Genomic DNA, 144,179 nt, shown 5'->3' on the forward strand with positions numbered 1-144,179 from the left:
AGATTTTTAAATAAAAAACTCTTCCTGTATTTTTATATGATGATTTTAAGCAAGCTATTGAAACAATTTGGTTGATGAAAATCAATTATTTTTCAAATTTGCAAAGCACTTTATGTTATCACAATTGATCCTCACAATATAATGAAGTACATGCCACAAATATCTCCATTTTGTTTTTTTAATAGTATTTTATTTTTCTAAATAGATAGTTTTCAACATACATTTTTGTAAAACTTCATGATCTAAACTTTTTCCCCTTCCTCCCTTACCTTGCTTGTCTGTAAGACAGTAAGCAATCTGATATAGATTAAATATGTGCAATCTTCTTAAACATATTTTTTCCATATTTATTATGTTGTGCAAAAAAAAAAAAAAAAAAAAAAAAAAAAACAGGCCAAAAGAAAAAGAAAAAACCAGGAAAAAGAAAAACAAAAACAAAAAGGTAAAGATTCTATGGTGTTATCCATATTTAGTCTCCATTGTTCTCTCTCTGGAAGCGATTGGCATTTTCTATCCCAAGAAATTGCCTTGAATCATTACATTCTTGAGAAAAGTCAAGTCTATCACAATTGATTATTACATAATCTTCTTACTGTGTACAATGTTCTCCTGGTTTTATTCACTTCAGTCAGTATTGATTCATGTAGGTCTTTCCAAGCTTTTCTGAAATCAGCTTGCTCATTATTTCTCATAGAACAATAATAATAAATTACCTTCACGTACCATAACTTATTCAGCCTTTCCCAACTGATGAGCATCTACTCAATTTCCAGTTCCTTGCCACTACAAAAAGAGCTGCTACAAATAGAAAATCAAAATTTTTTGAAGGAATGCAAAAATATTTATTAAAATTAGAAACATCCTTTTCTTTTTCTTCCTTCCTTTCTCTCTTCCTTCCCTTCCTCCCTCTCTCTTTCTCTCTCTCTCTTTCTCTCTTTCTTTCTTTCTTTCTTTCTCTCTCTTTCTTTCTTTCTTTTTTTCTTTCTCTCTCTCTTTCTTTCTTTCTCTCTCTCTCTCTCTCTTCCTTCCTTCCTTCCTTCCTTCCTTCCTTCCTTCCTTCCTTCCTTCCTTCCTTCCTTCCTTCCTTCCTTCCTTCCTTCCTTCCTTCCTTCCTTCCTTCCTTCCTTCCTTCCTTTCTTTCTTTCTTTCTTTCTTTCTTTCTTTCTTTCTTTCTTTCTTTCTTTCTTTCTTTCTTTCTTTCTTTCTTTCTTTCTTTCTTTCTTTCTTTCTTTCTTTCTTTCTTGTTTGAATTCTCTTGAAAAATAACTTCCAATTTGTACTTCCACCATGAACAAAGACAAAAGTATGGTACATGAATTATAAATTTCCAGCTCAAATCTACTCTGAGTTCAAATCCCCTCTCATGACCCAAAAGGAAAATATAATTTCAAAAGGTCAGGTTGCCATTAGTTCTAAATAATGGCCAATCTACTTCCCATTAAACACATCTCATCAGGGAGTTCTGTCACAACAGATTCCAATTACTTTAGTCCTCCCACCTTTGACAGTATCTACAGAGTCATTATGATGCATGCAGAAATGCCTTCTTGGAATCCATGAAAATGAGGAATAAATAAAGTGGAGGTTGTTACACAGTGAGAAGGGAAAACAGCTGAAGAGGGGATAGTAAAAACCTCATTCTTCAGGTCTACACTAGTTACCTTAATGAAGTTAGTCACATTGGTCTCTGAAATGTTCTCAGTGCACTAAGCTGTGCTAACAACCAAAAAAAAGGTGGTGGTGTGCCATGTCTTATCTTGGGGGTTACTGGTATCTGATTTAGTTGATTGGCTTCCTTGTGATATCCCCAAAGATAGATACAAATCTGGGGTGATAGGAAGTATGAGGAGACTTTGGGACTTAACCTTATAATGTTATTAGTTAAAATCTTTCTTAATGATTGCATCTCCTTTTCAGGTAGTTTTTGTACAGTTATCTCAGGCAATTTATATCCCTTCTCTGTCTCATTTTTTTTTTCCTCTGTAAAATAAGGGTCTTGGATTTAACAATGTCTAAGGTAGATTGATCTGGCTTTTTTTCTTCCTTGGCTATGTTTGAGGAGTGACAAGACTAATCCTTTGAGAAGATTTTTGGAGACTAAATGGATCAAAGTACAGTATTTTCATCTTTTGTTTGTTTGGAAATTCTTGTGTTTTTTTTCCCCTTTTCGTCTAATTTTTCTTGCACAACATGCAAATATAGAACTAGTTTAAAAGGATTACACATATTTAGCTTATATCAGACTGCTTGCTGTCTTGGGAATGAGGGAGGGAAGGGAAGGAGGAAGAATAATCTGGAACACAAAGCCTTACAAAAATGAATTTTGAAAACTATCTTTGCATGTATTGGGAGAATAAAATATTATTGAAAAAATAAAATATATATTTTAAAAGACTACTGTAGTTCTCTGTTTGGAGAGAAGTCTCAGACAGACCTCTATTCTAGGCTTTTTTCTTTCTCCCTTTAGGTAAAGGAGCACGAGCGATTGTTATAAACTATGTCTGGACTGGGGAAGGACAAGAGCTGGAGGAGATTCAGAGCCAGGATTCAGGAAGAAGAAGAGGCTGGCTGGAGGCTCCAGAGACCTCCCAAGAAACCTGCTCATAGAGGAAAAGATAATACAAAAAAGAAACCTCCTCCCAAAGAAGGATCACAACTGAGAGACGATCAGAACATTACATTTATTTACATACATTTACATTTACATACATAGCTTTGAAAGGTCGGGATGGTAAACCATCAGAGATCTAAGAAACAAAATCTATGCGAGATTTTGTGGCCAGTCCCAACAGTAAGGACTGAAACCTGAGAGACTTACTTGATTCAGTCCCTCAATAACAGAAATTAAGACTATTTGTCCAGTGGTATTTGAAAGTGAACTTAGTGGGGCAAATGCTTTGTAGAGATTTAAGTCTGAGTCTGCTCTTTCCAGGAGTCTTGTGGAAAATATTCCCTCAGGTATTGGGGAGGGAGAGCAGGCAGAATGTAACTTTTAAAAAAACTTAAAATGTTTCTCCAAAGTATCTTCAAGTATTATCATCTGATTTTATGATTCATAAACAATACATTTTTCACACATGTGCTTATGAACATGTATTATTTCATATTTGGAGTCCTCCCCTTTACATAGGGTAGAAGTGGCACTGTCTTAAAGAAAAAAACTATTTATTTTCCTTTCTGTGATTTTTCTCTGATCATCTCCATTTTCAAAATACAATTCAATTCTGCATACATGAAAATGAAATGAAAACTATGTTGGACAGATCACATAGCAACAGTCCAGAACTATAGAACATAGAATATTAGCACTGGTTGAGCTCTTAGAGAATATCTTAGGAACATGGAACTAAAAGAGTACTAATCCAACCTGCTCATTTTATAGGGAAGTAAAATGACAAGCTCAGAGTCAGAGGAGTAGTAAATCTCAGTTAAATATACTGCTCATTCTTTTTTTTTTTTTCTTTTTTTAAAATTTTTATTTGCTGAGACAATTGGGATTAAATGACTTGCCCAGGGTCCCACAGCTAGGAAGTGCCAAGTGTGTGTGTGAAATCAGGTTTGAGCTCAGATCCTCCTGACTTCAGGGCTGGTGCTCTCTATCCACTGCGCCACCTAGCTGCCCTGGTGCTCATGCTTCTATATCACAATTTCTATTACTTTATGGTAGAGGAAACTGAGGCCCATAAAGGAGAAATGAATTATTCAGTGACAGAAATTATTATTTCTTTCTTGAATTAATAATTAATTATTAAATTAAGACCAAGCTTTTCTACCCTTTTCTATTTCCTCATCCAGAAATCAACCATTATGGAAAATCTTAGAAAAGATTCACCCAAATTAAGAATTAATTAAAGACAATTAAAGAAATTCTAAGTTTAGGTGAATGGGTAGATTCCCACCTATTAAATTCACTCAGACAGGTCTAAGAAAATTCTCCCTTTTGTCATATAGGTAATATGAAAATTCCTTATCTCCCCAAACTAATCTATTTATTTAGTGCTATACCAATCAGACTCCCAAGAAACTATTTTAATGACCTAGAAAAAATAACAACAAAATTCATATGGAAGAATAAAAGGTCGAGAATTGCAAGGGAACTAATGAAAAAAAAGTCAGAGGAAGGTGGTCTAAGTGTACCTGATCTAAAGCTATATTATATAGCAGCAGTCACCAAAACCATTTGGTATTGGCTACGAAATAGACCGGTAGATCAGTGGAACAGATTAGATACAAAGGACAAAAAAGGGTACATCTATAGCAATCTAATCTTTGACAAACCCAAAGATACCAACATTAGGGATAAAAATTCATTATTCGGAAGAAACTGTTGGGAAAACTGGAAATTAGTATGGCAGAAATTAGATATGGATCCACACTTAACACCATATACCAAGATAAGATCAAAATGGGTCCATGATTTAGGCATAAAGAATGAAATCATAAACTGATTAGAGGAACAGAGGATAGTCTACCTCTCAGACTTGTGGAGGAGGAAGGAATTTATGACCAGAGGAGAACTAGAGATCATTATTGATCACAAAATAGAACATTTTGATTACATCAAACTAAAAAGTTTCTGTACAAACAATACTAATGCAAACAAGATTAGAAGGGAAGTAACAAATTGGGAAAATATTTTTAAAAGAAAAGGTTCTGACAAAGGTCTCATTTCCAAAATATATAGAGAAATGACCCTGATTTATAGGAAACCAAACCATTCTCCAATTGATAAATGATCAAGGGATATGAACAGACAATTCTCAGATGATGAAATTGAAACTATTTCCACTCACATGAAAGAGTGTTCCAAATCACTACTGATCAGAGAAATGCAAATTAAGACAACTCTGAGATACCACTACACACCTGTCAGATTGGCTAAAATGACAGGAACAAATAATGATGAATGTTGGAGGGGATGTGGGAAAACTGGGACACTGATACATTGTTGGTGGAGCTGTGAAAGAATCCAGCCATTCTGGAGAGCAATTTAGAACTATGCCCAAAAAGTTATCAAACTGTGCATACCCTTTGATCCAGCATTGCTGTTATTGGGATTATATCCCAAAGAAATACTAAAGAGCGGAAAGGGACCTGTATGTGCCAAAATGTTTGTGGCAGCTCCTTTTGTTGTAGCTAGAAACTGGAAGTTGAATGGATGTCCATCAATTGGAGAATGGTTGGGTAAATTGTGGTATATGAAGGTTATGGAATATTATTGCTCTGTAAGAAATGACCAGCAGGAGGAATACAGAGAGGCTTGGAGAGACTTAAATCAACTGATGCTGAGTGAAATGAGCAGAACCAGAAGATCACTGTACACTTCAACAACAATACTGTATGAGGATGTATTCTGATGGAAGTGGAAATCTTCAACATAAAGAAGATCCAACTCACTTCCAGTTGATCAATGATGGACAGAAATAACTATACCCAGAGAAGGAACACTGGGAAGCGAATGTAAATTGTTAGCACTACTGTCTATCTACCCAGGTTACTTATATCTTTGGAAGCTAATAATTAATGTGCAATAAGAAAATGGTATTTACACACATATATTGTATCTAGGTTATATTGTAACACATGTAAAATGTATGGGATTACCTGCCATGGGGGGGGGGGAAGAAGTGGAGGGAGGGAGGGGATAATTTGGAAAAATGAATAAATAAATAAATAATTCTTTATCTCTCTTTTTTGCAATTCCAAACTCTTTTATATTGTACTCTTCTCTTGAATCCCTTGCTCTTTTCTTCTCTCAAAAATCTACTTCTAAATCTTAGTCTTAGATTATTTCCATCAATGATTGCCTTCACATCTATTCATGATCTATGAACAAAGCTAAAAAAAAAATCATAAAACCATGGTTAAGTGAATCCACTTCAAATTTAGATTGCATAAAATCAATTAGGTACTCAATTGTGGCAAGGCAATCCTTTTACAACTTTCAAATTAATCCACTATCCCATTTGCTAATACAGCTTTTCCAAATCTTTTTATCCCTCCCAAAATTTCTTATAACTCTCTCCTTCCATACTTTCTCAGATAAAAACCTTGCCTCTTCTTTTTCTGAAAAAATTCACTAAATTCTCTCTTCTCTCTTTCTTCTCATCTTTTATTATTGATGCCTTCTGCCATTTTCTCCTTCTTCATCCCTGTCTCTCATGAAAGGCCTTCTCCTTGCCAAACCCTTCTAGGTGCACAAGTGACCCCAATCTATTCCATTTTTTCCAGTAGATCATTTCCTCTTCAATTCCCATTTAACTTTAATCTTTGACTCTAGTGACTGGTTCTCTATTGTCTAAAAAACATGCCTATGTCATCCTTATTCTTTAAAAAAACCCAATGCTATATTTGATCTTTCTCTCCCTGATAGCTATCTCTTCTATCCCTTTATAGCTAAACTTCCTGAGAAAGTTATTTATTTTTGATCCCACCAGTCCTTCATCTAACTTCCATCTTGGTCCTTACAGTATGACTTTCACCCTCATAATTCAACCCAAACTACTCTTTCCAAAGTTGCCAATGGTCTCATTAGCCAAATCGAGTGGCCTCTCTTAAATCTTCCTTTTTTTTTTTTTTTTTTTTTTTTTTTTTGAGTCTTCCCCAGCCTTTGAGATTTTTGATTCTCCTCTTCTATTTGGCACTTTCTTTTCACAAGGTTTTTGTGACCCTACCCTCTCCTGGTCTTCCTCCTATCTGTCTGACCTCCTCAGTGTCTTTTGCTGGATCTTCACCAAGGCCATACCACTAACTATGGATGTCTCCCAGGGCTCTTTCCTGATCTTGCTTCTCTTCTCTACTATCTCAATTGGTTATCTCTATCACCTCCCACAGATTGATTTTATCATCTCTGCCAAAAATTCTCAGATCTTTTTAGAACTATTTGTCCGCTCTTACTTTCTCTCCTGATCTCTAATTTCCAATCTCCAATTTTCTATTTGGGCACCTAGAGCTGGCTATCCCATAGACATCTTAAACTCAACTTGTTAAAACAACTCAGCGTCTTTTTCCCCATCCCTATCGATTCCCTCTTCAAACAATTCATCCTAAGCAAATTTAGTAACATATGGCTCAAACCATATATCACTAACCAGATGAAGAATCTTCAGTGGCTTTCAGTTTCAGTATCACACAATCTGGCTTCATTCAATTTCCTTTCAAGCCTCACTCCATGCTTCTTTCACTTCACATTTCCTATTTTCTAGCCAGATTTAATTGCTTACATTTGTTGAATAAACCCCAGCTTCATAAATTATGGTTTTCAATCCCATAGGAAGTCTTGCAAATGAATGTGGGAGTTGCGAAATTATGATTATCACTAAATGTCTGATTTGTATTATCTATTTTATATACCTATGTAAACTGGGGTCAAGTAACAATTTCTAGAGTGAAAAGGAGTCATGAGCGGAAAAGGTTTAAGAAACTCTGAAATAAACCACACATGTCCCTACTTCCATAACTTTGCTCATGATATTCATCATCTTCATTTCTTTTTTTCCTGTTGAAATCCTCCCATCCTTATTACTTCCTTCATTTGAAATTTCTTTCCTTGATCTTCCCAGCAGGAAGTGCTGTCTCTCTTCTTTGACCTATCACACTGTATCTTGTTTTATTTCTCTTAGATATTCATTATGTGTCACTTTGTTAGTTAATGACATAGTAACTCTATAGCATTTTAAAGCTTACAGAGCACTTTAAAGCATTCATGTAATGAATGTAAGCTTCTTGGAGGCAGAGACTGTTTTTGCTTTTTTTTCTATTTAGTTTTTCATTGCTTAGCACCATGATTAGTCCATAACAGACATTTCACAAATGCTTATATCAATAAAATAAAATCATTATATTAATAAAATCATTTTCCCACGATGATCCAGTGAGATAGGTAAAAGCATTAATATATATATGTATATTTTTTTTGATTTAAAGGGTTTTTTTAATAGTTTTTATTTATAAGATATATGCATGGGTAATTTTTCAGCATTGACAATTGCAAAACCTTTTGTTCCAATTTTTCCCCTCCTTCCCCCTCCTCCAGATGGCAGGTTGACCAATACATGTTAAATATGTTAATATAATATAATATAATAATAATACAATATATATATACATGTCCATACAGTTATTTAAAGCATTAATATCTTGAGTTTACTGATGATATTGAAACCCATCATCACACAGCTAATATGTAAATTCAGCTCTTCTAACTCTGTGCCCAATACTCTTTCCATTTTACCATGCTGACTCCTAGAATATGCACTTTGTGCATACAGAAACTGATTTATTCTTCATGTATGCATCTTGCATGGAGGAAGTCCTCAACAAATGTTAGTTGAATGAATGAATGTGCACCCATACAGTTGCTTCACACAATCCTACAGAACCCTTCTCAGTTGTTTTTTTTTTTTTTTTTTTTTTTGCATTTATCTTCCACTTCCCTCTAACTGGCCTTAATTAGAGAAGCCAAGACAAACTGGCAATCTCTGTGTCTGCCAGTACGGAAGCTGCTGCTGCTAGTATCTCTATCAGGGTTTCGGCATGCTTGGGTAACTTGTAATTAGGGACAAAGACTGCACATAATTTTATATGTAGGGGAGCTGGTTATAAACATGTCAGTGCTCAATTATTTTCAACAAGTTGCCAAACCGGCTTCCCTAAACTGGGGCAGATTTTTCATCTTGGAGATGACAGTCTATCAGTGAGGAGCTGAGCTGGACACTCACAATGGAAAGACTCTCTATCCATTTCAAGTTTAGGTCTCTAGGAAAGCCAAAAGCCAACTGTTATTATTTCTGTTCTAGAATGCAACATCTGCTTCCTTAAAATGTCAGAATTGGTCATCAAACGAATACATTTATCTCTTTTCTTCTTAAAATCTCTATTTGCTGATGTAGAAGTGTAGATTTCTGGTGGAATAATCCCATTTTTAAAGTCAAACTGAGACAGAGAGGGAAAGTGACTTGTACAAGATCACACAGCAAGTTAGGGACAGAGTCAGAACTAAAACGGGTCTCTCAATCTCTGGCCTCTCCACAATACCACATTATATTTGTGAAACATGGGATATTCATATGAATAGCTTCTATTTAGGGTATGTTCATAGTAGAGACACACATTCACATGTCAATGAGTAATCATTTATAGCTTTAATTCGAGATAGCAAATGTCAAGAACAAAATTACAATGACTACACTGAGTTTAATTCCACAAATATTTCATAAGTAACTACTATGTTCAGTAGAGAGACAGAGTCCTTGTCATCAAGGAGCTCACAATCTAGTAATTAAAAAAAAAAAAAAAAAAAAAAAAGAACTAGAACTAGGGCAAAGCAATGAGAACTTTGCTTCAGGGTGCCATAATTTATAAGGCCCTGACAGCTCTTGCTTAGACACAACTGATTTTAGCGCCTAATTAGCAAAAAAAAAGTTAAAACAAGAGACTACCAGAGAGATAAGTCCTGCCTATATCCAGGTGATCTTTTCATCTCCTCCACCCCCAATATTTCTTGTAGGAGCTTCACCAGCAATATTTGACAGGATTTTCTATGTTGCTTGCCCCAACATGTTTTATACTACTTGCTCTAAGTCTAAAAATTACTGGTTATGATTCTGGGAACAAATAACTACAGCAGAGTGGTCTATGATAAGCCCATAAAAAAAGTACAAATATAGGATACTATGGGAGTTCACAGGGGGAAGGAATAGCTTTCACCTGGAGTTATCAAGGATGACTTCATGAAGAAGGTATCATCTGAATTAGACATTAGATTCATAGACTCATCAGGCTTTAATAGACCTGTAAGGATCACATTGTCCAGCTTCCTACCTTTAGGTAGAAGAATGAATCATCTTCTAATCTAATCATCTACGACTAATCCTTGTCTTTGCTTTTATCAAAGATTTCCGGGGAAAAAAAATCCATATCTGAAATAGCCCATGTTCCCTTGGATCATCCATTACAGTGGTTTCACACACTGACTGTGAGGAAATCATCATCCCCATCAGCAAACAATTGTATACCATCTGCTCAATGCAGGAAACTGGGCTTGGCTCACGGCCTGAGGGGCTGCTGTGAGTTCTTACTTAGGTCAGTCCTCAAAAGACCTGTGATTTCATCAGTGTGGGAACATAGAGATTGCTACTTAACTCTTACCATACAGTCTTAGAAGTTGCCCGAGGCCCAACTAGCTTCAGAGACTTGCCCAGAGTCACATAGCTAGCAAATAAGTTTCAGAGACAGGATTTAAAATGTAACCCCTCTTGATTCCAAGTCCATGCCTCTATTAACTATCACATTACTTCTTCCACTTTTGCTTTCCAACATCCCTAAATAAACTGGTCCTTCATATATTTGAAGACAGCTGCTAGGCTTCTATTCTCTAGATTAAACACACTTGGCTTCTTTATTCTGTCTTCCTAGAGAGGCAAAATAGTATAATAAAAAGACCATTAGACTTACAGTCGGAGTAGTCATTTAAGGTTGAAAAATTATTTCACCTCTCAGGGGGCCTCATTTATAGAATGAGAATATGATTTAATCTAACTACCTTACAGAACTGTGACAAAAGTGCGTCATGATTTTTATTTTTATTATTTATTTATTTATTTTTAAATTTTTCTGAGGCTGGGGTTAAGTGACTTACCCAGGGTCACACAGCTAGGAAGTGTTAAGTGTCTGAGATCAGATTTGAACTGGGGTCCTCCTGAATTCAGGGCTGGTGCTCTATCCACTGCGCCACCTAGCTGCCCCAGTCATGATTTTTAATACATCATATGGTGATTATTATTGTTATATACATAGTCTATTTCTTAGCTTTATTTTTATACCCAGGTGTTAAACAGAGCTTGCACAAAGCAACTTTTGATGTTCTTCTCAGCCTAGAATATCCTGTTGCCATGCTAGCCACCCTTTCCATTTAGCTAACCTTTCCCAATGATGAGATCTAGATAAGGGGTACCTACATGAAATTAGGGTTAATTGAGGCCTAGTGGCAGGTTTGGGGTACAGGAAGTCAAATGGAGCTCCCCTGAAACTCCTTTGGATTCAGCGCAAGGATACAAAGTTAAATGAGGTCTAGTGGCAGCGTAGAGTCCCCTGTAAAGGAATTTACAGGCCTGAAAACCTAGATTGATAAAAGAGATTTATTGTAGGGTTTGGAAGTAAGGTTAAAGTCTGGTTAGTAAAAGGTGTTAGATAAAGAGAGAAGTACACCAGAAGTGGTGGACAAAGAGTCTGTGATGAAAAGCATGGTGCCAGTATGCTTTGACCCTCTGCAAAGAGATGATTCCACCTTAGCCCTTTTATAAACAGAGATTTGGCTAAAGGGCCTATGGGTGGAGTCCCATGTTGGTTCCTTGCTGAGTTTCATCGAGGGCTAGAATTTACTAGATTGGGGTTGGGAAACCAGAGCAGATCATTAGAATGGAGGCTGGGACAACCCAAGTTAGCTCAGATCCTATGGGGGTTGGGAGAGCCTGGATATCTCCCACTGGAATTCAAAAGGGTGTTTTTGACCAGTTCTTGTGAATCAAAGGTCAGCCATGGGGGTTGGGAATCAGAAAGGAATCTTAGAGGGGCCCAACCCACATCACCAATGTCTCCATTTGGGAAATGGGCCCAGAACAGACATGTTCACAGCTGTTCTGATTCTCTGGATGTTGCCATTATATAGCATAAGGATACTTTCTATTCCCTCCCTTTCAGTTTCCAGTTATGTGCTCTCTTCTTCCCTTAGATTATAAAATCACTGAGGAACTGTTTCTTTTATGTCTCTATCACTTAGCACATTGCCTGGTACACAGCACACAAGTTGCTCAAATTGACTCATCACTTTAAAATGAACTAATTTAGCACTGTTATACAGATAAGAATGGGAAACCAGCAGGGTTATAATCTGCTAGGTTTTTATTAGCAGATTTAAGAACAATGAGAATTTGAGAACAAGCTAGAGCCCTATAATTCATATTTCAGAGAGATAAATGTTCCCTTCCAGGATTAGTAGAATGATTTGGAATTGTCTTGATCTCTGAGCTATAAGATGATTGTATCATACCTGGGAGTTTGTAAAGAGATCCATACAATCTTAAAAAGAGAGACTAAAAGGGATTGCAAAAGCTGAGTAGAAACAGTACCACTGAGAAGACATCATCTTCAGTCCCAATGGGGCTGAACAAGAAAAAAATGGTGACAATGTGATACCAAATAAATAGATTTGAAGTTTTTTTGTATAGAGTTGAACACTAATTTATTCTGTCATATTTAGTAAATTGTTCAATCTCTCTAAGCTTCATTGAAATTAGAGAATTAAACTCCCTGAATTACAAGGTCCCTTTCAAGATTTTATAATCTAAAATATAATGAATAATTAATTTGTATAATCTTGAGATGACTTACACTTTCCTTCTTTTTAAACTTGAGTAAAGTGGAGGGTAGATATCAGATATTCAGGGATTTAGAACATGCTTGGTACCACTTCAATATATTTTTAGTGAGATACAAGATGGGGTGTCTTAATTCTGTTCTGACACTTCATTAATTTCTCATTTGCTAAAAAGGTTATCTCATTTGGGCCACAAATTTTGAAGACTTTAGGCATGGGACCTATTTAATTTTAAATTTATCAGGTACATTTTGAGATACAGAAAAGATAATGGTTTTTTCTTCTGTTCAGAAAGGTCTAGAAATGAGATGATATATGGGAAATTAGATTTTCAATTAACTGTTACCTAATTAATAAAAAATTCTCAATAAACTTTAATATGGGCTTGATATAACTAAGGAAAAGAAGCAAAGAATAAAAAAAACAATTAGTAAATATTTTATTTAACCAAAAATAAAAATAAAATCCTCACTCAAAACTGTCAGCAACAAAACAATGTTTGTCTGTTATGGGCCACTTCTTCCTCTTTTTTACTACATTTCCATCTTTATCTCAACCTATTTTCCCTTCTCCATCTCTACCTCCATTTGCATCTTCAATACTACTTCTCTTTCTCCCTCTCCCTTTCATACTTTACTTCTCTTTCTTTTTAGTTTTCCCTCTCCATTTCTCTTCCTTATCTTTCTTCTTATAATAAGTCCTTTGTGATTTTTACTTGCTAATCAATATTCAGAATTAAAGCCCTACTCATTTCTAAGCTCCTTGAGCTTTTATTCATTTTTATATCTCATCAGTCCCTAAAATATGACATTATACAGAATAGGCCTTTCCTAAATATTTGTATATTTTTGCTGACAATAGATGGCTTAATGATTCTGAGATGCCCAATCATCTTTAACATTGCCTTTAAACCATATCTTGTCCATTTTTATAACTTTTATTATGTCTAGTACAATGTCCTACATTAAGTAGGTGCTTAACAAATATTTGTTGATGAATATATGAATGAAAGAATGGATCAAAAACATACCAATTAATCAGAGTACAATCTAAGGTGGGGAGAACAGGGCTGTGCCCCAAGATATCAGGAAGTTCTATATATTTCCCATTTAAATCCAACAATTATGATTGATAAGTTTTCCTTATTTACTAAAAGTTTGTCATTTTTACTCATAACCCAGTAACTATGGAACATCTGCTCAGCCTAAGAGCAATTCTTTGAGGACAGTAAGCCCTATGAGCCAAAGACACAAGCTCAGTAATAACCTTAACAATAATGTCTGGGATAGATAGAGAATAGGGAAGATTTGCCCTACTTTTATGAAATGGAAAAACCAGTCACCAACAGGTCCTATGACTCAATTGAGATCTTATCTTCACTTTTGCTGATGCTTGAAAACCTTCTCTTACAGCAGACTTTGGTCTCATACAATTTCATGCTTCATTTATTCAACAAACTTTATTCAAACCACAACCATGTGGAACACTGTACCAGATATGAAGAGAGCTACATAGTTCAAAAAAGACACACTTCCTGCCTTCATGGAAGCCAGAATTGATTTAATTTTATATTTAGAGTTGTAAGGGAATTCAGAAACTATCTGATCAAACCCCTTCATTTTACATATGAAGAAATTGAGGTGCAGAATGTCAGAAGTGACATTTGAAGTCAGATCCTCTAACTTGTCAGTGATTCACCCTTTGCCCCTTGTAAAGGGCTGAAACTCTTAAGTTAATGCACTGGGGTCGGACAATGGAGCACTTGAGGATAATTATCAATTGGACAATACTCTATAAGAATATGCTTGGAAAATGGCCCTTTCCACTATCCTGTGCTGGCCCAATCATTTGGTGAATACAGAGAATTGTGGGAGGGACTTGGAGTTGCAGTGAGACTAGAAAGGGTCACTTCTGGGCAGGAGAGGAATAGGTGAGGTCCAGGAGATCCTACGTGTACATTCCCCTTGACTTCTAGTGCTAAAGACCAAGAATAAAGACTTTTGCTTATTCTGACTCCGGCTGATTCTAAGGCATACAGGGTGCTAACTAGGTCATCACAGCCCCTTCCCCTTTTACTTGTCTCTTTTATATTAAATCAAAGAAATAACGCAAAACAATGTCATCAGAGAAGTAAGCTCATTACCAAGGTAGGGAAGAAAATGAGAGAAGACATTATGGAAAAGGGAGTATATTTTTCCATTGAACAAATTTATTAAATGTCTACTGTATGTGGAACAGTACTAGGCACTGAGGGAGATAACATAAGATCTTTGCCCACAGTCTAGTAAGTGGAATAATATACCAACATAAATAGTTATAATACGCAGTATTATATAAGGAGTGTATTCAAAATGAGCAAAATGCTATTTCCTTTAGGGTAGAATTGGGTTTTTAAAATTTGTTTTGTTTGTCTACATTCTCAGTACTTTGTTTACTATAAACACTTAATAAATACCCATTGATTAAGTTCTTTTTGTATAGTCAATAAGGAAACTTAATACAGAGAACAGAGTCCTAGTTAAGTTTAAAATAAATGATGTTAGGTTCCTTTTTGGCCTTCCCTTTCTTGCATTACCACTAACTCAGAAATACAACAAAAATCTATCTCTTTTTTTGAAGATTAAAAACCCTTATTAAGGGATAGACATCAAATAAACAAGGTTTAAATACAGCAAGAAAACTCCAAAGAATAGTAATTCCAGTTGGTCAGGCAGCAATGAGAAAGGAGGTAGTGGATGTCCCAGTGTAAAGAAAAGGTTTATAAAGGTAAACAGCCATTTTGTGCAGGTAGAACATTCAAGTGGGTCAGTAAGCCAGACAAGCTTCTAACTGTTTTTGATTATGTAACACCCACACACACTTTGGTTGGTTAATGCACTGGACAGCCCTGTGACAGAGTTCTGTGCTACATATGTGTAAGGATAGTCTCCTGATTGGTTGAGAGATCTCTGAGTCCATGATACTCTGTAGTTGAGGTTTTAAATTTACTCCCAAATTAAAGACCTCATTTATTCCCTGATATTATATTGCCTGTGCTAATATATGTGTGCTTAAATATAAATATATTTCCAGTTTTTATTTAGTGTTTGCTTTGATATGGAAGTTTACTAGCTATTCATGATCTTTTGTGTAAGCAGTGTTATATAGAGAGGATGGGGCTAAGCTGCTAAGATTAAGTTAAGGGTATTCTCTTCTTGAAAGTGACCAGGGAAAGTGGCCTTTAGGCTCAGCCCCAACACATTATGTACCTACCCATACACTACTCCTTAAATCTGATATTATATAAGTAGTTAATAGATATGATTCTAGCCAAACATTTCTCTTGAAGATAGGAGTATAATGAAGAGCCTTGGGGATCCTGGATCCTTCCTTTGTTGCTGCTAGTAGCAGCAGGGACCCTCTTCCTACTCTTTGAAAATATGGACAATGCAGTCTACCTTGGAGACAATGTGAGCCTGATCCCAGATTGTATTAAGGCCTCTCAAGGATCAGTTATATCTTTTTAGTCTCCCTTGGAGACAAAGTGGACTATATCCCAAGTCATATCTATGCATATCACTTATGGATGGACAGCAACCACATCTCCATATCTATATTTTACAATTATGTTTATTTTGGGATAGCAGTAACTTTCCTTGACCATACTCTACTCTCTGAAAAAAGCAAATGTTCCTTAGGTCCTACAAATCTTTTGCTTTTCATGTTTCTTCAGCTTCTCTTTCCAGATGGAAAAACTATACTTTCCATCAGCCCCCATTGCCAATAAGGAAGACTACATTCAATGAAAGACTATTATTTATTAAGGTAATCAGGGAAAGTTTCATGGGAGACGTAGAATTTGAGTTGAGATTTAAAGGATGATAGACAGTTAAATAGGCAAAGAGTAGGAGAGAGGGCGTTCCAGGCATAGGTAGCAGTATGAGCAAAGTCACAAAGGTAGAAGAGATTATAGCATTTTTGGGAAGCAAAGAGTCACCCTGTTTTTTGGAATACAGATTACATGGAGAGGAAGTAAAATGTGATAAAGTTGGAAAAATAAAGTAATTTAAAATTGTAGACAATACTGCATTCCAGGCAGAGAACTTTACTCGATGAGCAATAGAGACACACAAGATTTTTGAGCAGAGCATATATATGCCTTGGTGATTGATATAAACTGGCAAAATGAATAGTGTTCTACTTGAAATCAGGAAGAACTGAGTCAAAATCCTGTCTCAGACAATCATTTTCTAAGAGACCAGCCACTTAAAAAAGATCCTGTGCCTCAGTTTCCAATCTGTAAAATAAGATTAGCTAATTAAAAGCCACAAAGCCATCATACTTTGTACTTCCTATTGAATTGTTTTTCTTTTTTCTCTTAATGCTTTTATTTTTAATTTGTTCTAAGTAGAGTTCTCTGGTTATAAGAAGAAACTCATCTCATGGGAATCTTTCTCCCTTTAATTGCTTATAAAATTAATACAAATGATTGATAGATTTTAGCTAAAGTGCCACCATCTGGAACTTCCTCCTATATGGTTCCTTTTGAAGTTGTTAGTGAGGAAAACTTGGAGCAGTAAGCAGTTGAAGAGGAAGGATAGGAAAAAAAATATTAACTTCTACTATAGCTCTGGTTATTTCCAGAATAACAAATACTTAATTTTGTCAGATGGCTACCTGGGACTTTCTTCTATTATTGAAGTGGCAGTATAGGGCATACAATGGCAAGCACTCTGGCTCTAGGGTCATAAGAAACTTGGTTTGAATCTTGGCTAGATTTCACGTTTCTGGATTTTAGTTTTCTCATATTTATTATGTTATTGACTATATGGCTTTTGAAGTTTCTTTCACCTATAAATATATTATCCTAAATCAGTGAAGGGGAGGGAAAGGAAGACGATAAAAGCAATAATGTCCAATAATACTGTTTCCTCTGTCATTAGCTGAGCTAATCAGTCAATTGGTTGAGCTGTTAATCAATTGGTTAGTTATTGCCAGGACTAAAACACAGGTTTCCTAACTCCCAGTCTAGTATTTTTTCCATGGTAAGACAACTATTTGAAACTTGCACTTATCTATCCATGGTTTCACAGTAAATGTGAATCTATACTTGAACTTATCTGTTTAATCCACTGCTTCCCAGAGTTTTTGGAAGATTTTTTTTTAACTAATAAAGATTATTATAAGAAGAAACTGTTTTGTAAAACTTAAGGTTAAGCCTAAATTGTTTTTGTTTCATCATTATTTATTATTATTATTTAATAGTAAGCTAATACTTCCCATTCCCACCTTGAATATATTCATTAAAAATGCAGATATTATTTATAAGGATAAAACAAGCTTCTATAAGTTTTTACACCTTACTATGAATAAATTAATGGATTGTTTTGAAAATGAAGTGAATAGGAACAGTATTAAATGTATGAGAATAGAAATGGAGAAGACTAAAGGGAAGAAGCTATCTGTGGCAAAAAGGGAAATGAAATTAAAAATTAAAAAAAAAAAAAGACAAATTTCCAACTTCACAATTTTCTGTAGAAGGAATAGTCCTGGATAAAGAACATCTTTTAATTCATGTATTTATTTTAAAACAAAACAAAACACATCATTTGTCCACAGTAGTATTAGGCTGCCACTATGTTTTCCTGAGCTTCACTTTTCTTCTTTACTAAGCCATGGCCTATTCCTGTAGTGCTTGCCCTTATTGCTCTGACTATTGAAATTTAATCATCCTTCAAAGTCTAGCTCAACTTTCACATCCTTCATGAGTTTCTCCTTATTACTACTTTTAGGAAAAATCTCTTCTTCCTATGAAGTTTCATACCACATTGAGTCCTTTTTGTCCCTTTTTAAAAATCACTTTTATAAAAGTTAAGAAATAACTTATAAAATAACTAAAAAAAATTTGGAGCAAGTTTTTCTGATTCAACCATTCTTTAGAGCAATTTGGAATTATTACCAAAGAGCTATAAAACCGCATATACCCTTTGACCTAGCAATCACAGAAGATTTAAATCATAGAAGACCTAAATCACAGAAGAGATTTTTAAAAAACAAAACAAAAAAGTAAAAGATCCTATATGTATAAAAATATTTATAGCAGCCCTTTTCTGGGGGCAAAGCATTTGGCAATTGAGGGGATGCCTATCAATTGGGAATGGCTGAATAAATTGTGGTATGTGATTATGATGTAATACTATTGTGCCATCAGAAATGATAAGTGGGAGGCTCACAGAAAAACTTGGAAAGATTTCCACGAGCTGATGCAAAGTGAAATGTACTGTGCACAAAATTATAGCAATATTGTAAAATGATCAGCTGTGAATGGCTTAGCTGTTCTCAGTAATACAATGAGCCAAGACAACTCTGAAGTACTTATGATGAAAAATACTATCCATCCCCAGAAAAAGAACTGATGGTATCTGAATGCAGATTGAAATATACTTTTTAAAAAAAAAAACTTTTTTTCCTGAGGGGTTTTTTAATCTATTTTTTAAATAACACTACTATAACGGAAATATTTTGTATGACCACATATGTATAATCTATATCAAATTATTTGCCTTCTCAATGGAGGTTGAGGGGTAGGAAGGAAAGAAAAGAGAGAATTTGGAGCTCAAAGTTTAAAAATGAATGTTAAAAATTGTTTTTACATATAATTGGGAAAAATAAAATACTAAATAAAAATACATCACATAAATAATTTTATATAGCTGCTTGTGTTCATGATTTATTTCCTCTGTTACCCAATAAGTTCAATCAATTAAATGTTGATTCTGCAGCTTTGTTGGGTAGCAATATGATCCAGTAGAAAGAATCCCAGGCTTGAAGTCAGGAGTCCTGGTTTCAATCTCTAGCCATAAATAATTGCTAGTTGTGTCATCTTAAGCTAACTGCTCTAATTCTTATTTTTATCATTTGTAAAATGGGGATGATAAGATTTACTATAATTCTTATTAGGTTGTTGTAAGGGAAGATCTATAAAATATATTATATAATTAATATTATATATCTTTGTATCCCTCACTATGGCTAGCTATAGATAGAAGTGCCTTGTAAATATTAAATGTTTAATAATGATTATTGAAAAATAATTAAAGTAGAAAACAGGACTTGGATATAAACCAAGAGTTCCAGTATTCTATATAACCTTAATCAAAGAAAAATAAAAATCTTTCCCTTCCACTCTGAGAGTTGCCAATTTCCTTTTAGTAAAAGTTGCAACACTGGCAAATCAGGAATAAAACAGGAAAAATTCCATCCTGAGAGGGTAGAAGAAAAGTAAGAGACCCACATCCTGCTCTTCTTTCCAAATTGGCATTCTCCAGTGAAAATTCCTGAGGGCAGAAAAAGGGAGAATTAGAGAAAAAATGACTTCAGTATAAAAAATGTTGACTGCTCCCTAGAATATATTTGCTAGGATTTAATTGATCTCCAGAAAACTTTCAGGTTAATAAAAGGTTTTTACCTTGTATTTCACTTAATGATATCATAATACACAATGCCCCTTAATTAAATGATAATTGGGCTCTTATTGAATAAGAAAATGTCTTTCTTTTATAATAAAAAAAATAAATCTAAGCAGATAAAATAACCACACCGGCATATGATGGCTTTGCTTTTCCTTAGAAATACAACTTACAATTTGTGCAGAAATGATGGAATGTAGCAAGAAGAATTAGGAAGTGTTTAGTCTCAGACTTTTAAAAATATCAATGTTAATATACTTTGTTGTCTGAAATTATGTTACCTCTTGTATACCTCATTTGTTACTGTTGGCCACAATGCTTTCCTCCCTTTTCCTGAGACCATACAGAACCCTAGAATCTAAGATCTAGTCCTAGTGCTAACTCTAAGAATTCTAACCCTCATCCTCCTCCCTAATCCCCACATGATAGCTTTTCAAATATTAGAAAGAAATTAATACATCTCCAGTCTTCTCTCCATATTAAACTCTCTTTGATCCTCCTGTGACACAGTCTTTAAACTTTAAAACCAAATTAGTCTGGTTTTGTGAACCATCTCATATTGATTACCTTCCAGTTTAAAATATGCTTCCCCAGAATTTAAGTGATATTCTAGATATGGTCTAAATAAGAGAGAGAATGAGGGATTATCATCTTCATAATCCTGGACTCTAAATTTTTTTATTGTAGGGCTATCATGTTGTTGTACTACTTATTCATTTTCAATTTGAAGCCTAATAAAAATACTTGGATTTTTTTTCCCCAAATGAATTCAAGAGAGACATTCCTTTCATTCTTTATTTGTAAAACATCAGGATAAGACTTTATATTTGTTATTCTCCTTCAGAAATGAATTTATATAAGAACAAGAGATACAAAGAGAAATTCCATTTAAAATAACTGTCGATAATATAAAATATTTAGGAATCTATCTGTCAAGGGAAAGTCAGGAACTATATGAGCAAAACTACAAAACACTTTCCACACAAATAAAGTCAGATCTAAACAATTAGAAAAAGATTAAGTGCTCTTGGATAAGTCAAGTGAATATAACAAAGATGACAATTCTACCTAAACTGATCTATTTATTTAGTGCTATACAATCAGACTCGAAAGAAACTATTTTAATGACCTAAAAAAATAACAACAAAATTCATCTGGAAGAACAAAAGGCCAAGAATTTCAAGGGAGCTAATGAAAAAAAAAAAAAATCAAATGAAGGTGGCCTAGCTGTACCTGATCTAAAATTATATTATAAAGCAGCAGTCACCAAAACCATTTGGTATTGGCTCAGAAAGACTAGTTGATCAGTGGAATAGGTTAGATTCACAGGACAAAATAGTCAATAACTATAGCAATCTAGTGTTTGACAAACCCAAAGACCCAAACTTTTAGGATAAGAATTCATTATTTGACAAAAACTGCTGGGAAAATTAGAAACTAGTATGGCAGAAACTAGACATTGACTCACACTTAACACCGTATATCAAGAAAAAATCAAAATGGGTTCATGATCTAGGCATAAAGAATGAAATTATAAATAAATTAGAAGAACACAGGATAGTTTACCTCTCAGACATGTAAAGGAGGAAGGAATTTGTGACCAAAGAAGAACTAGAGACCATTATTGATCACAAAATAGAAAATTTTGATTATATCAAGTTAAAAATCTTTTGTACAAACAAAACTAATGCAGACAAGATTAGAAGGGAAGCAATAAATTTGGAAAACATTTTTACATTTAAAGATACTGATAAAGGCCTTACTCATTTCTAAAATATATAAAGAATTGACTCTAATTTATAAGAAATCAAGCCATTCTCCAATTGATAAATGGTCAAAGGATATAAACAGACATTTTTTAGATGAAGAAGTTGAAACTACTAATAGTCACATGAAAAAGTGCTCCAAATCACTATTGATCAGAGAATCACAAATTAAGGCAACTCTGAGATACCACTACATACCTCTCAGATTGGTTGAGATGACAGGAAAAGGTAATGACAAATGTTGGAGGGGATATGGGAAAACTGGGACTCTGATACATTGCTGGTGGAGTTGTGAATGGATCCAACCATTCTGGAGAGCACTCTGGAACTATGCTCAAAAAATTATCAAACTGGCATACCTTTTGACCCAGCAGTGTTATTACTGGGTTTAAATCCCAAAGAGATATTGAAGAAGGGAAAGGGACCTGTATGTGCAAACATATTTGTGGCAGCCCTTTTTGTATTGGCTAGAAATTGGAAATTGAATGGATGCCCATCAATTGGAGAATGGCTGAGTAAATTGTGATACATGAATGTTATGGAATATTATTGTTCTGTAAGAAATGACCAGAAGGACGAATCCAGAGAGGTTTGGAGAGACTTACATGAACTGATGCTAAGTGAAATGAGCAGAACCAGGAGATCATTATACACTTCAACAACAATATTATATGATGATCATTTCTGATGGAAGTGGTTATCTTTAACAATGAGAGGCCAAAAATCAGTTCCAATTGATCTGTAATGAACAGAACTAACTACTCCCAGTGAAAGAACGCTGGGAAATGAGTGTGGACCACAACATAGAATTTATACTCTTTCTCTTATTATTTGCTTGCATTTTTGTTTTTCTTCTCAGGTTATTTTTACCTCCTTTTAAAATCTGATCTTTCTTGTGCAACAAGATAACTGTATAAATATGTATACATATATTTTATTTAACATATACTTTAATATATTTAATATGTATGGGACTATCTGCCATAGGGGAGGGGAATGAAGGGAAGGAGGGGAAAAGTTGGAACAGAAGTTTTTGCAAGTGTCAGTGTTGAAAAATTACCCATGCATATGTTATGTCAATAAAAAGTTATAAAAAAGAAATGAATTTATATTTACTTGTTATGTATTTTTGGCAATGGGCATTTTCTTTCACAGTTTATCATGCCTGAATACTTTCCTTCCTCGTTTCTATCTATTGGCTTCCTTGGCTTTCTGTGAGTCCCAATTAATCTACAGGAAGTCTTTCCTAATCAGTCATAATTCTGGTGTGTTCCCCTCTCTTAATTATTTTCTATTTTTTCCTGTATTTATTTGTTTCTACATATTTGTTTACTTGTATCTCCTTCATTAGATTTTATTACATATGTATCTTTTGCTTCTTTTGTATTCCTAGAGAGAGTGATTGTATGCAATAGTTTGACAGAAAATTAGACATAAACATCTTACAGGGCATCATGGTGGTGGTGGATAGAGCAAAGTACCTAGGATCAGAAAGGCCTGAGTTCAAATCCAAATTCAGACCCTCACATAAGCCAAAGGCTATCTTCAATTCCTTAATCTGTCTCTCATCCTGCCTCCCCTCCTTCCTGCATCCAATGTTACCAAATCTTGTCTGCAATCATAACATGTCTTGTATTAGCTCTATTCTTTTCTCTGGCATTGGAGTCATTGATGGAGTCCTTCCTGCTGCAAATTTTACCTCACTTACAGTCTAACTTCTACTAAAAGCTACCAAGTGATCTTCCTAATGCATAGGTTAAATACAATCACCTTTCTCCTTCCCCCTCCATTCAAAAGACTCCCTACTACCTCTGTCTCTTTCTACTTGTCTAGTCTTCTTTAACCTTGCTTCCTTACATATCCTCTGGAATTCAATGACCTTGTCTCCTTGATGCCCCAGGCTGTGTGACCTGCACTCCATCTCTCAAGGTCTAAAATTTTCCTCCTTCTCACCAGTTTGGTTGTTGTCCTTTGTTCTCCAAGAGGATCAAAATGACATCATTACCTTAGAGTTGAGTTACAGTGTATCCCACTGTACCTGATCTCCTGATCTCAAAATGCTCTGGTGCACACCTTCATCTCCTTGGCTTTCCTGATTCTAGTTAAACGTCAGCTAATCTCACTTACTGCATTAAACCTTTCCAGATTTCCCCTAGTGCCTTCCTTTAGGTTGCTTGCCAATTTATCCAGTATATATTTTCCCACTATTGTCTTCCCATGAGACTATGAGCTCCTTGAAAGCAAGAACTGATTTTATGCCTTTCTTTGAATCTCCAGGGCTTAGTGGGATCTTTGGCACAGTAGATATTTGATAAATGTGGGTTGTTTTGACTTGACTTGTACAGCTAGATAAATGTCTGAGGCACAATTACAATTCTGGTCTTACATCCAATCCAGCAATAAATGGATACATGCTTCTCTCAGTAGAATATAAGCTCCTTGAGGACAAAGGAGGTTAATTTTGATTTCTGTTATCTCCAGCACCTGTTACAGTGATTACCACATAGTTGGTTCTCAATTAGTACTTGTAGAATTGAGTTGAATGCTAATTAAATTTATCAGATTAGATTTAATTAGTCAAATATCATTTATTTATTTTTTATTTTATTTATTTACAAAGCATGGGTAATTTTTCCAACACTGACTCTTGCAAAACCTTTTGTTCCAAATTTTACCCTACTTCCCCCCCACCCCATCCCCTTGCCTACCTTGGCAGGTAGTACAATACATATTAAATATGTTGAAATACATGTTAAGTCTAATATATATATATATACATATATACACAATTATCTTCCTGCACAAGAAAAATCAGATCGAGAAGGAAAGAAAAGAAAACTAAGAAAGAAAACAAAATGCAAGCAAACAACAACAGAGAGAGTAAGAATTCTGTTGTGTTCTACACTCTGTTGCCACAGCTCTCTCCCTGGTAGTAGCTGGCTCTCTTCATCCCTGAACAAGTAGAACTGGTTTGAATCATCTCACTGTTGAAGAGGGCCACATCCATCAGAATTGATCATCATACAGTATTGTTGTTGCTGTGTATAATGATCTCCTGGTCCTGCTCATTTCACTCAGCATCAGTTCATGAAAGTCTCTCCAAGCCTCTCTGTATTCCTCCTGCTGGTCATTTCTTACAGAGCAATAGTATTCCACAACCTTCATATACCATAATTTATTCAGTCATTCTCCAATGAGGGGCATCTACTCAGTTTCCAGGTTTTTTTTTTTTTTTTGGCACTACAAAAAGGGCTGCCACAAACATTTTGGCACATACAGGTCCCTTTCCCCTTCTTAGTATTTCTTTGGGATATAAACCCAGTAGTAGTACTGCTGGATCAAAGGGTATGCACAGTTTGATAACTTTTTGGGCATAATTCCAGATTACTCTCCAGAATGGTTGGATTCTTTCACAACTCTACCAACAATGCATCAGTGTCCCAGTTTCCCCACATCCCCTCCAACATTCATCATTATTTGTTCCTGTCATCTTAGCCAATATGACAGGTGTCTAGTGGTATCTCAGAGTTGTCTTAATTTGCATTTCTCTGATCAATAGTGATTTGGAGCATCTTTTCATATGACTAGAAATAGTTTCAATTTCATCATCTGAAAATTATCTGTTCATATCCTTTGATATCAATTGGAGAATGGCTTTAACTACTATAAATTTGAGTCAGTTCTCTATATATTTTAGAAATGAGGCCTTTATAAGATCCTTTGGATGTAATAGTTTCCCCAGTTTATTACTTCCCTTCTGATCTTGTTTGCTTTCGTTTTGTTTGTACAAAAGCCTTTTAATTTGGTATAATCAAAATGTTCTATTTTGTGATCAATAATGGTCTCTACTTCTCCTTTGGTCACAAACTCCTTCCTCCTCCACAAGTCTGAGAGGTAAACTATCCTACATTCCTCTAATTTATTTTTAATCTCATTCTTTATGTCAAGACCATGAACCCATTTTGACCTTGTCTTGGTGTATGGTGTTAGGTGTAGGTCTATGCCTTTTTTCTGCCTTACTAGATTCCAATTTTCCCAGAAGTTTTTGTCAACTAGTGTATTCTTATCCCAAAAGTTGAGGTCTTTGGGTTTGTCAAACACTAGATTGCTATGGTCATTGACTATTTTGTTCTGTGAACCTAACCTATTCCACTGATCAACTTCTCCATCAAATAGCATTTATTAAGGGTCTTGCTCTATGCGTTAGATACAAAGCAAAGCAAAAGACAGACTGTGCAAAAATTTTAAATTTCATGGGGGAGACAACAGGCAAAGAATTAGATACAAAACAAGATACAGACAATACAAATTTCGGGTAGACACCAACACCCTAACTCGTCAAGACTACCGTCAGGTTGCTGACTTGGGAACTTAAAGCGTTGTAGAAATGCGAGCGTCTGTAATAGAGCTGCAGCAGCCCACTGCCAAGCCCTCCTCTCCCCGGCGTGACTGCTGGCACCTATAGGAACGCAATGATCCCGGAACTAAATATTTCTGGCGTGAGTTTCCGGTCCGGTGCTATTCTCACGCATCCCTCTCAGGACTTCCGGAATATGAGCTGCGGGAACTTGTATTCTCCGAGTAACGGAAGGTAGCGGTTCCGCTATGGATACTGAGGAGGCGGTGAGTCCTAGGGATGGGGCTGGGATGGGGATGGAGAGAGAGCCTCCTGGGAGATGTAGGTATTAATCCTTGGAGGGCCTCGGGGCGGGGCTGAAGGTGCAGAATCGGGCTTTTCTGTGAGGAACCCGGGTGGTGCCGGGAGTGTCCCGCTTGCGGTCACGACTCTAGCTAGTTGTGAGAGTAGCTGTATGCATTTGCAGAGTGTGTGTGTGTGTGTGTGTGCACTGACCGTTATGTGGAGTCCTGTTGTGTATGCGCGGACTATGTGTTTGTGTTGTGTGTGTATTGTGTGTCCAACGACACACCGGGAGTTGTTGCGGAGTTTTAGCTGTGAATGTGTACACGAGTTCAGTAAACTTTTTTGAAGCGCCTGAGGAGTTCAGAAACCCTGTGCTAGGCCCCGGAGGAGGCAGGAACAGGGGATGAGACGCCACCTCTGCCTTTAATAGCTTACATTCTGCCGGAGGAAAAGAACTGATCGTAGACTAGTGAGAATAGATTTGGGGTGTGTGTGTGTGAGTGTGGTTGAATAAGGACATGGTGAGCGCTTAATAAATGTTTGTTGATTGGTTAATTTCCTCATTGTAACAAGCTTTGTTTAATTGGAATTACCTTTTTTCTTTTTCCATCACTTCCACTTCTGTGGAGAATTCCTTCCTGAGCCCTTCCTGCGAAAAGTGCCTGTCAAGTTTTTTTATGGTGTAACCTTTCCTCCCAGATTATGTATCCATTTGGAGCTTATTGTGGTATAAAATGTTTATCTGTATCCAATTTCCTGTCTGATTTTCCCCGGCATTCTGGTTCTAGTAGTTTTTTTCACTTAGTCCATGGTGAGGGTCATGCTAATCATCTAAATCAACATTTCACATCATCCGACCTAAACTTGTTAATCTCACAGAATTTGAGAATTAAAGGGACCCTCATAACCATCCATTCTAACCCATGCGTGAAAGGAAGCAAGTGGTCCGACCACTGCCTGAAGAACACACTCCTTATCAAGGTGCACCTTTTTTTGTAGCTCTAAATTTTAGGAAGTTTTTCCTGATATCTCTAGAACAGACCTCCTTAACCTGAATTTTTACTTCCCAATTTAGATTTACATTAGAAGACCAGGAAGATAAATCTTCCCATATCTACTCTCTCAGTCTTTTTTTCTTTTCTTTTCTTTTTTTTGGTCAGGGCCTCTAGTTCATGTCTTCTACTTGAATAATTAACCAAAATAAATAGTAATGAGGAATGCACTGTGTAGGTTTGAGTTAATTATATTGAATGCATCTTCTCTTTCCTCTTTTCTTACAGAGAGACTTTAATGAACGCTGTACTCAGTGTGCTGCTGTTTCCTGGGGAATTACTGATGAAGGAACATATTATTGCACATCTTGTCTCAATGTTACAGAGGTGAGTAATAGAAATTTTATGAAATAAGTTTGCTTACATTTATATTTCAGCATTTTACATTCTGACAAAAATTTTTAAATGTAAGCAAACTTATTTCATATTTATATTTTATTTATATTAGCTTGGCAAATTATATTTCAGCATTTTACATTCTGACAAAAATTTTTAATTTGCCAAGCTTTATAAGTGAACATCCAAATGTATGTTTTTATATCTTCTTCAGTAATGTCATATGAAAATATATTTTCACAAAAATTTTGGTCTTAAGAGAATTGTAAAATAAATTTAGGATGTTGTCTTAAATTCTATTGAGACAGATTCTGCTAGATGTTAAAATGGTTTTACTTAACAACTAAACATTAAACTCCTTCAGGGAAAAGATTATTTTAACTTCCTTCAAGGAAGATATTTTACATCTTCAAAGTCATCAGTGATTTGATGATGGTCTGGCACCTGTGATTTTATGAATGTGGAAAAAGACTTGTGGAAGTTCTCTATCCCAAAGCAGATCAGTAGATCATTTGCTATATATGTATTTATAGGAAGTTGCCTGAGGCAGTAAGAAATTACATGACCATGGAACATATAGTTTGTCAAAGTATAGACTTGAACCTAGGCCTTGTTGACTTGAAAGCTTGGCCTTCTATCCACTGTGCCACATGTTTTTCTACATCGTAGGTACTTAATAAATGTCTATTTTAGTATTCTTGGAAATAAACTCTGGGACTCAGGGAAAAAACATTTCTACTTTTCAAATTATTTGACTCCAGTTATTAATACTGTTAAAGATTTTACGTGTTATTCTAGATTGCTTTCATACATAGCTGAAATTTGCTATAGTAGCCAAAGAAATTTCCAAAATACTGCAAATAAAATATAAGCAGATCCATTAGGAGACTGATATCCTAATCAAGTGACCAAATATGAACTTCCCTTCTATTCTTTCTGCCTCCTTCAGCACCCATTTAATAAGTGCTTAATATGTACTAGCTTCTGGGAGTCTCTTCAAATAGCTTATATTCTATTGGGGAGAAACAACATGTACACATATAAGTGAATGCATAAATATACAATATAAGAGCTTCAAGTTGACGGAAGCTAGGACTTCTAAAAGCTGGGAAGGTGGGGAAGTTTTACATTCTAAGTATATGCAAGGGAGGTGGGGGGGAGAAGAGGTACTAATTGGGATGTATAAAGAATAACAAAGAAATACAGAAAAATATATGAAGTAATGAAAGGCATGATCAGCAAAATAAAAAAACAACCAATATATTGACTAAAATATTTTTTTAAAAGTATCACTTAACTTTTTACAAATAGGTGAATAAAAGGACAAAAATAAATTGATTTTTGTTATTAAAATTTATATTGCATTATTTTCAATCATAATGTTTGGATTTGATGATTTTATTATAAATATATTCCATATTTTGTTTGCATTTGAAAGTATAGCTATTTTAAAAGTAAAAAGAAATCTAGAGAGATTTTTGGAGTAGCAGCACGGAACAAGGGATCATTTGCTGGATTTGGAATCAAAATCTGAGTCATGGCTTTGCCACATTTTTACTTATGAATTTGGGCAAATCAACTTCGCTTCTGTGAAGAAGATCTGCAAATTTCCTTCCAGCTTTTAATGATCATTTGACAGAGAGCAATCAGCTAATCACATTTATTAAGTATCTCAAAATGCCATGTGTTGTGTTAAGTGCTAAGGAAACAAGATATACATGAAATGTTTCTGCCTTTAAGGATTTAATATATATTAGCTGATGACAACACATACATGTATAGCACATACAACAAATGCAAAACAATTTCAGGGACAGTAAGAATTCTGTAGCAGGTTGAAGGGCTTCAGTAAAGTCATTGAATAGGAAATGGCATTTGGAATGGACAGAAAGACACAAAAAAGAATGCCCCAGTCATGGGTAGTAACCTGTACAAAGCACAAAGGAATGGATGTGAGGAGGACAAAAAAGCCACTTTGGCTGGCTCATAAAATGTATGAAGGGGAGCAATAGGTAATAAGTCTGGGAAGGTAAGTTGGAGCCAGGTTGTGAAGGACTTTTAAGTTTCCAACAAAGGACGTCGATCCTTTCAATAATAAGAAACTCCTGAAGTTTGAGTCAAGACCATGGTGAGATCAGTTCTTTAGAACTCTTGGCTCTTTGGCAATTTTGTGGAGGATTGATTGGAGAGACTTGAGCCAGGTATACTAATTAGGAGGCTTTTGCAGTAGTCAAAATAAGAAGTAAAATAAATGCTCAAATTACTGTGGTAGCCTTTTTAGGTAAAAAGACAGATATGAGTGATATCATATTGCTAGAATTGATGAGACTGAGCAGCTGATTGGATATGTAGTGTTGAAACCCAAAGTAAAAATTTGTAACATTGAAATGTTAGAGGCGATTCCATTAAAAACAACCTAAAGATTCCTGATGTCACTACTTCCATTTAAAAAAAGCATTGGAAAAAATAAAACATGCCATTTACATAGAGTTATAATGTTAAAGCCCATTATTTTTCATTTGATTTTGCTGAAAACTCTGTATAGTAGATATTGGGGTATTTTCCTCCCTATTTTTTAGATGATGCCTTATGAAATTCTTTATTCCCTTTTGTGTCTTTCCCTTTTGACATTTCTAACCCAGATCCTCTCTTGGACTTTGCCACCATTATTCAGTTTGACATGTCATCCCAGATTTAGAGTAACATTTTTCATAAAAGAACCATGATTATAATAAGCCTCTAAGGGTATTTTTCCCTTGTCCCCCTAGTGTTTGTGCCTTTGATGGCAGTATCCCTAATTCCATCTTATCTTCTTATTGCCCTCCTTCAGATCACCTGCCTTAAATTCTCACACACCTTGTCCCTTGAAGAACCTTGTTACCTAAAGTTCTAACCCTACTGAACTTTCCAGCCCATAGAACTGTCAGCAATGAGTTGGTAATACACTGCTTAGTTGGTTCAGGAAAAAGAAGAGAAAGTTCTCATTCCCACTCCTAGTATTGCATTAATGAGAGATTTATTCCAGCATTCCAAGAAATAACAATCAATTTATTTTCACATAGAAACATTTGTATACATGATATATGATTCTAGAGTATTGAATATTTTGTCTTTTATGAATTAAGCAAACTTGTGTTTTAGCCAAAAATAAAGCCAAAGCTCAGAGCAGCACAAGAAGCTTGGGACTGTGTTCTTTTACCCTAGGACCAGAGCTTGACTTTAAAAGTCACAAAATAGAAAGAAAGAAAATGAGTAATAAACAGAAAACCATAGAAAGCTACTAGGATTACAGGACAGACCAAGATACAAAAGCTAACTGAAGAAAATCATATGGGGCAAATGGAAGCTAATGACTCTGAGACAGCAAGAATCAGTCAAACAAACTAAAAAGAATGAAAAAATGGAAAAAAAATGTAAAATACCTCATTGGAAAAACAGCCGACCTGGAAAATAGATTCAGGAAAAACAATTTAAAATTATTGGTCTATCTGAAGGTCACTACCAAAAGAGCCTGGATAGCATTTTTCAAGAGATCATCAAGGAAAATGTATATGGTGGGAGGTATCAGCAAAATTTCTTTATGGTTCTGACTCCAAATGCAGGGTCTTTAATTGTACAATTTAGTTTTCTTTAGGCTTCTGACTACTTTTGATCTTTGGCCCAAGAATGAATATAAATAAAAATGTTGACTGCTCTGTGACCTAAGGCTCTCTTATATATTAGCAATGCAGCTCACAGTTTCATCTTTCTCCACTGGGAAGAGTTGAACGTTCCTTCCTACACATACCTCCCTTTCTATAATACTCTTTGAGTAAATTAATGGTTTTTGAGATCCAATTACATATATATCCTCCACATAATAGGCAGAGTAGTTTGTGGTTTTTTTTGTTTGTTTGTATTTTTGGCCTAATCAGTGATTGGACAAAATAACAAGAGTTTATTGGGTTAGTGTAGAAAGCAAAAATATTGGGGATGAGACTGGAGATCTCATTTTCTGGCAGTCACATTTTATTCATGGAGAGTATTAATACCTTGAATGTATCATTTTCATTTAATAATAGAAGAATTCTGTGATTTACCCATCTTGTTAGAGGAACTATCTCACATAGCTCATGCATATAACTTTGCATGAGCAAACTTTGGACAACTTTGGACAAACTTTGGTAACTTTGGACAAACAGTATTAGTATGATGCAAGTCATCTGTTCATTAGTAAGGAAGACTCAGTAACAAATATTTTTTTAAAATAGGGGAGTGGCCTTGTTGGGAATTTTTGATCATTTATTCTTACCACATCTTTGTGTCTGCCAAAGACTTCATTCAGTCTGGTCCTCATGGATAGAGACCTCCAAAAACATAGGTTCTATAAGATAATAAGGACTTAGAAAGAGAAGCTTCAGGATAGCCTCTTTTAGGTTTTTTAAGAATTTGCCTTTTTTTGGGCCCCACTAGATAGACATTTAAGAGTAATTCAATACATGGGAGTTTTCTATGTAGGTAGAGAATACAAATTCTGTAGAACCCAGAATCTTATGAAGCTCTGGGCTCCCTTTTTTAGATTGTGAGGAATTAAATGTAAGTTATTATGGATGAATTATGGATGATATATGGAATTATATGGATTTTCCCTATCCACTGTATTTCCAAACCTTAATTAATCAGATTAGACCCTAAATTTTCTTAGACTTGCTTTTTCTCATTCTTTTATCTCTTGTGTGACCTGTCATCTGATCCAAGACCTCAGCTACTGGGGCCATCACCAATTCAGTGAATACTGGTCCCTCTCTCATTCTCTTCTTCCTTTCTTCCTTCCTCTCTTCTCTCCCTTCAGTAACCTATAAGTCCTAATCTTAGCTACCACATTTTTGTGGTTATTATTTTCTTGGGACTTTTTCTTTTAGGGTTCCTTTCAGGACATTGAAATGAATTATTTCTGTCTTTACTTTGCCTTATGAATCTAATGAATCTAGGTAATTTTTACTTATAATTTCTTAAACTATTGGTACCTAGGCAATTTTAATCATGTGGTACCACTGATTTTTATTTTCTTTCTCTTTGGCCTATTACAAAGGTCATTTGTTTGTGATATCAGATACCTTAATCTTTATTTTCTGTCTTTTTGTTTGGTCCTAGTGTTTTTTGCTATCTCTTGGAGTCATTGGTTTCTGTTTATTCTATTTTGGTTTTCAGAATCTTTCTTGGGTGAGATTTACTACTTGCTGTTTTACTCAGATTTCTTCTTCTAGGGCTTTTGTTTTGTTTTTTATCTCTTGCTTATTATTTTTTTTTCTAGGTATTCATGTAGTCATTGTAAAGTATACATTCCCTCCTCCCTCAAAACTTCTTGCCCTTTGAAGTGCATTAGATTTGCAGTGCTTTTTGTTACAATCAGCCCTTTGTGCTTTTTGTTACAATCAGACCTTTGTGCAAAAATCAGGGCTGTGTCCCCTGCTATATTTTTGGGTAGAGTTGTAGGCTTTGTTTGATTTTGTTTTGGACCCCCTGGGCTCTTATATATTACATATATAAGTTTAACCCTTCCAGTGGATCTTCATGTTTCGAGCTCTGGATTTTTAGAGCCATCTCTGGTATCTTAGGACAGAGTTTTGGGGACCTTAGAGCCTCTTAGGACCTGGATTGTCCTGAGTCACTATGCTGAACAACACTTTGCTGGTCACTCCAGGCTCCTACTCCCAAGGCTTCCAAAGTTCCTAACATGGGGCCTTCTGTCAATTCAGGTATTTTAGGGGACATTGTTCTGATCTTGCTGCATCTGGACACAAAGCCTTATAAGTTACACATATTCCATCTTGGGTCATACTGAACCTCATATTGCTTGAGAGCTTCCTTTCCTATTGTACTTTAGGTTCTGGTTGATTTTTTATGCAGTTCTATCATGGAGGCTGTCAGTTACTGTGTTTTCCCACTGGATTTCTTTTATCTTTAAAAGTTTTGCTGGAGTAGGGGTGGGGCAACTAGCCAAGTAACTATCTCGGCAGGAACTGCTCCTATGGTGTATATGGAAGATCTAGATGTTCTAATGTGCCACCATCTCTCCACATTTTTTCAGCTGAATTTGCAAGAACAAATCCTCTCCCAGCCTATGGAACTCTGCAAATGACAAGAACTCCCACTTAGACACACCCTCATTAACCGTTGTTTTAATTATTTATTAGCTTAGCTCTTTAAATTTCTTCTGCAAACACCCAATTTACTTGGTGATGAAAGCTAGTAGATATTTTGACTCCCTAAAAGAGGAAGTAATTTCCTAAGAGGTATTATCTTAGGAACATTTTTATCATCCCTTTCAAATTCTCCAAGCATTCATCACATTGAACTTACAGGAAAGTTTGAAAGATTTCTTCTTATCTCACTGAACTATCTATATACTCTCCAAAAAAGTTAGCTATAGGAAACCATGGCCTAATTACCCATGGCTACTGTTTTTCCAAACAATTTTGACACTTAAAAAGAATTTAATTACAAAGTCATTGTAAAACAACTACTTCTGATTCCATCAAGTATCAAACTAGTCCTAACCTAGGCACATCTAGAAATTAAGATTTTCTATCCAAGTTGCCATTTGTTTGGATAATGGGAAACCAGGGTGAAATGCAAAAGTACTAATGAGTAGTCCTACAAAACTCATATCTTTTGATGAAGTTCAAGTATCATTTTCCATCTTTTTAATGATCTGTATCTGTTTTCTCAGAGGCATAAGGAGGTTGAAAGTATTGCAGACTTTACACCTAACACAAAGATCCAAGCCATCAACAGAGGACTTAAAAAAAAAAGGAAACTTGGTATGTATACTTGTGATATATTAATCAATATTGTTTGTAATCATATACACACATATACATATAAAATCATTTTTTAAGTTTTCATTTAAAGGTAACTAGTGTGAGGGGTTTTGGAGCCCTTTTCAGGGCTGCTTATCCACTTTCATTGTTCACCTGATTCACTCAAATCTTACCTGTGGCTACAAGAAGCTGTAGCATGAGCAGCAGTAAATCATCTTGGTAGATAGGTTAAACATGTTGAGGCTAATAGATAGGCCTCAGACCCATCACTGAGTTAGGGGAGAATGTCTGCCTCAAGCATATGAAAAATTTCCCCTGGCAGAATGGACATATGAGAAAAATATGTTCCAGGTGCCAGGAAAGCAGACACTGTGGAACACTCAGAGCTCAATCAGATATCTAAGAAGCCAAGATTCATCCACTGCATGCTGGATTCTCTTGTAATGTCGTCAATCAAAAAAAAAATTTGAACAAAAATAGTCAATACACATAATGTGTTGTCATTCTTTCCTTATAATCAGTTGATTTCTCTGTTTAGAAAAGAGATAAATTTCATTGTATTGTCTGAGGCAGTTTTGGTTTATTTAGTTAACTCAGTTCAGCTAACTTCAAGTGATCTTTTCTTTTACATCATTGTAGTTAATGTTGTATAGTGTGCTTCTGTATCTTATTGTGTCACTTCATTCAAGTCTTTCCACTTTTCTTTGAATTTCTTATTTCTGTCATGTCTTATTGCTATACAATAATTTTTAAATACACTTGTGTATCCCGGTTTGTTTGCCTGTATTTAGAATCCAATTTGTTTCTACTTCTTGGTTACAAAAAGAGCTGTTTAAAATATTTATATATTTTGATGTATATTACATAAGAAAGGATTTTTTTAAACTGCTGTTTGAAAAAGAAATTAGATCCTTTTCAAGTTTAGTGAGTTAACTATTACTGATAGATGACTGTTTGTCAGGGATATTCTAGAGAGAACATACATTGGGTAGAGAAAAGATTAAACACTAAACACTATGCTCCATGTATGAATTTGAATATAGCAGAATATATGTATATTTCCTTTTGTGTAAATAGTTTTGGAGAGATATTTATAATATTTAGTAGAACAAAGTCTTAAAGTAGTATAGCATGAGTGCTGGACATAGAGATCAAGAAGATGTAGGCTCATATTTTGTGTCTTGACATTTTCATAATCTTGCTCATTTGTAAAAATGGAAATAATAATGCCTAAAGAATCTATCTCACAGGATTTTTAGGAGGTTTAAATTAAATAACACTTTTTAAGTACATTGTTAACTTTAAAATGTTCTATGAATATCAGTTATTATCCAAGAAACACTCATACCAACTTATTCATATCTGCTCATTAGAGCAAGTGACTGATGAACCTCTACCAGATGAAAATTTTATTAGTCAAACTAAGAATCCATTGTCACATTTAAATTTAATAAATAACATTGTCTTTCTAAAAAGTTCATTAATTCAGTTCAACAAATATTTATTAAAAATACCTATTGTGTGTGTAATTCTTTTCCCTGTTAGTGAATTTGTAATAGTATATTTTCGAGTTTCATTATTTTTACCAGGAAATCAATGAATTCATGTTTTTCCACCTGCTCTCATAACTTCTGTCATAGATATAACCCTTGGTGCTCAAAGGCTGTGCCCCTGGATCATAAGCTGTGATAGGTTTATCAATCTAAAGGGTTTCAAGCAATGGTCCCAAATCTTTTGTCTGAGGATTAGCCTTGTTAAATTCTGAGTCTGATCACCAGGTTTGCCACAAATGGATCACTTTCTCAGTTTCAAAAATTCATTTAGACCAATTACTAAGTTAGGGAAAGGATTGCAATCTACATTGGAGAGATGATGTGATAGATCCTTGAAGTATTGAAATACTAATGCTACTAAAAAGAGTATGCCACTGGTCATTGAATATCTTTCTTTTTGGCTTTTTCCCAGTATCTGATCATTTTTTATGTAAGACTCAACTGTCATAGCTGACCTTCTGTGTAGTTAACTCTTGGCTCCTTCTTTATTCCTTGACATTCATCTGCTCCTGGCATCATTCATACTGACTTCTCCTAGGTCAGCAGATAAGTGTGGAAACAGGAGTTGGATGCTTTATATAGTTTTTATATGGCATTCATCCATTAAAGTACAAATTTTTCATTACCTTTAGTTTTATCCAAAAAAAAATATATTCTTTATCTCTGATGTATTTCAGGTTAGATTATGAAAAAAAATTACAGGCCACTTTTAAGGGAAAAGATTTTCTTGTTGACATAGTATTAAAGTGATCATTATAAAACTGACTTTTAAAAAGCAAATCGCTATTTTGTGTGCCTATTTGATAGAAAGAAAACAAATGTTAGCTTGGAAAAATAGAATGTGGAAATAGTAAAACCTATATTCTGAAAGTATAAAGAAAATAGATTTGAAAAGATTAAACCACAATTTTTAATTGTACAGTAATATTGGTAAAAAAATTTTTTTGGTGCTTACTTTGACAGCACATATACTAAAATTGGAACGATATAGAGTAGATTAGCATGGCCCTTGCGCAAGGATAACACTCAAGTTCGTGAAGCGATCCATATTTTTTTAAAAAATGCTTTTTTGTCAGATGTCAGATTGTGAATGCAAATAATTGAAATGTGTTCTTTGTCATATAGAGAAAGGCTTGGAATGGTACATCTGTGAAGGTTTTCAGTATATACTTTATCAACAAGCTGAGGCTCTGCTATCCCTAGGAGTATGTCCCAAATTAAAGGTAAGGTGCAGTAGAATGTGTTAATTAAGTTAACATACTTAACATTTTGTTATTTTTAGGACAATAGTATTTAGAGTGGAACTAAAGATCTAAGACCACTATAGAACTATTTTTCTCATTGTCTCTTGAATACCCTTCCTGGTTAACCATACTTTTTCCCTGGAGTTCGTTTAACAAGTATTTGTCCTTAACAGTAAACCTATATGCCTTGTACTGTTAAAAGAAGTCTACAGAATTAGTGAGAGAATAGTGCACATGAAATGAATCACTAAGATTATATAGTCAGGTTTTTAAAAACTAACTGCAAAAGGAATTAAGAAAGATCCCTATAGGCTGAAATGGTCAAAGAAAGCTTTGTAGAGAGGAACTTATTAAAAACAAATTTATCTTTGATAAGATAAACAAGAAGAAATCTCAGCAAAGAATGTCTTGAATTTTTATTGAGTAAGTAGATATTAGTTTGTTCTTTTAATATATTTTATGGGAATAAAATTTTTAAAAAACATTTATTTAAATCTTTGAACTACTTGAGACTTCCCTGCATGTAATAATATGTAATAATTAAGTCACTGGATCAAAACAGAAATAAAACATTTAGACAGAAGAACTAATTAAATTACTTTTAGTTATTACAAACATAGTTTTTTTTTTTCCTGCTGCAATAACCCTATTGTAAAAGACTATTATTTTACACAATTATTATATATTGTCATTCTGACTTGCAGTAATGCAATATATCATTTCAGCCTGGCTAATACATTTTATTCTGACTAGGATTTTATTTATAACTGACATGGAAACATAAACTTTTCGTAAAATCAATTAGCAGTATGGTGTGTACATAGAGTGTTGAACTTTGGAGTCCAGTTAGATCTGGGTTCAGATCCTGCCTCAAACACAAGCTCCTACAAATTTGAGCAAGTTACTTAGCTTTCTGAACCTCAGATTCCTCATCTTTAGGGAATTGGACCCAATGACTTTTATAGTTTCCTTACAGCTTTAAATCTGTGATCTTAAGATTATTGAGTAATTAATATGTGCCTAGAACTTTTAATAACTTTTTTCGAAAAACAAAGCACAATATCATATAAGAATATGATATTGTTATATGATGGACATACTGTTATAAATTGAACTATTTTTTTCTTTCCTTAGGATGAAGTATTACATAATTTTTGGAAGCGTTATCTTCAAAAGAGCAAGCAGGCATATTGCCGGAGGCCAATTTATTCCAATGATAATAAATCTGTAGTAAGTCTCCAAGTTCAAAAAAATGAACATGAGAATTAGCTAGTTAATTAACTAAGCAAAAAATTAAAAGGTTGAAGAAAGTAGGTAAGCAGGATAACTTCAAAAGTAATATACTGAATTTATCTTTTCATTTAATTTAATTTTTATTTCTACCCCTGAGATTAAAAAAAAAAAGTAAAACTTTTCTAACAATTGCATTCAGATAAAAAAATTGCTATATTGGCAATTTACACACACACACACACACACACACACACACACCCCTCTGCATTAATACTTCATCTCCCTATTACAGTATGGATAGCATTCTTCATTATTGGCCCTCTGTAATCATAGTTGATCATTACATGGGTCCTCATGTGTCTCCCTGCATATAAGTCCTAATAGGATGAATAATGAATTTCTTGTAGTCCCAGGTATTCAAATTCATTACTATTTGAAGTTAAAATTATAATTGTTTCTCTCCCAATGAAAATATGCTTTACAAATTTGAATAATGTGACTTCTTCAGGAAATTCATTTTCCATACTAATTGGGATCTCGTTATATGTTCCTGTGATATTCAACTTCACTTTACTTCTTACTTAGCTCATCTCATGACTCTCTTGACTTCATTTTGGCAACAATTCTACCTCTCTAGCTGCTTCCTTCAATTCTCCAGAATCTCCATTTGACATAGTATGTTCACTACCTATGCTCACTTCAGATCTTGTTTGGCCCGTAAATCCCTGGGCTAATTTTCTAGTTTACTTCTTCCGATCCATGTTAGATGCTGTCTTTCTCCTATTCGAATATGTTTCTTTATAATTAGGGCTGTCTTTTTGCTTGTCTTTACAGCACTTAGCGCAATGCCTCCTTCTAGTCTGTTTTTCTTTCTATCTATCCATATCCATCCAGAAATCATCTCTGTCTTCTTATCTACAAAATGTAGATATGAATATACATATATGATATGTATATATTATATTTTATTCAACCAGTTGATGGTTGAACCTTGTTATTTTTTTCCAGTTAAAATAGAGCTGCTATTAAATATTTTTGCACACTTTTTCTTTGATCTCTCTGGTATATAGGCCTAGTACTGGAATCACTTAGTTAAATCAGTAACTTGATTCAAAAGCAAATTCCAACTTGCTTTCCAGAGTGCTTGAGCCAGTTCTGATCTCCAACAATAGTACGTAAATGTGCCTGTTTTCCTGAAATCCCTCCAACATTTGCTTTGCCAGTCTGATGAGTGTGAGATGGAATTTCAGATGTAAATTTCTTTAAAGTGATTTTGGCATTTTTTCCCCATACCTATAGATTGATTGGATTTTTTTTTCCTTAAGAATTGTCTTATCATATCTTTTGATTGTTTATCATTTAGGGGAGGACTCTTAATTTTAATGCCTTGAATCAGTTTAATGTGTGTTATATTGGAAATGAGACATTTGTCAGCGAATCTTGCTGCAAAGATTTTTTCCCAGTTAACTGTTTTCCTTCTTTAATCATAGCTTAATTGGATTTGTTTGTGCAAAATTAATTTTATGTAATCAGATTATTAATCTATTGTCTTTGATCTGTTCTGTCATTTTTTTGGTGAACTTTTTTCCTATCCATAGATTTGAAAGGTAATTTTTTTTACTTGACTAATTTGTTTATATTTGACTTTTTATGTATCTCTCTATTTAAAAACCTATTTTGTTATACAGTGCCATGTGCTTGATTTCTGCCAGACTACTTTCTAGTTTTCTCAGTAGTTCTTGCTGATGTTTCCTTATCCCAGTAGCTGAGTTCTTTCAATTTGTCAAATGCTAAGTCACTTTATTTCTGTCTTATTGTGTACTTGGTCTGTTTTGTTCAAAATATAATGAGAAACACATCCAAGATAAGAAAGGAAATGATTGATTGGGGACCAATCTTTGTCTCAAATATTTGTGATAAGAGTTTGACATCCAAGATAAACAGACAGCTAATAGAAACAAAAGCCATTCCTTTGGACAAGGGGTCAAAAGATAGCATAAACAGCTGCCCCCAAAATTGCATACTATTGACCAACACAAGAAAGAATACACTAAATCCTAATGAGAAGAATGCTAATCAAAACAACCTTTTGGTTTTACCTCATACTCAGCAAATTCGCAAAGATAGTAAAACACCGAGAAAAACTGATACTGGTTTTACCTTCTCTCAACTTTCAGTCTTTTGCCAAGGGAAGCCCATCTCAGGGGCTTTATCTATTTTTCTTCTGAATCTTTCACTCCTTCCCTCCTTCCCTCTTCTTCCTCTTCCACTATTGGAATTAAAAAAACAAACAACTCAATCACTGTCTTCAAATAGCTTACACATGTAATAATAATAATAATAATAACAACACATATATAAATGGTTACAGTGTGCTGGGCACCATGCTTAGATCTTTACAATTATTATTTCATCTGATCTTCACAACTCTGGGAGATGGTGGTGGTGGTGGTGTTAATAATCATTTTACAGTTAAGGAAACTGAGATAAAGAGGTTAAGTGACTTGCCCAGAATCTTATGGCTAGTTAGTACTTGAGACCTAATTTGAATTCAAGACTTCCTGGATCTAGATTCAGCTCTTTATTCACTGGGTCCTTTCAGCAAAGGAGTTGTATAATTGTAGCAAATAGCAATGGGTTCTTTAGCCTTTGAATTTCTTTCTCAGACTTTTTTTTACCTGTAACTTTACTATTTGTCCACTCTGTAGTCTTTTGCTTTGTATAGAGGCAAATTACTTCTTCAGGTCTAGGAAGAAGGTAACACAGTTGTTGCTAGTAAACAATCTAAAAAAATAATGGTTTGTGAATGAATTCTAAAGGAATTTGTTCAGAAAGTGTTTAGTAGTAAATATCAGATTTTCTCACTTATGCTTTTAACTTTGCCTTTAAGAATAAGTATAAGCAAGTAATTTGGTTAGAACCAGAGAAACACACATATCTAAAGATATTTGGGGTGTAATCTTGCTCTGATGGTGTCTTTAGAGAATATCTTCTTTCTACTTTGCCAATTTTATAATTGATGCTTGGAGATCTGGCACTGAGAGGGAATTGAGAGGTGTTGGAGGCTATCTTGTGAAAATAATCAGGTCTGATGAAATTAATATTTTGAATTAAGATTTCAGTATCTCTGTCCAGAATATTATCATCTATAAAATAGCCTACTTGGAAACCATACTTTTAGCCAAAGGTAGATTCCTAGTTCCTAAGAATGTTCATGTTATGAGTTAAATGATTATAGAATCAGTGATTACTATTGCAGATGGGATTGGTCTCCTTTTATCTGTCTGATATAGTAAAGCAATGAATGATATAATTTGTCCTACTTACGCTAGGACAGTTGTTTGCTGAAAGAAGATTTTTAAAGACAAAAATGGAAAAGCACTTTTCAGATATCTTGTGCTTATCCTATAAGATGAAATCACTGATAAGATCATTGCACATTCTTTCTGTTACTGTGTACAGTGTATCTTGGTTCTGCTTATTTCGCTCAGCATCAGTTTATGTAAATCTTGCCAGACCTTTTTAAAATCAACTTATTCATCATCTTTTATAGAACAATAATATTTCATTACCTTCATATATCATAGCTTATTTAGCCATTTCCCAATTGATGGGCATCTACTCATTTTCCAATTCTTTGTTACCACAAAAAAAGACTGTTTTAAACATTTTTGCACATGTGGGTTCTTTTCCTTATCAGATCATATGTATATCCAGGTAAAACCTTTAAAAAAAAGGATTCTCATTTGTGGTACATTAGTCATATGATGAAGGGTGCTGATTTTATTGATTTGGGGAAAGGATAGTTGCTATAGGTCCAAGGATTCAGATCAGCATAGGTTTAAATACTTTTGTGTAGGACTATAAATTTATGTTTATTTATTTAAAGCAAATAAGAAATATATCTACCATTTGTACTTAAATATATGTACATGTATTATGAATATATACACACACCTACACTCTATTTTGTGCACCTGAATATTTTTGGCAGTCATTATCCATGTTTTCATAAATATTAACTCTGACCATATTTCATATCTACTGAATAAATTCTAGTGATTCCCAGTTGCCTGTGGGATCAAATATAAATTCTTTTTGACATTTAAAATCCTTAACTGTAAAACAGGAATTATAGTAGCATCAATCTCCTAGTGTTTTTGTAAAGATTGTGTGAACTAACATTTCTAAAGTGCCATACATTAATTCCCGGCACATAATAGGGACTTTAAAAATCCTTGTTCCCCTTTCTCCACCCTGGCTTTCTTTAAGATCAAGTTTTACTTTCTGTAAGAAGTTTTTTCTGGTGTCAAATTGTGAGGACCTTTTCTTCTGAAGTTACCTTCCATCTATTTTTTATATATGTATATACTTTGTAATTATATAGATACATACATACATTGTTTTCCTCATTGGGAAAGGATCCTTAAAAGTCAAGATTGTTTTTTAATTTTTCTTTGTATTCCCAGTTTAATACAGTGCCTGGCATACAGGCACTTAATGTCAATTCATTCATTGAATTGAAAATCATTTGAACATCCCCAAGCTCGCTAAATGGCATTAGTACTATATGGACTTAAAATGAATGTTCACACAGTAGCAGAATTTGTATTTGCTATCTAAATGACTATTAATGAATAGTCATGTCCTTTGTCCTTAAGCAGTTAATGTTCTTCATTATCTTTAGTCTTAAAAAATTATATAGTAGTTGGGTTGCCAAATGATTATCTAAATCATTAAACTTTAAAATTTTTTAACTTTGTAGAAGTTATCACTTTTCCAGGCAGTAATTTTTTTCTTTTAATTTTGAAAATAGGGGTCTGACAGCTATTTGAGTCTTTCAGGCTTGGATAGTGAACCTGAGCTGCTTAGTATCCATCGCTACCCTTTCTCAGAAAGTGAAGCAGAATCTCACTCTGAAGTCAGTGATAGACTGATTCTTCCCAACATCAAATTTACACAATCTGGTAAGTGGAAATTCAAATTATATAGAATTGTAGAATTTTGAAATTGAAGGGGATCAATGATTTCATCGTTTCTAATTCTTCAATTTTATATGTCAGATATCTGAAGTCTTAAGTAGGTTTCTTGCCCGAAGTCTCATTGGCAAAACTTAGATTCCTAATTTTCAATCCAGTGTTCACCTTATTTATTGTACCACAATTTTGTAAATACTACATTATTTGTTTTAAAATTGTACACATTGGTAGAGGATATGCTATATATGACTTGGGAATGAGGAAGAACTAAATTTTAATTCTAACTAGTCTTAATTCTCTTTGTGATTATATCATATCAAAATAGGCACAGGATCTTAGGAGCTATGCTAAAGAGGCAAGACAGTTTTCATGTAATCAGAACTATAGTAACTGGGTTGCCCAATGGAGAGAGCATAGAACCAGGAATCAAATCCACTCTTCTGTTCAAGTACTTAATATTAATTATAAAATGGGACTAATAATAGCACCTACTTTCCAGGATATTTGTGAAGATTAAATAAGTTAATATTTGTAAAGTGTTAGCATATTTTAGACACTTAATAAAAGGTTTTTTTGCTCTTTTCTCCATAGGAGATCAGCTAAGGCCAAGAAATAGATCTTTTTAAACTAAATTACTTTGCTGATTAATTCGCTTCAACAAATATTTCTCAAGCACCTACCTTGTGATAGGCACTGAGATATGAAGCTATTCTTGTGCTCAGGTTTAGAAGGGATATAGCAGTAAATACAATTGAACTTTAAGAGAGAATATACTAACATTAGTGTAAGGCTTTAAATAGGAGTTGGAAAATAAGTGGAAAAAACTAGGGATATTTTAAAAGAAGTGCAGTATTTCAGTTCTCTGTATCATTGCCCCAGAGGGCAAAGCATTCTAAGAAAGGAGTCAGCCCCATTGTGGATTCTTATTGAGATTAAATATGTGGAATGCCAAGTTTGAGAAAGGTGATTGTAGAATGTGGCATGATTGTTGCAATAGCCTAATGAAAAATTCTTTCTGCCTCAGGTCCCTCCACTCTGTAGTCTTTATTCTATATAGGGGCCAAAGTGATTTTCCTGAAGCCCAGGGATGACCCTTGTAGGTCTCCTCATTAGCCAACTCCAGTTGTTACAAGGAATAAATTCCCTGTAACCTCTAGAAACAAATACAAACTCCTCATTTGGCATTTAAAGCTCTTCAACGTTAAATTTGGCCTACCTTTTCATATTTAAAATATAGTATTCACTTCGATGCACTAAATATTCCGACTATACTAACTTCTCTGATTTTGTGAGAACTGGGTCCATGCCTGGACTCCTTCCTGATCTTCATGTTTGAAAATATCTAGTTTCTTTTTTTTCCCCCTGAGGCAATTGGGGGGTCACACAGCTAGGATGTGTTAAGTGTCTGAGGCCAGATTTGAACTCAGGTTCTCCTGATTTCAGGACTGGTACTCTACCCACTGAGCCACCTGGCTGCCCCCTAGTTTCCTTTTCTAATGCTTTACTAATCCTTCCAGGTATATGTGCCTCTCCCTTAGATTTTGTTATTTAGCTGTTCAGTTGTATCTGTTTACATGACCTCGCGGACTTTGTCCATAGGGTTTTCTTGGCAAAGATATAGGAGTGTTTTGCCATTTCCTGCTCCATTGTGTCCCCATTTTAGAGATATGGAACTGAGGCAAATAGGGGTTAAGTGACTGCCTAGGATCACATAGCTAATAAGTATCTGAGGCTAAATTTGAACTTAAATTTTTCTGAGTGCTCTATCCATGGCACCACCTCATATTAATTTTGAGTATATGCTTTTATTTGTATCTTTGACTCCAGTGATAAAATGTAGGTTGGCACTTTATTTAGATTCTGGCCACTGATTTCACTGATAATGAGGACTCTTGGTGAGGAAATTCCTTATACTAATGTTGATTGGCAGTTGTACTGTAACTTACATTAAGAGCTGCCTTTGGTACCAAGAAGTTAAATGACTTACCCAAGGTCACACAGCCTCTGTGTCAGAGGTAGCTCTGGAATCTAGGCCTTCATATCAAGACTAGTTCAATCTACTATGAAATGGCTATCTCTACCTGACATATAATAGATGCTAAGATGCTTATTGATTGATTTTCCTGGAACAGAGTGTGAAAAGGATTGATATAAAATAAGCCTCAAAAAATTAGTTGGAAGCCAGATTGTAGAACAATTGAGCACTAGATTGAGTGGTTTATCTTTATTTATTTTTTCATTTTATTTTATTAAAGTTTTTTGATTCATAAAACATATGCATGGGTAATTTTTTCAATTGACTCTTCCAAAATTTTGTTCCAAATTTTTCCATCTTTCCCCCACCCCCCTCTCCTAGCTGGCAAGTAGTCCAATACATGTTAAATATGTTAAAATATTTGTTAAATCCATTATATGTATACATATTTATAGTTATCTTAGTTTTTATTAGTTCATTATTCATATAGTATTCATTAATGATAGATTTTCCCAAGACTCTTTTCTGGGTCTTTTTCTCTTCTCTCTCTAATATTCTTAGCAATCTCATAATCTCCCATGAAGTCAATTATCATATCTATACAGTTGACTGAATGCTAGAGAATTCCTCCCAAATATCCCATTAGCATCTTATATCTAAAATGTCAAAAATTGAATTCATTTTTTTTCCCCACTGAAACCTTCCTACAACTTCCCTATTTTTTACAGGAGTGACAGTATTCTTCCAGAACTCCAGGCCTATAAGCTCAGTCATCCTTAAAGATTTTCACTATCTTATTCCCCACATATTCAGTTTGCCAAATCTATTCTACCTCCACATGTCATATTTTTCTAAAAGCACTATTCTTCTCAATTTCCCCATTTCTTTTGATACTGCCCATTTTCTCCCAGAATTCCATCCAAGTTATTAATCTCATGATAGTGTTAAATTTCTCCCTCTTAAGATACCCCACCTAAGCAATCTGTTAACAGATCTTGTCCTTTCTATCTTCACAACATTTGTAAATTTCTCTGTTCAAGAAAGCCACCATCTTACATCAGGTCTTTCTCACTTGTCAGTGGACCATTAAAACAAGATCTTATTTGCTTTCCCTAATTTAATCTTCTGAATTCAAATCTGGTCTCAGACACTTAACCCTTCCTAACTGTATGAGCTTGGGCAAGTCACTTAATCCCAATTGCCTCAGGAAAAAAAAAAGAAAGAAAAAGAAAAGAAAGAAAATTGTTGCCACTGCTCTTTACTATTCCTTAGGTCCCTGTCTTGAGGCTTTCTCACCACACTGGGACTTCCACATAGGATCCTTCCATACTTGCTGCTTCCAGACACAGCATTTTACAAAGATACATGTTTTCCAAACTTTCTTTATGATGACATTTATTTTGCAGGAAGAGTCCCCTATTCTATTGTCTATGGACAATTACTTATTATGCAATTCTGGAATTTGGAAGATATGAAACTAGATGATTTCATTGGATTTCCTGAACATTCGTGAACACCATTCCTGGTGCAAACTTCAGGGTTTTGCATGTCAGCCAGCTAATAAGTTAGTCAATAAGCATCTATTATATATTAGGCACTGTGATAAGAACTGTAGAAAGAAAGTGAAAATAAGGCCCCTGTCCTGGAGCCTTAATCTAAAGGGGGAAATGGTTTATATACAGCTTTGTACAAGTAGGCTATGTTACAGGACAAATAGTAAATTATCAACAAAGGAAAAGTGCTAGAATTAAAAGAATTTAACAAACTTTTCCTGAGTTGGGATTTTATCCAGGAAGGAAACCAGAAAGCAAAGATGAGAAGGGAGAGCATTCCAGACTTAAGGGATAATCTGAGAAAATTCCTGGAGCTGGGAGGAATGCTTTATTGACCATTTAATAGGCTATTCCGTTGTGTTGGCAGTATTAAGGGAGATCTATTGAGAAAGATTGCAGAGGTGAAATCAGCAGACCTTGGCAAAAGATTGAATTTGGATAGGTGAGAGAGAATGAGGAGTCAAGATTACTTAGGTCACAACCCTGAGGATTAGGAGCATAGTAGTGTCTGACAGCAATCTGGAAGTTTGGAAGGGGCAAACGTTTAGGAGGAAGGATAATGAGTTCAGTTTTGTGAGTTTTAAAATGTACATGATTTAAGATTTCCTAAAAGACCGTTGGAAATGCCAGACTAGAGGTCTGTGAAAAGATTAGGACTGAATTGGTAGATTTTTTTTTTTAATTTTTTATTTTATTTTTTATTATTTATTTATTTATTTATTTATTCATTTTTCCAAATTATCCCCTCCCTCCCTCTACTCCCTCCCCCCGATGGCAGGTAATCCCATACATTTTACATGTGTTACAATATAACCTAGATACAATATATGTGTATAAATACCATTTTCTTGTTGCACATTAATTATTAGCTTCCGAAGGTATAAGTAACCTGGGTAGATAGATAGTAGTGCTAACAATTTACATTCGCTTCCCAGTGTTCCTTCTCTGGGTATAGTTATTTCTGTCCATCATTGATCAACTGGAAGTGAGTTGGATCTTCTTTATGTTGAAGATTTCCACTTCCATCAGAATACATCCTCATACAGTTTTGTTGTTGAAGTGTATAGTGATCTTCTGGTTCTGCTCATTTCACTCAGCAACAGTTGATGTAAGTCTCTCCAAGCCTCTCTGTATTCCTCCTGCTGGTCATTTCTTACAGAGCAATAATATTCCATAACCTTCATATACCACAATTTACTCAACCATTCTCCAATTGATGGGCATCCATTCAACTTCCAGTTTCTAGCTACAACAAAAAGAGCTGCCACAAACATTTTGGCACATACAGGTCCCTTTCCACTCTTTAGTATTTCTTTGGGATATAATCCCATGAATTGGTAGATTTGAGAATTATCTGCATAATAATTGAATTCAAGGGAGTTGTTAAAAACAAGTGAAGTAATGTAGAAGAGAAAAGGGCCAAGGATTGAATCCTTTGGTTAGTGAGTATGACTTGGATAAAAATCAGTAAAGAAGACTGAGAAGGGGATTCAGGTAGGAAGGTATCAGGAGAACCAGGAAAGTAGTGTCCCAAAAAATCTAGAGAGAAGAAAACATCCACCCAGGAGAAGAGGATGATCAATAGTATCAGAAGTTGCAGAGAGGTCAAGAAGAATAAGAATTGAGAAAAAGTTACCAGATTTGGCAATAAGACACTGGTAATTTTGGAGACAGCAGTTTTTGTTGACTGATGACTGGAAGCTAAATTACAAAAAGTTAAGAAAGTGAGAAGAATTTTGCTAGTTATAACTGTTGCTAGTTACAAAAGGCAGAAGAAAGATGGAATAATATTTAATGGGGATGGAAAGCTTACGTGAGGATTTTTAAAAATTATATAGTGGTAGAATGGGACTCATCCTTAATTGGTTCCGGAAGACACAATAAGTAGCAAAAGCTTGTTTCATTTAAGGTCCATTTCTTTCTATGTAGTAGTATTTTCAGTTTTGCTGAGTTATTCTTGGTTATAAGCCAGTATTCTCTGCTTTATAGAATATCATTTTCCAAGTTCTCCACTCTTTTATATTGTTTACTGCTATACCATGTGTGATCCTGACTGGCATTTCAATATTTGAATTCTTTCTGGATGCCTACAGCATTTTTTCTTTAACTTGTGAGTTCTGGATTTTGTCTGTGACATTGCTGGGAATTTTTGTTTTGAGGTTTCTTTCAAAAGGAGATTGATTGATTTTGTTTCCATTTTGCCCTCTGTTCTAAGAAACCTACACTATTTTGTTTTAAGATTTCTTGAAATATAAATTCTAGGCTCCTTGTTTGGTCACAGCAGGCAGATAATCCAATGATTGTTATATTTTTTTCCTTCTTTAATCTCTTTTCCAGGTCATTTGTTTTAATTAAGAAGTACCTTATACTTTCTTCTTTTTTTTTCCCCCCAATCTTTTGATTTTTAAAAAATATTGTCTTGTTTAGTCATTGACTTCTATTTTATCACTTTTAATTTTGAGTTTGTTGTGTGAACAAGGTATTGAACCTCTTATATGAAGCTCTTAATTCATTTACAATTCTTTCTTCTACAGCTCTCTTTTCTTTTTCATTTTCCCCCCTCAAGTGCTGTTAACTTCATTTATAAAAAAAGTTTTTTAACTACTTTAAAAAATCCAGCAAATCCCAAACAACTTTTTATTTCTTTCATTCCAGGAGTCCTAGTTGAATTTTTAACCAAGCTTTGTTTTGCTTGAGGTTTTGCTTGGAAATGTTTTGGAGTCATTCTCTTGGGTTTTTACCTGCATACTTCAGACACTATACTAGCTCATTGTGGTAGGGTTTCTTTTTTTGTCATTTCTTCCTGTCTTGAGTTTAGACTTGATATTATAATTGAACTCTGCCACATTAATGGAGGGAAGATTTGAACTGGTCTCATTGCTGCTTTCTTGGACTATTTATTATTATATTATTCTAGGATCTGAGGGACAGACTGGGGATCTGCAAGTTTTCACTGCTCCCAAAGAGGTCTGTCTGATCCAGGGTAAAGTTTGATAATTGTCATTCTGGAATGAGTTCTGCAAATTCCTAAGAGGACTTTTGGTTAGAGTAACAATAAAATCCTACTGGACTCAGTCCTTATCAGTAGTTCTCCTGATAGAAAGCAACAGAACTACAGGCTTCCCTTTGGTCTGGGATTCTTGCCCTTGTTTTTCCTTTGCAGTCTGGGCTAGATGCTGAGTCTGAGATACCACTGTGCTCCTGGGATCTGAGCCAAACTGCTGCTGCTAGCTTCAAAATTTCTTTCTTTCTCAGTCCATTGCCTAAGACCTCTCTCCCTTGAAGTTGCTATCTCCGTGACACTTCATGTGCTCACTCTGTGACACTAGAACTGGGTAGCTGACTAAAAGGCTTCCACTTGGCACCTTTCCCCATCACAGTGCCTGACCATTGAGTTAGACATGCTCCATTATGGCCCTGGGATCTCCTCTTGCATTGATACACTGTTTTTTTTTGCTGGGTGCTGGAGTGTTCCATGTATATTAAGTTCCTTCTTCAACCTAGTCCCCTGTATCAATGGGGCTCTTTCTATTTTCCTAAGAAAATTTGAGCTAGATAAAGGACTTGTGACTTTTTCTGAGTTTTTCTTTCAGGATTCAGTCTAGTTAATTTTCTAGTTCTGCTTTGTTTTCTGCTGTTCTATCACTTTGGCTCCAGTTCCTAAATTAGATTTTTTTTTTTTAATATGGGAAGATATAGGCATGTTTGTAGGCAATACCAAAGCAGCTGGGATGGGAAAAGATTGGGAAAGAATTGAAAATACATAAGAGAATGAGGATGATAGAGGAATAATCTCCTGGAAGACTTGGGATGGAATAGGATCACTTGTGCAGATAAAAGAGTTTGCCCTGGAAAGAAGACTATCTCCTCATGTAAGATAGCAGTGAAAGAAGAAATAGGAAGAATGTATCAGAGTGATTTGGGATAAGGAGAGAGAGATTCCTGTATATAACTTGAATTTTTTCAGTAAAATATTCTCAGATGAGAGGGTTGGAGAAAGAGAATTTCAAAGAGGGATAATTGCTGTTCTAATCCTAAAATGATATGTTAATTAGGGAAGTATAGAAGGATTTCCTAATGATGGTGAAAATAACATAAATTTATATTGGACCCAATCAAAATGGTTGTGTGATTTTTTTTTTTCCTCCATCTTCATTAAGAACATGTGTGTAGGAGTGAAGGTGTGGTGGGAATGATCCAAAATTGAAGATTAGCAGGGTGTAATCAGTAATATGATAAAGGGGGAAAGAACTCAAAAGAAGAGGGCAGTGTGGAATTGAACTAGTTTACTAAAGGTTCAAGATTGGGGAAGGGAAGGGAATGTGGCTATTGCCTGGGTGATTATCTGGGGAGACAACTGAGGAGTGGGGAAATTGGAAGTTACGTTATGTACAATGAGCAGGGTTACAGCATAAGAAGGCAAAGGGAGTGGTAGAAAGTAAATAGATCATGATAAAGGTATTTCAGAGTTGATGAACATGGAGGTAGTAAGTTTGAAGACGATTGATAGATCAAGAGTATGACCATCTTTGTGTATATAGATAAAATGGTAAGATGAGGTGAAAGTGGGGTCATGGGAAATGAGTAGGTTGTGGGATTGAGGGGTTGGGTGTTTTGAGAAAGTTCCAGTGTGTATATTAGAAGTCTTCTAATATGAGGGCTGGATTTAGAAAGGAGAAAAAGATTATGATCCAGATTCTCATTATAGAAGGAAGAAGAAAGTCCTAGAGATCTGTAGACAAAAGCTACCAGGATTTCAATTGAGTTGTAGAGGTCGATTTTTATGGACCTCAGAAGAGAGGAGAGTATACTAAATGATGGTAGTAAGAGAAAAGCCTGGAAATGGCATTGGGGATAAGCATTCTAATTCCTCTACCTCATCAATTGAGAATAGTGGAATGAGGGAAAATGTGGCCTGTGGTGGAAAGAATGTCCAGGAAGATAGTCTCATCAAGAGGGAGCCAGGTCTAGGTCAGAGCCAGAAGATGGAAAAAGTGGAAAAGGAAAAATTTTAAGATGAGAGTATGTTTATTGCCTGTAGAGGAGGCATTCCAAAGTGCACAGTAGAAAGAATGAATGGTATTTGGTTGGGACTTTGTATTGGAAGTTAGGTATGGGAAATGAGGAATAGAAACTGGATATAGAGGTAGAGTAGTTCAGAATGTTGTGGAAAGTATGATCAAGTCAGTTTGGCAATCATTAAAAATTAAGAGACATTTTCAAAGTATTGTGATCTAAGGGTAGAGTTCTTATAAAACTTTGGGCAGTTCAGAAGTGGATAAGAACTTGGTGTAGAAGTGATACTATTCTTCCCCAAAGTAGAAGATGAAGCTGAAAAGTTAATGGAATGTCACCTTCTCTCTACCCACAGGATTCTGAAGAACAAACAGGTGTGAAAGTATGACAGTAAGGCAGCCACATCACCTCATTATGACAGAAGCCTGGAGGTCAGACAGGAGATGTGTGGGGCAAGATGGAGGGCACTTTGTCCTTTCTCTGTCCCTATTAGGCAGGAGACTGACTCACTGCAAGATGGAAAGCACTTGTCTTTTATCATCTTTCAGAGGATGGAGATTTAGATAGGAAATATATGTGGCAAAATCAAAGGCAGTCAGCATGATTATAAAGTCTGATGCAAACTTCAATATTTCGCTATTTTAGGTCTGTAGAAACTGAGCAGTCTTCTTCCCATTCAGGCAACAATAGAATTCCTTACATTCTCATTTCAGGGCACAATGGTAGTATCCAATCAAAAAGTATTTTTATTAAGTATCTGCTTAGTACTGGTACTTTGTACCAGGCACTCTTGTGCACTGGAGATAAAAATTTTTTTTAAAAATCCCTACTTGCAAATAAATTATATTCTGAGAAAGAGAAATATATGCAAATGTATATATATACATACACATATACATACATAAGTGTGTGTGTAAGATGTAGAATAGAGTGGTGGGCCTGGAATCTGGAAAACCTGGGTTCAAATCTAGCCTCAGACACTAGCTGTGTGAGCCTGAGCAACTCACTTAACCCTATTTACCTTAGTTTCCTCCTCTGTAAAATGAGCTGGAGAAAGAAATGGCAAACCACTCAAGTATCTTTGCCAAGAAAAACCCCAAATGAAGTCATGAAGAAATGTTCACAACTGAAATGACTGAACAAAATAAAAACACATGCACATGTGTGTGAGAGTGTGTGTGTGTATATATGTGTGTGTGTGTGTGTGTGTGTGTATACATACCCACACACATACACACATATATCATACACAGAAGCTGAATAAACACCAGTATATACAATGAAGTTAAATACAGAGTATTAGTAGTAGGGGGAATCGGTAAAGACTTCATGCAGAAGATAGGGCTTGGACCATATTTAGAGGAATATAGGCATTATATAGGAGGAAGCAAAGAGATTTCATTTAAGAGGATGAAAGCTGAGGGAGCTTATTCTGAGAACTAGACTAGGGTAGTTTCTACAAGAGTGGAGAGGAGAGGCCAGATATGAGAAATATTATGGAGACAGAAGTGATGGGACAAGAGAATTCATTAGTAATGTGGGTGAGGAAGAGAGAAGTCAAAAGATGCTTGATAGGAATGGTGATCCTTATATTAGGAAAAATGGAAGTTATTAGATAGGATGATTTTGATTAGAAAAATGATTTCCATTTAGAGTTTGATGTGCTCAGCATTGTGGAGAAATCCAGTAGCAAGCTCTGGGGAGCTTGGATGTCATCCATATAGAGATAATTATTGGAGCTATGAGATCTCCCAGAAAGAAGAGAAAGAATCCTGGCCAACACCCATGTATAAGGGTTGTGTAGAGGAGGAAGAGGAACTGAGGGTTGCAGGGATAGAGGATAGGTGTGAAATCCTCTTCTGCAATTCTATTTTTGTGTCTGTCTTCACCCTGAATGGCCTGTAAACATCATTTCCTAAGTACCTTTTCATATCCTCTTTAACTCCTTTCTACATAAATATAAAATAACTATTCAAAGATAATCTAGAATTCATACTTATTTATATTATGCCCAGCATTGTGGTTCTTAGGTTGTAATTCATTACTCTCTATTGTCATTTTTGCTAATCTCAGTGAGAATCTAATAGGGTTCTAATAACTTTCTACTTCCACATTTTGAAACTTTATGCAAGTTTTTAATTCAAAACAAAGTTATTAATTTTATTTAATCAATACATAAACATTTATTATTCATGCTTGCTAGGTATTAAGCACTGGAGATACCAAGAAAGGAAAAAGACGATTGCCCTCAAGGAAATTAAAATCTAATGGGAGAAGAAAATATATTTTTAGATGGGAGTGAGGTGCAGGAAGGAGGAAATATCCATTTTGGGGGCATGATGACAACCTGCATTAGGGTAAGAGATGATGAAGTGGCTCTACTAGGCCTCTTCCTTAAATGGAGTATCTTTGGGGAGCTCTCCAGTGCTCACCTTCTGTTCTCTCTAATTAGATGATGATAGGGATCCCAGGACCTGGAGTGGAAGAGACATTGTGGAGGAATGAATTTCAAAATTGTTTCAATCTGAAGATGATGGCATTTAGTGGATTTATGTGAACTGAAAAAAAAAATCTGTTTCCTAGTCTGTAAAATGAGGATAACAGCATTTACCCCACAGAAGGATTATGAAGACCCATATAATATATAAATTATTTAACATACTTTAAAGCACCATATAAATCATAGTTTTTATTATATAAATTGTCACAATAATATTCTTTTGCATTCATATATTATAATTTGTTTATCTATTTTTCAAGTGATGTGCACCCTAGGAATTAACAGATCTTAAAAGGAAAAAAAAAAATCAAATGATTTCACAATTCCATTCACATCACTAATATGAAAAATGCAGATTGAAGCAATGCTTAAGTTTCAACTCATACTCATCAAAACAAGCAGTAAATATCAGGGGTAAGACAGAAATATTACTATCCTGTAGTTAGAACTGTGAATTGGTTCAGTGATTCTGGTAGTCAGTTTGGAATTACAAATCACTAAACTCTTAATACCCTTTGACCAACAATCCAACTAATTAGTCAGTCAACCAGAAAGTGTGTATTGTGTTCAATTTGGAGATAATATGCTAGGCACAGAATATACAGTGATAAAAATAAAATAGTTCTTGCTCAGAGTTTACATTCTTTCAGGAAAGACATATATGTAAGTACATATAGAATGCTAGGAGTGTGGTAGAAAAGTAGTAGTTGGGGATATATTATGCAAGGTCAGTGATGGAAAGGTCATATCTTAGTTAAGTAGTATTATTTTTTGAAGGAAAAAAAGGAAATAGAATAAGTTCCTGTCAAATAAGAAGAGCTGAACAAATTGTTGAATTGTGATTATAGATGTTGAGTATGGATTACTGCACTTTTAGAATAAATAAGAGGAGTTTAGAGAAACATGTAATACTTTACAAAATGAAAATGAGAAAAGAAAAACAAAAAGAATATATGTGACTGGCTATAATGATAATACTTACGAGGGCTACTGATCAATCCATAGGCATTTATTAAGCACTCTCTAGGAATTTAAAGACAAAAGTTAAAAAGTATCTCCCTTTAAGGAGTTTACTTTCTATTAGGAAATTACATAAACATATGTGACTATATACAAAATTCATACAAACTAATGACTAGGGGATAAATACTTTATGGAAGGGGGCAGTGTTAAGAAAGGCTTCTTTCTTAAGAAGGTAATGCTTAAATTGAATATTAAAAGAAAAAAAGTATTCAGAAACTAACAAAGAGAAAGGAGTGCATTGTAGGAATGGAAGACAATAAGTACAAAGGAACAGGGATGGAAAGATGTGTGATAAACAGTACAAGGCCATTTAGGCCAAACCAATGTGCATGGCAAGGTAAATAATATATAATGAGGTAAGAAAGGTAGGTTGATACCAGATTGTAAATTGCCTGAAGCAGTATTTGAACTCAGATTTTCCTGACTCCAGGTTTATCCACTATACTACCTAGTTACTACAATAACATGAAAAAGAAAAACAATTTTGAAAGACTTAATTAAGAACTCAGATCAGTACAGTGACCAACCACAATTTATGAGGATGGGTGAAGAAGCATTCTTCCCACCTCATTACAAAAGGGTTAATGTATCTAAGTGCAGATTAAGACATATATTTTCAGATATGGACAATGGAAGAATTTGTTTTACTTGAATTCTGCTTATTTATTTAAGAGTTTCGTTTTTTGTTTTCCCATTTTGGGTGAGATTTGGAAAGGAGGTGACTAACAGTAGGTTTACCCCTTCACTTCCCAACAGAATTATTTAATTAAGATATTTTTAAACAAAACCAAGATAATTGAAAGAAGTCCAGAAGGAAGCAGCTAATCAGGCAGCTTTGAATATTTCATGTTGAATTTATTACATAATAAAAGGGAAAAAGATTTATATATAATAGAGATTTGTGACTTTATTTGCAATCCTCTTTTGTTCTATTATGTGTGTGGAAACACTCATTTTATTTATACTAAGTTCAAAATAAAAGAAAAATTTTACAAAGGAAAAAAATTTTTTTTCCTGTTCCTATTTTTTGAACAATTATCTATTGGGGTATGTATGACTCTTAAGACATATATTTGTATCAAACATACATATCTTTCTTGGGCATCAGACTTTTATTACAACTTTTTAATTTCATACAATCAGAATCCTGTTTCTTGATCTTTTCTCCTTTGTTTAGTTAAGAATTCTCTCCCTAGCCATAAATATGAAAAGTAATCCCTGCCATTCTTAAAAAAAAAAAAATTTGTGGTGTGATCTTTTTGAATTCCTTACTTATGCATCCTAGAGTCATAGTTGCTAATTTTTAAATAAAATTGGATTGCTCATTCATGACTGTTATTTCTAATGATGACTCTTAGATTGCTGTCCTTAGTAAAGAAATGCTACTAATGCATTTCTTCTTTTGTTGTGTAGAATAATAACTTAGGTTTTCTACTTTTTCCCCCTTCAAAGAAACTACCTCTGTATGTTCTGGATCAGTTGATGGAGTCGAGTACTCAAGGCAGAAGGGAAAAGGGATTTTAAAGATGACTATGCCAATGACACTTGCATTCTGCTATCTGTCATTACTTTGGCAGAGGGAAGCAATTACCCTTTCAGATCTCTTGAGGTAAGATGAATATTCAGAGAAGAAAAGAGAAATTGTTGGAACTGCAAGTAATAGCTCTAATTGGGGGAAGGGTTAATTATTGCACATTTTCATTTCTCCTGAGAGACTTGGCAATATATGCTCCAGGATCAGTGAGATAGTGAGACTTGAGTTCTAAATCTGAAACTTAAACTCCTAGAACAGTGAGTAACAACCTCTACTTAGTTTCTTTGTTTAGTGGAAATAATCATAGTTACCTCATAAGAATGTTTGAAAAATTAATTAACTAATGTATTTAAAGTGTTTTGAAGATTACAAATGCTACTTATGTAGCTAGGTATTATTATTAAGTATTTTAATTTATGAGAGAAAAAAGATCAACAGATTGTCTTTAGGTCATTTATGTGATTATTAGTAACTTTTTAAGTTGTCATAAATCATAAGTTACTAAATGTATCTGGGATGAAAGTGAAAATAAGGATAATAAGAAAACCTAATGTATAGACATTTTACATTTTTCAGAAAACATGCAGGTTGATGAGCAGTATATATAAGAGTGCCTCTTTAAGTATGACAAATCTCATTGTCTGTACTATTTTACTCTAGGAAAATCAAGATACTTTTTTTTGAGGATCAGGACCTATTTCAGTATAATAACAGTAACAACAACAATAATAATTACACTAATGTAGCACTTCAAGACTTTTGATATATATTACATATGTTATCCTCACAACCCTGGCAAGTAGTTGGACTATTATTATCCCTGTTTTGCAGATGAGAGAACAAATAGATCAAGGAGATTAAGTAATTTCCCATGGTCACATAGCTAGTTCAATAAATGTCTGGGCTTAGATTAGAACTCAGATCTTCCTTATATAGATCATATATATATATATATATATATTTTTTTTTTTATATGAGATAGATAGATAGATAGATAGATATCTATATCTTATTTTGGATATTTTTCATTTTCCTATCCTCATGCTAGTCTTGAGCCAGGATGACAAAAAAAAAAATCAGAGTTGGAATCCTCTATTTAGAATATAGTAGATTGTACTTGTTGGAAACAGTCTATGAAAAGGTTAATTTAAAAAAAATGATGCTTACTATCTGATTCAATTAAATGAAAACTGAAATCTGTCATGAAGATCAGAATCATGGATTCTCAAGAATGGGAATAAAGTTCAGAGACCATCAATGTTAACTTATATGATCATCCAGCTTTTATTTGAAGATCTCAAGTGAGATGGAATCAATTATTTCCTTAGGCAGCCCATTTAATATTAGGATAGCTGTAATAGTTTTGCAAAAAATAATAATAAAACTTGTACAAAGTTTTTCCTTTTGTCAAACACAAATCTACCTTTCTAAAACACGTATCCTTTAATCCATTTCCATGTGAAAACCCTCTCAGTACTAAGGATCTAGTTATCAACTATCATGTCTGTAATGTGAGCTGTATGCCAATTAAAGTCTTCTTCCTGTAAAATTTCTTACTGAATTGGATATTGCATGCATTTTTTTTTTTTTTTTAGGTTCTGGGAACTTAGTAGTTTAATATGAACTTGAAACTTTAATAAGACCTAGTAAACATGTTTAAAATTAAAATTTGAATTCAAATAACTGTAACCATTTATTCATTTATTTTCTCCATTTTTCTCCCCAATATCTTTGTTCAGGTACTAAGTATACCCTTTTCTTTTTTGTGTAGTTAAACTCACCATAAATATTATTCTTCTAGTTCTCCTTTTTTTTCACTTTTATCAGACTGCCTCAGCTTTGAGCATAAACATGGCTAGAAGAGAAAAAGGCTCCAGAATGTGGGGTCATGGACCCAGGTCTTCATTAACTTTGTAACAGTGATATCACTGCCCAGTACTTCCTCTGACAACTTACAGCATGGTCCAGTGTATGAGATTCTATACAGGGACACATACAGAAAAGAGACATACAAATTAATATTCATAGACACAGCAAAAATTAGTGAGGTAGCCTCAGAAATGTATTGCTCTGCTTCAAAGAAGCTTCCTAAGCCTTTCTTATCCCACTTGACAATCACCCTAAAAAACTCACTTCTGTAATCAAAAGATAAGGACCACTCTGGGCACCACGCACAGAATCCTGGGCAGTTTCAGAGGAAGAGTTGCTTTTAGTATTAATGTTCTTGTCTCATTTTGATAACTTTGCATTATTTTAATGATTCTTTATTGACTGATAATTTTGTATAATTATTCTTTTCACATTTTTTTGTTTCTTCCTATTGTATATCTTCTCAAAGATATTCTTTCCTCCTGTTCTTTGAAGTTCCTCTTTGATTATATGTTGCAGGCCACTCAAACCTAGCATGTACCTCTCTCTTGCCCTTTGTCTGGATACATCTTCTTCATGCCATGTTGTGCGTGGTATCAATGTACCAATCATGCATTAATATACCTGTTTTCCTATGACTTTTCTAACAATTGTCATTTTCCTCTTTTGTCAACTTTACCAATCTGATGTGATGTGGTATGATGTTAGAATCTGAGTTTTTTAAAATTTTATTTCTCTATTATCAGTTTGAAATATTATTGAAAGCTTGTATTCTTTCTGCCTATTCATATCTTTTATCAGTCAAGGAATGGCTTTCATTTTTATATATTTAGATCAGTTCCTTATATAACTTAGTTATTAGACCTTTATCAAAGAAATTTACTGTAATATTTTTCCCAAGATGGTTAATTTTCTTTTAACTTTATAGTTGCATTGGTTTTGTTTGTGCAAAACCTTCTTAATTTTATATAATCTTAAATTATCTATGATGTTCTCTATGTCTTGTTGGGTCATGAACTCTTTCCTTATCCATAGATCTAACAAGTAATTTTTTCTTTGCTCCATCTGCAATAGGACCTTTTATAGCTATGTCATGCATCAATTTGGAATTTACCTTGTTATATGATGTGAGATGTTGATTTACACCTAATTTCTTTCAGACTACTATTCATATTTACTAGTATTTTTGTTGATGAATCCTTATTCCATTAATTGGGGACTTTGGATTTATTGAACATTATGTTACTGTGCTTATTTACTTTTTGTATTTTGTGTATTTTATCTCTTCTACTGATAGATCTCTCTGTTTAAACTAGTCCCAGATTATTTGATCATTTTTTAAAAAATTTATTTGTAAAGCTTTTTATTTACAAAACATATGCATGGGTAATTTTTTCAACATTGACCCTTGCGAAATCTTTTATTCCAAATTTTCTCCTCCTTCCTTCACCCCTTCCTTAGCTAACAGGTAGTCCAATACATTTTAAATATATTAAAATCTATGTTAAATGTATACATATTTATGTAGTTATCTTGCTACACAAGAAAAATCAGATCAAGAAGGAAGAAAAAGAAAAACTGAGAAATAAAACAAAATGCAAGCAAATAACAACAGAGAGAGTGAGAATGCTATTTTGTGGTCCACACTCTGTTACCACAGTTTTCTCTCTGGGTGTAGATGGTTCTCTTCATCATTGAACAAGAGGAACTAGTTTGAATCATCTTGTTGAAGAGAGCCACATCCATCAGAATTGATTGTTGTATAGTCTTATAGTTGCTGTGTATAATGATCTCCTGGTTCTGCTCATTTCACTTAGCATCAGTTCATGTAGGTCTTTTTAAGTCTCTCTGAAATCATCCTGCTGGTTGTTTCTTACAGAACAATAATATTCCATAACATTCATACACTGTAATTTATTCAGCCAGTCTCCAAATGATGGGCATCCACTCAGTTTTCAGTTTCTAGCCACTATAAAAAGGGCTGCCACAAACATTTTTGTACATGTGGGACCCTTTCTCTCCATTAAGATCTTTTGGGGATATAGGCCCAGTAGAAACACTGCTGGATTAAAGAGTATGCACAGTTTGATAACTTTTTGAGCATAGTTCGAAATTGCTTTCCAGGTTCTGTGAACCTAACTCTTCACAGTTCCACTGTAAAAGAATGAAACTCTGAATAGGTGTACTTGAATAGGAGATTGCAGAGCACTTAAGGCTAATTACCTATTCCATGTGAGACAATGGCTTTATTAGCATATATTTGGATCATGGCTCTCCTCACCTTTGGTGCTTGCAGAATGTTTGGAAATAAAATAATCCTAGCCAAGGATTGGGGGGCAGAGTGAGAGAAGGGAAAGTGACTTGGCACCAGGATGAGGAGGAGAGAGATTGGTGACTTCGGATTCTAGAATCCAGGATACTTCATTGGCAAGCCTTGTGGCAGCTTGCCTGCCTCCTTCACTTTTCCCCCTAAAGACCAAGGACTTTAATTTATCCTGACTCTGGCTGACCCTGCAGCCCGCTAGGGAGCTAGCCCATATTCTACATTCCACCAACAATGTATCAGTGTCCCAGTTTTCCCACATTGTCTCCAACATTTGTCATTATCTTTTCCTGTCATTTTAGCTAATCTGAGAGGTATGTAGTGGTATGTCAGACTTGTCTTAATTTGTATTTCTGTGATCAATAGTGATTTGGAGCACTTTTTCATGTGACTACAAATAATTTCAGTTTCTTCATCGGAAAAATGTCTGTTCTTGTTCTTTGACCATTTATCAATTGGAGAATGACTTGAACTATTATAAATTTGAGACAATTCTCTACATATTTTAGAAATGAGGGCTTTATCAGAACATTTGGATGTAAAAATGTTTTCCCAATTTATTGCTTCCCTTCTAATCTTGTCTGCAAGATTTTTGTTTGTACAAAAACTTTTTAACTTAATATAATCATAATTATCTATTTTGTGATCATTAATGATTTCTAGTTCTTCTTTGGTCACAAATTCCTTCCTCCTCCACAGATCTGAGAGGTAAACTATCCTATGTTCTTCTAATTTGTTTATAATATTCTTTATGTCTAGATCGTGAACCCATTTCAACCTTGTCTTTGTATATGGTATTAGGTGTGGGTCAATGCCTATTTTCTGCCATACTAGTTTCCAATTTTCCCAGTTTTTGTCAAATAGTGAATTCTTATCCCAAAAGCTGGGATCTTGGGGTTTGTCAAATACTACATTGCTATAGTCATTGACTACTTTGTTCTGTGAACTTAACCTATTCCACTGATGAACTTCTCTATTTCTTAGCCAGTACCAAATGGTTTTGATGACCACTGCTTTATGTTTTAGAATCTGGTACAGGTAGGCCACCTTCATTTGTTTTTCTCTTCATTGATTCCTTTGAAAATCTTGACCTTTTGTTCTTCCAGATGAATTTTGTTGTTATTTTTTCTAGGTCAATAAAATAGATTAGTTTCGATTGTATTGTCATCTTTATTATTATTCATTTGACCTATCTAAGAGCACTTGATATTTTTCCAATTGCTTTGATATGACTTTATTTATATGGAAAGTGTTTGTAGTTTTTCTCATATAGTTCCTGACTCTCCCTTGGCAAATAGATTCACAAATATTTTATCCTTTTGACAATTATTTTAAATGGAATTTCTCTTTGTATCTCTTGCTGCTGGATTTTGTTAGTGATATATAAGAATGCTGATAATTTATGTGGATTTTGTATCTTGCAACTTTGCTGAAGTTGTGGATTACTTCTAATAATTTTTTAGTTGATTCTCTAGGGTTCTCTAGTATACCATTATATCATCTGCAAAGATTGATAATTTAGTTTCCTCATTACCAACTCTAATTCCTTTAATCTGTTTTTCTTCTCTTATTGCCAAAGCTAGTATTTCTAATACAATATTGAATAGTAATGGTGATAGTGAGCAACCTTGTTTTATCCCTGATCTTATTGGGAATGATGCTTACATATGATGCTTGCTAATGGTTTTAAATAGATGCTACTGACTGTTTTAAGGAAAAATCCATTTATTTCTATACTCTCTAGTGTTTTTAATAGTAATGGATTTTGAATTTTATAAAATGTTTTTTCTGCATCTATTGAGATAGTCATATGGTTTTTGTTAATTTGGTTATTGATATAGTCAATTATGCTAATAGTTTTCCTAATATTGAACCAGCCCTATATTCCTGGTATAAATCCTACTTGATTGTGATGTATTATGCTGGGGATAATTTTCTGTAATCTTTTTGCTAATATTTTATTTAAGATTTTTGCATTAATTAGAGAGATTGGTCTGTTTTCGTCCTACTTGGTTTAGGTATCAGTACCATATTTGAGTCATAAAAGGAATTTGGTAGGACTCCTTCATTCACTATTTTTTTTTTCAGATCGTTTGCATAGTATTGGAGTTAATTGTTCTTTAAATTTTTGGTAGAATTCACATGAAAATCCAACTGGTCCTGGGGATTTTTTCTTAGGGAGCTACTATTAATATAGCTTGTTCTATTTCTTTTTCTAAAATAGGACTATTTAAGTAATTTATTTGCTTTTCTGTTAATCTGGGCAATCTATATTTTTGTAGGTATTCCTCCATTTCACTTAGGTTGTCAAATTTATTGGCAAAATGTTGGGCAAAATAACTCATAATTATTGCTCTAACTTCCTCTTCATTGGTGGATAGTTTTCCCTTTTCATTTGAGACTAACAATTTGTTTTTCCTCTTTCCTTTTTCTAATCAAATTAAAAGTTTATCTATTTTGTTGGTTTTTTCCATAAAACCAACTCTTAGTTTTATTTATTAATTCAACAGTTTTTTAATTTTAATTTTATTGATCTCTCCTTTTATTTTTAGAATTTCTAGTTGGGTATGGGGGGGTTAATTTGTTCTTTCTCTAGCTTTTTTGGTTACAAGCCCAATTCATTGATCTCTTTCTCTATTTTATGCAAGTAAACAACTAGAGAGATAAAATTTCCCTTTATTACCAATTTGGTTATATCCCACAAATTTTGGTATGTTGTCTCATTCTTGTCATTCTCTTGAATGAAATTATTGACTGTGCCTGTAATTTGCTGTTTCACCCATTCATTCTTTAGGGTGAAATTATTTAGTTTCCTATAACTTTATGATCTGTTTTCCCCTGGCTTTGTATGGAATTTAATTTTCATTGCATCATGATCTGAAAAGAATGCATTTAATATTTCTGCCTTTCTGCATTTGATTTTGAGGTCTTTATGACCTAATATATGGTCAATTTTTATATAGGTTCCATGAACTGCTGAGAAGAATGTATATTCCTTTCTGTCTCCATTCATTTTTCTCCAAAGATCTATCATATCTAGCTTTTCTAGTAGTCTATTTACCTCTTTACCTTCTTTCTTATTTATTTTGTGGTTTGATTTATCTAGTTCTAAGAAAGCAAGGTTGAAATCTCCCACTATTATAATTTTGCTGTCTATTTCTTTTTGCAACTTCTCCTTTAGGAATTTAGATGCTACACTACTTGGTGCATATATGTTTAATATTGATATTGCTTCATTATTTATGATACCCTTTAGCAGAATTCAATCCTAGTTGTAAATCTCCCAGAAGTCCATGAGCAGGCTTTTACCTTTAGACTTATAAATCTCTTGGACTTGCGAATCCACTGAAATTTGGCTCTCTGAATCTCCTCAAGCTTCCCTGAAGTTTTCCCCTTGACTCACTCCAGCCTGACTGACCCTACTCAATGTTGGCTCCTTATATCCTCTCAGAGAATGGGCTTGTGGGTACTCCATGGGCTTGTGGGAACTCCTTACAGAACCAATGATCGAGCTCCTTTAAAAGTGTGAACTCCTTTTAAAGGTGTGAACTAAGCACATTACCTTGTCTCATGTTCTGGCCCATAACATCTGCAACAATCCTAACACATTTCCATTTGTTTAGTTCTGAATTTTAGTGAATTATTTTCTTCATTTACTTTTTTAAACTTCTTTTTGTATTTGTCCAATTGAATTTTTAAATGAGTTGTGTTGTTTTATGGAATTTTTTTCCATTTCACAAATTCTGTTTTTCTAGGAGTTGTTTTCTTTTTCCATTTTATCAAATCTGTCTTTTGATGAGTTATATGCCTTTTCCAAACCCTCTTGCAAAACTTTCATTTCCTTTCCCCATTTTTCTTCTAGCTCTCTATTTCTTCTAGGAGAGCCTTATGTGATGGGGACCAGATTATATCACATTTTGGGACTTCTTCTGGAGACAGTATACCTTTAGTCTCCTCAGGGTTTTATTTATTCGGGTAGCATGGAAAAATCAATACCTATGAAGCAGTACATTTGTACCTGGGATGTAATTAGGATATCTCTCCTAAATAAACAGATGGGAAAAAAATAGCTCAAACTTAGAAGAGAGATACATGTGTAGACTGGACATCTGGCAAAGGTGACTCATATTCAGGTGCTACAGAGCTTAGAAGTCCTCAAACTGAGTTCCTAGAATCTCTTCTCCATGGTGCTTGACTTCATGATTGCAAATGGGGCACTTCTTGAACCTGCTTCCTCTTTTGGACTATCTCTTGGTGTCTATTTAAAATGTGTTTCTCTCTTCCTCAATAAATGTAGTGTTTTCTATTAGTGTAATAATTATCATGGCCTTTGGGGATTGGGAAAAAGGAAATAAGTATGCATATAGCATCTTCTGTGTGCCAGGCAATGTGCTAAGTGCTTTGTTGTTGTTGTTTTTTAAATAAATAATATTTCATTTGATCCTCACATGGCTTTGCAGCATAGATGCTGCACTTATCTCCATTTTACAGTTGAGGAAATTGAGACAAAAAAGTTAAGTGGCCTGCACATGGTCATCCTTCTAGTTAATGTCTGAGACTGAATTTTAGCTAAGATCTTCTGGACATTCAGCCCAAGGCTCCACAATTACACTATTAACTGCTTCTTAGTGGAAATCTTAAAGTGCTATATAAATATTAGCTGTTATTTTCATATTTTTGGATCTAGTCCATCTTTAAAGCCCTATTCACTCCTGATTTATACTTATAAGTTTCTCATTTCTGACTAAGTGAATAAATTTGAGATGTAAATAATATGGGAATAATTTAATTTAAATTGGTTTTAAATTAAATTTAAATAATTTTAAAAGTTTTTAAGTTTGAAGTATAAAATATGTACTACTTAAAAACCACATTTAGTATTTAAATAAGAGAAGGAAACAGACAGTTTTGCAGATAATTTTTTATAGAAACTATCTTCACAAATCATATAATTGATTAAAAGATAAAAAGACATATAAAAGACATTATCCCTGCGTAGATGGAGGGGTGCCTTTAGAAAGTTTTGCATATCAGTAAAGGAAAAATACATCCAACTAGCTCTTACTTTGACTTTTCAAAATAAAAGATTTTTAGAAAAAAGTACTCTTTTTGAAATAAATCCATTTTCATTTATGATTTATGATTCAGATTTGTAGAAGATGGTCATATTCCTTACATAAACATTCACCAGAATTTTCCAGAGGAGATGAAGTTATATGGACAAGACATAAAATTTTTTGCCACTGAGGTGAGTATTTTCTTTTTTTTTGACCACTAACGTAGTATAAGTTAATAGTAAATCATTCTGTCCAATAACTTTATATTCCTTGTTTGACTTATTTTTCTTTTTACTTCATTGGGTTTGTGGTTTTATTATATTTTGTCTCTATTGATACAGGTCATAGCTCATCCAAATCTGCCTATTCTGTTTGACTCTTAATCATTTGTTGTTGTTATTCGGTTTTCTTAGCAAAGATATTGCAGTGTTTTGCCATTTCCTTCTCCAGCTCCTTTCAATGATAAGGAATTGAGGCATACATGATTAAATACATTGCCCAGAATCACACAGCTAATAAATGTCTGAGACTAGACTTGAATTCAGGAAGACCTGAGTTTTCCTATCAGGCCTGGCACTCTGTCTATTTTACTACTTAACTGCTCTTATCTATAGTCTTCCATAAAATTGCTGGAGTGTTCAGGGAACTTTCTTTCTGTTTAACATTGGATACACTTGGAATAAACATGCTGTAATATATTGATTATCAGTCAATCATGTTCTTGCTAAGTATCTACTATATGTCACGGATTAAACTAGATGCTGGGGACACAGATACAAAACTGAAATAGTTCCCATCTTCAGGGACTTTACATTTTATTGAAAGAATACTTTTGAAAATAAGCAAATATAAGATAAATGTACAAAATAAATATGGTATTGAGGTAAGGATGGATTTGGAGAGAACTTTTATGGGAAGTGACATTTGACTTGAGCTTTGAAAGGAGGTAGGGTTTCCAGAAACAGAGGTGAATAGATATAGAGAACATGCCAGGTATAGAGAAGAATCTGTGCCAAAAGCATAGAGATGAGAGATGGAAGATCTAATGTAGAGAGCAATAAGTAGAGTATTAGGGAGTAATACGTCATCAACCTGGAAAGAAAAGAAGGAACCAGATTATGGCAGAACATGGGTGTTTGTACTTTATCTAATTGCAATCTGGAGACATTGAAATTTCTTGAGCAAGGGAATGATCGGGTCAGACTTGGACTTTGACAATATCAGTTTAGTAACTATCTGGGGGATGGAAGAAAGAAGAAGCCAAAGGACAAAAGGTCCAATTTACAGGCTTTTGTAGTAATTCAAGGTTGTATTGTGAGTAAAGAGAAGTCAAGTGTGAGAGGAAGAATTGATAATACTTGGCAAAAATAAATAATTAAATGTGTGTGGAATATGAGTGTGAATAAAAATTTGGGGAAGACTATTGAACTTCTGTGATTAAAAGAAAGTATAAGTAGGGAAATTAGGAAGTATAGAGATTTTAAGGGGAAGAAATACCAAATTCCGTTTGGGGTATATTGAGTCTGAGATGCCAGTTAGGTATGATCAATAGGCAATTGGTAGATTCTGGCCTGGACAGAAACTTTGGATAAGAAACAGGTAATACAGCAAAGGAGACTGAGGGGTGACCAGACAGGTAATAGGAGACCCCAGGAGGAGCAGTATCACAAAACTGAGGAGACAATTTCCAGAAGGAAGAGGTAGTCACTTCATCCTATTGTATATGTGTTCTGTCAGTTTTCTTTCCTCCTTTGACCAGTTTAGATGAGATTGAGGCTTATGTCAGCCATTCTTTTCTCCCTTGTTTATATAGATATCTACTTGCTCATCCCTCTTGTATAAGATAATTTTCCCTTGCTTTCCTCTGTAGTATATCCCTTTCCCTCTTTCCATCCTTCTCTCAAGATCATTAAGACATTACAGAACTTCTCCAAAGCCTTGTCAAATTAGATCACCTTTATAATCCTTAATGATATGATTGAGAAGGGTACAAATTGTATTTTCATCTTTGAATTGTTTATTCTTATTTAACTTTAACATTGTTTATTTGCTTTTTTTTTTAATGTTTCCCTAATTTTCTATATTTGGACTTCAAAATTTTAGCATAGTTCTGATATTTTCATCACATGATGAAACTGTTTCTGGCTAATGGAACTTATTTTTCCATTAAAAGTTCATTTTCCCCTCATAGCATTTTACTCAGATTTTCTGAATAAGTTATTCTTGGGCATAAATCCATAACTTGACCTTTGGAATGTCATATTATAAGTACTCTACTTCTTTTTAGTGATGACTACTAAATTGTATATGATCTTGACTGTGAGTGATATTTAAATTTCTTTTTGGTTGTTTGGAATATTTTTTCTTTGACCTGAAGTTCTGAATTTTTTTCATTTTGGGTTTTGTTTTTTTTTTTTCAGGAGGAAACTGATAGGTTTTTTATATTTCCAGTTTGCCATCTGATTCTAAGAAATTTGGATAATTTTCTTTGAAAATATCTTAAAGTATGAGGTTTAGGTCCCCCTCCCTTTTTTTTTTTTTTTTTTTTAAGCATAGTGTCCAATGATTCTTATTTTTTTTTCCCCTCTTTGATCCTGTTTTTCCAAGTCAGTTATTCTTGCTTTGAGATACCTTACATCTCCCCCTCCCTATTTTCAAGTCTATTGGTTTTGTTTTAATATTTCTTGTTGTCTCATGGAATCATTGTCTTTGTTCCATTCTAATTTTCAGGGAGTTAGTTGCTTAAAAAGGGTTTTATAATTCTTTGTGCCAAACTGTTAATTCCCTTTCCAATTCTTCCTTCCATACTTTTTGTTTTCCAATTTTTTCCTTTGTATTGTTATTTCTTTTGCCAAAAGACAAAATTCTTTTATTTCATCTCTTCTAAGAATATTGATTGAATTTGTGCCCAAGCTATGCTTTTTTTTTTTTTTTTTTTTGAGGCTTTGCTTGTAAATGGATTGGAGTCACTCTCTTTTTGTAGGTTTTTGTCATGAGCATCCCTGTCACTATAATAGCATTTTATGATGTTCTTTTTATTTGTTTCTTTGCTTTTTCTTCTAGAAGGTATTGTAAATTACTTAGTACAGTTACTTATATATAGTAGCTTCTTGATAAATGTTTCTTCCCTCTACTTTCTAATTTTAGATTAATGTTAGAGCCTTTGTGAAATTATACAGGGAAGTTCTGGCTTTGCCAAGTAGCTATTGCTGTTTTTTTTGAATTATTGAGATATTATTCTAAGATCTCAGAAATCATTGAGGCTTGGAACCTGCAAGTTTTCAGTGCTTCCACAATGGTCTAAAACCAGTTCCCCCATCCCAATTTACACACACACACACACACACACACACACTCTGAATAAGAGTAGTATGCTTCAGGATTCAGTCACTATCAGGCAGCTTAATAGCTCTGCTGGCTCAGAGTGGCAGGGTTATAAGTTCTCCTTTTGAGATAGATTCCTGCCCGTGGTCATTTCTCTTTAGTTTTCAGATTGGACTAAAAGTTGGAACTGAGATCTTGTTCTGTTTCTGAGGTTATAGCCATACAACTGCTTCTGGCTTTTAACTGATTCCTTTTTCAGGATGCAGCTTACATCAAGCACATCCATGTGCAGGATCCTCCTTTGTCCTCCTTGCCTCTGTGACTTGGAACTGGGTAATGGACAGCAAAGCTGCCAAGTGGCACTCAATCCTGTTGTGGTACTCATGTATGGATTTGGACCTTGCTTTTGCTTTGGTGCATGATCTCTCCCTGGATGTTTTCTGTTTCTCTTTGCCTACATGGGATGAAAAAATTACTTATTTCTACTTTTTCTTTTTCCATCAGGATTCTGGATTATTTTTTTCATCTAGATCTTTTTTGGAGAAATTTGTTTGTTTTCATGAGAGGTAGTATTCATTGTACTGCTTCCTTCTACTGTGTGATCTTGGCTCCATCTTCTTTGTAGTTAATATTTAGAGCACTGATCTATTTTGATTGATATTTTGACTTAGAAACTCTTGAATTCTTAAATTCATGAGCTTACTGTCAAAACTAGGAAAATGCTTTTCTCAAGATTGCTGATATTGGGACTTTGCTCAAGAAGGAAGGAAGCAGAAAATGGAAGGCTGTGACCAGAAATTCAGGCTTGTGGAGACAAGCACATAATCTGCATTTTGCTGCCATGTGGTGGTAACCAACAGTTTCATGAAGATTGAGATAAATCCCTTGCTTCCCTTCTTCCCCCACCTCCTTTTAAATCCAAGGGAGGGAAAGTACTGGTAAAATCTCAAGAAGAGAGTTCATTGGGTTTTTTTTGTTTGTTTGTCTCATAGTCCACCAAGTAGAGGACTCCTTCAGAGACTGAGTGATCTATTTTCCCAAACAGTTGCAAAGTGATTTTCTTCAAGTGCAGGTCTGTCATGTCACTTATTAAACTAATAAACTCCTGCTATTCCCTCTTGCTGTTACGATCGTATACTTTTGTGTTTGGCATTTAAAGTTCTTTGTACCTCAATTTCTTTCTGCCTTTCTAGTTTCCTCAAATTACTCTCTTCTTACATTTAATGATCCAGCTGTTTGCCATGCCTTACACATGAAGCTTCATCTCCTGTAAAAACTCCAGGGTTAGCATGCTCTTTCTTTCTTTTGCTTTTTGGAATTCCTGGTTTCCTTAAAGATTCACTTTAGGTGTCCTTCAGCAGAGATTATTCCTCTTGCTCTTTCTTTCTTTTGCCTCTAGAATTCCTGGTTTCCTTAAAGATTCATTTTAGTGTCCTTCAGCAGAGATTATTCCTCTTGCTCTTTCTTTCTTTTGCCTCTAGGAATTCCTGGTTTCCTTAAAGATTCATTTTAGTGTCCTTCAGCAGAGATTATTCTTCTATGCCCAGCTGTTAGTACTTTTGCACCTGCTTTGTATACATCTTTTTATAATCTGTATGTATATGCTGTTTTTTTCTTCAGAATGAAAATTCCTTGAGGAGTAGGAAATTAATACCATGCCTACAGAAGAAACTGCTAATAAATGCTTAATTTATCAATAACATAGGAAAGAGTTGGGAATAGGTTTGGGTTTTTTATTACATTAATAATTAGCATTATTATAGTGTCTAAATATTTACAAAGTGTTGTACATGTTATCTCATTTAATCCTCACAGCAACTTTAGAAGATAATATTATTATCCCTATTTTACAAATGGGAAAAATGAGGATCAGAAGAAATTAAGTGACTTGTCCAGAGAAACACAGCTATAAAGTATCTGAAGCAGGAATTAAGCTAGATCTTCATTCCTCCAATCCCAGCACTTTATCCATTATACTGCCTTCTGTCAGATAATAAGTAGCCCTTATTCAGCAATTGCATTACTTTTGAACTGCTTAAACTGTTTTGTCATGTCGTCATGCCCCAGGAAACTCATCACTGGAAAATCTTGTCATACTTCCAGAGAGAAAAAGCCTTGGTGCTTACATCTCATTGATAATCCTTTTCCCCTCTAATTGGAACTTTCTGACTATAGGGCAAAGCCATCAACTCCAAAAACCTTCATTAGATTGTAAGCTCATTGAGGGCAGGAACTATCTTTTTTAATTGCTTTTGTGTCCCCAGATTTAGCACAGATTTGCCCTACCTAGTACAAGTAGGCAATTAAAATGAGTGTTTATTGACTGTTGACATTTTAAGGTTTGCAAAATACATTACAAATATTATCTCATTTTATCCTCTTTACCAACTCTAGGATATAGGTGTTACAATTAGCCACATTTTACAGATGAGGAAACTGAAGCAGACAGAAATTAAGTTAGTTGCCTAGGGTCCCAGAGCTTAGTAAGGGCCTGAGTCGGGATTTGAACTCAGGTCTTCCTGGTTCCAGGTCGAGTATGTTCCCTACTCTGCCATTTATTTCATTGATTTTAGGAAACTCTAGGATAAGAAAATTCCTACCAATGCTGATTGGTACATTTTCTGTAGTTTGTAATTACTTAAAATAATTTATCTCATTATACTCAATCTGTTGGTGGTCCCTATTGTTTACTTTATCAAATAGACTAGGCTGCTCAAACTAAATCCTTATATATGCTCCTGCTTCCTGACCCTAAGTATCTTTTTCATACTTTTCTCTGCCTATTCCTTCCTTGTCCCCCTTACTTATTTTAATCCAACCAACCATTAAAATTCAGCCCAAATACTTTTATTCTTTTAAACCTTCCTTGGTTCTCCTAGAATAGTGATTATTGCTTCTTCAGACTTTATATATGACTATATTTTTACATTTGTTAGATCCTCAGGTCTTATTTGTGTGTCAGTAACCTCTGTCATAACAAAAATTATGTTTTCTCTAAACTGTATTACTCTAACACAGTTCTTACTGCATAGTATGACTTTAATAAGTAATGATTGAATTGGAAAAAAGAATACTTTTAATTACTTCATGAGGCAATAATTTTTCTGTATAGTTATTCTGTCATTGAATTTCATACCAATTTCTGTTGAAAAAATGCATACTTTTTTTTTTATAAAATAAATGATTTGTAAAGATATTTAGTATAATTCATTCTTAAAACTGAGAGCTCCCTACTATTAGAACAACTATGCCATCATATATGGCAGTGGTTCCTCTGATAAATGGGAAAAGCCAAATGAAACTTTGAAGTGGATTCTCAATATTGCAATTGCTATATACACCAAAACCAAAAGCCTAGAGCATTGCTATTTGCTCAGATTATAGGAGCCATAAAACTACTGATTACCATGGCATATACTGATTACTATGGCTAGCCTAGTGAGGAAGAAGTTAGAATCATTACCTGAACTTAATTGCACAGAAAGAGACAAGAGTGTGAATGTCTTCATCCCTTATTCAAAACACACTGCAACTGTTTAGTTATTGACTACTATTTTCTGTGTATTTCTTTTATTTCCTATGTTTTCTGTTCTTTTCTCCATTTATAATCTTATAGGCTTGAAATGATTGAATTCAAAAAAGGGAATCTTAGAATTGGAGATTTATCTCACCCAACACCCAAAACTCTGAATTGTGAATCATTCTGCATAACTCTGACAAGTTCTACTTCTTCTTTGAACACCCCATTGATTCCTCTATATCAGCTTTGAGATTCTTTAATGGAGATTTTTAAGAGGTTCATATTTAGCTTGGTTATTTAACATTTTTATCAATTACTTGAATAAAATAATAGAAGAGAGGGAATAAGCATTTATATAGTGCTTATTGAAAGTGTTATCTCATTTGGTCCTCACAACAACTTTATAAGGTAGGTGCTATTATCCCAATTTTTTAGTTGACAAAACTGAGACAAATAGATATTAAATGACTCACCCTAGTTTACACAATTAAGAAATATCTAAGACCAGATTTCGGTTCAGAGTCTTGCTTGTCTCCTGGCCCAGTGGTTTATCCACTGAGCCATCCAGCTGCCTCTATAATGTGTGTATATATATATATATATATATATATATATATATATATATATATATATATATATATATATATATATATGTAACATTTTAAATATATATTATGTATACAAAACAGAAGCATTGGTGATATTCTTATCAAATATGCAGATAATACAAAGCTGGAAAAAATAATTGGATGAGAAAGTCAGGGTCTAAAAAGATCTTAACAAACTAGAATGTTAAGCTGAATTTAATGAGATTAAAATTTAATAAAGAGCTATTTGGGTACACATATCAGGTTCACAGTACAAGATGGAGGAAATGTAGATAGATAGTAATTCATCCAAAATAAATTTAGAGATTATACTGGGCTGCAAGTTAAATATGAGTTGCAGTATGGAAACAAAAAACCAGGATTGCAATTTTATGTTACATGAAGAAAAATGATATATGGAATGAAGAAGCTGAGAGTACCACTGTACTTTTATTTAGAATGCATTTATAGTATTTTGTTCAATATTATGGATATCAGATTAAAGGAAAGACATTTCATAAACTAGAGTATGTTCAAAGGAGGGTAACAATGGATAGTGAGAGTCCTGAACCTGAGGACTTGTTGAAGTAATTTGTGATGTCTAGCGGCAAGGAAAGATCACTTAAGCATTTAACTATAACTGTTTTAGAGTATTTGAAGGGCCATAGTGACAGAGGGGGGTTAGAATTGTTCTCCTTGATCCTAGAGGGAAAAGCCAGAGAGTTAAAGTGGTAGAAAAGCAGATTTCATTTTGATAAAAGAGTTGCGTTCTACCTCCATTCTACCATCTCCACGAAAGACTAGTTTATCACATGGTGGTAATGTTGCACAACTGATGAGGTACAGACTTGACTAGATGAGTTCTTAGTTCATTTCAGATTCTGTAATTTCTACCTGCTCTGCTTTGGCTCTTTGGGGCCAAATATAAATATTCTAACTCCAAATTCTTATTCTCTGAATAATAATTATACAGAAAATGGGATCATGTGCCCTAACTAATGCTTTTCATTCTCACCTTTTTCCAAGAGACAAATAAATTATCTATTACCAGTCCTTTTTTAAAATCCTTTGCTAATTTTCAAGATTTATTTGACCTCTTTAAAGCAGAAAATATAAAAGTGTTATTTATTTATTGTTTAGCAAACCTTCATATACTATCTGATAAACCTTTTAAGTGTTTTTATTAAATATAATTTAAAAAATAAATCTCCAGTCTTTATCATGCTCTTCCAGTGCCTCTTCAAGACATAGAGTCATTAAAGGCTTTGTTAGTGGAAAGCATGTTTTGGGAAGTTACAACAGGCTGAAAAATGATCCTCCTATTGTGATGAAGTGAAATATTGCCTAGTTGATAGAGTTCTGGATTTGGAATCAAGGCTTATTTGACAGATGAAAACACTAAGGCTCAAAGAAGTGAAGTGATTTATTTGCTTAGGGTCACATAACTAGTAAGTATCTCAGCCAACATTTATGCTTAGTTCTCAACTCCAAATCTCGAGGGAATTTCATTGACCACAAAAATTTACAAAGACTATGTAACAAGTCATAAAGGGGTTGTCATCTGCATGATGGAGAAGAGATTGGTAAAATCATAATTTCTAATACATGTCTTTTAGTCTTTTTAGTCTTTTAAATTTGGCTACTAAATTATACTTGCTCACAGCTAGTCACTGTGTGTCCAATACTTAAGTTATAATACAGAAAGTAGAGTAGCTTTGGTTTGGTAATACTAGGTGTGTATCTTTTTCTTCCTAATTACAGTGTAATTTCTGGGAGGGGCTGATGAAAATGAATCACTGTAGTTTTTGATCATGAGTTAGTGACTTTGTCTTGACTAAGGAGAGAAGTGAAGTTCTTTTTAAAATTCTTTATTGTTCCATGTCTTATATCAGGCCCTTGCTAGAATTTTAGCCCAGATTTTTAAATATCTTTATCACTTAAGTGATGTTGACATCATTTTGGAGCTTAATGTTTATTTACTTGGGCTTTCCCAGACTTGAGTCTTTAATTGCAGTCTTACTTATTTAACATATTCTACTCTAACTAGATTGGAATGCTTCAAGGAGAGATACTCTGCCTTATTCTTAGAATCAGGCTATTAGAAAATTATCTTAGAGATTGTGTGGCATAATCTGAGTTTTGCTGATAAAGAAACTGAAATCTAGAGAGAAGTGATTCATCCACTGTTATCCAGAATAGGAAGGCGGCTTAGGATAATGTGAACCAAGTTTGAAAGACCTTCATGAATGTATCCTTAAATGTAGGAGGGTTTCATTTACATATAATAAATGAAGAACAGCCTCCATTATGTTATTTTGGAGAGTGTACTCTTGCCTCTCCTGCTGATAATTAATGATTTGTAGTTTCCTACTACATTAAGGAATTTAGTTTACTTTATTACATATTATACATAACAACAGTAACTCAAAAGTTTTTATTAAGTGCTCGTTGTATACAGATCATTATGTTGGGAGCCAAAGGAAATACAAAGTTCAGATAAGATGGCCCCTCCAATCAATATATTTATCATATCGTAAGGAAGATAGGAAACAAACCTTTATTAAGTTTCTGCTATGTGGCTGCTGTTCTACAGATATTATCACAACAACCTTGGGAAAGGTAGATGCTATAATTATCCTCATTGGTTAAGTGATTTACCTGATGTCACACAGTAAGTGTCTGAAGTGCTCAAATTGTTCTAACTCTTGGCTCCATGTTCTATCCACAGTATCACTTAGATGCCTAGACTAGGATAAAATGATACTGCATAACTATAATACGCAGTATTAAATGAAAAGTATGCAGTTAAAATCAAAGTGCTTTGGGATTTCTAAGGAGAAAAGGTCATTTTGAGTCAGGATGATCAGGAAAGGTTTCACAAAGGAGGCAACATTTGTATTGGTCTTTAAGGAATAGGTAGGTCAAAGAGGATGACTGAGTCAGATGGTAAATCCATTTGAGAAAGTTGGGAGAAGGATCTTAAAGTCATGGGATGGCAACAACATAACCAAACCTCAAGTACCTAGTACAACAATAATTATTCTCAATGAGTAACCAGTTGTTTACTTTTACACATAGTGGTAGACTTAGTATTACAGAATTTTTAAGTGATTGTGGATATGCAGGTAATAAGGAATATTGAAAACTCCATGGATGGTTCCTAATATTTTCATTTTTAAAATACTCTGTAAGCTTAAGCCTAAGCTTTTAATTATGATGTGTACTGCCCTCCAGTGGACAATGTTGAAAAGAAGTGCATTTGTTTTTAGTGGAACTTGTAAAACATATCAACCTATAGTTTTTGTAGTCTCACTAAAGGTGACTTGGGGTTTTTAGCTTAAAATACAGTGTTCTCAGCATTTTATCTTTTAAATCTTGACTGTTCCTCACCCTGGAATTTTTATGTTCAGTAAATTTTAAGTATTGTTCCAGAGACTTGGGTCTTGTCATTTAACAATTTAAGTGGGTCATTTTATTTTCCTTTGGTGTCACATTACCCCAGAAAACATTTCAGTAATTATTATAGTTGGAAATTAAAGATGTAGGATTAGATTTATTCAAGTTTTGAAGTGTTGGCAAAATTTTTCTTTTACTTTAAACTTTATCTTGTTGATAGTTATTGATATTTTTTAAATTGAAGTCCTGTTTTTGAAAGTCACTATTTGCTGATTAATGTGCTAAATCTTTAGTAATGAAATATTGTGATCTTTATTTAACCATTTTTTGTTTTATATGGTCAGAATTGTGTGTGGAAGAATATATATTAGCAAACGTGTTTTTAAAGTTAACTCCTTACTTAGCCTTTATACAGTTTTCTCATTTTCTTTGGGTTTTCTGAATTAACCATGGGAGGGGTTGGAGGAGAGAAAAAATAAATGAGGATTCTGTTTAGAGATTAAGGGTGAAAAAAATTATATAGAAACAAATAATCTGGGATTATGTATTGGGGAAAGAATGAAATGTTGCCATACAGGTCTGGTAGCCAATGCTGGCCTCATTCCCAGGTTACCATACCACAGATACAACATTGGATAAAATGGGAAGTGTCCAGACTCCAGGAAAAGCAACTGTTCTTCAAGGATTCTTTAATTGATATTGACTTAAGAAAACCTTTTTTCCTTTATGCAAACTGTATCTAAAAGGATTTATATAGTCAGCTGTTGAAAAGTGGACTGTGAGAGAAAAATATTTCAAAGCACTTTTTAAAATTAGATAAAAAGAAAAGGTATTCCAAATGACAAGATTTTTATTGATTCAGTATAGACATTTCTAAATTGTAGAAAAATAGATGATTAATACATTGGGAAGGGTTATATAAACGTAGTTTGCTTTGTTTTGCATTCCTGGCCTACTTTTAAATGTAATTTTTTCCTTTCATTTTGTCTTTAATCACTACACAAATACATAGATATTGGTTGTACTTTATACGTAAATCTGTCTATAGCCTCTTTTGATTGAACTGGCTATCTTACAGGAATCTCAAACTCTATATATCTAAAACTAACCCATTATTCCACACTTCCCAACTCACCTCTCTTCTCTGAATGACCCTATTATTATTTTCTACTATCAAAGAGACAATGATTTTTTTAAAAACTCACTTTTATTTTCAGTTCCAAATTCTTTCCCTCTTTCCACCCCTTTCCCTACCTACTTACTACCATCTTTCCATTTACCATGGTTCATAACCTTGGTGGTATCTTCTACTTCTTACTCTCATATTACATAATTGTTAAATCCTGTCACTTCTGTGTCCATAACTTCTCTTGAATCTGTATCTTCTTCTCACTCTCACAGCCCTAGTTCAGGCCCTTTTTACCTATAACCTGGACTGGACTATAGGAATATCACACTGTTTGATCTTTCTCCGTCAAACTTCTTCCCATTCCAACCATCTTTCACATAGCCATCAAAATAATTCTCTTAAAGTATAGTTCTAACTATATTTCTACTCCCATCCCCAATAATACCAGTGGGTCTTTATTACTTTTAAGATCCACCTTCCCACATTCATATATATATATATATTTATATGCATATCTATGTATGTGTGTATATATATTTTATATGCATATCTATGTATGCGTGTATATATATTTATATGCATATCTATATATGTGTATATATTTATTTATTTATATGCATATCTATATATGTGTTTATATATTTTATATATACACATACATACATACATGTTGTCTCCCATGTGTAAACTCCTTGGAGATAGGGATTATTTCAATTTTATCATTGTATTTCCAGCCCTTAGCATTATGCTTAGTACATAGTAGACACTTAATAAATTCTTGCTGTTCAATCATTTATATTCACATAGGTAGATATGTTTTATGTATATATTTATATTTACATAGTACTTTTTAAATACTTTTCATTCTTTTATTTAGACTTTTTATCTTACTTCTGAATTTTTTTATCTCTCTCGTTTTCCTTGATCATATTGTATCTTTTTTGTTATTAGTATATACTCCTTTAGCATCTACCAACTTTAAGTTTTTTCCAACTTTCCAATATTGTTTATAACATTGCTATGAATATCTTTGTACAAGTAGTTTTTTTCTTCTCTGCATTTAGTAATTCAGATACAGTTTGAAGAGGGAAAAGTATAGCTCTCTTCTTTTATAAAGACAGTAGAAGGAAAAGTGGAAGATTTTAGGTTCAAAACTCAGCATGTGAACCTTAGGCAAATTACTAAGTGGTTTTGATGAATAATAAAAGAGCATGCTGGAATTAAACTCTAAAATCTCTTCTAGTTTTAATTCCTTAAATGTTTAATTGGGATTCCACAATCTTCTAAAATTTGGTCTTTTTCATTTGAACTGCTCTCTATCTTATACTGTTAGGTTTTGTTTGTTTTTTTTTTAATCCAATCATTATATTACATTTCATAATATTAAAATATGTCTGTTATTTGAGTTTGTTGAGATGTGTTTAGATTCCAAATCTATAACTGTATTAGCAATTTTTCTCAACTTTATATTATCTACAAAGTTGATTTGTTTGTCAGTTATGTTTTTATCCAAGTCATTGATTAATATGTTGAATAGCACAAGGCCAAGGGCAAAGTCTTGTAGATCTTTCTTTAAGTTGATATTGATTGATTAATCTATTAATGGGATACTAAGTAGATTAGTGGAGGAAAGTTCTTCCTTTTTTTTTTTTTTTTTTTTTTTTTTACTTTGTGCTTAAGAAGCTGGAGGAGAATAGCTAATAAGAATGACTGAGTACATGAGAAAAAATATTTGGATGATATATTATTTAGGACAACTTGGAGCTCATTGGTACGAAGAATGTGAATAGCTCCATTTTGTATATATCATACTTTCTCAATAGATTGTTCACTCCTTGAAGAGGAGGGGTGCCTATTTTATGTTTTTGTATATCTACAATATCTTAACACACTGCTGGATGTGTTGTTATTTATCTGCATCCGACTCTTTATAACTTTGTAACTCCATGGACCATAGCACAATAAATGTTTCTCTTCTCCACTGTTTCCTCAAGTCTGTCCAAGTCATGTTCATTGCTTTCATGGCACTTTCTGTCCTTCTTATCCTCTTGCTGTCCCCTTTGCTTTTTTTTCCTTTTTTTTCCCCCCTTAATCTGGACTAAATATTTAGAATTTCAGTGGAATTGTTTTAAAGTTCTCAAGTTTGACTAACTTTGGGGGGAGGGTATTTTAAGTTAAGGCATGTGTAACTAGCTTTTTTGGTTACTTCTGATGTTAATATGTGCCTTGTCTTTTGTAAAATGAATTCCACTGAAAATTATGCTTTATTTTAGTAAGTTCCAAGAAAAAAAATCTATATTTAAAAGAAAGAAAATTTTAAAACATAAGGTAAGGATATGATTAATGTTAGATAATGAAAACCAACTATTGTTCCCCAAGACACTTTTGTTATAAATCTTTTACAAGTCAACCTTCTTTCTAGGAGATGTGTTCAGTTTCTCTTGTAGCTACTTGGTGTACGAGAATAGGCAAAACTTGTCAGAGTGTCAGTTTTTTCATCTATAAAATGGGGGTATTTCTGTGACATATTTCAGTAGCGTTTTATGAGGAAATCACTTTACAGACCATAAAGTGAGTTATTCATCCATTCTTCATACCACTGTCAGAATAGCATTTTTCTCACAGTATTATAGTTTTTGTGATTTCCCTTGTTCAAAATTGTTCATTGACTGCTCTCTGGAGGTTCTTTCCATATATAAGTTGTATTACACTTATGTATTCTATTAAAACTATTAGTGTCTTAAGTAAGAAAATATATTTGTGAAACTATATAATATTTTTTCTGACTCATATTTTCCACATGTAGCCCTTAAATCAATATGGTGATCATTATGTGAATTTATCAGTTTTATGATTTATCTGCAACATTTTAAATCTCAGATTGCTTTCTTTCCAGTGACAAACACCTTCCAGTTTTGCTGTAGTCTAAGCAAAAGGTAATAAGTAAAATGCTTCAGAACTAATAGGGATAAAATTGATAGCCTGTATGTTACACACTATTCTGCTTCTATTCTCCATTAGGACATGTCCATAAGAATTGCTGTATGAAATATAGTGCTAGTCCTCCTTTCTTTGAGAACATTAGGGAGCATGAATTATGAAAACCTATATATACTGTCTGATTTAGTTGATGTTTGGTTAGTTTTATTGAACTGCTTCCTCCCCCTCTCCCTCTCCCCCCCTTCTTTTTCTTTGTTGTTATAAGAAGCAACTTTCTGAAGAATGAAGGGGGAAGAAAGTATGTATTTGGAAATGGAGGAAATATAAAAACAAAAGATAGCAATAAAGAAAAACAATTTCAGTCAGTCAGTAAGCATTTAAGTATCTACTAAGTGCCAGGCACTTTGATAAACACTGAGGATACGAAGATCTTGCTTTCAAAGAACATACAATCTAATGAGAAAGTTAGCATGAAAATAATTTTACTAAGAGCTCATGAATCTTTAAATAAAAGAATCATACACATAGTTGAGTATTTCCCAGACTTAATGCAGTCATTGAAACAACTTGAAATCTAATGTTTAATTTGTCTCCCCATAACATGTGTAATCTACCATTGGTGCTTAGTTCTTGACTCCTGATAACTTCTGTACAGTTATCACAGTCTGTATATGGGCACACATTCCCAAAATAACAATATATCTCCAAATCAGTAATCCCTGCACACTATCTTCCTTGGAAGATACTGTTTTGAATATAGATGTTGTTCTTTGATGCCATGCAGTAGACTTATAACCATTAAAACGTTTTCCATAAAATCATGCCATCTCAGAGTTGAAATGAAACTCAGAATTCCTTTGTTCCCATCCTCCTCTCTATTGTCACTAACAAGTAATCTTTCAGTCTTTTAAAGACTTCCAATGGATAGGAAATTTGCTACCTCTTATAGTAGACGTGTTCCTTTTTTGGGCAGCTCTAATTATTAAGAACCTTTATCCTGTAGTGAGATGAAATTTGCCTTTCAACAACTTCTTTTCCAGTGCTCTCAGTTTTGTCCTCTAGGGCTAAGCCAAATTCAATCCCTTTCTCATATGACAATCCTTCAAATGTTTGAAGATAGCAGTCTTATCACCCATTTCCAATCTGAATCACATTTGAGTCTTCTTCATCCTAAACATTTTTAGTTTTGTGTGGTTCCCATGAGGGTTTCAGGATTTCTCACTGTATTGTTAATTCACAGAATTACAGAATTTTTAAAGTTGGAAGCAACCTTATTAACCATTTTGTACAATCCATATCCAAAAAGGAAACCTTGCTATGACCTGGCTGACAAGTAGTCAGACAGACTCTGCTTGATGACCTCTAGGCGTCATCAGCACTATTTCCAGAGGCAACCTATTACATTTTTGAATAATTCCAATTGCTAAGATGATTTTCTTGACATCAAGCCTAAATTTTTCCCTTTGCAATTTCCTACTGTTACTCCTGAAATTCAGGACAAGTCTAATCTCTCTTATGTAGCAGAGGCCTTTTAGATAGATGAGGATAGCTTTCCTGTCCCCCTTAAGTTTTCCTCTTTTTCAACTAAACATCTTCAGTTTCTTCAACTAGTCTTCCTAACCATCCTGCTTGCCCTTTGTATGTTCTTCAACTTTCTAGTGTACTTCCTGAACTGTGAAATGAACATAATATTCTAGCTTTAGTTTGATTAGTGCAGAATACAACGGGGACTATCTCTAAGGAAGTTCCTAGAACTCTTTAATTTTGGCTAGATCACATTAGATTTTTTTTTTTTTTTTTTTTTTGGTTGTCACATCCTACTACTGATTGAGCTTTCAGTCTGTTAATTCTCTCCTTCTGATCTTTTTATACAGAAACTATCTAACTATTCCTCACATCTTGTATTTGTAAAGTTGATATTTTAAAACACAAGTCTAGTCTTTGACATTTATCCCTATTGAATTTAGTCTTATTTGATTTACCCTAATCCTCTAGCCTTTTGAGATTTTTTTTTTATCATGACTATCATCCAGTGTATTAACTTTCCCACCCAGTTTTGTGTCATCTGCATATTTGATAATCATGCCATCCATGATTCTAGTTTGGTCATTGACCTTTTTAATATGGTGCTGAGAGTCCAACACAATACCCCCCCATATGTAGTTTTATCACCTTCCTTATTTTGGACATGCGCTTTTGTTAATGCTTCCCAATGTTATATTAGCTCTTTTGGCTGTCACATCATACTGCTGATTCATTTTGGGTTTGCAGTCCTTGAAAAGATCCAGCCATACTCATGTGTGGAGAGGTTTTTTAGTCTTTTTTTGTGTTATGGGTCCCTAGGATAGTTTGGTGAAAAAGCCTTTGGACCCCTTCTCTGAATAATTTTTTGTCTGTATTAATAATTAAAGGATATTATAAATTTCAATTAGAGGTTAGTAAAAATTAAAATGTAATTTTCCCCACCCTAGTTGATGGAATTCTTGAAATCTATGGACCTCGTCCATGGTCCCCAGTTTAAGAATGCTTGAATGAAATCCTAAAGGTGGAGAGGACACTCCTACTTTATATTTCATGCATTTTGTGGACTGTCTTTTTGATATTTTTTTCTGAAGTGTAAAAGATTATTTTTATGATCCTGTCCAATTCCCTTAGAATCATGAACTTGTTTATTTTCCTCTTTCTCTAAGATGCAACTTATAACAAGCTTTATTTGTTACTTCTTTTTTTATTTTCTTACTAATTTTCATTTGTTTATAAAAGCCTATGGATTAGCAGGTGCATTCAGCATCGGATCTTTTTCTCAGCTGAAACTTAATTTCAAAACAACAATAAGAATAAGTAAGGGAGAGGCACTGCCTTTTTAAAAATAACCAAGCAGGAAGTTCACCTCTGACAGGGGTGTTGTAATCACAGTTATCATAGGAACCTGCTGTTGGGTAACAGAAACTCTAGCTTGTCCTTACCTGCCTGGAAGCATTGCTTCATGGAGGAAAATAAACTCACTGGAATATTTGTGAAATTCATTAAATTTTCTTCCCAAGCATTCAGTTTAAATGCTTCTTAGTCTAACCTACTATAACTTTGTAGCTTTTAAAAACATGTTAAACTTAGGGATCCTTTACTATTGTAGGGAAACTAATCCATATCACTCAAATTTGTTTATATGCTTTATTCAAGTAATACCTTTTAGGCACATCTTTCATTGAAGTGTAGTAATATTCCTTACATACCGAATTTCCCTCTTTTCAGGAAAAGGTAAAGATTTGGGATGTCTTCATGTGACTTTGTTTAATTGACAGGCAGCTATTCTTTATTGTGTATTTTGCATTTGCTCACAAAAGTGCATTCACTATTCTAATAGTGTATGTTGAAACTTTAAATGGAAAAGGCTTTTCATTAACAAAGAGAGCATTTTCCTCCCTCTTTCCATGTCTTAGCTTTCTCCACTAAGTCTTGGCTTCTTCAGCAGCAGTACCTCTACCAGAAATGACAAAAGGTGCAATTGTTTTAGGAGATGGAGATGGAGATAGTGCCAGTGGAGCTTTTTGTGTGGGCTGCTAAGAACTGTTTTTCTTCTTTGTTTGGTTTTTGTTTTGTTTTTGTTATTCCAGAAACTGAGCAAACCTTTTTTTAAAGGGGGAAGGGAGGCTGAAAAAATTCTTGATGCTTTTCTTCAGCCTTTATCCTAGGCAAGATATTTTTTCCCTCATTATGGTTATTCAGGTAGTCTTAACTGCTAATAGCAAGAAAGTTACAGACTTTGGACACTGTATAGCCTAAAACAAGTCATTTTCCTTCTTTGGATCTTGAGGTCTTTGCTCACTTGTAAAAGAAGCATCTTGGATTTGAAGATTTCTTGGTTCTATTTCATCTTAGTAATTTAAATCTTTAATTTATATAAGAGTGCAGCTAAAAATCAGTGTCAGTGTGCTTTGATTTCTTTTTAGGAGCAGGGATTGCGTTCCTACCTTCAGTCTGACTTAAGAGTTAAGCTCAGGATTTGAAGCAGGTGTGCTCCTTACATTTTAGTATTTCCACTTGCCTAGATGCACTGTCATTTTTCCCCTCAGGCAAATAACCTTTGTATCTGACTCAAGTTTCTGGAGTATGGTGTTCCGATTTGAAGCCACATTACTTGTAGTGAAGCAGAAATTTTTCTGTTGAGTGAAACAGACTATGAACGTAGATCTTTTTCAAAGATCCTATTCCCAGTGAGTTCGTGAAACAAGTGTTACCTTCCTAATTGTTGATTTTGAAGAGGTGTGAGACTTGTACTTCATCAATTTCACTTTGTAGCAATTTATTCTGTTAATGAACTTTTGGTAGCAATATTAGTAGTATGTTGTTAGACACACTAATATTAGTAGTAGTTAGACATGATTTATTTTTTATAGATTTCAGCTTCTTAAATTTTGATAACTTATACATTATAAAGTCAAACTAATGTAATCTTTGATGGTATGTCTATAATGCTCCTTAAAATAATCATCCATCCTCAGACTTCTAGCAGAGTGAATAAAGAGAAAATAAGGAATCTGATCACAAAACTCAGTTCTCCAGTTTTTTTAATTTTGTGATCTGATCTTTGAATAGCATTATAATCTGTTTTTTGAATAACTAGTAAGAAAGATGTAATGCTGGTTCAGCCAAATCAACTGCATGGCATTTTGCCATGGTGATTCATTTAAACTTGGAAAAAAATTTTAATATTCCTTGTGAAATCTAGTCACTATTAGCTAAGGGAGGAAAATGTCTCTGAGAGAGTTTTCAGTTATTTCTTAAACCCTTCAAATAAAGGAATTTCTGGTTAAATTTGGAACATTTTCAAAATGTCTAAGAGTCAGTAAAAACTGATTTCAAATCTGGCCTCAGATACTTAAGAGGATGTGTGTATGTTTATCTTTAAATAAGTTATTCTACCTTTGCTTGTTTCAGTTTCCTTAACTGTGAATAAAAGATAATAATAACAATGTCTTTCAGGATTATCTTGAGAATCTAGTGAAATAATATTTGTAAAATGATTAACCTAGTGCCTGGCACTCTGTTAGGTATTAAATGCTTATTCCTTTCTCTTCCTTATGTTTTCTTACTTTACTGTAGGTCTATTTACCATCTTACTTGGTATATCTTTATATAGCCCTTAAGATACTTTTGTCGCTGTAATAATTTGACTTATTTCAGAACTACCTGAGGGTAATTAAAAATAGCTTAGCAGATATTCTCTCACTGTTTTTGCTCTTCATCTTCTATATATTGCTATAGGATAGGATGAAAGGAACCCAACTGTTATTTTCTCCTGCTTCCATATTTCCCATTAGTGTCACCATGTCTGAGATCAGATCTTTGTGTCTCTTTAAATAATCCCACCATCAATGAAGTGGTTGTTATGTAGTAGTAATGATAATAATTATTATGTATCTACATATATGATTATTAATATAATAACTTTTAAGTGACTGCTAAAAGCAATAAAGACTATCTGATTGACAATTTGGAAATACAACAAGAAAACACAGATTACTTCCAGGAGTTACTTATCTTGGCTATTTTTTTCTCAATATTTCATTTTTCCAAATATATGTAAAGATCATTTTCAGCATTCAATTTTGTAAGATTTTGTGTTCCAGATTTTTTCTCCCTCTCTTGACTCCCCTTTCCCCAGGACAGCAAGCAATCTGATATAGGTTATACTTGTACAATGCTTTAAACATATTTCCACATTGTCACGTTGTACAAGAAAAATCAAACCCAAAGGGAAACCACCAGAAAGAAAAAAAAATAACCAAAAAAGGTGAAAATACTATATCTTGATCCACATTTAGTTTTCATAGTTCTCTCTCTAGATGTGAATGGCATTTTTCCATCCCAAGTCTATTGGAATTATCTTAGATCGTTGCAAAAACTAAGTCTGTCATAGTTGATCATTGCACAATCTTGCTGTTATTGTGTACTTTGTTCCCCTGGTTCTACTTACTTCATTCAGCATCAGTTCATGTAAATCTTTCCAGGCTTTTTTGAAATCAGCCTGCTTATCATTTCTTATAGAACAATAATATTCCATTACATTCATATACCATAACTTATTCGGCTATTCCCCAATTGATGGGCCTCCATTCAATTTCCAATTCCTTGCTACTACAAACATTTTTGCACATATGTGTCTTTTTCCATTTTTTATGATCTCTGGGATACAGACCCAGTATGATGCTACTGGGTCAAAGGATATGCAGTTTTATAACCCTTTGGGCATGGTTCCAAATTCTTTCTATTATGGCTGGATCAGTTTACAACTCCATCAACAATGTATTAATATCCCAGTTTCCCCATGTCCCCTTCAACAATTATCATGTAGCCAGTCAAATTAGCTGTAAAATGGAATCTTAAAGATGCCTTAATTTTAATTTTTCTAATCAATACTGATTTAGAGAATCTTTTTCATATATTTAGATATGTCTTAACAATTCAAAGTTGCTTTTCAGAATGGAAGCCCTAGTTCTAATTTCAACAACAGTATACCTGCTAACTTGCTGAGCATGAGGTATACACTTCAGTGTCATTTTGATTTTGATTTCTTTTATAATCAGTCAGTAAACATTTATTAAGTGCCTACTATATGCCAGTCACTAAGCATGCAAAAAGAGGCAAAAAACACTCTTTCATGGTTATTTTTAGTTTGTAATTCTTTAGAAAACCGTTTCTTAAACAGTAGTCAGTCATATATATATATATATATATATATATATATTATATGCATATATTTCAGGGTTAGGAAAGGCTTCCTGTCGAAGGTGGGATTTTACTTGAAGCCTGAATAGTCAGTAAGCAGAAATGAGGAGAGAGAGCATTCCAGACATCAGGGACAGCCAGAGATAATGCCCAGAACAGAAAGATGGATTGTCCTGTTCCTGGAACAGCCAAGAGGCCAGTGTCTCTGAATCAGAGTTCAAAGTGGGAAAAGGTGAGAATATTGAAAAGATAGGAGGGCACTAGGTTTGAAGGGCTCTGAATGCCAGAAAATTTTGTGTTTGTCCCTGGAATATATAGGAAGGGCATGACATGATCAGACCTGTGCTTTAGGAAAATCACTTTGAGTGCTGAATCAAAGGCTGGATTGGAATGGGGAGAGATTAGAGGAAGGCAGACCCACCAGCAGGCTCCTGCAGTAATCAAGGTGTGAGGTGAAAAAGGTCTGCACTAGTAGTGACTGTGTCAGAGGCGAGAAGGGGACATATTAAGAGATGTTGCAAAAATGAAATCAGCTGTCTTTGGCAACAGCTTGGTTATGGAGGGTGAGAGAGAATGAGGAATCCAGGATTTACTCCTGGGTTGTGAGCCTGAAGCCTGAGAGGGTTATGTTGTACTCTCTGATATTAGGGAAGATAGTAAGGAGGGGAGGGTTTAAGGGAAAAATTAGTGAGTTCTGTTTAAGACACACTGACTTTAAGATGTCTGAAAAGCATTTGGAGATGAGATTAGAAGTCAGGAGAGAGGTAAGGGCAGCATAAGTGGGTAGGAAAATTTTCAGCATAGAGATCATAATTAGATTTATGGGACCTGGTGAGATCACCAAGAGTAGTCATATAGAGGGAGAATGTAATGTGCTATTGTCTCCAGAGACTGCCGATCACTTTCTGGTCTAGAGGAGAGACTTCTTCCTCCAGAGAGCTCCAGAGAGCAGGGTGTCTGAGACAGAAGCTTGAGGGACCCCCTATAGTGTGTGTGTGTGTGTGTGTGTGTAGAAAGAGAAAGAGACAGAGAGAGAGAGAGGGAGGAGGGGGGAGATCTGGAGGATCCAACAAAAGAGACAGTCTCTTCTCAGAGAAGTAGTGGTCATACTATTAAGGGAGAGAAGCTAGAGAAAGTATTGTCCCAAAAACCTTGAAAGAAGAGAGTATCAAGGAGGAGAGTTATTCAGTGTCAAAGACCACAAAGAGAGGATGTGGAGAATGAGGATCGACAAAAGGCCATTGGATTTGGCAATTAAGAGATCATACCCTAAAAAGAACATTTTTATATGCACAACAGAGCACAGAAAGGATTCTCTATGAATCTATGAATCTCCACAACAGAGCTATTTTTTGAAAAGTATGTAATTAATATTATGTTATTTTTAATTTAACACTGCTGTTTGTACTTCCTTCAGTTCTCTTATGTGCATTAAAAAAAAGTTTCAACGGCCCAATTTTTATTTTTGTTATCTTTATTGCTATTCTCTTCTACTTTCTTACTTCTTTCTCCTCATTAACCAAGAGAGAAAAAAGGGGGAAATGCCTTGATACAAATTAGCATAGTCAAGCAAAGCATAACTATAAAATAATCATGTCCAAAAATATGCTTCTTTATCTTGTACCCATCCCTTCTCTCTTTGGAGCTGGGTAATGTTGTTATTCATTCTTTGATGAGTTTTTTAAATGCTTCGAAGTTGTTTTTCTTTAATTGTTCTTGTATAAATTTTCCTGATTGTTTTCACTTCACTTTGAGTCAAAGTAACCAAAATTCTCTGAAATAATATGTAATAATATATTTAATTATTTCTTCTTTTTTTTTTTTTCCCCCTGAGGCAGGGGTTAAGTGACTTGCCCAGGGTCACACAACTAGGAAGTGTTAAGTGTCTGAAACCAAATTTGAACTCAGGTCCTCCTGAATTCAAGGCTGGTGCTCTATCCACTGCGCCACCTAGCTGCCCCCAATTTAATTATTTCTTAAAGTACATTAAAATTGTATTAATTCGTCTTACCACAGTTTGTTCATCCATTCCTTAAATTGTCCAAAGGCAATCTAACTACTTTTCTAACCCCTCTTCCCCCCCAAAAAAACCCACCACACATGCACATTTCAGTACCTTTTTCTGGATTCGGACATTTGTTTTGCTAGAATCTCTTCTTTCTTTCTTTCTTTCTTAAACTCTCCATGTCCCAGCTTATTTCCCAGTTGAGTTTGATATATTCTTGTTTTAAACTTAGTACATGTGTTCAATTCTTTTTTGTCCATTTCATTTAAGAGTAAGGTTCATCTGATGCCTGCCACCCCTGTTCCTCCATATTGGTATATTCTCGTATCCTTTAGTTATGAGAAATAGCCAGTTCTTCTCCATCCTTCCTCCTTTCTACATTAATGTATTCCTTATTTTATCTTTCTCCTATCTTAAAACCTTCAGGACAGAATTGAATACATTTCTAGAACCTCTGTTTTTCTTATTTTACTTCTTTTTTGTATTAGGGTAATCCTTTGGATAGAATGCCAGATCTGGAGTCAGACACAAATTTAAATCCAGCCTCAGACATTTAGTAATTGTCTGACCTAGGCAAGTCATTTCACCTCTGTTTTCCTCATTTGTAAAAATGAAGATAATAATACATATATATATGTTTTTATATGTACATATATATATATATATATATATATAACCTTTTTTGGGGGTTGTTGTGAGGATCAAGTAAGATAATAATTTTATTCATTTAATCAATAAACATTTGTAAAGCATCTAATATGTGTCAGGTACTATACTAAGTGCCAAGATTACTAAAGAAGGCAAATAATTGGCTCTGCTCTCAAGGCTTACAACCCGATGGAGATTTGGTCTATGTCCAATTTTTGCCATATTAATTTCCAGTTTTCCCAATATTTTTTAAAAGATAATGAACTCTTATGCCAAAACCTTAAAGTCTTTATACTTGTCAAATACAAGATTATTATGTTTATTTGCTACTGTAGTATGTTGTATGTCTACTTTATCCCATTGATCTACTTTTCTGTTTCTTAGTTCCAAATAGTTTTGATAATTTACTGCTTCATAATATACTTTAAAATCTGGTGATACTAAACCTCTTTCTTTATATATTTTTATCATTATTTCCTTTGATAATCTTGATTTTTTTGTTCTTCCAAAAGAATTTTAGTATCTTCTAATTTGGTAACATGATTTTTTAGCATTTTAATTGTAATGGCATTGAATGTATAAATTAGTTTAAGTAAAATTGTCATTTCTATTATGTTGACCATATCTATCTATAAACAATATTTCTTCAGTTATTTTTTATTTTATTTGTATAAATTTTTTTATAATATGTAGTTCTTTGATTTGTTTTGGTAGGTGTACTCCCAAGTATTTTATATTGTCTAGAATTATATTAATTCATTCCCTATTCTGATTCATTCTATTTCTTTTTTCTGTCTTATTACTATTGCTAGGCTATCCAATATAATATTGAATTATATTGGTGACATTATCTCATTATCTCATTAGCACTTAGTAAGAACCTAACAATGAGCATCCTTGTTTTACATTTGATTTTACTGGAAAGGCTATAGTTTATCACCATGCAAATTATGCTTATTGATGGTTTTAGGCAAATGCTTTTTTTTTTTAATTTAAGGAAAAATCCACTTATAGTGGTACTTTAAAGTGTTTTTGATAGAGTCTAAAATGCTTTAAGTGGCTCTCTTTGTGGTAACAAAGCATTAGAAATTGTAGGAATGCCAATCAATTGGGATATGAATGAACAAGTTGTGATATATGATTGTGATGGAATACTACTGTGCTATATATTATGGAAATATTTTATTTAATAAATTAAAAATAAAATATATTTAAAAACCAATCTAATGGGGAAGATAACATGAAACCAAATATATAAAAAGCAAGCTATATACAGATAAAAAGAAATAATATAGGGAAGACACTAGAATTAAGTGGGGCTGGGAAAAGCTTCCTATAGAAGATGGGATTTTAGCTGTGACTTAAAGCACATAGCATAGTGTCTGGCACTTACTAAGTGCTATATAATTGTTAGTTATTAACTTTGAAGATAGAGTTCTGATGGAACATTTGTTTCTTCTCCCTCTTTTTTTAGAAAGTACCATGCATTTAGCAACTTCTAACCTCTTAGATAAACTTGCTTTTCTAGGTTTTTCTGGACCCTTGTGTTTGTTTTTCAGAGATCTGCATCAGATTTGTTGTTTTTCATCAGAAATACTTGTGTAAGTTCTCTTTTTCATTACAAGGTTGTTTTTTCTCCCATGTAGAATTGTACTCAATTTGCAGCATAAATTATTCTTTGTTGTAATTCCCCATCTTTTGCTTCTTGAAATATTGTATCCATAATCTATCTTCTAGATTGCATTTTTCTTTTTCATGTATTTAATGTAGAATCTCTGGGTTTTAGCTATGCTATTATGTGGGACTTTTTTTTCAGGAGGTGATTGGTGGATTTTTTCAGTCTTCACTTTGTCTTATTCTGATAGAATGAAGCCCTTTTTATTCAATTTCTTTAGATATAGGCTTTTAAAAAGCATAGTTTTCAAGGAATTAAAATGATTCTTAAATTCTCTCTTACTATGTTACAAAATCAGTCTTTTGGGGGCCGTTTTTGTTATATTTTTATTTTCTTAATTTTCAACATTTACTTTTATAAGATTTTGATTCCCATTTTTCTCCCTTCCTTCTCTCTTTCCTTCTTCTTCCTAAGATAGCAAACAATCATATAGATTAATCATGTACAGTAATATTAAATATATTTCCATATTAGTCATGTTGTAAAAGAAGAATTTAAATAAAAGGAAAGAACCATGAGAAAAAAAACAAAAAAAAAAAAGTGAAAATAATTTGTTTCAATTTGCATTCAGAATCCATAGTTCTTTCTCTAGATATGGATAGCATTTTCCGTCACATGCTTTTTGAATTGTCTTAGATCAGTATATTGTTGGGAGGAGTTAGGTCTATCAAAATTATTAATTGCACAGTGTAGAATATTCTCCTGGTCTGCTCACTTCACTCAGTAGCAGTTTATTTAAGTCTTTCCAGGCTTTTCCAAAATCAGCCTATTTATCATTTCTCATAGAACAATAGTATTTCATCATATCCATATATCACAACTTGTTCAGCCCTTTCCCAATTGATGGGCATCCCTTCAATTTCCAATTTTTTGCTTTCACAAAAAGAACTATTATAAACATTTTTTGTACATGGGTCCTTTTCCTTTATTAATGATATCTTTGGGATACAGGCCTAGTAGTGATTACTAGATCAAAGGGAATGCATAGTTTTTATAGCCCTTTGGACATAGTTCCACATTGCTCTCCAGAATAGTTGGATCAGTTCACAACTCCACTAACAATGCATTAGTATTCCAGTTTTTCTATATCCTGTCCAATATTTATCATTTCCCTTTTTTGTAATCAGTTGTCTTTTATATCTGACATCTTAATATTTTTTTATATCTGACATCTTAATATTTGTTTTGGTTTTAGTCTTTTGATTTTGTTGTTTATTGCTGTTTTATGGAGTCATTGGCTTCAATTTGCTCTATTCCAGTTTTTAGGGTTCCATTTCTTGGGTATGTTTTCCCATTTCCTCTCCCAAGCTGCTACATATTTTCATATTTCATTTTCTTCTTCTCCTCCTCCTCTTCCTCCTCCTCCTCCTCCTCCTTCTTCTTCTTTTCTCTCCCTTTTAATGTCTTTTATGTTTATGTGGAAAATTAATTTTTTTCTATTGACTCTGTTTATAGTTCTTATTGAGTTAAATTCCAATAATTTTTTATATTGCTTGGTGTTTTCTATGATTTGTTTACTCTCCAGCTTTAGTTCATGAATTAGACCTTTATTCCCCATCTCCTCCTTGTTCTTTTCTATAATCTTTTGAGTGGGGTGGTCAATCCTGTTTGATCTCATCCTGAGCATGCTGTATTATTTTAATGATCTCTTCTCTGGGTTTACTGCTTCTCTCAGTGCTAAATCTTCCAGATGATCCCCCCATTTCAGGAAATAATGTTTAGGGTCTCAGAGCCCCTGGTCCTGAACTTTCTCAGTCTGTGCATTGGCTAGCACCTCACTGGTTAACACCGTGCTGCCAATTCCCAAGGTTTCCAGTGTCCACCCTGGAATTTTCTAACTATTCTATGACTTTCTGAGATCTTTCCACTCTGTTGCCTCTTTAAATACGGAACCTTGTTGTAGGCCACAAGTTCTTTCTATGGTTCCTCCCCCACCCCACGGCCTCATTCCTTACTTTGCTTGAGAGCCTTCCTTTCCTGGATAATTTGTTTTTCTTCAATTCTAAAGTTATAAAATAGGTTCTCATCTGATTTCTTGTTCATTATTCAGACTTGTGTCTTGTGTCACATATCCCAAAGTTTTAAAAAACTATATTGCAAACATATTTCTTTACCTTGAATATCTCCATTTTATTTTAGTCTTGGCCTATCTATGAAGATATATATGAAAAAATGATTGAGCTTGCAAAATTTTTGGACTTACCTCGTTTTCCAGATGTAACTGAGAATTGTTTTCTCCATCCAAATATGTTGTGTATGAAGTATCTGATGGAAGCCAATTTACCTGGTAAGTAGACTATATCTGTATAATTAGATATAATATGTGTAGGAGTGCTTATGTATGTGTTTAGGAAATGTTTTTATGTTTATATAATACACATTAGACTTACAGGTAATGGAATACTAAGATAGAAAATCTGAGGCTTCTTGGTGTTGTCACCAGTAGAATACAAAGATGATAGATTTTAATAAAATGTAACATCCTTGAGAACAGGGATTGTTTTTGTGTGTGTGTGTGTTGTTTTAAGTATATCATCACTTAGATGGGTGTTTTACAAATACTTGTTTTTAAATTGATTTATCAGACTAATGTGACAACTCTGTCTTAACTACCAAACATATGCTATATTCTTCAGATCAGAAGAGTTATTCTAAAAACTATGTGGTTTTAGGATTTTCAGCTTAATGAAAAGTGGCATGTCTGTTAGTGACAATCACTATTAGATGGCTGTGTTAATTGTTTGTTTATGGAATTGTTTAGATGTTTGAGAAATGTCCACTGTAGAAGTAAAGTGAATCCATAAAAAGTAGGTCAATCACTGCTCTATCACTTGTCCTCTAAATGAGGTAACTGAAAAGTTAGTTTCTTGCCCAGTATCAGAGCTTAGTACATGTAAGGTAGGTCTTGAACCTGGGTTGCTCTGACTCCAAGGCTTTTTTCTACTTTAAGTTTTTATAAAATAAATGATTACCTGGAGTAAAAGTAAATTTCCTCTATATAATTGAGCCAATTATTAGAATATTTGTAATACATGAAGTTTTCAAACATAAGCATTAGCTGTTCAATTACATGTATATTAAATAAGAAATAAAATATTGAAAAAATGATTTAATGATGATAATAACTAGCCATACCTTTTTTACGTTTTGCAAAGCACTTTACAAACATTTCATCTTCACAACAATCCTGCTAGCTAGGTGCTATTATCATTCCTATTTTAGAGATGAGGAAATTGAGACAGAAAGAGATTAGGTAAGTAGCCCAGGATCACATAGCTAATAAGTGCCAGAAGTTAAATTTAAATTCAGATCTTCTTGATTTCAAGTCGGTGATTTCTCCACTAGATGCTTAAAATTCACATTTGCTCATTTCTGTTTCTATCAGATGATGGATAATAAAGTCCAGTGTAACAAGAATAGCAATTAACTCCTTGAATTCAGTGTAACGAAATACAAAATGTAAAAAAGACATAGCTTTAAAAATACTAAGCTATAGGTAACCTAGTTGGAATCTGCTGATATAATCAGTTCCTGAAATTCTTGCTAAACTGGAAGTGTGAGAAATTCAAGAGATTTACTCTTGTGAGAAAATACAAATATGGTGACCATACTGATGCAATAGTAATTTCAAAGATGTGAGGTTTGTTTGTTTTTTTAAATAGGAGCAAATAAATTAGACAAATTGGCCATATTAAGCTAAGGGACAGTAAGCAAGTTCTTTATACATTTTTCTTCATAATACTTAGACCTCAATAGCTAGTCTAATGTTTTGTTATTTGGAAGATCAGATTTCTGCACTTGTAAGATCATCAGTAATCTTATGTTAATTTTTTTTCTTTGATTTTTTTCTTTCAAAGAATAGAGGTTAAAAAGCCTTCTTTCATTGGAGGCAATTGAGTCTTCAGCTTTACTAAATATGCTTCTGTGTTGAATTAGGTTGGGATAGTTCCAAGCATCAGAAAAAATAACTGAAACATTCTCCCACTGGTAAATTGATAACTTCATAGCAAGCTTCCATCTAAGACACTAAGTCTGCAGTGGGAATGGGAGTTGATAGGTCAGTTTGGCTTACTAGGCTGGTTTAATGGTCTCACTTCCTGTATCAGATTGAGTAAAGGACTGCAGAATAGGAGAGACATTACCATTGTCATCTAGTGTATATTAGGTTGAAGTAATTTTCCCACAAGCCCCGTTGAGTTCTCACCACAATCTCTACGAGGATAAAAGAAGACAAAATTGGGCCCGGAGAGTTAGTCTACTCTGGGCCAGAGTTGGGACGGCACTCTGGAGGAAGAAGAGTCTGGCTGGGAGAGTGAGTTGAGACGGCAGACGATCGGACCTTTACAAATCCGGACCTTTACAGGAACACTCTTTCATATGAGTGGAAATAGTTTCAATGTCATCATCTAAAAATTGTCTGTTCATATCCTTTGACCAAAATGGTCAAGATCAAAGGTCCGAAAGTCTGCCGTCTCAACTCACTCTCCCAGCCAGACTCTTCTTCCTCCAGAGTGCCGTCCCAACTCTGGCCCAGAGTAGACTAACTCTCCGGGCCCAATGTTGTCTTCTTTTATCCTCGTAGAGATTGTGGTGAGAACTCAACGGGACTTGTGAGAAAATACTTCAACCAATGAACTTGCTCCTTTTAAAGGAGCATGTGAGAACTCAGGGGCTTGTGGGAAAATTACTTCACCCAATGAACTTGCTCCTTTTAAAGGTTGTGTAAACTCCTTTTCATATGTAAACTCCTCCTCAGAAGTTCAAAGGGGTAAACTCCCCTTAAAGGCCAGAGCCAAAGGTGCGAACTAGAGAATTAAGTACCGACTTAGCACTTCGGAAGAACCTAACACACTAGGAACACAAAGAAAGGCAAAAAAAAAAAAAAAAAAAAAAGAGTCCATGTTTTTGAGGAGTCCAGTATTTAATAGGAAGAAAACATGAAAATAACTGAACAAGATATGAATGTAATAAATGTTGAATAACCTTGGAAGACACGAAATATTCAGGAGGAATCAGTGTTTTTAATCTGTGTTCCATGGACTTGTTTTTAAAAAACATTTTGATGATATAATAATGTCCTCATACATATATTCTCACCAAATTTGTTTAGAAAATGAAATACATAACAATGAATTTTAATAAACTAGCTAGGTTTTTTTGTTGTTAAAAATAACTTTGGGGAAGGTGTTAATTTATTTGTTCTGAGTTATGTCATTAAATGCCATTTCTCTTAAATACTTATAAGTGCATCTAAATATATCCATAATGTACAAATATTAGAATATTCAGTTTTTTAGGAAAACTCCATTTATATCTTCCTATTTTATTTTTTACAGATGAAATGAATAATCTGACTTGTCAAGTGATCAGAATGACTGGAATAGGAGAAGTGAATTTCCTAACATTTGATCCAATAACTGAAAAGACAAAGACAGTTAAATATGATGTTCAGGCTGTGGCTATCATTGTTGTGGTGCTGAAACTTCTCTTTTTATTGAATGATAATGTAGAATGGTAAATATGTGATTTATATCTTAATTTAGTAAAGATGATAATTTACAGTGATGATAATATTAATTGAAGTAAAACATTGTTATTAACTTTACTAGTTATTTTGAGTGAAGAAATTTATGTTAAATTTTTTGCATTGGAAAGTCTTAATTGCCATAAAACATTTGACAGTTATAACTGTTATGTATGTGTGTGTGTGTGTGTGTATGTATATTGTTATATGTATATGTGTGTTTTATATATATATATATATATTTTTTTTTATATATATATATATATATATATATTTTTTTTTTTTTTTTACCAGTATGTTTATGACTCAGTTATTTTTTCAGAATATTTACTTGTACTTATTAGTTTATAATGTATTAGATTCTTGGAATTACCTGTTAGATATTCATATGAGGACCTTATTTATTTGTCCTCAGATTTTGATAGTGAATGTATCTCTTTTGAGATTGGCTTTAGAGAGCAAGATTTTTAATAGGGCTCTTCCTCTTTCCCTCAGCCCTAGCCATTTTTCATAGAACTTATAGTATCTAAACAGGTCAAATGATTTTTTTTTTCACCAAAAATTTGGCTTCAATTACTTATGTATGTTAAGTAGAAGAATTCAGATTATGATTGTTTTCAAATGAGTTGATAATTTTCATATTATTATTTGCAGGTCCCTTTCTAGCCTTGCTCAAGAACATAACGAAAACAATTATGAAGGTACTTGAATGTCTCTAATCAATATTATTCTCTGTGAAAGCTAATTTCTAAATTGTGCCCCCTCCAAATTATGCTTTCTGTTTATAGGCCCTTTAAGTTTATGCTTAAAGCATATTTTGGGGTTTCACATTTTATCTAAGGTTAATGATATTCTCAATACTAGGATGCGTAGGAAAATGGTTTTGATATTCATGGCCCTATATTGATATAATATCAATATGCTATTGATATAATATCAATATGCTATTGATATTGATCAATATCAATTGATCAGTTGAGACTCAGTAGCTTCAGTTCAAAAGTAGGTTGAGACCTGGAAGTGATGGGACTAACAAAGAAACATATCTTTCCTTAGAGCAGTATGAACTCATCAAAGATTTTTGAGCAGTAGAAAAATCGTTATAAAGAAGTAGAGGAATGGAGAGAGGGTGTTACAGAAACTATTTAAAGGCTACTGCAGTCATCTGAGCACATGGTAATTATGTTTTGAATAGAGTGACAGCAGTAGAAGTAGAGAAGCAAGGGCAGATGTGAGAGTTGTAATTGTAGAACTACTAAGTTTTCATGGAGCTAGCTTCTGTAGATCTACTGTAGCATTTCTTAGAGAGCAGGTAGTTGCTTTCTTCTAAAAAAAAAAAAATCCATATCCCTACTCTTCAGGATTAGCATTTTCTTAAAAAAAAAAACAACTCTCCAAGTATATTGTCTTTTTCATCTCCATCTTCCTCTGTGAAATATTTTTCTATCTTCTATCTTGCCAACACCTTAATTTCTCCTGGGCTACTTTATATTTTTTGCCTTTTACATTAAACTTAGGCATTTGGCATTTTCTTTTGTTGTTTATTTATTTTGCTTTGTTTTAAAAAATATATATTTTTTAGTTTCTATTAACTTGTATTATGGAGACCTTTTCACCTGAGGAGGGAGAGTAGTCTACAACTTAGAACATAAGCATCAGTTATTTGACTGAGGCAGAAAATAAAATATTAAATTTTCAGTGAAAGTCACTGAAGTATTCATTCCATTTTCTATATTTATAGATTTTCAACCTTGTTTGTATTTTGAACTTCTTGTGAATATTTACACCTAATCCTCTATCCTTAGTTTTTAAGACTTTATTCTCTATTATCTTTTAGCCAATTAATAGCCAAACCTAATTTTCATTTTCAGTTTTTTTAAAGCAGTTTTTTAGCTACTTCATCTCCTTTACTGCTCTGCTTGTTTTGCCACTTTTTTTTCTATGTAAACTGATAAGATGCTTACTTACCATTTCCTTTCTTCTGAATGATTTTATCCTTTTCCTTCTTCTTAAGTTCTGTTCTTTAGGTTCCCTTTTTTTTTTAGCTCAAGTTGTTTTCTTTCAGTTTAAATTCTCTCTAGTTTTTATCCCTCACTTTTAAACCTCAGACTTTCTTCACAAGTTTAAACTGTTTGAAATCACCTTCACAATTTCTTCTTCTTTATATAGCTTCAATCCTTGTTTCTTCTCCTGTTCCATTTCCTGCAACTTTCTCACAGAGAAGCTTGAAATAGAATCTGGACCTGCAATCTGTTTTCCTTAACTTTTTTCCTGTTTCCAATTTTTATTTTTTGAATTTTTCTTCTCTTATATTCAGTCTCTACTTTCTTGATAAGTCCAAACCCTTCTAGATCACCTTCACAATTTCCTTCCTATTCTTTTTGAGTCTTTCTTCTACTCCTCCATCAAAAGTTTGAATTTAAAAAAGAAAAAGGAACATTGAACAGCCACAGGTACATTTTTTGTCTTTGTTTTTATGAACAAAAAATCCACATTGGATAAATGGATGATTAACTTAAATACAGTTTAGCAATTATTTTGCTGAGAAATGAAAAATGTTGTCTTAACTAGAGTCCTGTAGTAATTCATTGAAACTGTCACTCATTTTTCTCTAGTTTTCATTTCATCCCTTACTTTCTTTTCCTCTCTATCACAGTCCAGTTTTTTCTCTCTGTCCCATCCTTTCTTGGTTTCTACCTATAAATAGGGGGGGAAAAAATGAAGACTGAAGGACCATATAGTAATATGTTCATCCTGCTATCCTCACACTGGCAATGAGTGTTATTTGCCCTCTAATGTATCTTCTTGTCTTTAGGGATCGTTGAAGATGTTGTATGGGATTAGAAAAAGGAATTAATGAAGAAAAAGCAGTATGACATAATGGAAAGAGGACATATTTAGTTTGCAAAAGCCTAGCATCATTAAGCTCTATCACTAATAGTATAACATACACAGGTCATTGAATATCTCAACTTCAGTTACTATACTTTCACTTCAAAATTCATAGGGTTTTTGTGGGGATTAAAGAAGATTGGCAAATTAGCAATACAGTTAAGTATGAAATTATTGGTTCTATATGTTTGCCAAGATTTATATTAAAGTGCTTAAAAACAATGGTGTAAATTAGATGATCCTTTGGTTCCTTATATCTCTAAATCTATGATTCCTTAATTCTATTATAACAAAGTAGCATTTGGGTTATGTATATTATTCTAGATTTTACATGGTTAATAATAAAGTTTCTTTTTTTTCAGATGGGCCATGTTTTGATTTCAGAAAGTGGTATCAAATTATGAAGAAAGTTATTGATGAGAAACAACAAAAACAAGAGGAATTCAGAGCAAAGTATTTTTATTTTTTACTACTCCAGTTTGAATCACTTATTGTATTCCTAAATTACATATATTCTCAAATCATCTTAGATATTTAGAAGCTGAAGTATAATGAATTTACAGGTTTTATCAATATATACTTAACCCTCTTTTGGACAGTAGGCTACATTCTGTTGATCTTGGTTTACACTACCTCCCTCCCAGTAAACCAATATCACCCCTTTTTTAAATTTCCTTCCTCATCCTATTAATGCCAATACTACTAAAAACTGAAGTGAAAGCCCCTAGCAGTTATGCTATTTTCTTATAGAAACTGCTCTTAAAACCAAAGCAAAGGTAAAGAAGGGAGGTGTAGACATTTACTTTTGGTTTGACTGATTCCTCTTGGGCCCACAGAATGATTTTGTATGGAACCAATCTTATTCGACAGATCATAGAGCTTGAAAGCTAGAAGAAACTTACTCTACATATCACATAGGCATATTATGTTAATATTATAAATTGGAGTACATTTAGAGATGGGCAAACAAAATGGTGACAGTATTGGAAACCATGCCAGTTTTTGAAGAAACTCTGAATGTTTAACAAAAGTTGTATAAAAAGAGATTTTGACTCAATGGAAAAAACTATTTCTTTAATAGTTAGCATTCTTTTAAACTGGGTTCTTATATCATTGGACTTCTTCAGGTAGACATTAAATGCTTACTTAATAGATTGTCTGAATGTAATTCCTTAATTCAATTATATTTTGGACTAGATGGCCTTTTATGTTTCTTCCTGACATATGTTTCTGAGATCATAGGAACATAATTCTAGATCTGGAAGGGACCTCAAATTTCATGTAGAACAACTCTCTTACTTTCATAGGGAAAAACCTGAAGTGCAGGGACTTAAGTGAGTTGCCTGACATCATACAGTTAGTAAGCATCAGGGACAAGTTTTCCCACTATTCTGTATTTCTTCCTAGATCATCAAGCATTTGGCTATGTGTATTTCTTTTTAGCCATGTGTGAGTAAGAATGATTGGGGAAAACATTTTTTGATCTGATAAGTTTAATTTTATTTTGTGTCAGTATGATATTGAAGTGTTTCAGAAAGATATAAAATTGAAGTAAACATACACAGTGTATCTCAAAAGCCTAAAATTTAATAACTTAAAATTAAAACTGAAACTTTTGGGATAACCTGTATTGGTTTTTTATTAAAGCTTTTTATTTTCAAAACTTATTCATGAATAATTTTCAACATTCACCCTTGCAAAACTTTGTGTTCCAAAATTTTTCCCTCCCTTCCCCTCATTCCCCACCAAATATGGCAAGTAATTCAATATGTTAAACTTATTCAGTTCTTCTATACACATTTCCACAATTAACATGCTGCACAAAGAAATATCACATCAATAAGGGAAAAAAATGAGAAAGAAAACAAAATGCAAGCAAAACAACAATAACAAAGTGAAAATACTATGTTGTGATCCACACTTAGTTCCCACAGTTCTCTCTCTAGGTGCTAATAGCTTTCTTCATCATAAGATCATTGGAACTGGCCTGAATCATCTCATTGTTTGAGAAGAGTCGTATTGGGGCTGCTAAGTGGTACAGTGGATAGAACACCAGCCCTGAAGTCAGGAGGATCTGAATTCAGATCTGCTCTCAGACATTTAACGCTTCCTAGCTGTGTGACCCTGGGCAAGTTACTTAACCCCTGTTGCCTCAGCAAAAAAAAAAAAAAAAAAAAAAGAGAGAGAGAGAGAGAGAGAGAAGCCATGTCCATCAGAATTGATCATCATATAATCTTGTTGTTACCCTGTATTATTTTTATTCCACATAAATTGGAACCTAGTTTAAGTTTATGAGTTCTAAAGCAACATTTCCAAAAAGGACCCATTTGATCTTTTGTTGCATAATGAACATTAGAGAAGAAGTCATATATTTTATTATCTCCTCTGAAAAGCTAAAGCTTCTTGGGCAAGATTTACATCCATACTATAAAATTGTGAGCTTACTTCAGAAATGTTTATTGACTATACTATATTATTTCCTCTTTTTAGCTCCTCCTACAAGAGTAGTTCAGATGCTTATCTTTTTTCATATAGATTATTCATATACCCACATAAATTGTATTCCTCCTCATGGCTGTTTTAATAATTTTCCTAGTTGTTTTAATCACAATATTCCTTTACTCAAAAACCTTCGGTAACTACCCAATTCATATCAAAGAAAGTAAAAATTCTTGATTTTATCATTTAAGCCTCTTTACATCCTGATTTCAAATCATCTTCTCAAGCTTAGCTCATTACTCATCTCTACAACTTCTATTTTTCAGCCCAATTAACTGTTTTCTATATCCTGTTCTTGCTTGCTTTTTTTTGTCACAGTGTTTTTATTCTTGCCATCTCCATATCTAAAATGAATTATCACCTGCTGTTAAATCAATCACAAATATTTATTGAGCACTTACTGTATTCCTAGCATTACCCTAGGAGCTAAGTGTACAAAGACAAAAAATGAAGTGGTCTGTGCCCTCAAGAGCTTTATGTTATATCAGGGGAATAACTACTTAAGTAAGTTTATATAAAATGTACAAAGTAAATGCAAGATAATTTTTAGGAGGACATGAAGCAGGGAGGTGGTGTGTGATTTCATAAGGTACTTAAGCTAAACTATAGAAGAAACCGGTCTCTCCTTCACTTTAAGGACTAAGGACTAATGGTATGATTTTCTCTAGATAACATTCTTTTTCTTCACTACATTCAACTGAAAGTGCTCTCTCTATCATATTTATCATAATATAATATCTGAACCTTCTCTTTGCACTTATCTCATGCTTCTTGATATCATTGTTCTTAAGATTTAGGGATAGAAGGAACCTTGGGTAACATTCATTTTATAATTAAAGAAGATGAAGGCTCGACAAATTAAATGGATTTTTCTAGGTTTCTCAAATAGTCTTTTCTTCTAAGAATTAGTCTATTGAAACATGATCAGCCACATTTTTTCCCCATCATGTTACAAATTTTTCCATTTATAGGTACCAATGGAAAAGCGAAAAGCCACTATATTATTCATCAGGGGACAGATCAGTAGTTTACAAAAGACGACGTGAGTTGCATTTTTCTCAAATATTGTTTGCACTTGTAATTTTTGCAGGATTTAATATGTAACCAAAACTGCTCAATTATGTTGACAATGTTTTCTGATACTAGTAACAATAATGATAAAAAGCATGTTTCATAATCATTTAATTTACAATATGCTTTCCTTATAACACCCATGTGAAATTAACAATGTATGTTTTATTTTGTTCATCTTACATATGAGGAGACTAAAGCCCAAAAGATTGGCCACACACACACACACATAGTTAGGAAGTATCAGAGATGGGATTCAAACCTGAATCTGTTGATTCAAATTTTACTATTCTTGCCACTACCAGGGCACCATTTAATAGAAGTAAAATCTGTATTTTTTTAAAAGTCTGAATATACAAGGTTTGAGTATAAATTATGATTGATTTTAATGCCATAATGCTTGCATCTAAATGAATAATTGTGCCCATTGGTATAACTACTTTAGTTGTCAATACACTTTGACCAGCATTGCTACCATTATTAAAAACTGAGCTTTAGATGTCTGCAACTCAAAAACTTAAAATTATGTAGTTGTAACATCTTTTGAAATTATATTTAGATTCATTCACATTTTCTTTTTAATATTTTCATGATTATAAGTCTTAGAGTACAATTATTATATTCTAAACCAAGAGAAGTAAACTTTAGAATCATATTGTATAATCTATCCCCTTTGCCTCATTTTACAATGGAAAAGCCTAGAAGAAGTTAAGTGATTTGTCCAAGTTTGCATAGTAAATTAATGTCTGATCTGGACCACAAACTAAGTCTATTGAAATCTCTCCAGCGTCTAGTCCAGCTCTGCCCCCATCCTTTAAGATAGGGCTTGCATTTTAGAAGCAGGAAAAAAACATTTTCCTATTTTTTTGAAGCTGTTTGAGCCTTGGTGAATACAGTGAATAGTTAAGATAGGCAGCCTTGTTTTGTTTTAGGAATAAAATGTAATTGTTAAAAAAAAATTTATTATTTTCCTATGCCTCATAAGCTATAAATGTAATTATAAAGGAAGATTCCTCAAAATATTTTGCATTATTTTTTGGACTTAATGTGTAGGCATCGAAAGGAATTACTTCAAAGGGGAGCAATATTCTAGGATGTTTATTTAAACAATTGTAATGATCATATTGTATACTTTGTATTTTTGTGAATTAAGCACTGCTTTTTTTTTTTATGCAGTCTCCTTCCTTCTTTTTTCAGGAATGGTAGTGAACCTCCAAAAACAGTTTAGTGTACTAGTTGATTCAGCATCAAATCCTGAAAAGAAAAAACCATCAAGTTTTCAGTTAAATTGGACAGAAGACCAGAATACAACTTGCTTCCATAGACACAGTCTTCAGAAAATCCTACAAAAGAAAGGCAAATCATTAACAACTCTCAACTCATTATATTGGCTTAGTACTCAGAAATTCTGTAAGAGGTATGTGGCACTTTAAGGGAAGAGTTTGGCCAAAGGGGATGAAGTTTGCCCTTTTGTTAAATCAGTGTCTCTTTTTTATAACATAGGTATATTTTAATATAAAATTCTTTATGTAAAATTAGGCATATCAGTCAATTATAGCAAGATTGATGTGATTGAAAGGTTGGAGATCTAAAAGTGCAAGGATATATATAAAGTGAGTCATTTCCTTGTGTTGGTACAAAATGAAAATGGAGAGATTTTTTTAAAAGGGAGATGATACAGAATTATAGAACCTTTTGGACCAGCTAATTCAATCTACAGGAAGGTATGTGAAGTAATTGAAATGCAGATCAATATTGATCAATGTTATAATGTTTCCTAAAAGCATATTGCACATATACTCCATTATACTTTGTATTTTAGATCAACCTTAAAACAGTAGCACTATAATTTAAAAAAAAAAAAAAAAGTTGAATTTCTGGTTAATATTTGCAGAACAATTATACTTTTCTCAAAATGGCACTGTGACAAGATTAAGGAGAAAAAATTTCTTATAAGAAGGAATGACCTGTCTTCTGAAACAAAAATAGTCTTTTAAACAAGTTAAACCACAAAAATATTCAATTATACACATGTAGAGAAACTTTGCGCTTCTTATTAGAAAAGTGATTTCAGATTCTGTTTGGACTTAGTAAAGATGATCTCATCTAAATTCTGAAATAAGTATCGGTAGCTATTTGCTCACTAACCATAAGTATCCACTGTATGCAAAGCATTATTCTATCCTCTAGGGAGACAAAATTTAGATAAAGCATGATCTCTGTCATGAAGGCAATTAAATTAAAGTCTGCGAGAGGCATAAGGTAATACAATACATTAGATTACCTGACAAGTGCATTTAAAAACTTGCAAAACAAATATGTGATTTTCTCCACTAGAGAACTCAGAAAAGACTTTCCAAAAGGAGGTAGCATTTGAGTTAGATTTTTTTTAAATGGTAGAAAGTCCGCAAAGGAGAAGAGAGGGAGCATCCTAGGCATGGGGGATCACTGTGAGCAGATCAATAATTAAAGTTTCCTCCTCAATAGCCACTGGCCTGATTGAGCTTTCATCACCAGACTGTTGTAATAATGTCCTAATTGGTTTCCCTGTAGTTAGCTTCTCTTCTGTCCAAACCATTCTCATATAGCTGCCAAGTTGATATTCCTGAAGTATGTGTCTGATAGCATCATTTTCCTACTTAGAAAGTTTTATCGCTTCCTTTTTGGCTTAAGAAAAAATACAAATTCTTATCTTTGACATTTAAAATTCTTTACTGTCTGACTCTGGCTATCTCTTGGAGTTTTTTCATATTCTTAATTCACTGCAACTTAACTTACACTTGTATTATGACCAAATTAGCCTATTGTTTTCTCATACTTGACATTACTGGATAAACTTTCCATCTTTCCTGGAATGCTTTTCCTTCATCTCCACCTCTTGGAATATCTACAAGAGGACCTTTCCTAATTCCCCCAGTTGTTTGTCTCTCTTCTATAATTGTTGTTCATCGGGCAAAACTACTCTGTATTTTGTATATACTTTGTATTTATCTTTGTACATGTTTATTTTCCCCTCCCCCTCAGTAGAGTATAAGTTTTGTGAAAGCAGGTACTGTTTCATTTTTGCCTTTGTACTTTACCATCTAGAACAGGTTTGGCACATAATAGGCATTTAATAGATGTTTGTTGAATTAATGAATGAAGTTGAGATGCATATTCACTTGCATTATACAAATTTTTTGGTAGTTGGTGTTTCATATATAAATATGGCTAATCATGTCAATAAGAATACTACATATTTTTCTATACTTTCAGATGAAGTCATATTGATAGACAAGTCCAAGTCTGAATAATTGCCTGGTGAGGTTTAAAAAGTGATCCAGTGAACTTTTAGTTTTTTCATTACATAATTTATATTTCAATATTAGATTGTAAACTGATTTAATTTGGCAAATTTTATCCATTTTATAGAATTTCTCTTTTGAATAAGAACAGATGAGACTTTTCCATCACTGGAGAAGACATTCAAGTCAATGATATCACAGATCCATTTAAATACTTCGAATTTATTGAGTCTGTAGGAAAGAGCTACCTGTATAATTTGTCCTTTGAACATATTAAAAGAATTATAGCAAGAAAGATACTTGTCATAGGAATTTTGTACCTGAACTTCATAAAAAATAGAAGAATAGTCAGTCTAAAATAAAGAGGCAGAAGAAGAGAAAAGAAACTTTGTGGTTTATAGTGGATGAAGTTCTGGGCTGAGAGGCAGGAAAACCTAAGTTCATATATTGCCTTTTATACATACTAAATATGTGATCATGGGAAGTCATTTAACCTCTCAGTTGCTGATCTGAATTGATGGTAGAAGTTTCTATGGAAAAATATTTCTATAATGAAGTAACATCTGGGGCAAAAACAATCAATCTATAAACATTTATTAAGCCTTTCTGGCACACATACATAGATTGAAATAATCCCTCTTTTCAAGGAACCCACATTCTAATGAGGGAGACAAGTGATATATGTACTAAAAGTAAGGAATGAGAACTAGACCAATGATTTAATTGGGACAGGGAACTTCCAGATGAGGGAAACTCCCTTGCTCAGTACAGACTGGCACTTTCTCTGCAGTTTATAGACTTATAGAGTTATCTGAGTTTCTGAGAAGTTCATTGAAAAGCCATTTGTAATAACAAAAATATCTCACATATAGTGCTTGAGAAATTTTTCAAAGGATTTTCTGTTTAACCATCATGATTAAAATTTTACAGATAGAGAGACTGAAATTTTAAAAAATTAAGTAACTTGTGCAGCAACACATCGCTTGTCAGTGTTTCAGGAAAATGGGCTCAAAGTCTTTCCCAGGTCCAAGTTTGGTTTCCTTAGCACTATACAGAATTGCCTATTAGAACTAAATACCTATGTGAAAATTTTTTGATAATGTAGTCCTAAGTATCATTAATATTTTCATACAGATAATTTTGGCACATTATATTTTTCCTTTCTCCATTTCATGACATGGTTTCTTTTCATAAGTCATTCATTAGAGATATATTGTTTCTAAGGAAGTAAATATTTTTTACATCATTGCTTAATTGGAAAAATAGAATTACAAAGATTCAACTGAAGCAAGTTATCTATAGAGAAAATACTATACGCCTAATCTCTCCCCCTCCAAAAAAAAATATGAAAATATAGGTAAGATTTTAATTGGTTTAGATTAAGCTGATTGTTGTGCCAGCTTTACAACATTCTTCAGATGCTTGTTTGGTGATAATGCCTCTTGAGTCTTCTTTTATAAGAATTAGAAATTTTCATTAAAGTAGTAGAGGAAAATCCCTGATGTACATATGGTTTTTCCAAAACTAACTAAACAATTTATTTTTGTGTTTAAGACAACCCCCCCCATATTTAATACATATACATTGGTATATTAATACACATATATATACACATATGTGTGTGTGTTTTGTAAACACACACACACACACACACACACACAGATAAATAGGTTTTCCTGAACTGAAATACTACCTGTACTTGCCTAAGGGCAAGTCACTACTAATTTTCTCAGTACCTAAATCTAAGATTATGAGTTATAGGATATATGTTGATCTGCATCTCTAAAGGGAATTTTGTTCTCTACACTGATGAAATCACTATTTTAACCCCTGAAAGGGTATGTATATAATCTTCCAACCTGCTTTGATGGAAGAGTTCTTTAGTCAATGCCAGCCAGAGGAATGACACATCTGAAAAGTTCTCCATATTTGGTGTCCTTTGGTCAAGGTCCTTTTCTGAGGACCCCCTACATATATAGTAGATGCAGTGGGAAACAAAGCTGAGCATGACTCAGTCTCTGCCCTTTAGGAAATCAAAGTGGGAAAGCAGGGATGCTTTCAGAGTTCTAATGAGGTTAAAAAAAAAAAAAAATCTTGTCTGAACTGGAAAAAAGATATCTGGGTCTTCTTTCAAGGCCTAGCTCAGATGCTAAAATTTTCATGAAATCTTAACTGATACCCCTTTTCCTTCAGATTTATCATAATATGTTCCTATATCTCTCCTTTGCACTTACCTCACTTTCCCATAATATTAGTGAGTTTCCTAGACTTATTTGAATGGCATTACTTTTCTTTATTTCACTATTATTTATGTACTTGTTCCTTTCCTCATGCCTCTTCCCCAAATTAGATATTTTTGATTTCCCTATAACCATGGAGCACTACCTCATATGTCCAGTCCCTCAGGTTCTAACCTAGGAGTTATCTTTCTTCACTGACTCTCATTCCCCATATTCAATATGTTGCCAAGGCCTGTTGATTTCACTTTTGCAGCATCTCTCTAATATCCCTCCTCCCCTCTGACACTGCTACCACCCTAGTATGGGCCTTGATTGTTACAAAAATGTGCTGGTGGGTCTGCCTGCCTCAAGTCTCTCCCAACTCCAGGCTATCCTCCACTTAGCCACCAAAGTGATTTTCCTAAATACCATTCCAGCCATCACTCCTTACTTAATAAACTCCTATGGCTCCCTATCACCTCTAGAATCAAATACAAAATCTGTTTGGCATCCAGAGCCTTTCATAATGTACCAGCTTCTTTATCTTTCCCATCTTCATATCTTATAGTTCCTTAAGTAGCTTTTGATCCAGCAGTACTGGTCTCTTTGTTAGTTTACTAAGCAGACATTCTCTCTCAGCTCCAGACATTTTATCGGGTTGTCTGCCCTTCCTACAATATAATACCTCCTCATCTCTGCCAACTGGTTTTCCTGGCTACTTTCAAGTGCCAGCTAAAATCCCATCTTCTATAGGAAGCCTTTTCCAACCCTCCTCTGGTACCTTCCCTCTGTTCATTATTTTCTATTTATCCTTTAAGCAAATTATTTGTTCACACTTGTTTGTTCCCAAGTAGATTATGAACTCCTTGAGGATAGAAGCTGTCCTCTTTTTGTATCCCCAGTGTTTAGCATAGTACCTGGCAAATAGTAGTTCCTTAATGACTATTTATTATAAACTTTCAAAAATTAAAGCCTGTGTTTTATTTATCTTTTAATTTCCAGTGCCTCAAGCTTGACCTTTCATATAGTAGATACTTAAAGATTAATTAAGTGAAGTATAATTGAATTAGGGTACCTAGCTGTGTGGACAAGGCCCACTGAAAGTTTGTTATCTAATCTCATTGGACCCTTGTTGCTTTTATTCTTCTCAGTTAGCTTTCTTTCGCCTTCTCCACAATGGCAGTTGAAGACCTCTCTTTTTTTCAAGCTTCCTACATTATTCTGTCCTTACAAGGTTATAGTGCTAGCACTGGAAGGAGCTTCTGAGGCCATCTAATCCAACTTTCCTTTCTCCCCTTCTTTGCAGATGAGAAAATTGAGGCCTAGAGCAATCAAGTGACTTGACTAAGGCCATAAAATTAATTAACGAGCTTTTTAGCAAAGGACCTGTTTTCTACTTTCCTTAGAAAAACATGTCACAGGCTCTCTTTTTTTCTTTATTCCACACTCCTTTACTTATCCTTGCATCTGTCTACTCCTTGAAATGATCACTCTTCCATTTTTCTTCCCTTTTTCAACTAAACTTTAAGGGAAAAAAAAAAACTTAATTCATTGCCTCAACTTTCTCAGTTTCCATTTACCTCCTAGTCCTTTGTATACTAACTTCCAACCCCACCATTTAACTGAAATTATTCTTTCCCAAGTTAAAACAGTTAGTTGCTAAATTTATTCCTAATTCTCTTTGGCTTCTTCAGTTTTTGATATTATTGTACTTCATTTGCATACTATCCTCCCTTGGCTTTTAGGACGGAACTTTTTTGATTCTTCTCCTGCCTTAGTGGCAGCTCCTTTCAAGTTAGATTATCATTCATAACCTACTTTCTAACCCATGGGTGCCCCTTTAGCCTTCTTTTCTCAGCTTTCTCTATATATATATACTCTGTCATTTCATCAGCTGCCATGGATGACAGGATCATATCTATGCAAATGACTCCCAAGTTGTAGTCTTTTCCTGATCTCTCTCCTGAGTTTCAACCTTGCATTATCCAGATACTAACTTTTCCTTGTGATATCCTATTAGTATCTCATATTCAACATGCCCAAATTTGAAATCATCATTGTAATTTGCCTTCCCCAAAATTTTTCTGTTGAAAGCACTGCCATCATTAAATAGGTCTGTACCCAAGTTCTAACTGTGTGAATTGGGGCTTTGAATACCTCAAGCTTTTTAAAATCATCATTAATTCAACAGAATGACAGCAATTTTAGAATAACTTTATTCTTTAGTTTCTTCCCCTAAAATATCTGGACATTTCTTCTGTTTTGTCATATTCAAATATTGCACTTTTCCTTTTTGATCTAAAATTTTACTTTACAGTTTGCTTTCATTTCAGTCATCATATTCTTCAGGTATGTTTTCATAGTGCATAGATTTTTTTCTTGGATCACTACAGACTGAGAAATATCTAAGATAAATTTTTTAAAGAGTTTTATTGTAGTGTTTTAAGAATCTACTTAGGGGGCAGCTAGGTGGTACAGTGGATAAAAGCACTAGCTCTGAAGTCAAGAAGACCCGAGTTCAAATGTGGCCTTAGATACTTAATACTTCCTAGCTGTGTGACCCTGGGCAAGTCACTTAACCCCAATTGCCTCAGGGGAAGAAAAAAGAATCTACTTAGGATAAAGTTAAAATGCAGAAAAAGGTTACACAGGGATAATAAAATTCAGGTTAATTTAACAAACATCTGTTAACAAGCACTTATGTCTACTATATGCTATATATTGTTTAGGCACTGGATATACAAAGACAGGAGTAAAGGAAGACAAAATCCCCAAAGCATGGTCAAGAAAAAAAATTTCCAAATTGGTCATGTGCATAATGTATATTTATATATTGGCTCATTGGAATATTTCACTTTTAGTCCTCTAGAATCATGATTAATCATTGAATTGATCAGAGTTAAGTTCTTAAAAATTGTTCATTATCACAGAGTAGTTGTGGTAGTGTAGTTCTCCTGCCAGCCTTACTTAACAGTTTAGACAAGTTCTAACCAGGTTTCTTTAAGATTATCTATCATTGCCTATGGCAAAATAATACATTCATATGCTTTAATTTGATCAGCCATTTCCTAATTGATAACACCTTAATCTACAATTCTTTGCTAATATAAAAAGAGCTACTACATATATTTTTATATATATGGGATCACTTTTTTTTTAAATTATTTCTTTGAAGTATAGTCCTAATAGTGGTATTATTGGGTCAAAGGTTTTGCCCAGTTTAATAATTTTTTTGGATACAATTTCAAATTGTTTTTCCATATATGAACAACTACAAGTGCCTATTTTCCTGCAGCGCCTCCATTATTTTTCCTTTTATTTATTTATTTATTTTTGGTCATTGTGAGTTTTTTTTTTTAAGCAAACTTTGCCCATCTGAATTGTGTAAAGTGGAATCTCAGAGTTCTAATTTCATTTCTTGAATTATTAGTGATTTGGAGCATTTTTTAGATTTCTTCCTTGAAACCTACCTGTTTATCTCCTTTAACCATTTATCAATTTGCAAAGATTGTTCCCAATTAAATTTTCTTTTTAATCTATATTAAATATTTATACAAAAACCTTTAAATTTTACTTTTTCCTTACATCCTATTTTCTTTCTTTCTTTTTTTTTTTTTTCTCTCTCTCTTTTTGCTTGCTGCTTCATTTCCTCTTTACAGAGAAGAAGAATCTGGAATAAAAGTATGCTCTATCCTTGACACAAACAGTCCTTGCTCCTTTGTCCCTCTTCTCTTCCCTTCACACAGTCTTTCCTCCCACCATATTTACCTTTTTTTTTTTTTCCTTTCCTTTTAAACTTTTCTTCTTAATCTGCCCCCCTTAGAATTTAGGGTTTGTTTTTCTTGGGACTAATCTCTTCCTAAATCTCTCCTTCTTTCTTATTCTCCCATTTTCCTTTTGTTTCCTGTTTCTCTGTTGGATGTATCTTTATTCTCAAATCGTTCTATATGCATGTGTGTGTGTTTTACCTTCCTTTGACTAATTCAGTTGAAAATGAGGTTCGTGACAATTGGTCCCTCCTCTCCTCATTTATTTAGACTTCTTGTGATTCCTACTTATGTGAGATAACATTCTCCCACCCTTCTCCCTTTTTCTTCCATACTGTACCTTGTTCCTCTTCTTTTTCTCTTCTCCTGTTAAGATCTTCAAAACATGACAAAAATATTCTGCTTTTCTGTTGTCTTTGACTTTCTCTGTGATCCCTTGATGACATCTTAGAAATCTTATATCATATCCTATCCTATTAAAATGCAAACTCTTCTTCAATAAAATCTTTTCCCAATTTCTCACTTCTGTTTATATTTTTCATATTTCTCTTTCCTCTCTTATATTTGTATTTTAAAGCTTCTACTGAGTTCTGTTCTTTTTAACAGGAGTGCTCAGAAATCCTCTATTTCTTTAAGGAATGATTTTTCTCCCTTTGGAAAATACTCAATTTTATATTCTTGTTTGTAAGCCTTTAACTTTTACCTTTTGGAATATCATATTCTAAATTCTCCTTTGTAGTGCCTAACTGTTAAATTTTGTGTGATCCTGTTTCCTTGGTACTTGAATTGTCTTTCTGGCTGCTTTCAGTATTTTTTCTTTGACTTGGAAGTTCTTAATTCTGGCTATGAATTTGGATATAAATTCCTGACCGTTTTCATTTTAGGGTTTCTTTCAGGAGGTAATTGAGATATTCTTTCAGTTTTCATTTTGCTCTCTTCTGATATGTCTTGGAAGTTTCCTTCATAATTGAAATATATATTTTAGTTATGTTTTTCAGATAACTCAATGATTCTTCAGTTGTCTATCCTTAATCAGTTTTCAGGTTATTTTTTATTTTCTATGAGATACTTAGATTTTCTTTCCATTCCCCCCAATCTTTAGATTGTTTTAAAATTCTTCTTGTTTCAAGGAGCCATTGATTCTCTTTGGATTATTCTAACTTTCAAAAAGTTGGGTTACCTAGCGCAAGAGATAAATAACCATACCTAAGTTGTTAAATTCTCTTTCCAAGATTTTTTTTCATAACTACCATTTCTTTTCCAACTTTTCCCCTGTGTTTCTCATTTAATTTATAATATTTTTAACACTTTTTCAAAAAAAAATCTTGCCATCATTTCTTCTAGGAATTCTAATTGATTTTGTGTGAAACTATATTTTTCTTTGAGGCTTTGCTTATGTTTCATATGCATTCTCTTTGACCAAGTGATAGTGGTAGTAGGTTTCAAATTTATGTGCCAAAAAAATTAATTATTTTATGAAAACTTTCAGAATCTATTATATTATGATATAATAAAAAGGCCATTAGGTAAAGTCAGAAAAAATCAAGGTTGGAATTTCATTTATAAATGTGGGCAAGTCAACTTTACCTTGGTAGACTTCTGTTTTCTCACCTATAAAATGAGGAATTATACTAGTTTGTCTCTGAGGTCCCTTCCAACTCTAAATCTATGAGCTTATTATCCACATGCTAGGGCTGATGTACTTTACTCATAGATGACTAATCCCTCCCTCATTTCCCCATCCCTTTCTTATCATTTATAACCTGTTTACTTATTTTACACGGCAGTTTTTACAATTTTGCCTATTTGGGTTCTAAACTTTCAGAAGTACAACTTAGAGACAGGCATTTTGATAGCAGCCAAAATATATATATATATATATATATATATATATATATATATATATATATATATATATATATATATATATATATATATATATATATAAACAAACACCTACCTAAACAAAAAAGGAATGAAAAACTACCAAAAACTATCATAAAATTTCAGAAAAGATCATTGTCTAAGGCACATATCCCTTTACAAACAGGAATCCTGAAAGAGCTATTACCATACAACTTAGTAATTGATGCACATCTTAATGACCTTGAGTTAATTAGTATTAAATTATGTTATATATCTTAAATTTAAGAAGGTAAAGTATGTAATACAGTCTAGAAACATTTTTGTTTTGGTACTTAAAAGGAGCAAACCTTTTTGGAAAACAATTATACACAATACCCCCTGTGGGTTTCAGGTAGCCAATATTTTGTTGTATTATTCTTTATAAAGTACAGTCAAGTTTAAGAACTTGACTTTGAAGAATTAGCAAGAACTATTCCATAGTTGGGGATTATTTACCTTGTGTATCTGAAACTAGGGTAAATTATGCTAAAGGTTTTGCATGACTTCTGTCTATACGTGGAAAAGAATTAACCTCTTGAGCAAAATAGTTTATAATTTTTATGTAACAAAACCACCAATCCCCAGAACTCTGAATTTCAGATATAAGTTCCTCTAAATCTATGCTGGGAAACCTTAATTCAAAAGAAAAAAAATTGGGTATCTTTAATCTCTATCTAACACATCTAACATAGCTCCATTCAGCATTTCCTCATATTCCAATCTTATGTTCTCTCATTTTGAAGAGATTCACAACCATGGATTCAAGCTTTTCTATTTTGTTAAGCTGTGCAGGTCATACATTCTACGGGATCTCATTTAAATCCTCTAAAGATTCTGATTTCTCTTCTGAAACATTTTGGAATACTCTATTTCCATTCCATTGTTTCTTAAGAAAGAAGGGGGTTCTCTTTTATCAAGTATTGGTTCAATTTCCTTGGTCTTAAAATTTTTATTTCAAGGAGTTTTAATCTTTTACATCTATTATTATTCATCTTTCCTTCTGATTTTAAAAGAACATATTATTTAAATCATGTTTTCTTTTGTTTTTCTAGTTACTGTAAACATGTGACTACCTATGAAGAATCAAATTTTTCTATGAGCTACCAGTTTGTACTAAATTTTTTCTCCTTTTTACTGAGGATAAAAGCTTCACTACTTCATGAAGAAGTAAGCTTATTTGAAAAGAGACTCTTTTACAAAAAATATGAGAATAAAAGTAAAGCCTCCAAATCCAAAAAAGCATGAAGACCTTAAAAGTGGAAATGATTTTGAGAAATTTGCTTCTACATATCTTCACAGTGTTTTTGCCACAAAAACTGCACTTCATTACTTCGAAAGATTTATTGTTTCATTGTGCACAGTCCATCCATCATTGGACATGACAAGTTTTACATATCTTAGACATTTTAATGAGTTGCTGTAAGTCAAAAATAAATCCTGGTAGCCAGCATTCCTGTGATAAACAAACTTAGCTAGGATGATCCTTAGGCCTATTGCTAGGCTCATCCTTGAAGTCTTGTCAACTTGATATCACCTGCCAGAGCTGGTAATCTACTATCAGAGAGAATTCAGAATCACCTCTACACAATGAAGAAATATCAAGAACTTAGTGGAAATAATATTGTTTATAAAGCCTTTATGTTAACATTATTGAGCAAAGCAAAATATTAGATGTTTTCATTCACTTGTGAAACAAACATTAAAACTGTCTTATCTTTATATTTCTCCTGTTGCTTACCTTAGGGTTTGTTAAATCAAGTTAAAACAATAGATGGGGGAATTTATTGACTTATAACTCAATCATATGTTAAATTAAAGTACAAAAGATTTTTAGAAATAATTTACATATGCATGTATTAATCATATGTACATTTACATGTGTTACAAATGTTCATTATATGTATGTATACGCTCATACTTATACATATAAACAGCCCTGGTGTAGTGACTAGAGAGCCACCTTTGAAGTTAGAAAAACCTAAGTTAAAGTCCTGTTTCTGACCCATTCTAGTTATGTGAAGTCACTTAATCTCTTAGTGCCTGTGGAAATAAGACTGAATTGTAGAACAAATTGGTGAATTTCCTCATTGAGAATCCCTGTCCCAGTGAAATCATAGGTCATCTTTTTTTTTTTTCTTTAATTTTTATTTTATTTTATAATTATAACTTTTTTTTTTTGACAGTACATATGCATGGGTAATTTTTTACAACATTATCCCTTGCACTTACTTCTATTCAGATTTTTTCCCTTCCTCCCCCAACCCCCTCCCCCAGATGGCAGGCAGTCTTATACATGTTAAATATATTACAGTATATTCTAGATACAGTATATGTGTGTAGAACCGAATTTCTTGTTGCACAGGAAGAATTGGATTCAGAAGGTAAAAATAACAGTTTACACTCATTTCCCATTGTTCCTTTTCTGGATGTAGCTGATTCTGTATAGGTCATCTTTAAAATAACATATTATTTGTTTGCATTCTCCTCCGTTAGTCTGTGAGATCTTTGAGAGCAAAGACCATGCTTTTGACAATTTTTTTGTATATCACCAGGGCTTTGCCCAGTGCCTGACACACAGAAAATACTTTATAAATGCTTGTTGGCTTGACTGACAATGCTCACAGAGTTCTGTATTAAAATAACAGTTGTACTATATTAAAAAATGATATCTAATTTGAGCTATTAATTAATTTTTTCAGAAAATGAGTGCCACAGAAGTTACATAAATATTATGTCTGAAATTTTGTATTCATTTTTCAGCAAAATTAAAGTTGTTTGTCAAAGAATTAAAATGGAAAACTTTCATTTGAATGTAGGTACTATGAGTATTATGAGTATTATATGAAGTATAGGGAGGTGTATAACTGACTGTATAGTCTTCATATTTATGAACCTTTACCAAAGTAGGCCTCTTTAGTGATAAAAATACATTGTGTCTCGAGTCAGTCTTGATAGCTACATTTCTTTAATTGTGAACTGAAGAAAGAATGTAATTCGAAGAAAAGAGAAAGAAAAACTTTGGAGATGTTTTTAGAATCTAGTTGAATTCATATAAATCCAAGTTGATTCAAGATAAATATAAGCTTTGGTAAAGGAATATCAGACACAGTATTATTAACTTGCCAATAGTTAACACTTTTCACATCTTTATAAAATACAAAATTTTATAAATATTTTATAAAGATGTGAAAAGTGTTAACTATTGACAAGTTAATAATTTGATGTTTAACAGTAGTCAATAATTTTTTTGACTATAAAGGAGATTTCAAATAACTATCCTATCTTCCAGAGCTTTCATGCAAATCCTTTTTCAGCTCTCACTTGAAATTCAAGGGATCATAAGTTTCATTGAAAAGCCTTAGAAGTCCTTTATAGCTCTGAGATTCTATGGTTCTTCAAGAGCTAATCCTTGGAATGAGACTGTCTTTCAACCTTTGTTGAAAGGTCTTTTAATTGTGATTTATTCAAGCAATATGTCTATTTTAATAGCTTAAAGTATTTTCTAGTTCATATTGATAAAAAGAAATTTCAAATAGTTGCAACTACTTTTTTAACTAGTATCTTCTGTATTTGATTTTATTATCTAAATACAGGTTCCAGTTGTTTGAGCAGTTGGTAGTCCCTTAGTATGCAAATTTTATGCCAACTTTTTAAATTTCAGTACTTTTATTTTTCCAATTACATGTAAAGATAGGTCTCAGCATTCCTTTTTGAAAGATTTAAAGTTCCAAATTTTTCCTCACACCTTCCCTTACCTCCCCTCTCCTCAGGATAGTAACCAGTATGATATAGGTTATACATGTACAATTATTTAAAACACATTTCCATATTAGTCATTTTGTGAAAGAAAAATCAGAACAAAAGGGAAAAACCATGAGAATGGAAAAGCAAACAAAAAAGGTGAAAAAAATATACTTCACATTCAGTCTCCATAGTTCTTTCTCTGGATACAGATGTATGCCTTATTATTTGAACATTAAAATTTAAGGTGTATAGATGGACTGGATTTTTTGAAAAATCCAAAATTCTATACCATAGCAACAATATAAAAGAGAAAAATCTACAGCAAATATGATAGACCTTAACATCTAAATTTTGTGACAAAGCATTGATTACCACTGGATAAATAGCAGAAGAGTATGAATAGGCAAAGTGCGAAAGAAGAAAAACCTAGACATTTTTTAAAATGTCAAATTGAATCACTAAAAAAATTTATTTTCAACCATAGTAAGCATAAATTAAGACAATTTTGACATACCACCTTATCTAATCACACTGGCATTAAAATAAACAAAAAAAAAAAAAAACTAAAAGTGACAAAACTCAGGAGTAGATGGTCTTAGAAAAATAGGTGTGCCCATATATTGCCAAAATAGTTTGTAGAGAGCAATAAAGATACACAACAAAAGTGATATACAGTCATACTTTTACTCAGTAATTTCATTCAATAATAGTAGATCCTTAGGTAACAACTATATATGGGGGGGGGGGGGTTGGAGGGCTCATCTTAGAAGCCTCTCAAATTGTATATGTATAAAATTATAATTATTACCTTACCAGCATATCATTTCTCTCCCTGAAAGATCATTGTGAGGATTATGGAAAATGTGGGCATAATTGTCCCACAAAACCCCAAGTTCTAAGTATGCCTTAAAAGGAATAATGAAGAAAACCTAGAAATTTAGCTATAAAACTCTTCCATCCAGTATAAGGCTACATCAGAAGACTAATATAATCTTATGAAAGACAAATCACAGTAGGTAAAAATAGCAGACCATACAACAGGAGACAGTGCCAGAGCAATGCCCAGCAAAGGGCAACCCTAGAAAGTCTCAGGCACAGTAGGCGGCCAGATCATAGGAGCACTGGGTTCAGGGTGACCCCAGAGACCAGTAGGAGATGATGCGGCTTAAAACTGTGTAAAATGTGGAACAATCCCAGAAATTCGACAGAAGCAGTATCCAAGTAAACCTACACCTGAGGTACCCAAGCAACCTATGCAAAATGCCTATCTAGTATCCAGGTTCCTTGACTGAACCCACTATGAGAGAAAGAATAGACAGTTTCTATAACATGTAGACCCTATTCTTAGCCATTCCACTCAGGAGCAGGCAATACCTGCCTACACCATCCAGAATAGAAGTAGAGTTTGACCCAAACAAAACCCCACAGTTCCAGAAATAGAAGCTAGAAATGAGGCAAGAAGAAAATACCCAACTCAATGAAAAAAAAATTTTGGACTGAAATATCCAATAATTAAATCTAGTAGAAGATTCCACAAGTTCAAGTAGGGCCTTGGGGGGGAAATTTTTTTAGCCAAAAGAATTACAGAAATAGATGTAAATAAGATGTAAAATAGCTAAAGAGGAAAAAATGGCAAGGAGAATTAATAACTTAGAACAGATAATGATAAACCTTATCCAAGATAACTCTTGAAAATTAAAAAGGTTGGTCCAAACAAATGAGTGACTCAGTGAGATAAAAAATAATGAAAGAAAAACAAAAGATTGAAAGAATAAAAGGCAAAGTAAAAATGGAAAGAATAAACTCTCTTTTGAAAGAAATTCCAAAATTCCAGAAAAATAGGGAAATAGGGAGAAAAGTAGGAGAAAAGGAAGCGAATTTACTATCCCACGTTATAGGAGTATATGAAATGAAACATGCAGATATAAAGGATCAGGGGAATCAGATTTCTATGATTCACTTTCATCTTGACTAAGTAAAAAAGAGTTGAATACTTGCAAAGTGAAGTGTCTAAATACAATTAAACTCAATGGGGAAAGGAGAGGAAAAGTTAGAGTTCAAAAGAAAGGCAAGAAATATGAGGGAGTAGTTATAATCATCACTTCCACCCCTTCTCCCCAAATCCTTCCTCAATCAGAAGTGGGAATGCAAAGGGAGGAAAATAGTAATAATCTGTGATGATTGAGTATGTGTCAAAGAAAAAAAGATACTATCTCTTATAGATCACAAATATTAGGTAAATTCTTAAACACCTTTGTGAAGAGGGAGACAGGGACAAAGAGAAGAAAGCAATAGAAGACAAGATGAAAAGCAATAAACAATGAATAGTTAAAATAATATAAACAGTGTGAATTCTATAAGACATAAGAAAGTAGCAGAATGGATTAGAAGGTAGAATTGAGCAATATGTTTGTTACAAGAAATATACTTGAAGCAAAGAATCACACCATATTAAGAGGAGTTGGAGCAGAATCTATTATGCTTCAGGTGAATTAAAAAAAAATAAATACAGTAAAGAATTGACAGTAAAAGATCAGCTAAGACACTTTCTCTTTAAAGATATAGTAATAAATCAATGAATGAATATACATATGCATATACATATTTATACATACATATACATAATATATGTATTCATCAAATAGTATGGCATCTAAATAAGAAAATGCTTATCAAATTTTAGGGAGGAATAGTAATTACAAGTCAAACTATAACAGAAATTAACAATAATGAAGCCTTTTCAGGTCTAGCCAAACAAAAACAAAGTTAAGGATGTGAATAATATTTTTGAAAAGTTAAAGATGATCGCTCTCTGGTGATGGATGGAAACTGAAAAAAATTTGTATATTTATTACCTGTGATGGCACCATTATAAAAATTGACCATGAATTGGAGGCATATGCATCTCACAAATGCAGAAAAACAAATACTATATCCTTTTCTGACCATTATGCAATTAAAAAATTCCATTTTTAAAAAGCCTTTAGAGAATTAAAAATCAATGGAGACTAAATCACTCAATCTAAAAGAATTAATGGATCAAAGAAGAAATCATAAAATCAATCAAAGAAAATCACAGCAAGAAGGCAGCATATCAAGACTTATGGGATATAGCTAAAGCAGTCCTTCAGGGAAAATTCACATCTTAGGGCTTTCTTCAACAAAAGAAAATAAAAACTTTGGAAACTTCTACTCAATTCTTCCCTTAATATTTTCCTATATCAACTTCCTTCTATTAAAATCATTGCTATAGAACAAAAACATCTCCCAAGTCTCCTGCCTACGTTAATTTCTTAAAGACCTTAGAGTTCTGAGAAGACATTTGGTTCTTCATTTTCTACTAGGAAGACAACAGAAAAAAGCAACAAATCAACCCTACTCTTCCCTTGCCTCTCCCAATTTCCCATGATATAGGGAGAAATTTTAATAATTGTTTTAAAAAACAAAAATTATAGGTAACTTTGAGCAATATTAAGACCAAATACTTTTTAAAATTCAATTTTATTTTTTGAAACAAAAATTTTAAATTTCCCCTTTCAACTCCTTCCCTCTGTTTGTTTTACTTGCTCACTCCAAACCAAGAAAACAAAAATAAAACAAATAAACAAAATCAACACCCTGTTACAAACATGTATAGTCAAGCCAAACAAATTCCCACATTTCTTAAGGTATACTTGAATCCACACAGGAGTTGGGAAGTATTTCATTATTAATTTTTTGCGACTGCGGAATTAAAAAAAAAATCTTCTCCCTACTTTACTTCTCAAAATCAATTCTTTGTTTTGAGGTGTCAATTTCATTAATCTTTTGATTTTTTTTTCAATATTTCTGCTTTTTTGTTTATTTGGTGGGGGAGGGAGAGGAAAGGGTGGAGTAAGATGCCCCCAAGTTCTTATTTTCTTTTGCTGAAGAAAGAAAGCCCTGAGATATGAATTTTCATCTAAGGACTACTTTAGTTGTATCCCATAAGACTTGGTATGCTGCCTTGCTGTGATTTTCTTTGATGACATTTTCTATTGTTTCTATGATTTGTTCTTTGATCCACTAATTCTTTTAGATTAAGTGATTTAGTCTTCTTAATTTTTAATTCTTTAAAGGCTCTTTTTAAAATATGTGTTTTTCAACAAGTGAACTATAAAATAGGTGTTCCAAGGTGGATGGATTAGGTAAGACTAGTCTTTTCTAGATTGATTAAAAAGGGTCCTTTTGTCACTTGTGTGCCATCACCTTTAGTGATTTGTATATGAATCTCTTTTCTGAAATCTTGTTTTATGTTTCTGATAACAAAAGTTTTTTACTATCAGGAAGTATGATTTTTTAATTAAAATGTTGGTACTGTCCGTTTTCTCCAAAATGTAATGTAAAAGCACATTTAAGACAAAACAGAGACATACATTTTATACAGGAAGAATATGGTACCCAGTGAAATTTTACATGATTTTTCAGTCCTTTATCTGACAAACAGTTACTGAATATCTACTATATAGGTAGAGTTAGGTGTGCAAAATGTGGGAGGTACAAAATGAATAAGAAAGATAAAGTCCATCTTCCCAAAGAGTTTATAATTTAATAGGCAACAGAATGCATGTCCAAACAACTATAGAAGGCAAAATCTCAATGTCCCATAAAAAGTTTTATGATAATTCAAGGAATAAACAGTTATTTCTGGCATGGGGTGGGGAGGAAAAATTCTAGAGGAGATGACATTTGAACTAGCATTTGGAAGATAGAATTGGTGGAGAGTTAAGAGTATATGGAGTATATGGGAACATAATGAACAGAAAAATTAAAAATTCTACATACAGGCAACATGAATTGAGGGGGGAAATATAGTTATGTCATGGATTAGAAAATAAATGATTCAAGTTATCTGTGTGTGCCTTTGTGTGTGTGTGTGTGTGTATATATATAAAGATTGTTATGTTTGAATAAAAAGTTGATCTTATAAACAACTTTAATTTTTCAGCTAAAGGCTATAGCAGAAGTGATTTGGAGCTTTTGTCACTGATTTTCATTTATTAACCAATAGGTCTGAAGCCAAGCCCCACGTGGTTATTGTTTGGGCCCATTTGGCGCAGAGTGAATATAAATATCAATTTTATTATTATTATTATTATTATTATTATTAAATTCTTTTTAAATAAAGCTTTTTATTTTCAAAATATATACACAGATAATTTGACAATGTTGACCCTTGCATAGCCTTGTATTTCAGATTTTCCCCTCCTTCCCCCAACCCCTCCCCTAGATGGCAAGCAATTCAATATATGAATTTTTATATATTTTAATATATATTAAATATATAATATATATTTTATAATTACATCTATCATAAATATATAAATATATATTTAACTATATATTTATATATTTTAATGTATATTAAAATATATGTTAAATCCAAAATGTATAAACATATTTATACAATTCTCTTGCTGCACAAGAGAAAACATTAAAAAAAGAAAATAAGTGAATAAGAAAACAAAATGTAAGTGAACAACAACAAAAAGAGAATGTTGTGTTGTGATCCACATTCAGTTCCTACAGTCCTATTTCTGGATGTAGTAAATAGCAGTTCTTTCTGTTTGGCCAGAGATCTCCTCTCAGGTGGATATATTTGTTTTTCTGTTTAGTTGGTTACGTACAAGAGGCCATCTCTATACCTCACTTCTGGGCCTTTCCTCTGTCAAAGTGAGACTTGATGAAGACCTTAGTTTAAAAGGGCTAAGGTCTCCCACTGCATCTAGAGCCATTTCTAGTCATCCTGATCTGTATCTAGCCACTGAACAGATGAGGAGAAAGCAAGACTGCAGATCTTGCCCAGCCCTCCCTCATTAAAATCCAGTTCACATGCCAGTCATGGTATCACTTCCCTGATGTCATGGTCCCCTCAGAGAACAAAAAACAAACAGTAGCAGAAGTGATGGACTTAGAGGCTTAGGAGAAGACCTTTCAGCTTAAGAATCTGGATTTGGCACCAGAAACATCAGGATGAGTGCCTTGATGAGATAATATTCGTCTAAGCAAAGTCTACACCAGTAGCCAAATGATAATCTTGTAATGTTAACATACAAAAAACAATGACTACAGAACAATATTAAGAACATTTTTCGAAAGTGGTGCAAATGATGGTGGATGAAATAGCAGCTAGGGCAAAATGATTCTACCTTCTCCCTAAATTCCTTTATACTAGACTGAATAAGAAATGTGGACATTTCAGACTATTAGAAAAAGAAAAAACTGGAAGTATTTTTCATTGATTTCATAGTTCTGTTTTGTTAAGGAGGAATGTGCTTTCTGGTTTTGATGTGGAAAGAATTTCAATATAAAATCTTAAAAACAAAGACTAAAAATACTTGAAATGAGTCTCTGGGAGCAGCCTTCGTTTCATTCAGTAATCACCACACAAGTAGCCAGGTGGTTAAAGTCCAAATCCTTTGTTGTCTCCTTCTAAGTCTTGTCTCCTTCACTTGGGGCTCGGCTAGTTTTTCTGGAGGCCTATCTCTCTCCTTGATTCCAAGAACTTGAGCTCCTGCCTGCCTTCTCTGGCTTCTGAATCTCCTTGCCTCCAAAGGTTTGTGCTTCTGCCTGCAGCCACCACAAAGGTGGATGATGGAATGAATCTGTCTCAGCCTAAGAGAGCTTCTAATGTGGTTGTCTCTTCTGGCCCTGAGAGTTTCTAGCTTATATGCCCTACACTGAGTATAAACCAATCATATCACTGGAAAACCATTATTTGTTGTAGGATTAAACCATTGTCTACTCAGTTCCACTTAGTACCTTGTTTCAAGTTCTGGCCCATAATATCTTCTTGTAGGATTAAATCAATCATACTGAACCATGCTAAATTAGATAACTATTGTCTCTATCAATTCCATTGACTTAGTACCTTTTAAGGATTCTTTGTTTCAAGTTCAGAGTTCTGACCCATAACAATTAAGGCATATATTTTTTTAAATTATAAAACATTGATTTTTTTCCAAGCTAAACTAATTAAATCTGATTAACTTTAGAACATGAGAAGAAATCTCCCCTCCTCCTTTGCACAGTCAATTGCACAGTCAATCCATTAATAAACCATTTATCAATAAGCACTTGATTATGTACCAGGCATTATGCGAAGCATTAGGAATACAAAAAGAGGAAAATATAGTCCCTGCCCTCAAGGAGTTTACAATCTAATGAGGGAGACAACATGTAAACAAATACATACCCAGCAAACTATATACAAGATAGATAGAGAATGGGCACTGGAATTAAGAGGAGTGGGAAAGACTTCTTGTTAAAGGTGGAATTTTATTTGGAATTTGAAGGAAGCTAGAGAGGTCAGATGTCAGCGTAGAGGAGGGAGAGTATTCCAGGTATAGAGGGGACAGCCAAAGAAAATGCTCAGAGCAGAGAGATGGAGAGTCTTGTTCATAGAATAGCCCAGAGAGCAAAGTCACTTGACTGAGTAATACTTGTTTGGGAGGAAGGTGTAAGATGACTGGAAAGGTAGGAGTTGCTTGGGTCATGAAAAACTTTATATGCCAAACAAAGCATTTTGTATTTGCTCATGGATGCAATAGGAAACCACTGAAGTTTCTTGAGTAGGAGGATGACATGATTGGACGTGCATCTTAGAAAAATCACACTAGTGGCTGGATGGAGGATGAAGCAGAGGGAGACAAGGCAGGCAGACTCATCAGCGGGTTACTGCAGTAATTGAGGCATATGACTGGTACCAGATTGTTGGCAGTGTCAAAGGAGAGAAGATATATTCAAGAGATATTGCAAAGGTGAATTCAAGAGATTTTGGCAACAGCATGATGATTATATGGGGGGTTCAGAGATAGCTAGGAATCCAAGATGTTAAGGAGGCAAGGAATATTGTGCATATAAAAAAATTCTTTGTTATATTGTGATGGCTCTTTGGGAGGAGAATGGATGTATTAATTAATGGATATGTTAATATGTATATCATATATGTAAATATTAAACAAATTTCAACAAAATTTATATTTTTTAAAACATCAGCTCTTTAAACGGTTAAGTAGTCTTCTTTGGGATATCTTGGGTTCTATCCTAACTGGAGAGCTTCAAGCAAAGACTAGATGACAACCGGTCAGTTGCATTGTAGGTATTGTTTTTTTCATATGCATTAGATTAAATAGCCTCTATGTCCCTTCTAACTGAAATAATTCCCTAACTGGGGTTTGAGAATAAGCTATTCCATTTACTAATTTTATTCTGATGTCACTTAACCTCTTTATGCCTGTTTCCTCATCAATAAAATAGAGACAATGCTTTACTCACTCACCTCATAGATTTATCCATAAAGCACATGATAAACTGTGAAACCCTATAAAAATGTGAGCTTTGATTAATAATAATATATTTTCCCAGTCTCCTTCCCATGGCCAGCTCATACCATCACAAGGAGGTATATGTGCATGTAATTATTGTTAAAATCCCAAAGTAACTTAAAATCATAGATCAAAAAATTAGAGTAGAAAGAGACCTTAGTAGGAATGTGATTATTCCAACATCTCTTTTACAAATGAAACAGAAGGGCAGATTTGTAAACTTGTGCAGTTTCACATACCCAGTATTTAAAGGCAAGTATTCTGATTCCAAGTGCATTCCCTTTCTATTGCACAACACTGAAAAGCTGAAATTTTTCTTAGCTTTATTTTAGTAAATGGAAAACTACAATATTGAGCTTTAGTATGGAGCAAGTAAAAATGGAGAATAGTAGCTCCTATTTCTATCGTGTGTTCAGATTTTCCTCACAAGACTAGATAACAGCAATTGTTATCTGCATTTTCTAAAGAATATTTCATCAGCATCGGTTAAGGAGAAAACTTTAAAATATGATCTTACCTTTTTGTGGTTGTTTTTTGCTTCAATTTGTACTCTTTCTTTAGGCGGTTTGGATCCCTATATACTCAGAGGGAAGTTAGACTTAAAAGAGAATATTCTGATTTGTTTCATGTTTGATCCTCCAGCAGTTTTGTCAATCACATTATTTTATGACTGCAATAATAATTAATATATATAAGAGTTATCTAGTACCTTATCTCCAGTAGCTTTTTCTTTGGAAACCTAGCATTGCTACACTCCAAATAGAGCCCCTGACTCAAAGCAAGGTTAAATAGCCCAGGGCTAGGAAGTCTACCAGTAGCCTGCTATTGGCAACCTTGCATTTAATCTGATTTTTGTTACTTGAACAGTTTTTTTCCTCTTTTCTTTTTTAATTCCTAAAAGGAAGGAAAATGAATTTTCTGGAGCATAAATAAGAACATGAATATAAGTTTTTGTTAAAAATTTTGTGAATCAGACTAATTGTACACTGTTTCAAAGTCCAATTCTTTTTGTACAGCAAAATAACTATTTGGACATGTATACATATATTGTATTTAACTTATACTTTAACATATTTAACATGCATTGGTCAACCTGCCATCTGGGGGAAGGGGTGGAGGCAAGGAGGGGAAAAGTTGAAACAAAAGGTTTTGCAGTTGTCAAAGCTGGAAAATTACTTATACATAAAATTTTTGTAAAAAATAATTTAATTAATTAATTAAAAGAGCAGCTACAAATAAAAAAAAAGTTTTGTGAATTATTATCATAAAATACAAATTGGTAATAACCATTTTTCTTAGGTACCTTTTTTATCCTTGAAAGTTCATTTAATTCTTACAATATCAATTATATTGTAAAATATAGTCAAGGATCTTTTAGTGTTATAGCTTTTCTTAAGCCATTATAAAGTATTTCAACAGTATTATTTTAGTATCATGTACCTGGCAATAAACTGCTTAGTTTATAGAAAAATACTATTATCTCTTATAAATGAAAAACTTGCTAGGTATTTCAGCACTCTAACTCTAGGCCTTTTTCCCTTTTGGAACAATTTGAGTTGCACTGGATGACTTATTTTCCTGACCACTCTTTTCCAGCAAATTTACTTTTGCAGTCCTACTCATTCCTCAATGATCCAAAAGTAGGAGATGGATTCCGGATTCGTCTTGCTCCCCATTGCTACTTCTAGGCTCTTTCCTTTATCACTATCAATTAGTAACTTCTGTTCATTCAGTCTATGTTTATCATCAAATCAAGTTTCTAGTGGCTTCTCTCTATCAACCTACAGGATATTCTCCTTAATGATTTTAGTGCCTGGCTCATAGTCTTCCTCACCTCCCCAAATCCTGTCCTCACACATAGGAGACTTTAACTTACAACTAGTTACTCCCTCAAACTTCCCATTCTCCCAGTTCCTCACTTTACTCATTTTCCAAAATCTACAATTCTTCTGCCCCACCATAGGTTCACCCAGAGTTTATCTTGATTTTGCCATCATCAACAAATGTTCCACTTCCATGATCATGAACTTTGAAATTCTTTTATTTGGTTACACTCTGCTTTAATCCTAACCCATGGTGCCCTCATCATAAACTCCCCCACCCTTCAACTCTTTTTGGAACCATCACACTTGCACTGGCCACACTTCTCCCTTACCTATCTGACTCCTTAGTACACTAGTTCAATTATTCGCTATTCTCAAATCCCTTGTGCCTTATCCTATCACTGATCTGCCCTTCCAAGGATTAGCCTTGGGTCACTCCACTCTCTATCTTTGTTTTTACTTATGTGTTACTGAACAAAACTGAAGAAAATCACCAAACTGTGTTAACTCTTTGTGACACTACACATTCATGTCATATAATCTCTGTTGGCTCTCATTGTTGCTAGACAATCCTTTTATGCCATTAATTCACAATAGCCTCAGGGGCTTTTCCAAACCTCTTTTATCTCTTTAAATCTTCTTTGGCTTCTCCTTCCCCGAATTGAGTATTTTGCTTCATATTTCACTTAAAAAGTTCACCGATAGCTCTCCTCCTCATAATCATATGGCATTCATATACCTTCCACTATTATCTCTTCCACCAGTATCTCATACAAGGTGATCCTTCTTGCAACAGCAAACTCCTCTGGTCCAAAGGATCCCATCCCATAATCTCCATTAGGTTGCTGTTAACGTTGTTCAGTCTTGTCTGACTCTGTGACTCCCATTTAAGGTTTTCTTGGCAAAGATACTAAAGTGGTTCGTTCTTGTCCAGCTCATTTTACAGAGAAGGAACTGAAGTGAATAAGGATGAGTGACTTGCCCAGGATCACATCGCTAGTAAGTGTCGGAGGCCAGATTTGAACTCAAGAAGATAAATCTTCCTAACATTGTCCTGTACTCTCGTCCCTGTGCCATTTGATGGAAATTTTTATCATCTCTTCCCTCTTATGATCTTCAAACTCTCCCTTTATACTGACTGCTTCCCTATTACCTACAAACATACCTACATTTCCCTATCCTAAAAAAAAAACCCTCACCTGAGGGTTATTTGTCTACAACCTTGTTGTGCCTCTGGGTCTTTTGCACAAGCTGTCCCTGCATGGAATGCTCTCCCTCCAGTTTCATTACTTGGAATGCCTGCCTCCATTCAAGGATCAGCTCAAGTGCCTTCAGCATGAGGCCTTTCTAGATTTCCCCCTACCCCCAAATTGTTCACACTGAAACCTCTCACCCAAGTTGCCAGCTATCTCTTAATCACCAAATCTAAAGACCTTTTGTCATTCCATATTGTTTAATCTCAGCAGCTTCTGATACTGTCAAAGGTACTCCGTGGTACTCTCAATGTTTTCACAACACTACTCTCTCCCACTTCTCCTCCTAGCTGTTTGGCCACTGCTCAATCTCCTTAACTGATGCTTTATCCCAGTCATGCCCACTGACTGTGGCTTTCCCACTGGGCTCTATGCTTTGTTCTCTTTCCTTCTCATTGGCTTCCTCTACTAACGATTTTCAGTTCTACATATAACTGCTCTCCTATGCTCCAGTGTCATATTGCAGACTGCCAATTAATTGGTCACCTCAGACTCAATAACCTAGAGACATTTTAAATTCATTATGTCCAAGAATGCATTTTCTTTCCCCACCAAATCTTCCCTTCTTTCTAACTTCCTTACCACTGTCAAGTGGCCTACCATCCTTCCAGACCCCCAGGCTCACAATATAGACATCATCCTGCCCCAATCTTGTCCAATCCATTATCAAATTTTGTCTATTCTACTTTTAGAACATCTTTTATATCTGTCTCCACTCCTTAGACACCACCACCTCATCCTCACCATCCACCTAATGTAGGCCCTCATCTTCTCTCACACACCCACCCACCCATCCATACAGGTTCTCCTCCTCATCTCCCTCCCTCACTGTACAGGCCCTCATCTTCACCCTATCCCAAAGCCTTCATCCTTACCAGCCCCATGCAGGCCCTCATCTTCACCCTGCCCCAGTACAGACTCTCCTCCTCACCTTCCCCTCCCCCCTCCCCCCCTACAGACTCTCATCCTTAATACTTCCTAGTGCAGGCCCTCATCCTCACCCTGCCCCAAGGCCCTCATCCTCAACACACCCTTGGTGCAGGCCCTCATCCTCACTCCCCCACCTCATGTAGGCCCTCATCCTCACCCTGCCTCAAGGCCCTCATCCTCACTAGCCCCTGGTGCAAGCCCTCATTATCACCTCATACTGGTATATCACAGTATCTGATTGGCTTCTCTGCTACCAAGCTTTTCCTACTCCAATACATCCTTCACTCAGCAACCAGAACCATCTTCTTAATGTGTAGAACTGACCAATAAACTCCAGTGGCTCCCTATCACTTCCAGGATCAAACACGGAATTCTCTGGCTTTTAACTTCTCTCCTCCTAATCCAGCCCCTTCCTACTTTCCTGTTTTCTTTCACCTACCTTCCCTCTCCTTCCACCTTTCCCCCATTATGGACTATTCGGCCAATGACCCTAGCCTTCTTGCTGTGCCAGACATTAGGCTAGCTAGATCTTCGGGAAACAAAAACCTTGCTCCACATTCCACCCCCCAAAATGACAGTTTGTGCTATCAAAACTTTACATTCAAAGAGAGGAGAGTAAGAGAAATGATGTGCCCACTGATTAAGATAACATAGAAAATATACATAGTAGATACCATGTAATTTAGGAGAAAGCATTAACAACTCTAGAAGGAATCTAGGAAAAGCCCCAAGTTGCAGGTGGCACTTCAGCGGACTCATAAATGGAACTAGATATTCCAAGAAATGGAAAAGAGGAGGGAGAGCATTTCAGGCAAGGATACTTTGCAAAGTGCCCAGGAGCACAAGAAGGGCTGTTGTGAGCAAAGTACAGCAATTTAGTCAGTTTGCCTAGAACCTAAAGCAGATGGCAGAGAATAATGTGAAATAAGTCTGAAAAAGTTCTGACGACGGCTTTAAATGCTAAACAGAGCACCTTGTGTTTTATCCTATAGACAAAAGAGAGCCACCAGAGCTTCCTCAGTAAGAGAGTGACAATATTTAGACCTGTGCTGTGAGAAATATAATTTTGACAAGAAGAATTAGAAAAGGCTAGAGGCAAATTATAAGTCTACTGGACTGGTGTTCCAGAGACCCAAGCATAAAGGCCTGAATGAGGTGGGATAGGTAGTTTTAGGTTGATTAGAAAGTGAGAGATAAAAATTTAAAAAAAAAAAAAAATTTAAAAAAAAAAAAATAAAAATTTAAAAAAAAAAAAAAAAAAAAAAAAAAAAAGAAAGTGAGAGATGAAGGTGATGAATCCACTGCCTGGTCCCTCCCTCTCCTGCTCTTACTATCAGTCCCTAAATCTTGTTGATTCCTCTTTGGCAGTGTCTTTTTCTCTTTATCCACAACTTCCTCCATACTTAGTTCCCACTTTTCAGATCTCTTCCCAAAATTATTGGAATAGCCTTCTAATCGGCTTCCCTGCCGCCAGGGGCTCCCCTCTAAGATCCATCCCTCATGCTTCCTGGCTTCCCTGGCTTCCTTCTGGTCCCAAGTAATATCCTACAGTAAGCTTTTGCTGATCCTCTTCTACTCCCTTCTCTGCTTATTGTCTCAGTTTTTCTTGTACTTAACATACTTACACAGTTATTTGTGTGCTTTCCCCCATTAGATGGTGAGATTCTCAAGAGCAAGGGCTGATCCTTACCTTTCTTTGTATTCCCTTTATTTAGCACAGTTCCTGCAACAGGGCAGGTATTTAATAGTGTTTATTGACTGACTGACTTATCTGCCAAATTAATCTTTATAATGCATAAATCTCTCTGACTGATGAGGGGAAAAAACCTGCTGTGGCTTATTGCTTCCAAGAGCAATATAATCCTTATCCTGGCATTTAAAGAGTTCCAACATCTGACTCCGGCCAACCTTCTTTATATTATAGGTCTTCACACGCATTTGCCAACCCAAAATGGACTCATTTTGTCCCATCACTTTTGCTCTGCCATCTCCTGTGTCTGATTAAGTAACTTCATCTCTACCTGTTGGAACCTTTCTATTCTTTGAAGGTCTAGGTCAACTGTTATCTTCTTCTCTGTTCTCCTTCAGGGAAAGTGATCTTCCCTTTTCAAATTGTGTGTGTGTGATTTTATTTGATTCTCCTTTATTTCTTTTCCAGTCTTCCTCACCTATCCATTTATCATGTTCTATAATTACATTTTGTTTGGTGTATATTTTTAACTAATTTTAAATCTAATTAGGCAGGAATTATGTCATATTTATCTTTATCTCTTTCCAAGTACCTAGCACAGTGCTCTTCACAAAATAAGAGTTTAATGAATATTTGTGGAAGGGACATTGCAGAGATGGAAGAGACTATGTGTACAGAATTATAGCACTTTAAGGTTTGCTAAGTGCTTTACAAATATTATCTCATTTGATTCTCATAATGATCTAGCAAAGCAACTGCTATTACCCTGCATTTAACAGAATGGGAAATTGAGGCACACAGTGGTTAAATAATTTGCCCAGGGTCACCCATCTAGTGTCTCAGGCTAGATTTGAACTCAGGTTGCTCGGGCTCCATGTCCAACATTCTATTTACTGTTCCATCTGTTGAATATATCAACAATCATATTTAAAGAGTTAATTACTTTTGTTGAATTAGGCTTTTTTTTCTTAACTTTTACAAGGCATGGATTACTAGGTAGGGGAAGAGGAAGGGAATATTCAGAATGAAACAAAAAGTATTAATAAAATAAGATGACAAATATTTATGAGAAGGGAAGGAGAAGAGAGATGATTAAAGGCACATTATCAATTTAGGGAAAGAGGGGTAGGTTAGGCACTTTGAGGAAATATTTAGGGACTTTAAAGAAATGTTTAGAACAAATGTATTTAATAAATCACCATTGTTTAAAAGGTAAGCATGTCCATTGTGTTCCTGAAATATAAAAATAGTGATAATTTGTCCGGAGAGCAGAGAATGTTGGCATTTTGGCTTTATTGAGTGAGCCCTGACACTGTCAAGCAATACTCACCATTACCATCTGCTAGACCCGTAGAATGATAGTACTGTAAGATATGTGAAATATCATCTAGCCAAGTTGTCTCAAACTAAAATTTCAAGTCTTGAGTTTATAGCACTAAACTTTTTTGTGCTGCTGCTGTTACCTATTGCTATTATTATTCTTACTATAATTCTTATTTCTATACTATCTAAATCTTCCTTTTCCTACACAGATTTATTAATATGATTATGATTAATATTAGAATATCCACAGAAATCATTTGCATTCCTGTATATAAACAATAGCAGGAAGAGACAGAAAGATAAATTCCATTCAAATAACTATAAAAGTTGGTGGAGCTGTAAATTAGTCAAGCCATTCTGTAAAGCAGTTTGGAACCATGCTGACAAAGTTACTAAACTACACATACTCTTGAATCAACTATACTACCACCAGGCCTATCTATTCTTCAAAGAAATCAAAGAAAGAGGATAAGAATATATACTACAAAAAATGCATATCACTCTTTTCATGGTAGCCAAAAATCAGAAACTAAGGGGATATTCTCCTATTGGGGCTACAAAAAATTATGCTGTATAAATTTAATGAAATAAGAGAAATTGTAATGTGAGAAATTATAGAACATATAATTTCAAAGGAAACTGGAAAGATCTCTAGGCCCTGAGACAAAATGAAGTGAGCAAAATTAAAAGAACAATTTAGACAATGTTAACATGGAGTAAAAAATAACTTTGAATGTCTAAGAATGCAATGATCCCAAAGTATAAAGTGGAAACATATCACTAATCTCATGACAGAGTAGTGACAAAATGGAGAAAGATAAATACATTTTCAGAATGTGCTGATGTAGCTATATGTTTTGCAGTACCACGCAACTATATATTGAAGACTTTTTAATTGTTCAGTAAGGATAGTGGAAGGGATAGATTAAAGATGCTTGTTAATCAAAAAAATGAAAATAATTGTTTAAGAAAAAAAAGAAAGAACAAAGACTTTTTTTATTATCTCCCTTGGCCTCTTCTTGGTTGTATGAAGACTACCACCTATTTCTATTGTTCTTGATGCCCTCTTTTCTCTTGCTTCTATGATGTTATAGTCTTGTAGTTTCAGTCCTAACTTTTTAAATATATATGTAATATATATTAAGCTTTTTTATTTTCAAAACACATGCATAGATAGTTTTCAGCATTCACATTTGTAAAACCTTATGTTCTAAATTTTTTTTCTCCCTCTTTTCCCCCTACCTGCTCCTCTAGATAGCAAATAATCCAATACATGTTAAAAATGCAATTCTTCTATAATATTTCTGCAATTATCATGCTGCACAAGAAAAATTAGATCAAAAAAGGAAAAAATGAGAAAGAAAGCAAAATACAACCAAATAACAACAAAAAAGAGTGAAAATAATGTATTGTGATCCACACACAGTTCCCATAATCCTCTCTCTGGGTGCAGATGATTCTTTTTATCAGAAGACCATTGGAAATGGCCTGAATCATCCCATTGTTGAAAAAAGCCACGTCCATCACAGTTGATTATCATATAATCTTGTTGTTGCTATGTGCAATGTTCTCTTGGTTCTACTCACTTCACTTAGCATCAGTTCATGTAAGTCTCTCCAGGCCTCTCTGAAACAATCCTGCTGATTGTTTCTTATAGAACAATAATATTCCATAACATCCATATACTATTAATTGTTCAGTCACTCTCCAACTGATTGGGGGTATCCACTCACTTTCCAGCTCCTTGCCACTACAAAAAGAGTTGCCATAAATATTTTTGCACATGTGCAGCTCTAACTTTCTGACTCTTCCTTCTTTGCTTCTCAGTTTCATTATCCTCTATTTCTTTAAATGGAATAGATCCATGAGGATCTATTTTTGACTCTTTTCTTCTTTACTCTCATTGGTTATTTTGTCCATTCCTATGGCTTTTATTATCATTTTTGTGATCTCAAAATTTATATCTTCTTTCTCCCCTGAGCTTCATTCTCATATTTCCAATTGTCTACTTAGGCATCTCTATCTGAAACTCAGAAAGTTCAAACTGAACTTTATCTTTCTCACAAATTCTATCCCTCCCCTAAATCTGTTTTGTTGAAATTCTCTCAGTCTTCTAATCCTATAGAAAGCTGTTGTTTTCCCTTCTCTTTTATTCACACATTGCCAAATCCTATTCATTTTACCTTGACAATATTTCTCTCTTATTTCTTCCTTTGCAATCCCATGGCCAATGCCTAAATTTAGGCCCTTGTTACTGTTTACTTACACTTTTACAATTAAGTTCAAGAAATATTTCTTAGATGTTTACTATATGCAAAACACTATTCTCATTTCTTGGAATTCAAGTGTGAAAATTAAGACAACCCTTGCCTTCAAGGAATTTACAATTTGCCAGAAGGGATGAAAAATCAATATAGATTATGATGGATTGTCAGAAATATTCATTCAGACTGCCTTTGAGAAATTTGAAGTGGGAGAAAATTCTCAGTTACAGTGATCAGAGAAGATTTTATGGAAGAGGAAGTACATGAACAAAGCCTTGAAGGAAAAAAGAGAATATCAAAAACTATCCATCCAAAGCATTAGAAATAGAATTAGAATAAAACAAATTGTAGCATATGATCATGATAGAATATTATTGTGCTATAAGAAATGATGAGCAGGCAGATATTAGAAAAAACTTGGAAAGATTTATATGAATTGATGCAAAGTGACCTGATCAGAATTAGGAACTTTATAGTCTTAGATCATTGTTTTTCTGAGAGTTTCTATCTTTCACAGTTGATTATTGTATAATATACCAAGTTCTCCTGATTCTGTTTTTGTTTTGCATCAACTTATGCAAATCTTCCTGGTTTTTTTTTCCCCCTGAAATCATCCTTATCATCATTTCTTAAAAAACAATAGTATTCCATTCCTAATCATATACCACAATTAGTTCAGCCATTCCCCAATTGATGAGCATACTTTCAATTTCCAGTTCTTTGCCATCATAAAAGGGCTGCTATAAAAAAAATTGTACATGTGGTAGTGACAGTGAGTATCATTGCTTTATCCCTGTTTTAATTGGGAAGGCTTCTAGCTTATCCCCAATACAGATAATGCTTGCTGATGATTTTAGACAGAGAAGGAAAACTTCATTTATTGCTAGCTTTCTAGTATTTTTAATAGGAGAGTATTAGATTTTGTCAAAGATATTTTTCTCTATTGAGATAATCATATAATTTTTCTTGGTTTTATTATTGATGTGGTAAATTATGAAAATAGTTTGCCTAATATTAAACCAATCCTGTATTTCTAGTATAAATCCCACCAGGTCATTAAAGTATGATTCTTGTCATATATTGCTATAATCTTCTTGCTAGTATTTTATTTAAAATTTTTTTGCATCAATATTCAATAGGGAAATAGGTCTTTAGTTTTATTCTTCTGTTTTTGCTCTTTCTGGTTTAGGCATCCCTTTACTCTCTTAAAGATTATTCAGGATGGGTTTATACTTGTAAGTCCAAATCCAAAGACCATTAAATGCAAAGTTCTTGTCGTCTCTCAGTTGTAATCCTTCTCTGGGAGGAGGTTTCTTTTCTCTGTGAATCTTTTTCTCTGTCCTTTTCACTTGCGAATCCATGGGATATCTTCTCCTTGATTCAATCCAGAACAGCTTCTCCAGGCCGCAGTCCCAACTCTGGCCCAGACTCGACTCACTCCTTGCTCAATGGTGTCTTCTTTTATCCTCCCAGAGAATGGGTGTGTACAATATGTAATGTTCTGTTGTCTCCAGAGACTGCTGATTGCTCTCTGGGAGGAGGTCTGCTGTCTCAACTCAATCAATCAGCCAGATTCTTCTTCCTGTAGAGAGCCGCCAACTCTGACCTAGAGTAGAGACTCCTCCTCCATTATACACAGTAACAGCAATACTGAATGATGATCAAGCGTGAATGACTTAGCTATTCTCAGCAATACAATGATCCAAGACAATTCCAAAGGACTTTTGATGAAAAATCCTATCCATCTTAGAGAAAGAATTGATAGAGTCTGGAAACAGATTAAAGAATATTATTTTTTACTTTCTATATTTTTTCATAGGTTTTTTTGGGAGGGGTCTCTATCTTCTTATTTGACATGACTAATGTAATAATATATTTTGCATAATTAAATATGTATAATCTTTAAGAAAAAAAAAAAAGGAAACTCCTTTTGTTTTGATTACAAAACAAAACATTAACAAAAAAGCCATCCATCCACATCATTCCACCGTCTGCACTGCCACCGGAGTCACTCTTTCTATGTGAAACAGCAAAATCATTTCCACCAAATCTTTAAAAACCACATTCCTAGTCCTGAGGACAATTAATCCACTTGGTTTTGGAATGCCTTTCAACTGAGCTGCTTTGGTGATTGAATGCAAACTTACAAGTCTACTGTATCTAGCTGTCTCTAGACCATACTATGCTTCATATCCCATCCAACTAGCCATGCAGACCCAAACCATTTGCTCTCCCCTCCCCACACTGTAGCTTTTTTATATCTTGCCTTTGACTTAGAAAGTAAATCAATACTACCACTGCTTCTGGAAAAGCTTTATCAAGCATTTCACTAATACAATGGAGTGATGGCCAGGGAAAGCATAACAGGACAAGAATAAATTATCCAACGACAACAATAATGCAAAAACAACAACAACAAAAATGAACAACTTAATAACTTTGATCAGTATAAAGACCAGCCATGATTCCAGAGAATCAATTATGAACTATGCTATCTGTACCCTGACAGAGTGGTTATAGACTTAGGTGTAGAATAGATTTGAAAAAATAAGGCCAGTGCTCTTTTTATAATGAATGGCAAGAAACTGGAAATTGAGTGGATGTCCATCAGTTGGAGAATGGTTGAATAAGTTATGGTATGTGAATGTTATGAAATATTATTGTTCTGTAAGATATGATCAGCAGGATGATTTTGGAGAGGCCTCGAGAGACTCAGATGCTAAGTGAAGTGAGTAGAACCAAGAGAACATTGTACTCGGCAACAACACAATTATATGATCAATTCTGATGTACGTAGCTCCTTTCAATAGCTAGGTAATTCAGGCCAGTTCCAATGATCTTGTGATTAAGAGAGTCAGCTACACCCAGAGAGAGGACTGTGGAAACTTATTGTGGATCACAACATAACATTTTCACTCTTTTTGCTGTTTTCCTTTTTTGATCTGAGTTTTCTTGTGCAGCACAATAATTGTAGAAATATGTATAGAAGAATTGCACATGTTTAACACATATTGAATTATTTGCTATCTAGGAGAAGGGGTGAGGGGAAGGAAGGGAAAAACTTGGAATACAAGGTTTTGCAAGGGTCAACGTTGAAAAATTATCTATGCATATGTTTTGAAAATAAAAAAAAACTTTAATAAAAAAGAATAAAAACAGAAAGAAAAATGGAGCGAGTGCTGGAATTTTTTTGTCTGTGTATATTTTACAGGAGTTTTGTTTTTCTTCCCCCCTTTTTTAATGGGGGTTGGCATAAGAGGGAGAGAAATAGATTTTTGTTAATTAAAAATTATTTTAAGAAACAGAACATAAATTATGTCTTAACCTCCTTCTTCCTTCAAAGAATACCAAGAGGACAGAGTCTATTTCACCACTTAGCACACTATCTGGTACATGCTAAGCTCTTAGGCTTAATAAATGCTTTTTTATTCATTTTTTCCAAAGATGAAGAAAATAATAATAATAAAAATCCAATTGCCTTTTTGACTAGTCTTTACTCTCTAATCCATCTTAAATATAGTACTGGGCTGTTAGATGGCACATGGATAGAGAACCAGTTCCAGAATTAGGAGAATCTGAATTCAAATATGGCCTCAGATACTTACTAGCTTTGTGACCCTGAGAAAGTCATTTTGCCCTGTTTGCCTCAGTTTCCTCATAAGCATAATGAGCTGGAGAAGGAAATGGCAACCCCCCCCAATATTTTTGCCAAGAAAATCTCAAATGTTTTTTAGACATGAGCAAAATGACTAAATAACAAAACCTCAAGTTACACATTTTGATGTAGTTAGTCCTAGAATTTTGAACTAGAAAATGGAGGTCATGTAGCCCAATCTCCTCATTTTATAGATGAAGAAATTCAAATTCAGAGATAAAAATGATTTGCTCAGAATCATACAACTAGTAAGCAACATAACTGCAATTTGAACTCAGGTCTTCTAATTCTAAATCTATCAGTCTTTACAGAGTAGTAAACTGTGATTTAAAAGACATGTGTGCCATTAGCTCTCTATATGACAGTGACCAAAGCACTCAAACTTTATAGTACTCAATTTCCTCCTCAATAAAACCAGTGAATTGGACTAGATGATCCAGTGGTCTCTAAAATCTATTTAATTTTCAAAGTACAGATAGTGAGTAGTTATGTTGACTCCTTTTTGAGACAATATGAAACTTAATAATGCAGTTTCTATTTGAATTTTAATTTAATCCCATGTAAGGAAGGTTTACTACTAAAGGTTAAATTCAGGACAAAAAGACTTTTTGTCAGGTGTTTTGCAATTGTTTAAGCTGATGTGAGCCTGATCTAGAAGCTAAAATCTGAAGTGAGGCCACAGGAAAAGAATGTGAGACATCTAGATTTCTAGATTTGCCATTAAGTGGTTGACACCCAGCTTTAAATCCCCTCCTTTACAGCCCATTATTAAGAAATGTTTGTTGAGTTGAATTTTCAGTCTAATAGTGTTCAAAGCATCATGATTTATCCTCATCTCTAAAATGGGGATAATTGTAGCACCTATTTCCTAAGGTTGTGAGGAGGATAAAATGGGATAATATTCATAAAACAATTCACAAACTTTAAAGTGTAATACAAATGCTACTATTGTTATTACTATGCCACATATTGCAACATTGTGATTATCTGCTTGTCTCTTGGAAATAGAATATAGACTAAATCTGTTATTTGACAAGATCCATTTCAGAGAGTCATGCAGAAATATTGATAGCATTAGCTATCAGATTTTATATGTGTCATCCTACCTTGACCTCAAAGGACAGATCAGTTTCAGTTACTTAAGATGCTCTAGCAGTAGCCCTATATCACTTATTAGAAATTAAGATTCTCTTAAATCTACACTGAACATTTATTTAGTATGGTCAACACTGTGGATATTTGTTAAAAATATATATATATATATGAAACACAGACTGTTATAACTAGAAAGGATTTTAGATCATATGGCAGAGGATTTTCATCTTTTTTATGCCATGAACTCTTCCAACAGTCTGATGAAGCCTATGGTCTTCTCCTGAGAATTAAGTTTTTAAGTACATAAAATAAAGTACATGGCATTGTAATTATCTTGAATATAGTTTGGAAAAGACCTTTTTTTATTTATATCATTTAATTCAGCTTTTCATTTAGAAGTAAAGAAACTTCAACCCAGAGTGAGGTAATCCTGACTTAGAGTTAGGATGCTTTTTGCCCTCAAGAAATTTACAGTCTAGTTGGGAAAACAGAAGAAAAAAGCAAACAAGATAATATAACCAAGAGCTACACTGTATGGTACAGCTTATAAAGTAGGGCTCAGAAAGATTAGTGACTAAAATGACCAAGGAAGACTTTAGAAAATAGTTGGGACTTGATCTGAATCTTCAAGTCTGGATAAACCTATTACCTAGCCAGGAAGCCAGCCAAAATCACCTATTCCTTTATTTCTCTTTCACCTACATCATTAGTGACCTTTTTCACTATTTGTTGTTGTTCAGTCATTAGTCATGTCCAACTCTTTGTGATTCCATTTGGGGTTTCCTTGGCAAAGATATTGGAGTAATTTGCCATTTCCATCTCCAGCTCACTTTACAGAGTAGGAAATAGAGGCAAACAGGGTGAAGTGACTTGCCTAGGGTCACATAGCTAGTAAGTTTCTGAGGCTGGGTTTGAACTCAGTTCTTCCTGACTCCAGACCCAGAACTCAATCCATTGGAGTCTCTAAATGTGAATATATAAATTCGCAAATGTCACCTATTCTCCCATTTCTGTATCAAAGTCTGGGTTTTAGTTTCTTCACTTCTAAAAGAAAAGCTGAATTAAATGATCACTATCAGAGTCAAAATTTGTCGTTGCAGATGATTTGATTTCTGTCATCTTTTAATCTGGCTTTCACCTGCTATTATAGTCCATGGATATATTGTTCTCTTAGCTCTGCTTATTTTATTCTGAATTGGTTCATAAAAGTCTTCCTATTTTTCTCTGATTCTTCCCATTAGTTATTTTTTTTATGTCATGGTCATATTCTATTATATTCAGATGTCATATTTTTTTCTGCCATTTCAATCAATGGGTATATACTTTATTTCCACACTCTTGTTATCCCCAAACTGCTGTTAGTATTTTGTATATGGAAGAACTTCCTCCTCTGTCTTTAATTTCCATGGGATATCTCTGTTATAGTAAGATTCTAGATCAAAGGCTATGAACACATTAATGACTTTTCTAAGCTGTTTTATAAAATGATTAAACAAATTTGCAGTTCTATCAATAGTATATTAAATTCTCTATTGTTAACAATTTCCATCTGGTTATAGGAAGAAATCTCAGAGATGTTTTTATTTGTAGTTTTCTCATGATTAATTATTTGGAACATTTTATTTTGTTAAAAACATGTGTTCCTCACTATGCCCAAAAAGTTGTCAAACTGTGCATACTCTTTGACCCAGCATTGCTGTTATTGGGATTATATCCCAAAGAAATACTAAAGAGCGGAAAGGGACCTGTATGTGCCAAAATGTTTGTGGCAGCTCTTTTTGTTGTAGCTAGAAACTGGAAGTTGAATGGATGTCCATCAATTGGAGAATGGTTGGGTAAATTGTGGTATATGAAGGTTATGGAATACTATTGCTCTGTAAGAAATGATCAACAGGAGGAATACAGAGAGGCTTGGAGAGACTTACATCAACTGATGCTGAGTGAAACGAGCAGAACCAGAAGATCACTATACACTTCAACAACAATACTGTATGAGGATGTATTCTGATGGAAGTGGAAATCTTCAACATAAAGAAGATCCAACTCACTTCCAGTTGATCAATGATGGACAGAAATAACTATACCCAGAGAAGGAACACTGGGAAGCGAATGTAAATTGTTAGCACTACTATCTATCTACCCAGGTTACTTATACCTTCGGAAGCTAATAATTAATGTGCAACAAGAAAATGGTATTTACACACATATATTGTATCTAGGTTATATTGTAACACATGTAAAATGTATGGGATTACCTGCCATCGGGGGGAGGGAGTGGAGGGAGGGAGGGGATAATTTGGGAAAATGAATTTAAAAAAAAAAAAAAACAACCATGTGTTCCTCTTTCTGAAAACTGCTTATATCTAATTAGGAGCCATACTTCTTGGAAAACTCTAATGCCCATAAAACCAGAAGTTTGCCTTCTTGGAACATTCTATTCCAAATTAATATCTCAAATGAGTAAAAGAAAAACTGCCCTTAAAAGAGAAAGTTTTATAATCAATGTTATGCACTGAATCTTTCAGTTTTTATGCAACAGGGACTAAGAGCTATCACTTGACTTCTCTGGACTTCAGTTTCCTCATCAGTAAGATCAGAAGTTTGATTGGACTAAACAATCTACAACAATAGTGTCTAACTCAAATAGAAGAGGCCACTGAA

General features: G+C 33.9%; 1 protein-coding gene and 1 non-coding gene across 4 annotated transcripts; both read left to right on the plus strand.

The window, feature by feature from the left end:
• Positions 1-26,116: 26,116 nt before the first annotated feature.
• Positions 26,117-117,115, plus strand: TAF1B (TATA-box binding protein associated factor, RNA polymerase I subunit B). 3 transcript variants are annotated; one of them, XM_074288112.1, is made up of 16 exons: positions 26,117-26,213; positions 27,513-27,611; positions 34,333-34,423; positions 37,102-37,199; positions 38,355-38,450; positions 43,270-43,420; positions 56,952-57,108; positions 66,374-66,473; positions 92,120-92,161; positions 94,375-94,522; positions 97,572-97,749; positions 98,414-98,460; positions 101,014-101,104; positions 104,122-104,192; positions 105,419-105,638; positions 116,449-117,115. In XM_074288112.1, exons 1-16 carry the CDS (start codon positions 26,196-26,198, stop codon positions 116,639-116,641), a joined length of 1,800 nt encoding a protein of 599 aa, XP_074144213.1. In that variant the 5' UTR covers positions 26,117-26,195; the 3' UTR covers positions 116,642-117,115. The 3 variants fall into 3 exon arrangements, with proteins under 3 accessions (XP_074144213.1, XP_074144214.1, XP_074144215.1); XM_074288113.1 differs by lacking the exon at positions 92,120-92,161 and having other exon boundaries at positions 105,398-105,638; XM_074288114.1 differs by lacking the exon at positions 92,120-92,161.
• On the plus strand, positions 36,924-37,030 carry LOC141559323 (U6 spliceosomal RNA). Its single transcript, XR_012487371.1, has one exon. It is a non-coding gene; the product is annotated as a U6 spliceosomal RNA (small nuclear RNA).
• Positions 117,116-144,179: the final 27,064 nt, after the last annotated feature.

The sequence above is a fragment of the Sminthopsis crassicaudata genome, chromosome 2, assembly GCF_048593235.1.
Source record: "Sminthopsis crassicaudata isolate SCR6 chromosome 2, ASM4859323v1, whole genome shotgun sequence".
NCBI classification, from domain to species: Eukaryota; Metazoa; Chordata; class Mammalia; order Dasyuromorphia; family Dasyuridae; genus Sminthopsis; species Sminthopsis crassicaudata.

Bases quoted from the DNA above. Each gene is read 5' to 3' on its own strand.
- TAF1B (XM_074288112.1), top strand. The intron at 94,523-97,571 runs GTAAGTAGACTA...TATTTTTTACAG, and splicing joins GATGGAAGCCAATTTACCTG to ATGAAATGAATAATCTGACT. The intron at 101,105-104,121 runs GTATTTTTATTT...TTCCATTTATAG, and splicing joins CAAGAGGAATTCAGAGCAAA to GTACCAATGGAAAAGCGAAA.